The 137,777-nt window shown below is 43.5% G+C and overlaps 2 protein-coding genes and 1 long non-coding RNA gene across 11 annotated transcripts; 1 reads left to right on the top strand and 2 right to left on the bottom strand.

Moving 5' to 3' along the window:
* Window positions 1-18,901: 18,901 nt before the first annotated feature.
* Window positions 18,902-68,124, top strand: FBLN7 (fibulin 7). 3 transcript variants are annotated; one of them, XM_055243343.2, is made up of 8 exons: window positions 18,902-19,322; window positions 39,464-39,623; window positions 44,542-44,712; window positions 55,168-55,293; window positions 61,555-61,692; window positions 62,603-62,740; window positions 65,127-65,265; window positions 67,053-68,124. In XM_055243343.2, exons 1-8 carry the CDS (start codon window positions 19,248-19,250, stop codon window positions 67,423-67,425), a joined length of 1,320 nt encoding a protein of 439 aa, XP_055099318.1. In that variant the 5' UTR covers window positions 18,902-19,247; the 3' UTR covers window positions 67,426-68,124. The 3 variants fall into 3 exon arrangements, with proteins under 3 accessions (XP_055099318.1, XP_055099319.1, XP_055099320.1); XM_055243344.2 differs by lacking the exon at window positions 55,168-55,293 and having other exon boundaries at window positions 18,940-19,322; XM_055243345.2 differs by lacking the exon at window positions 61,555-61,692 and having other exon boundaries at window positions 18,940-19,322.
* Window positions 40,272-62,848, bottom strand: LOC134732352 (uncharacterized). 2 transcript variants are annotated; one of them, XR_010115407.1, is made up of 3 exons: window positions 62,686-62,848; window positions 42,965-48,115; window positions 40,272-41,061 (listed from the first exon to the last, which is right to left on the bottom strand). It is a non-coding gene; the product is annotated as an uncharacterized lncRNA (long non-coding RNA). The 2 variants fall into 2 exon arrangements; XR_010115408.1 differs by lacking the exon at window positions 40,272-41,061 and adding an exon at window positions 42,223-42,235 and having other exon boundaries at window positions 62,686-62,822.
* Window positions 68,125-91,708: 23,584 nt separating the features above from the next.
* ZC3H8 (zinc finger CCCH-type containing 8) lies at window positions 91,709-137,408 on the bottom strand. 6 transcript variants are annotated; one of them, XR_008650982.2, is made up of 10 exons: window positions 137,195-137,408; window positions 132,495-132,576; window positions 121,095-121,317; window positions 119,364-119,497; window positions 116,992-117,108; window positions 116,138-116,249; window positions 114,680-114,789; window positions 113,753-113,800; window positions 96,046-96,284; window positions 91,709-92,935 (listed from the first exon to the last, which is right to left on the bottom strand). XR_008650982.2 is itself a non-coding variant. In XM_055243347.2 (10 exons), the coding sequence occupies exons 1-8, from the start codon at window positions 137,266-137,268 to the stop codon at window positions 113,768-113,770; spliced, it is 885 nt and encodes a 294-aa protein (XP_055099322.1). In that variant the 5' UTR covers window positions 137,269-137,408; the 3' UTR covers window positions 91,709-96,284; window positions 107,325-107,352; window positions 113,753-113,767. The 6 variants fall into 6 exon arrangements, 5 of the variants coding, with proteins under 5 accessions (XP_055099322.1, XP_055099324.2, XP_063472716.1 ...); XM_055243347.2 differs by adding an exon at window positions 107,325-107,352 and having other exon boundaries at window positions 91,709-96,284; XM_055243349.2 differs by lacking the exon at window positions 137,195-137,408 and adding exons at window positions 123,811-123,859; window positions 137,033-137,151 and having other exon boundaries at window positions 91,709-96,284.
* Between the last annotated feature and the right edge of the window lie 369 nt (window positions 137,409-137,777).

Below are 137,777 nucleotides of genomic sequence, written 5' to 3'. Positions count from 1 at the left end.
AACTTAATTATTATTTTGAAATAAAGATAATTAAAAAAAAAAAAAGGCCGGGCGTGGTGGCTCACGCCTGTAATCCCAGCACTTTGGGAGGCCAAGGCGGGTGGAACACGAGGTCAGGAGATCAAGACCATCTTGGCTAACACGGTGAAACCCCGTCTCTACTAAAAAAAAAAAATATACAAAAAATTAGCCGGGCATGGTGGCGGGCGCCTGTAGTCCCAGCTACTCGGGAGGCTGAGGCAGGAGAATGGCTTGAACCCGGGAGGTGGAGCTTGCAGTGAGCTGAGATCAGGCCTCTGCCCTCCAGCCTGGGCAACAGAGCAAGACTCCGTCTCAAAAAAAAAAAAAAAAAAAGAAAAATGGTAGAGAAAGGATTGAGTGGAAAAGCACCGGAGTGGCACACATGGTTAGTGTTGAGGCTCAGCCAGGCTGTGGTCACAACTTGATTTTAACCTTTCAGAAACTTAAGACAAAAAGTTTCTTTCTTGCTCATGTGACAATTCTGCAGTAGGTATAGAGGTGGGAAGGGCCACCCTCCTCCACATGTCCCTCAGACACCCGGGGTTTATTTCCATCTTGTGGACCCACCATACCCTAGGGCCTAATTTTTACCCCTAATTTTCTAAGAAACATATGCAACATAAATATGTAAAAATAATAGTGCCTTGGCCGGGTGCAGTGGCTCACACCTGTAATCCTAGCACTTTGGGAGGCAAAGACGGATGGATCACGAGGTCAGGAGATCGAGACCATTCTGGCTAACACAATGAAACCCCATCTCTACTAAAAATAGAAAAAAATTAGCTGGGTGTGGTGGCGGGCACTTGTAGTCCCAGTTACTCGGGAGGCTAAGGCAGGAGAATGGCGTGAACCTGGGAGGCGGAGCTTGCAGTGAGCCAAGATTGTGCCACTGCACTTCAGCCTGGGTGACAGAGCGAGACTCTGTCTCAATAATAATAATAATAATAGTGCCTTAGACTATGTATCAGAAAATCTAGAAAAGTGTGTTCTTGGTTCACAGCTTAATCTTATTAATTAAAAAAATACATCTTGCTGTAAGTAGATGGGACACGGGGAATTTTCTTCATGGACATTCTCCCAGCTTTGACGTGTGAGGAGTGAGAGTGACAAGATGGATAGTCCCAGAGGGAAAGGAAGGGCTGTTGTCATAAGACTGATGACAATTTTGGGAGACTTGGGAGCACTTGCAGAGTGCCAGGCTTTGGTAACCACTGTATTCTCACAGTAGCCAATGAGGTATTATTTCCCTTGGTTTGTAGATTAGAAAACTGAGAGAGAGGTTAAATAATTTGATAGTTTACCATCCTGGCAGGTGGCAAGGCTGGTATAATACTGGTAGGAATCATCTTGGAAGGGTTGTCCTCGAAGTTCTGAGGAGAGAGGAATTTTGGTTAACAAAGTGCTGTTCGCTTGTTCGAGAAGGTTAAGTAAGATAATGTGTCTAAAGTGCCTGGTGCATAGCCTTCAGGAGGCAGCTAAGGTTAACGTGAAAGGTACAGCAATGATTGAGGCATGACTGAGACTCAACTGAAACAAATGGCATATGAAATTCAAACACATTCCAGGATTGATTCACTTGTGTTAAGATGAAGTTACCCAGAGCAAGTTTTATGCCCCTTAAGTGATAGGGAATATACAGCTACATTAACAGAGGTGACCTGATATTTACATCTGGTCAGAGGCTGACCTGATTTATGTCTGAATTCAGATGTAAATAATCTTGACAGTATTTCCTTAAAATCATTTTGAAAAAATAACAAGAAGCTGCAATGGAAGTTTATGCACAGGAAAAAATGTGAAAGCTATCCAGCAGGTGGTGCCAAAGTAATGTCTCTTGAAGAGTTCTAATCTTTTGTTTTTCTCTGGTTCTTCCCTTTACAATTTTTATAAATTTACTTACCAAATGCCACTAAACCAATTTGGGGATGAAGAAAAAAAAACTTAAAAATAATTCACACAGCACTGCCCTGGAAAAACAGTTATTTTGGTATATTTTAAAACTTTAAAGATGGAAAGAGCCTCTAAGATCATTTTAGAAACGAGAAAATGGAGGACCAGGAAAGCGTCACTGGCTACAGTTCCCTCAGACCAGGGTTGAAGACTGCCTCCTAGTTTGTTTTTCTCACCTCTGGTCCTTATTGTCAGGGGGAAAAGATGCCACAGAAGGGTTGGACTGGACATCAAAACTTGAAATACATTTTATATGCTTTGGTGACCCCTTGCTACGTCATTTCATATGACTTCATTGTCTGTCTTTTCAGCTTCCAAATTCTTGTCTCTACATGGTCATAATTCCAGTTCTCTGTTTCTTCATTTGATAAATGGAGATTTTCTTGGGGTTCAGTGGAGTCTGCTAGAAAGGCTTGTCTTTATTTGACCTGAGTCACAGCTTTCCCAGTGCTAAATGCCTCTTTCCAGGGGATGCTTATTAAAAGTATTCACAGGCATGTTTTTTAATGTCACAGCTGCCTAAAGCAAAAAATAACTTTCAAAGCAAACAACAGACTGACCAAAAACCTTAAAAGGAAAGTCTACAGAATGAGATGACCATAAGGCCATTGAAAAACCTTCAACATACTTATGGGAATCTAAAAGGTCACATGCATGCATAGGGCTCTGCATGCTCAGCAAAGACCACAAACAAGAAGTGAAGGCTAAGGCAGAGTTAGTTGTAAATTGCCTGAATGAGTGCTGAAGGTGTGCCCCACCATACACAAGCACCTCAGCAAAGACTGGGAGATTTACTGGTTCCGAGAGGTTAAGAAAATCTCTGTCCAATAATTGGCTAACCATTACATAACTGAGTAGAGACTTCAGTGACCACATATCACAGAATATACAGACTTTATGGCATTAGTTTAGAGAAGTCACTAAACAACTGCTACAACAAGTAGTAACAACAGCAAACCATTGAAGGGGAAAGAACTGGTTTTCAGAGTTATCACATTATATTACTTAAAATGTCTAGTCTTTACCAAAAAATTATGACATAAGCAAAGAAAAAAAGAGCATCAAAACAAAATGTTCTTGAGAAAGACCAGATGTTTGACTTACTAGACAAAAACTGTAAGCTGTTTTATAAATATTCAATGAGCTAAAAAAGTATAAACAACAGAAGTATGAGAATGATGTTTGACCAAATAATGTCAATAGAGATAGCAATGATAAAAATGAACCAAATGAAAATTCTTATATTGAAAAGTACAATAACTGAGACAAATTTATTAGAGGGTGCTCAAGAGCAGATCTGAGCAGGTAGAAGAAAATCAGTGAATCTGCATATAGGTCAGTTGAGATTATTCAGTGTGAGGAACAAAAAGAAGATAGTATGAAGAAAAATTAACAAAGTCTCAGAGACCTGTGGAACAACCTCAAGCATACAGACACACACATAGTGAGAGTACCAGAAGAAGAGAGAGGAAGAAAAATACTTGAAGAAATAGTGGTTGAAAACTTTTCAAACCTGACAAAAAACAGTCTACCTAAGCAGAAAGATTAGCAAACTCCAAATAAGATAAACTCAAAGAGATCTGTACTGAAACATCATAATCAAATAATGGAAAACCAAAACCAAAGGTGGAATTTTGAAAGCAACAAGAGAGAAGTGACTCATTGCCTAGTAAAAATCCTCTGTAACATTAACAACTAATTTTTTACCCCTCAGAAACTATGGTGGCAAGAAGGCAATGGGATGATATATTTAAAGTACTGAAAGAAAAACCAGCTGTCAGTCAAGAATTCTATATCCAAGCAAACTATCCATTCAACATGAATAAAAATATAGACAGTTGAGATAAAAACTGAATTTGTTGTTAGTAGTTTTGCCATGCAAGAAATACTAAAGTAGGCCAGGTGCGGTGGCTCACGTCTGTAATCCCAGTACTTTGGGAGGCTGAGGCGGGTGGATCACCTGAGGTCAGGAGTTCAAGACCAGCCTGGGCAATATGGTGAAACCCCGTCTCTACTACAAATACAAAAAGTAGCCAGGCGTGGTGGTGGGCACCTGTGATCCCAGCTACTCAGGAGGTTGAGGCAGGAGAATCGCTTGAACTGAGGAGGCAGAAGTTGCAGTGAGCTGGGACAGTGCTATTGCACTCCAGCTAACAACAAGAGCAAAACTCCATCTCAAAAGCAAAACAAAACAAAACAAACAAAAAATAACTAAAGTAAGTACTTTGGGCTGAAATTAAAGAACACTAAACAGTAATTTGAATACATATGAAGAAATAAACAGTACCAGTAAAGATAACTAGCCAGATATAAAAGGCAGTATAAATGTATTTTTGTTTGTAACTCTTTTTTTCTCCTAGTGTATTTAAAAGAAACATGTATTAGTCATAAATCTAAGTTGATGGGCATATAATATGTAAAAATACAACTTGTGACAACAGCAGCGTAAAGGAGAGGAGGAGCGAAGCCATACAGGAGCAAGTGTTTTGCATACTATTAAAATTGGTATTACTCAGTACTAAAATCTTATAAATTAAGGTATTATTGGCCGGGTGTGGTGGCTCACATCTGTAATCTCAGCACTTTGGGAGGCCGAGGCAGGTGGATCACGAGGTCAGGAGTTTGAGGCCAGCCTGACCAACATAGTGAAACCCTGTCTCTACTAAAAATACAAAAATTAGCCGGGTGTGGTGGCACATGCCTGTAACCCCAGCTACTCAGGAGGCTGAGGCAGGAGAGTTGCTTGAATCCAGGAGGCGGAGGTTTCAGTGAGCCGAGACTGTGCCATGGCACTCCAGCCTGGGTGACAGAGTGAGACTCTGTCTCAAAAAAATAAATAAATAAATAAAATAAGGCATTATTGGTAGACCCCAAGGCAACACTAAGAAAATAACTTTTAAAAAATGTACTAAAAGAAATGGGAAAGGAATTAAACTGGTAAACTACTAAATTTTTTGAACAAAACAGGAGACAGCAGTGGAGGAACAAAGACGATAAGACATACAGAAAACAAAGAGCGAAAAAGGAGAGGGAATATGTGAATATAATGAATAACATTTTGTCAGTAAAACAACTTAACGTGAAATGGACAAATTCCTAGGAAGATAAAAACTACCAAAACTGACTCAAGAATAAATAGGCAATCTGAATAGAATCATAATAAGTGATAAGATTCAATTAGTAATTTGTAAAAACTACCTACAAAGAAAATTCCAGGCCCAGATGACTTCACCATTGAACTCTACTAAACATTTAAAGAAGAATTAGCCTGGGTGCAGTGGCTTATGTCTGCAATCCTAGCACTTTGAGAGGCCAAGGCAAGTGCATCACTTGAGATCAGGAGTTCGAGACCAGCCTGGGCAACATGGCGAAATCCCTTCTCTACAAAAAAATTAAAAAATTAGCCAGGCATGGTGGTGTACACCTGTAGTCCCAGCTACTCAGGAGGCTGGGACAGGAAGATCACTTGAGCCCAGGAGGTCAAGGCTGCAGTGAGCCATGATCACACTACTGCACTCCTGCCTGGGCAAGAGAGTGAGACCCTGTCTCAAAAAGAAGAAGGAGAAGGGAGGAGAAGGAGAAGGGAGAAAGAGGGAGAAGAAGAGGAAAAGGAAGAGGAAGAGGAAGGAGGGAGGAGGAGGGAGGGTGGAGGAGGGAGGTGGAAAAGACAGAAGAGGAGGAGGAGAAGGAAGGAAGGAAAGAAAGAAGAAAAATAATAAGAATGATTAGTGCCAATTCTTCATGAATTCTTCCCCAAAATAGAACAAGGCACTTCCTATCTCATTTTATGAGGTCAGAATTACCCTGATGCTCAAACTGGCCAAAGACAACACAAGAAAACTACAGACCAATATCTTTCATGAATATGGAAGCAAATGTTCTCAACAAAATACTAGCAAGCCAAATCCAGCAACATATGAAAGGAAGTATACACCAGGACCAAGCAGGATTTATCCTGGGAATGCAAAGATGGTTTAACACCTGAAAATTAATTAATGTAATACATCATATGAATAGGACAGAAACTCAAAAATGCCATGAGTATCTCAATAGTTGTAGAAAAAGCATTTGCCAAAATGAAATACCCTTTCATAATAAAAAAAAATCAACAAACTAGAGGTAGAGTGAAATCTCAACATGATAAAGGGTACCTACAGAAAAAAAAACCCATAGTTAACATCGTACTAAGTGTCAAAAGACTAGAAGCTTTCCCCCAGTTATGGTCTGAATGTTTGTGTCCCCCTCAAGTTCGTATGTTCAAACCTAATCCCCAGTGGAATAGTATTAAGAGGTGCGACCTACCTATGTAACAAACCTGCACATTCTGCACATGTATCCCAGAACTTAAAAGTATAATTAAAAATAAAAAGAGGTGCGACCTATAGAAAGTGATTATGTCATGATGGCAGCATCCTCATGAATTTGATTACTGCCCTTATCAAAGAGGCCCAAGGGAGCTTGTTTGCCCCTTCCGCCATGTGAGGATTCAACAAGAAGTTGCCATCTATGAGGCACAGACCAAGCTCTTACCAGACATTGAATCTACTGGCACCTTGATCTTGGACTTGCTAGCCCCCAGAACTGTGAGCAATAAATTTGTGTTGTTTATAAGTTACCCAGTCCAAGATATTTTGTTATAACAGGCCGAACAGACTGAGACACCCTGTAAGATCTGGAAAAGACAGGAATGTCCTCTCTCACCACTTCTGTTCAACATTATACTGGAGCTTCTAGCCAGGGAAATCAGAAAAGAAAGAAAGACAGAAAAAGAAATAAAAGTTATTGAAATGCAAAAATAAAAATATCTCTATTTGCAGATATAATGATCTTTTTTTTTTTTTTTTTTTTCTTGAGACGGAGTCTCGCTTTGTCGCCCAGGCTGGAGTGCAGTGGCGCAATCTCGGCTCACTGCAAGCTCCGCCTCCCGGGTTCACGCCATTCTCCTGCCTCAGCCTCTCCGAGTAGCTGGGACTACAGGCGCCCACCACTACGCCCGGCTAATTTTTTATATTTTTAGTAGAGACGGGGTTTCACCATGGTCTCGATCTCCTGACCTCGTGATTCGCCCGCCTCGGCCTCCCAAAGTGCTGGGATTACAAGCGTGAGCCACCGCGCCCGGCCCATAATGATCTTGTATATAAAATTCTCTAAAGAATCCACTAAAAACTATTAAAACAATAATGAGTTCTGTAAGGTTTCAGGATACAAGATTGACATATGAAAATCAATCATATTTCTTAAGCTTGCAATGAATAATCCAAAAACGAAAGTAAGAAACCCATTTACAATAGCATCAAAAAGAGCAAAATACAGTGGCTCATGCCTGTAATCCTAAAACTTTGGGAGGCTGAGGCAGAGGGATCACTTGAGGCCAGGAGTTCAGGATCAGCCTGGACAACATAGGGAGACCCTACAAAAGATTAAAAGATTAAAAGAATTACTCGGCACTTTGGGAAGCAAAGGCGGGCGGATCACTTGAGGTAAGGAGTTTGAGACCAGCCTGGCCAACATGGCGAAAACCTGTCTCTACTAAAAATATAAAAAATAGTTGGGCATGGTGGTGGGCACCTGTAATCCCAGCTTCTCAGGAGGCTGAGGCAGGAGAATCACTTGCATGCTGGAAGCAGAGGTTGCAGTGAGCCAAGATCACGTCACTGCACTCCAGCCTGGGTGACAGAGACTCTGTCTCAAAAAAAAAAAAAAAAAAAGATTAACCAGGCATGATGATGGACATTTGTGGTCCTACCTATTCAGGAGGCTAGGGCAGGAGGACCACTTCAGCCCAGGAGTTGGAGGTTGCAGTGAGCTATGATCACACCAATGCACTCCAGCCTGGGCGACAGAGTGACACCCTATCTCTAAAATACATAAAATAAAATAAAATACTTAGGAACGAAGCTGACAAAGGAAGTGCAAAACTTATACACTAAAAACCATAAAATATTGTTGAAAAAATTAAATAAGCTATAAATGAATTGAACAAATTCCATGTTCACAGAAGACTTAACATTGTTAAGATAGCAGTCTTCCCCAAATTGACCTAGAGTCTGATAATGCAATCCTTACCAGAATCCCTGCCAACTTCTTTGTAGAAATTGAGAAGCTGATTTTAAAATTCATATGCAATTTCAAGGGACCCAGAATAGCCAAAATAATGTTGAATAAGAACTAAGAGGAGGACTCACACATCTCAAAACTTACTTTAAAGCAACTATAATCAAGCCAGTTAAGTAATTGCAAAAGGATATACAGATCAATGGAATAGAATTCAGAGTCTAGAAATAAACCCGTACATCTATGGTCAGATGATTTTCAACAAGAGTGCCAAGACCATTCAATGGAGAAAGAACAGTCTCTTTAACAAATGGTGCTGGGACAACTGCATAGCCACATGCAAAAGAATGAAGTTGGACTCCTACCTGAGAATATGTACAAAAATTAACTCAAAATGGACCAAAGACATAAATGTAAGAGCTAGATCCATAAATCTCTAAGAAGAAAACATACGGGTAAATCTTCATGACCTTAGATTTGATAAACTATTTTTAGAGTTCATGCCAAAAGCATAAGCAACAAGAGAAGGAAACAGATAGATTGGACTTCATCAAAATTAAGAACTTTTGTGCTTCAAAGGACACTATCAAAAAATGAAAATCAACCCACAGAATGGGAGAAACTATTTGCAAGTCATACATCTGATCGGGGACTTGTATCTAGACTGTATAAAGAACTCCTTCAACTCAATAATAAAAGGACAAATAATCCAACCAAAACATGGCAAAGGTTCTGAATACACATTTTAGGAAGATATACGACAGGCCAATACGCACATAAAAAGATGCTCTAATCATTACTAATCAAGAAAATGAAAATCACCACCTTAATAAGATACCACTTTACACCCACTAAGAAAACTGTCATAATAAAAATAACAAAAAAAGGAAAATAACAGTGTTCATAAGAATATGGAGAAACTGGAACTCTTCTAAACTGGTGGGAAGTAAAATGGTACAGCCCCTTTGGAAAACAATCTGGCAGTTAATCAAATGATTAAAGAGTTACCATATGACCCAGCAATACCACTCCTAGGTATATACCGAACAGAAATGAAAACGTGTCTACATAAAAACTTGTACATGAATGCTCATTGTAGGATTCACCATAATAGCCATAAATTGTTAACAAACCAAATATTCGTCAACTGATGAATGAATAACCCAAATATGATATATCCGTACAACTGAATATTATTCAGCCATAAAAGTCAAAGAAGTACTGTTAAATGTGATAACATAGATGATTCTTGAAGCATGTTAAGTGAAAGAAAAGCACTCACAAAAGCCCCATATTTTATTATTCTGTTTTTACAAAATGCCCAGAATAGGCAAATTCATAAAGACAGAAAGTAGATTAGTGGTTTCCTAGTGCCAAAGGAATAAAAGAATGAGGAATGACTGCTAATGGGCATAGGATACCTTGAATGATGAAAATGTTCTTAAATTAGATATTTGTGATGACTGCACAACTTTGTGAATATACTAAAAAGCCACTCTGTCATACCCTATAACGTGGTGCATTTTGTGGTAAATGAATTATACCTCAATTTAAAAAAGTTATATTCAGGGTAACACAACAGAATAAGGAACATCTACAACATATCATTAACAATCCCTGGATACAATCCCAAATAACTAGGCATACTAGTAAACCAGAAAAAGTGACCTATACTCAGAAGACAAGCAATAGCTATTGAGCCTCAGAGCATACCAGATGGTAAATGACCAAAAAAAGGATTTTAAAACTGCAGTTATAACTATGCCCAAAGAGCTAAAGGGGAAGACAAAGTTTATAATAAATAGCCAAATAGAAAATCTCGATAGAAAACAATATTTAAAAAAAACAAAACAATAACAAAAAATGGAATATGAGACCAACTTATATAATAAAAAATTCACTGGATGTGTTTAGTGACAGATTGAGGTGACAGAAGAGTCAGTGAACTTGAAGTTAGACCAATAGAAAATATTCAATCTTAAATACAAGAAGAAAAAGAAAAAAGAGCCGGAGGCGGTGACTCACGCATGTAATCCCAGCACTTTGGGAGGCCGAGACGGGTGGATCACGAGGTCAGGAGATCAAGACCATCCTGGCTAACACGGTGAAACCCCGTCTCTACTAAAAATACAAAAAATTAGCCGGGCGTGGTGGTGGGCGCCTGTAGTCCCAGCCACTCCGAGGCTGAGGCAGGAGAATGGCGTGAGCCCGGGAGGCGGAGCTTGCAGTGAGCCCAGATCGCGGGCCACTGCACTCCAGCCTAGGGGACAGAGCAAGACTTCGTCTCAAAAAAAAAAAAAAAAAAGAAAAAAGTCCACCAGTGCCTTGTGGACTTGTGGGACAATCGTAAGAGTTCTAACGCAAAACTAATCCTAAAGGGACAGGAAGGAGAGAATAAAGGAGAAAAATTACTGGGTTAAATAATGGCCCAAACTCCCTAAATTTGGTGAAAGATACAAATTTATAGATTCAAGAACCTAAGTGAACTCCAACCAGAATATGCAGAAAAGTACACGTAGGCATGCTTCACCTGCAGAAATCCAAAGACACAAATATAATATTGAAACCACAATGAATGGGAAGAAATGGCACACCACATACAGATGAATAATGACAGAAATGAATCTGACCTCTCATCAGAAAGAATGGATGCTAGAGAACAGGTCAGTGACATTGTTAAAGTGCTGAATGTAAAGAAAGTCAACCCAGAATTCTGTATCTACCAAAAATAGTCTTCAAGGACAAAGTCAAAATAAAGACATTTTCAGATAAATCATATTTTTAAAAATTTGTTGCTAGTGACCCTACAATACAAAGTATGCTAATGAATGTTTTTCATGCTGAAGGAAAATAATATCAGAAGGGAACTTGGGTCTTCAAAACAAAATGAAGAGCACCAGAAATTGTAAATATATCTATAAATGTAAGAGTATTCTTGCTAAAAATTTGTTAAAAACACGTATGACTATTTAAAGCAAAAATTATAATATTACACTATGGGGTTTTTAACATATATGGACATAATATGCATATGACCACCATAGCATAAATGACCGGAGGTGGTAGTTGGCCCATTTGATTGCAAGCTTTTTACATTTTATTTAATTTACTTATTTACTTCTTTTTTTTTTTTTTTTTTTGAGACAGGGTCTTGTTCTGTTCTGTTGCCCAGACTGGAGTGTAGTGGCTCTATCACGGCTCACTGCACTCTCAACCATTCAGGTTCAAGTGATCTTCCTGCCTCAGCCTTCCAAGTAGCTGGGACTACAGGCACACACCACCATGCCTGGCTAATGTTTTTCATTTTATTTTTGTAGAGACAGAGTCTCACTATCTTGCCCAGGCTGGTCTAGAACTCCTGGCCTCAAGCGATCCACCTGCCTCGGCCTCTCAAAGTGCTGGGATTACAGACATGAGTCACCACATCTGGCATTCTTGCATTTTATATGCTATATACACTGTTAATGCTAAAAAACACTGTGATAAGTTAAGAATGTATATTGTGATACAGTGGCAGACATTAAACAATTATAACAATGCAGAGGTATACGTTAAAAGTCAATAAAAGAATTGAAATAAAATTTTAAACATTCAATCAGTTAATCTAAAAGAAGGCAGAAAAGGAAAACAGGAATAAAAGACAGAGGGAACTGGCCAAGTGCAGTGGCTCATGCCTGTAATCCCAGCACTTTGGGAGGTCAAGGTGGGCGGATCACCTGAGGTCAGAAGTTTGAGACCAGCCTGGCCAACATGGTGAAACCCTGTCTCTACTAAAGATACAAAAATTAGCCAGGTATGGTGGCAGGCGCCTGAAATCCCAGCTACTCAGGAGGCTGCAGCAGGAGAGTCACTTGAACTTGGGAGGCAGAGGTTGCAGTGAGCCAAGATCGCACCACTGCACTGCAGCCTGGAAGACAGAGCAAGATTCTGTCTCAAATAAATAAATAAACAAACAAACAGAGGAAACAAATAGAAAACATGATAAAATGGTAGGCCTAAATTCAGCCGTATCAATAATTACATTAAATTTAAATAAACCAAACACTCAGATTAAAAGGCAAAGATTTTTCACAGTGGATAAAAAGGTGAGACTCAATTATATGCTATCTAAAAAAGGCACACTCAGTGACAGAGTGAGACTCTGTCTCAAAAAGAAAGAAGAGGGAAGGAAGGAAGGAAGGAAGGAAGGAAGGAAGGAAGGACTGAAAACATACAATGGAGAGAGAAAGAAAGAAAAAAGGAAAGAGAGAGAAAGAAAGACAAAGAAGAAAGAGAAAGAAAGAAAGAAAAAAGAAGAAGAAAGAAAGAAAAAGAAAGAGAAAGAACTGAAAACATACAATGTCTTCTCTGATCACAGTGGAATTAAATTATAAATAAATGAGATATCTGAAAGAAACCAAATATGTGGAAATTAAACCACACAGTTCTAAGTAACCCATGGATCAAAGAAAAAATTATGAGAAAAATTAGAAAGCATTCTGAACTACATGAAAATAAAAACGCCATATATCAAAATTTGCAGTATGCAGCGAAAGTAGTGGTTAGAGGGAATGCTATAAGCACTTATATTAGGAAAGAAGAAAGGTATAAAGTCAATTACCTATATTTCAATTTTGATAATCTAGGAAAAAAAGAGCTGAGTGAGTAAACCCAAAGAAAGAGAAAGCAATAAAATAATAATATAATATAAGCTGTATTTTATTATTTTCTGTATTTTCAATGTTCTTGCATCTGGGGCCTTGCTGACCTGAAAGGAATGCTCCTCTGGAGTTTGCAAATTCCTAAAGATAGTAAATGACTTGCTCTAGAGCATGCATTTTATATGCAAACCAGATAACCCCAAGTCCATATTCCTGCTTGCTTCCTTTTATCTGGTACGATATCCATTTGCCCTAAACACCACAAAGCTGGGTACTGGACAACTAGGTACTACCCCTAGAGCCTACAGCCCATCCAAACTATTCAAACTATCCAATTCTAAATGTGCTTAGCTTGCTTACCTTGTTTCAATTGTTCCTTCTTGCGAAAACCACAACAAAGTCTCTTGTCCACAGTTCCTCTCTCTCTCTCTTTTTTCCTCTCTCTCTGCCTGTTCATCTTACCTTGGCATTTTCCTGTGTGATCCTGCATGATATACCATCCCTCTTGTTCTTAGGAGACTGTGAGTATAATAAAAACTTCTTTCTTCACGGAAATTATTTTCATGTCTATGTATTTTACCACACCTGATTAAAACAAATCCTAGGTACTATTGAAACAAAGAATATGAGCAGAAACCAATGAAATTTTAAACAAACACTTGAGAAAATTAACAAAGAAAAAGTTGGCTCTTTGAGAAGAAAAACAAAATTTATAAATGTTTAGCTATAATAATTAAGAAAAAAGGGAAAGAGCACAAATCATCAATATTAGGAATAAAAGAAGGGCTACCACTACAGATCCTACAGCCATTAAAAAGATAAGTGAATAATACTATTTTATGCCACTAAATTTGACAAATTAGATAAAAATTAAAAAATTCCTTGAAAACAATAATGTATCATAACTGACATAAGGTGAAATAAAATATTAAATCATACACACACATTTATCTATTTAAAGATAATTTTAGACTTAAAAGTTGCAAAATTAGCACTTACACCTTTTATCCAAGTTTTCTTTTTGCTTAGCATTTACTCAATTTCAGTTTGATCTTGGGCAACCTACTGAAGCATTCTAAGCCTCAGTTTCACAATCTGTAAAATGGGATTAATAATGGGACCCATTTCACTGGATTGTCATGTGTGACCGGTTTACAGTAGGTGCTTAAGACATATTTGTTCCCTTCTTATGTTGTCCCTGTATGAAGGACCATCAGTATAAGCAATGTCCCTTTAACTGAGCACTTACTTTATGCTCAGCATTGTGTTAGGCACTTTATTATTTTGAAATCTCATAATCTCTTTGATAAATACTTATATTCTCATATATAAATCAGGAAACTGAGGCCTGTAAAGATTAAGGGAGTTACAAGTTCACACTAGCAGCAAGAAGGGGGTAAAATTTGGCCCAGGCATGTCTGACTTCAAGGGCTGTGTGTGCCTGACTGCATCCACCACTCTGCTGCTTCCAAAGGCATGTGGAATGGCATTTGTGGATGTTCAATGTTTTGCTCCTTTTGGCAGATGTTAGCTGGTGTTTGGTCTTTAATCACAGCACGATGAAATTTGCTTTTCTACAAGCTTTCATCTTGTGAAATTGGAAACTGTTTTCTGGGGGGAACGATTTCTACTAGCAGTCCTGATATCATACATAAGTAGACAGTTTCTTCAACGTTCAACACAGGACTGCACAGTTCTGTTGGCTAAAGCTCTAGATATAATGTGATAATGTAGTGCCTGGCATAGGGCCATGCCCGGAGTTGGCACTTGATAGATATTTTTGTAATGAATGAATTAGATGAAGTCACTGCACTCCTGCTAGACCGTTCTCCCTACACTGTTTCTACCCTATTATCCTGTCAGGCCAACATGCTGGGCTTTGTTCCTGGGACCTCTGTAGGTGCTTCGTGGGGGTTGATGACATTTAGAACCACAGAGAAATGTAGGGTAAAGGATGAAAAGGGAGAGAAGCAGCTGCAAATGAGCTGACAGTAAGACTCAGCCATAGCTGAGTGAATCAGTAAGTCCATGAACCCAAAATGTTATGCAACATGGTATGGGGCACCACTGGGGACCCAGAGGAGCCCCCAGGACAGCTCTGGAAGGATGATTTCAGACTGGATCTTGCTTCTGCTGGCGTCTGTTTATTTATCTAATTTATTTTTGTTCTTCTAGACAGAGTCTCACTCTGTTGCCCAGGCTAGAATGCAGTAGCAATCTCAGCTCACTGCAAGCTCTGCCTCCCAGGTTCATGCCATTCTCCTGCCTCAGCCTCCCGAGTAGCTGGGACTACAGGCGCCCACCACCATGCCTGACTAATTTTTTGTATTTTTAGTAGAGATGGGGTTTCACCATATTAGCCAGGATGGTCTCGATCTCCTGATCTCGTGATCCGCCCACTTCAGCCTCCCAAATGCTGGGATTATAGGTGTGAGCCACCACACCTGGCTTTTTTTTTTTTTTAGACGGAGTCTCACTCTGTTGCCCAGGCCAGAGTACAGTGGCACAATCTTAGCTCATTGCAACCTCCACCTCCCATGTTCAAGTGAGTCTCCTGCCTCAGCCTCCCAGGTAGCTGGGATTACAGTTGCCTGCTACCACACTCGGCTAATTTTTGTACTTTTAGTAGAGACAGGGTTTCATCATCTTGGCCAGGCTGGTCTCGAACTCCTGACCTCAAGTGATCCGCCTGCCTCAGTTCCCAAAGTGCTGGGATTACATGCATGAACCACCGCACCTGGCCTCTGCTGGGGTCTTAAACACAGATTTCTACAACAAATCTTCCCATTTTGTGTTGCATGCCTATGTTTTTTTTTTTGTTTTTTGTTTTTTTTTTTTTTGAGACGGAGTCTCGCTCTGTCGTCCAGGCTGGAGTACAGTGGCGCAATCTCGGATCACTGCAAGCTCCGCCTCCCGGGTTCACGCCATTCTCCTGCCTCAGCCTCTCCGAGTAGCTGGGACTAGAGGCGCCTGCCACCACGCCCGGCTAATTTTTTTGTATTTTTAGTAGAGACGGGGTTTCACCGTGGTCTCGATCTCCTGACCTCGTGATCCACCCGCCTCGGCCTCCCAAAGTGCTGGGATTACAAGCGTGAGCCACCGCGCCCGGCTGCATGCCTATGTTACACAGAGAACATGAATGCATCAGAGCACGAATCCCAGGAGATGGCAACTGATCTTACCAAAAGACTTTTAAAATACTTTCTGTAGACATGTTGACCCCCACCAAACCAATCCCCCAACTGAACTCAAGAATATTCTCTTGAAAACTAAATAGAAGGGAAATAGACGAATAAAATAGCTGATAAGGGCTGGGCATGGTGGCTTATGCCTGTAATCTCAGCACTTTGGGAGGCCGAGGCGGATGGATCACGAGGTCAGGAGTTCAAGACCAGCCTGGCCAAGATGGTGAAACCCCGTCTCTACTAAAAATACAAAAATGAGCTGGGCGTGGTGGCAGGTGCCTGTAATCCCAGCCTCGAGAGGCTGAGGCAGGAGAATAGATTGCCTCTGTGAGGCAGCAGAGGTTACAGTGAGCTGAGATCATGCCACTGCACTCCAGCCTGGGCGATAGAGTGAGACTCTGTCTCAAAAAAAAAAAAAGCTGATAGGCCCATTGTATTAAGTTAAGGGTGAGGGTTGGGGGCTTAAAGGTAGAGCACCCAGCTGATTTTCATGGGCTGTCTGCTTATAGACAGCCTTGGTAGGTTCTGGACTTGATAGGCTCTGCCTTGATTACCGCAGATCCAGGGCAGCTGAGGACAAAGACAGAGAAAGGACAGTGCTGCTGGGGCAGTCAGAAGGTTCATTCAGACAGGATGCCAGAACACTCAGAGGGAAGGCAGCCATAGGGAAAGGGTAACAAATAGAAATAATTACATAGGGAAAAAAAATCCTGTTGAAACTTAGAAATATTTGAAAAGCAAAAACAAAAGCAAAAACCCAAGAAAACAAAAAACAAGAAAAAAAAAAAAAACGGAAAACCCCCCTATTTCTGTAAATAAAATTCCTGAAATGCTGTGATCATATATTTAATATAAGCAACATAGTAGCCCTAAAATGAAAGGTGGGATAAAGTCAAAGGTAGTCTGTCCTAGAAACAGCACTGCTCTGGGAGGGGGATCTTGAGACCAGAGTTTGCATTCCTTGGGCAAGTCAGTCAACCATCCCCGATTCAGCTTCTTCATCTGTGAAATCAAGAATCTCTTCCAGCTTTATGACTCCACAGAAAGGGCAGGAGAAGAGAAAAGAAGGCTTGCTTGCATCTGCCCAATGTCTGGTTCCCAGCGCATAGCCAGAACAAGGCTGAGAGCCAGAACAGCTGGCCTTCCAGAGAAGGTCGCTATGTAGACACAAGGTGGGATAGGACACAAAATATTAATAAATGCAGCCACACTGACCAGGAGGAAACTGCAAGGATAGGGCAGAGGATAGAGAGACAGAGAGGGAGCAGGGCACTGGCTTTTGGTATAGACAGCAAACACACGAGAGATCGAGGCAGAAAACCACAATCTCCACAGGCTGCCCTGGATTGGGCCATGCTGTCCCATCCTCTCCACCCGGATAGGGAGAAGCAGGGGTATGACCATGTCTCTCTTCAGGATGTTCAACCAGGAATGCAAAATAAGATTACATGGATCCCTTGCGGGCTGCAGTGGCTCACACCTATAATCCCAGCACTTTGGGAGGCTGAGGCGGGTGGGTCATTTGAGGTCAGGAGTTCAAGACAAGCCTGGCCAACATGGTGAAAACCTGTCTCTACTAAAAGTACAAAAATTAGCTAGGCGTGGTGGTGCATGCCTGTAGCCCCAGCTACTTGGGAGGCTGAGGCAGGAGAATCACTTGAACCAGGGAGGCAAGGCTGCAGTGAGCTGAGATCAGGCCACTGCACTCCAGCCTGGGCAACAGAGCAAGACTCTGTCTCAAAGAAAAAAAAGTTTACATGGGTCCCATTCCACCTCCTTTGCATGGGAAGGTTGGGGGAGCAGCACTGTAGGATTTCCTGGGCAACCGATGCCCAGGAGGCCAGCCTAAACCATGTCCCCTGCTTTTTGGGGCACTGGCTAGGTTCTGAATGTTGGTGTCTCCCCTAAATTTATATGTTGGAAACCTCATTCCCAAGATGATGGCATTAGGAGGTGGGACCTTTGGGAGGTGACTAGGTCATGAGTGCAGAGCCCTCACAATTGGGATTAGTGCCCTCAGAAAAGAGGCCCCAGAGAGCTGCCTTGCCCCTGTGAGGACATGGGAACCAGAACTCTGGCCCTTGCCAAACACCTAATCTGCTGGCACCTTGATCTTGGACCTCCTAGCCTCCAGAACTGTGAGAAATACGTTCTATTGTTTATAAGCCACTCAGTTTATGGTATTTTGCTATAGCAGTTTGAAAGGACTAAGCCAAGACTCCAACTTTCCTTTCTGGCCTCTGCTGGGAAACACCTCCTGCTCTGCGGTCGCAGTCTTCTGGGCTCTCCATTCCCTGAGCTCTGAGTGTGCTCAACAAAGTGAAATGTGGAAGAGGAAAAAGAGATCTGGGGCTTGACCAGACTTGTGTGTCCCAGGACATCTGCAGTGACTGCCTTCAGAAAACCTTCCAGGAAGAACGTCAGTCATGCCTTCTGGGAGCTCAGGTCTGAGGCATCTGGTTGTACCACAGCCCTGATGGCTGGGGACTTCAGACTGCTCATGCCGGCCTGGCACTTCCTGGCCCGCAAGGCATGCAACTTTAGCAAGGCATGCAATGTTCTAGAACCTGACCTCCGATTTAAACTGAGTTTCTCCTTACCTTGAGCAAGGAGGACGGTGAATCAGAAGGGCTGTAGATCCCCTCACTGTATCACTGTGTATCTACTCACTGTGCTTGCGTGTTCTCACACCCCCATTGCATTATTTAAAGGGACACTAGTTTATTCAGATGGAGAACTCAGTCCACCCCATGTCAAGCTTATGAAGCCCATCTCGTGGTCCCCTTCTAGGAATGTCGGGAGGAGGGTGTCGCGTGGGCTTTGAAGTAGGACAGACCTGGGTTTGGGTTTCTGTTCTGCCACTTGTCCTTAGTGACTGAGCCTCAGTCTACTTGGTTGGGAAATGGGACAGTCAGGAGTGAACCTGCCCAGGGTGGGCTTCCAGTCACCCGCACGTAGGCGGGGCATTGGCCGCCCACCCCTGCCAGGCCCTGAGGATGCCCGCGCTCGCCTCCTAGGAGAGACGCGCGGGTTGGGCGCGCTCCCAGGCGCATTCCTGGCCGGGCAGCCCCTCCTCCTTCGGCCTTAGCCAAGGGGCTGGCGCCTCCCCGCCTCGCCCGGACTGTCTAGTGCGGGCAGCTGCGGACGCTCGTGGCCGCGCTGCTCCAGGGTCCGGTGCACCGCGCACCTGGACCCTAGCAAGGGCCGGGCGGCGCCGATCCCTGCGGTACGCACCGCGCTCGGGGGCCTCCTGCCTCCCTCCCTGCCCCAGCCGCCCCCGGGCCGCGCGGCGCCCCGCACCCTGCAGGGGCGGCTGCCGCATCGCTAGGACAAACTCGGCAGGGGAGGCAAACAAAGTTATTTCCCCCTCCCAAGCAGCAGGATTCCGATTGGCAAGATGGTGCCTAGCTCTCCGCGCGCGCTCTTCCTTCTGCTCCTGATCCTCGCCTGCCCCGAGCAGCGGGCTTCCCAGGTCAGTGTCCCTCCCGCCTCTCTCCCCTGTCCCGCGCGCAGGGGAGGCAGCACCAAGGCTGGGAGACCTGGGCTTGCCACTTTCCACTCGGATGCCTGGGTTGAAAGCTTGGGGCGATGCCTGGGCTGGGGTTCAGTTTTCAGAGAGAGGTGCAGGGTCCCCTATCTGTCATCTCAGATGCATCGCGGGCCGGGCGCCTGGGAGGACCCGGGCTGGGGAGCGAAAGCGTCGGTCCATTGTGGGAGAGGGCTCCGCGTGAGAACCGCCGGTAGGAGGAAGATTTCTCAGGGATTTACGAGACATTGGTCTTTCTTGGGTCTCCATAAGAGCTCCGGGTCACCCAATTAGCTTAGAGAATGTCCCCGCCCTCCAAACTCCGACATTTAAATTTCCAACCGAAATATTAGAACACTCATAGGACTTTCTTAGCAGTTTGTGGCATTTCCAAGGCAGAGGTGGCCCGGGAGGTTTCTGAAGCAGTCCCTTCCTGAGCCGGCGAGGCCCTGGATGTGGGACTACATTTTCTTAAACACATATACAGGCGACTTGCTGTTTAATTTTTCTCTTCTTGCCATTGGCATTTGTTCGAATCTCACCGGATTTATTTGTTTAATACTTGACCAGATTCGCTTTTATATTAACCATTAGCAACTGATTTTTAAAATTAAGGCGAGAACTTGAATTGCCGAGTCCAGAACCCGCATCCAGCAGAGTGGCCCTGGCAAGCCAGGGTGAGGGGCCTGGCCATGGACTGCCGACCCGCTACCCGCACAATACCAACAGCAGTGGGCAGCGGAGAGCCTGCACACGCTTCCGAGTGCCTGGTGCATCTCAAGCTCCCTGCAGGGTATCTTCCAGTCACTTCATTCCCGGAGCAACCCTGTTACCCCCATTTTGCAGATGATGAAACTGAGGCCCAGGGAGGGTGAGATGTATTCAAGGTCACACAACCAGAAATGAGCAGAATAAACCCAGTCTCTCCTGTTGGGCTCCAAGATTTCTTCCTTGCCTGCAGACACTTGTCCATACTCCCTGGCCGGAGACTGACTTCCATGGGCATGCCCATGGCCACCTAGAAGCCCCTGGGGTGCAGGAAGGGATTCCAGGCAGGCAGAATTTGGCTCAGACGAGACGTGGTGATGTTAGTGCAGAAGGTGGTGAGGGGGCACCACAGGGAGATACTCAGTGACCAGGCAGCAGAGGCCCAGTTTGGTCCTAAACATGCTAAACCCACCCAACAGAGCAATAGGGTCTCCTACCAACTTTGCAGGTTACAGAACAAAATAAAACCCCACCTCAGACCTTGAGCCCAATGCCGGAAACATAGGTGGGTACATCCCCAAGCCGGCTCCCCAGCCTAGGCTCCAAGGAGGCAGCGTGGACAGGATGTGTGATGAGACGCTTGAGAACCAGGCCCTGCCATTGTGTGACCTTTGCTGCTCAGGGAATGAGGTAAACACCTGTCTCCCGAGGTTACCTAGAAACCAGGTGAGACCGAAGCACTTGTCACGTGTTTGCAGCTGCTGCAGAGGCAAAGTGAGCTCACTAAGACTCTGTACCTGGAACTTCTGGGTCCAATCCCTGTCCCGCCACATCCAGGCTTTCTCAAGTTTCTTATCCTCTAAACCTTACTGTCTTTAGCTGCAAAACACCTGTCTTGGGTGCTTTGTGAGGGGCAGGGGAACAAAAGAGATTGCCCACAGATGTTCATTTAAAAATTCTAGTGAGACTCTCTTTCACCCACAGTCCTATGTGGCCAGGGGGCTCCCCTTCTCCACCCTCAACCCTGTCTGGGCAAGCTTAAAGGGTGAATTATAAAGGAGGCCCCAGGGCCTGGTGCATGCTGGAACAAGCATTACCTGACTCCTTCCATGTTTTGGGTCTCTGCTCAAATAAGTACTCCTCTGCAGAGGCCTTCCAGACCTCTCCCTACTCTAAACAAATCCTCTCTCTGCCCCTGTATTTTCTGTTTGGGTCCCCTGAAGGGCTCTGGCATAGTACCGATCATCATTTGTAATGATATATTTTGGTAGGTTTCAAGTTTATTGCCTGTATTCCCACTATAGGGTTCCAGGGGCAGGGAACCACCTGGCCTAAAAGTGGTGTGAGCCCCAGGACTCCTGAACCCACCAGTAAGAGTTGTTGGCTGGTGGAGACTCAGCAAGTTTGGAGAATGAACTGTGCCCACAGGATCATATCTTGCCATGGAGGAGATGAGATGGGCCAGGTGGGAGGCACTGAGGACAGGATTCCTTGACCAAGGCCCATTGACATAGCAACTCCAAGGAGCTCTGGATGGAGGCTGCAGTGCTCCTCATGGGGGTGGGCCACAACCCTGTCCGGGGTTCCTGTTTGCTGGCAAATGTGCTTGCTTTGTGTATTAGGAGACAGCTCGAGGGTAATATGATAAGTGTATGTGTGTGTTTGTGTGTGTGTGTCAATAGATGTATGTGTCTCTGTGTGTAGTGGTGTGTACACACCTTTTTGCATTGGTACCTGTGGTTGTGTGTGCATGTGTCTGTGTGAATGAGTGATTGTATGTGTGATGGTAAGTGTATGTGTGTGTGCATTTCTGTGCTGTGTATGTGATTGGGTATGCACATGTCTTTGTGTATTGGTGCCTGTGATTATGTCTCTGTGATTGTGTGTGTGTTACAGGGGAGAGGAGGCTGTGTGCTGCAGGGTCCAGAGCAGTGGTCCTGCGGGGATGGAGTCTCATCTCTCTCCTGCTCTCCTCTGTGGCTATCCACTGTGTCCCTCTGGTCAGCACATCTGTCCCAAGTCACTTTGCAGATTTTTGTCACTGGCTGATGAAGAGCAGGTGGTCTTGGGGAAGGAAGGGAGGCTGAGAAGTATGGGGTGTGCAGAGAGCGGGAGCCCTTTCTGGACACTGTGCCCACCCTGTGGCCTTCCCACTGGAAGAGAAACACCTCGTTGGGGAGACCAGAACAAATATCTAACCATCATCTCGCACTTCACCTTCAGCCCACAATAGCTCTGGGTGGGCAGGGGATGCAGGCTCCCAGCCACCTCCTCGCCTGTGTGGGGAGCTGCTATGGTGTTTAAGCAGGCTTCCCTCCCTGACCCTCTCCCTGTGATCAGATGTCACAGGTCTCCAAATTCCACCATGAGAGGTTCATTGTTTTAGTTTCCTCCTCCCATTTGATACATTGCTTTTTTTTTTTTTTTTTTTTTTTTTGAGACGGAGTCTCGCTCTGTCGCCCAGGCTGGAGTGCAGTGGCGCGATCTCGGCTCACTGCAAGCTCCGCCTCCTGGGTTCACGCCATTCTCCTGCCTCAGCCTCTCCGAGTAGCTGGGACTACAGGCGCCTGCCACCACGCCCGGCTAATTTTTTTTGTATTTTTAGTAGAGACGGGGTTTCACCGTGGTCTCGATCTCCTGACCTCCTGATCCGCCCGCCTCGACCTCCCAAAGTGCTGGGATTACAAGCGTGAGCCACCGCGCCCAGCCTGATACATTGCTTTTTATAATTAAATAAAAATAAATGTTGTTCATGTATAATTTCATGATTTTAACCACGGAACTATATTCTATGTATGGCAACCACCACCACAATCAGGATACAGAACAGTTCCACCGCCCCCAAAACTACATCATGCTGCTCTTTGAAGTCACACCCTCTACCCACCCCAGTCTTGGCAGCCCTTATCTATTCTTCATCGTTACAATTTTGTCTTCTCCATCATGTCATACAATTTTTTATTTTATTTTGTTTTAGAGACAGGGTTTTGCCATGTTGCCTAGGCTGGTCTCGAACTCCTGGGCTCAGGCAATCCTCCCATCTCAGCCTCGTTAAAGTGCTGGGATTATAGGTGTGAGTCACCGCACCCGGCCTCCACAATGTCATATAAATGGAAAAGAGTACATGGCCTTTTGGGTGTAGTTTCTTTCATCTCATTTGCTCTGAGAATGTGTTGGGCAGTGCTTGTGGCTGCAGCATTTACCCCCAGATGACTTTGTCACAAAATATCTCTTTTTTATTATTTTCACATTGCTTAGTATATCAACTTTGGAAACAACAGACATCATTCTATTTATAGCATTCTGTTCTTAGTAGTGGTATTTCCATTTACAAAATATAGTAATTCTTGATCGCTGAAAATGTCAAATCCTAGAAAACATAGCACTCCTACGCGTGATATTAACATCTCTCTGGAACAGTCGTTGGCCGAAGATTCAATTGATGCATCCGATTTTTCCAAAATAGATGATTTTGATGATTCAGACAATTCTGATGTTAGTTCTGCTTAGAAATAACTACAAGAACAGTTTTTATATTTTATTTTCACACTGAAAATCATTCAGATTTGCTTCAGCTTCAAAGAGCATGTTTCTGTAAAATTAAATGAGCACTGGCAGCAAGCTGCACTTTTTTGTTTCTAAATGAGAAAAGGGTTAACTTCGTATAATGCATCTAAGAATCACCCAAGCCACAGGCTCCTTTTTGTTTTTGCTTTTGTTTTCGTTTTCGTTTTCTTTTTTTTCTTTCTTTCTTTTTTTTTTTTTTTTGAGATGGAGTCTTGCTCTGTCACTCAGGCTGGAGTGCAGTGGCGTGATCTTGGCTCACTGCCACCTCCGCCTCCCAGGTTCAAGTGATTTTCCTGCCTTAGCCTCCCAACTAGCTGGGATTACAGGTGCTCGCCACCATGACTGGCTAATTTTTGTATTTTTTACTAGAGATGGGGTTTCACCACGTTGGTGAGGCTGGTCCCAAACTCCTGCCCTCAGGTGATCCACCCACCTCGGCCTCCCAAAGTGCTGGGATTACAGGCATCAGCCACCATGCCCGGCCAGGCTCCTTTTTATTGCTGAGTGGGGCTCCGTGGTGTGGGTGTACTACTGTTTGTTTTTGTTTTGTTTTGTTTTGTTTTTGAGACAGAGTCTTGCTCTGTTGCCAGGCTGGAGTGCAATGGCGCCATCTTGGCTCACTGCAACCTCCGCCTCCCGGGTTCAAGCGATTCTCCTGCCTCAGCCTTCCGAGAGTAGCTGGGATTACAGGCTCCTGCCACCATGCCCAGCTAATTTTTGTATTTTTAGTAGAGACGGGGTTTCGCCGTGTTAGCCAGGATGGTCTCTATCTCTTGACCTTGTGATCCACCCACCTTGGCCTCCCAAAGTGTTGGGATTACAGGCGTGAGCCACCGTGCCTGGCCTCTACTGTTTATTGGTTCACCCACTGAACAACACCCACCTGTGGTGTCATTCCAGTTTTGGGCAATTGTGAATACAGCTGGTATAAGCATTCACATATGCTTTTCATGTGAATGTATTTTCATTTCTTATGGGCAAATACCTGGGAGTGGGATTGCTGGGTCATATGGCAAATGTGTGTTTAACTTTGTAAGAAACTGCCCAACTATATTCTGTATTAGTTTTACCACTTTACATTTATGAAAGACCTCACTACACTGCATCCTTACCAGCACTTAGAGCTCTCAGGTTGATTTGTTTGTCTCCAAGTCATTCTAGTAAGTATGTAGTGGTATCTCATTGTGGTTTTAATTTCCATTTCCCTAATGACTAATGACATTGGGCATCTCTTCATGTGGTTATTTGCCAAATAGTCTATTGGGCAAAACGTCTGTTCAAGCCTTCTGCCCATTTAAAAAATGGATTGTTTGTTTCTTTTTCTTTCTTTTCATTTTTTGAGACGGAGTCTTTCTATGTTGCCCAGGCCAGCCATGGAATCACTGGGCTCAAGCGACCCTCCTGCCTCAGCTTCTGGAGTATTTGGGATTACAGGCAAACCTTGGTTGTTTTTAATAAATTCTGAGCACTCTTTATATATTCTAAATACAAGGCCTTTTTTGGATATGTGAGTTATAAATATTTTCTCTCAGTTTGTAGCTTAACAGTGACTTTTGCAGACCAAAATTTTAAATTTTAATGAAGTTTAGTTTATCAATTTTTTATTTTATGGATTGTGTTTTGGGTGTCAAGTCTAAGCACTCTTGGCCTAACCTCAGGTCATGAAAATTTTCTTCTAAAATTTTTATAGTTTTACATTTTTATTATGATCCATGTTGAGTTACTTTTTAAAAATAAGGCATGAGATTCATGGTGAGGGCCACTTTTTCATATGGATATCCAATTGTTCCAACATCATTTGTTGTTGAAAGACTGCTGATTCGCACATTTGCCGTAGCAACTTTGTCAAAAATCGTTCATCATACATGTATGGAGCAATTTCTGCCAATAACACACTTATCTTGATTACTGTAGCTTTACAGTAAGTCTTAAAATTGAGTGAAGTGAGTCCTCCAAATTTATTATTCCTTTTCAAAATTCCTTTGGCTATTCTAGTTTCTTTGCCTTTCCATTAACATTTCAGAATCAGTTGTCTATGTCTATAAGAAATTCTACTGGGCCGGGCACTGTGGCTCACACCTATAATCCCAGCACTTTGGGAGGGCAAGGTGGGCAGACCACCTGAGGTCAGGAGTCTGAGACCAGCCTGGCAAACATGGTGAAACCCCGTCTCTACTAAAAATACATAATTAACCAGGCGTGATGGCACATGCCTATAATCCCAGCTACTCGGGAGGCTGAGGCAGGAGAATTGCTTGAACCCGGGAGGCAGAGATTGCAGTGAGCCATGAGCTGAGATCGCGCCATGGCACTCTAGCCTGGGCAACAAGAGCAAAACTCTGTCTCAAAAACAACAACAATAAGAAGAAACTACTGGAATTTGTATTGGGATTGCATTAAATCTATAGATCAATTAGAGGAGAATTGGCATCTTAAATGTATTGAGTCTTCCAATCCGTGAACACAAAATGTCTTTCTACTTATTTAGATATTCTTTGATTTCTTTCATCAGTATATATATAGTTTTAGTTTTCAACACAAACATGCTGTGTTAGACTTATATCTAATTATTTCATTTTTGAAGCTATTTTACATAGGTCTTTTAAAAATTCATTTCCAAATGGATATCCCTAGTATGGAGAAATCCAACGGGCTTTTCTGCATTGACCTTGTATCTTGTGACCTTGTGGAACTCAATCATTATTTACAGGGAATTTTAAAAAATACATTTCCTGGGGTTTTTTACATGGACAATCATGTCATCTATGTATTGGAGCAGTTTTATTTCTTCCTTTCTAATGTATGTGTCATTTATTTATGTATTCAGCCTTATTACATGGACTAAAATTTCAAGTACAATTTTTAACAGGAAAGCGAACATTCTTGCCTTGTGCTAGAACTTAGGAAGAAAGGATTCATTTTTTCAACATTAAGTATGGTTCTGGCTGTAGGTTTTTTGTAGGTGTCGTTTGTCTGGCTAAGGTTTCCTTCTTGTCCTAGTTTGATACAATACTTATTATGAATGGATATTGAATTTTTTCACATGCTTTTTTTCTACTTCACTTGATATGGTCCTGTGGTTTTTCTTTAGTCTGTTAATAAGGTGGATTTTCTGTCTTCTGGAAGAGATGGTGCAGAATTGGTGCCAGTTCTTGAAATGTCTGGTAGAATTTACCAGTGAAACCATGTGGGCCTGGAGACTTCTGGAAAGTTTTAACTATGAATTCAATTTCTTAGATACAGAGCTATTTAGGTTAGCAATTTTTCTTCCCTGGGGTGAGTTTTGGTAGTTTGTATCTTTCAAGAAATTGGTCCGTAGCACCTCTCTCTTGAGGCACCTACTTCTAAATACTCTGGGGGCCACTCCGCATTTCTACGCAATTGATCTCCTATAATGACAGATGAGTGCTTTGTTCAATAATCCACTACAGAGCCAAGTAGTCCCCTATGATTAATTTCCTTTCTTGTGTAACTTTTTAATTTTCCTAGAGTTTATTCCCTTTTGCCTCAGTCGGCCGTCTACACAAGCACAATTGTTTCCAGGATCTCCTTCCCAGTCAGTGTTCTGCCAGGGCTGCTTGTCCCTGGAGCCCAGACTCCCCCCGGCCTCTCTGCATTCGGCTCCCGCCTTGCTGCTGCCCTCCCTGGGCTCGTGGCCCTGCGGCTACACAGGGGCTTTGGGAGACAGTCTCTCTGCTGTCCTGAGCTGGAGTCTACATTTTTGAGATCACATGTCTTCCTCTTTCTTTGGCTTACTCCCTTATTTTTTTGAACCCATCCTTAGGAAAATGATTTTTAACTCATTATTGCTGGGCTTGTCAAATCACTTGCCTACAGTAGATATCACACTTTTTCTACACGGAAACTTTTAAGCAGCCAACAGTAGCATCATGATCCCAGGTCGTAGGTGGGGGGTCTGCTGTGGCCAAAAAAAGTGGTGGCTGAATCCTACAGTTGGGAGCAAGGCCAGAGGAGGAAGTGAGAGGAGGAAAGCTGACCCGCGTTCTCTCCGACTCACTGCCCGCCAGCTCTCCTCCCCGCTGACTTCCCAGAGAAAATCAAGACCTCGCGCTGGAGGAGGACTTGAGACTTATTTCTTGGTCTGAGAAAAAAAAAAAAAAATGAGCTGAAGGGTTGAAAAACGAAAACAAAAGCTTGCTCCTTTCTGGCCTAGCGTAGCCTGGGAAGTCAGCCCATCAGTGTCAATTTAGCTGCCGATTCGGATCGATTGCCTGGGACTGCCTAGAGTCCAGGTTGAGATGGCTCCTCAGTCACTCTAGAGCTTGGCATGAAAGGACACCATGATTGACAGGGCTATCTGCCCTCATCCTAGCACCAGGAGTGTTCACTAACCCTGAAGTAGAGATTTTAATACTAATACATGAAGATGAGCTGAAACAGCAGGGGCTGGTGAATCATTCAGATCTATTGATCTGAGATAAATACCGCTATCTAAAATGAGGTATTTGATAAAACAGATATTTGGTGCCTACAATGGCCCAGGCACTGGGAACAAAACAGACAGTGATCTTGCTTTGATTTTAAGAGAGAAGCTCTGGATCTAAAGTTGGCAGGCCAGGGTAGCAATTTGAGCCAAGCTCAGCTGGTCTGCTGTGCTAGTCAGGGCCAGACTCAGCTCATCTGGACTGGCCTTGCTCGTTTGTCTGTAGTCAGCTGCTGAGCTAGCTGGGGCTGGTTGGTCTAGGGCAGCTCATCTGGTGCATGCAGGCTCTGCTCCATGAGGCCTCTCATCCTCCAGGAGGCTAGCTGGGGCTTTTCTCATGGTGGTTGTGGTGGTGGTGATGGTGGTTGTAGAGCACCAAGACTGAGCAGAAGCTCACAGACTTCTTGAGACCCAGCCTTAGAACTGGAGCATGACTTCCACTGCATCCTGTTGGCCAAAGCAAGCCACAAGTCCAGCCCAGATATGAAAGGTGGGAAAACAGACTTCCTTTTTGATGAAAAGAGAGCAGAGTCTCCTTGCATATGATACGGTGTTGGCACAGGGAGGAAGACCTGGGGTGATTTTTGCAAATCCTCCATCATAGTGACCAAGAGACTTACTCCCACAGGCACCTGTGTTTAGACAAATGGGTGGAATCAGGGCAGGGTGGTGATGAGGAGGTCCTCCTGGCATCTTCTGCTTTCTCTAGCAGCCTCCACTTCTCCCTGGCACATTCAAGAATGAGATCTACGTCCTGTCAAGGGCAGCCCCGATTGCAGAGGAGAATGGAAGTCTCCTTGCTCCCTTGTGGTCATTTATGGCCCTGGGGGCATTGGGCAGTGAGTGTAAAGGGTCCGGTCCACACCATGGCCCACTGGGAAAGGAGACATGGCCAGCCAGTTCAGTGGTTTCTTGGGCTAGCCTGGAGTCTTTCAATCAGGAACGGATGTCCTCCCAGGTCTGCTCACCCTGGGGAATCCTATTTGGCACTAGACTTGATTCCAGGCAGATCAAGCCAGATGCCTTTGAAGCTGCTCCCCTTCCCTTTGGGTACCAGCCCTCCCTCCATATGCTAGCTCAGACCTGCCTCTCAGCCAGCTGTGCCAGGATCAGGGTCCATTGTTTGGGCACAGCTGTTGACAAAGGCCTATCTGTGCTGGCCGCTCTCCCCTGAGCCACAGGGGCAAGGGTTTGTGCAGCCCTGGGGCTCCAGGGAAGACTCCCAGGGTGGGTTGAACTTTCTTTTTCCTTTCAAACTCCCTGCCAGGACTTTCCATGCTCTTCAGTAACTGCCTGAAACCTAAAATAAGGACATGACACACATTTTTGTTAAAGAAAAAATAAGCACCCATAGTTTGACTGGACCCAAACCCATCCATTTGCACAAGTCTCAAGTACAATTTGTAACTCAAGTAAGTAAAATGTGTATCTCAAGGAAGTAATCATCTCCTCTCCTGTATATAGGAAAACATGTTCCTCTCTGGGCACCAGAATCTCTCAAAGGAGGCAGCCTCGATGGGAAGTGAGACCCAAGGAACTCAGCGTGGGGCTGGGTGCCTAAGTACTAAGATTGAGACATGACAGTTGTTCATAGCAAAGACCAGAGGCATGGGGGATATTGGTGATGACTGGGAGGGAACTGGAAAGTCCCCGAGCCACGCTTGGCCCCGCTCTTGCCATCTGGTTGGCCACTATCTGAGACATTTCCCCCTCTGCTGGAGATCAGTTCCCTCTGGACCTTAGACGGAAGGGGAGGGGGCTATGAGCTCTGGAGCAGCCCTTCCCCATGCTCACCCCATCTCTGGAGGGGCTAGGGTCAGAGAGCAAGACCAGCAACTGGTTGCATTGTCCAGAAAGCCTCAACTGCCCTTGGGGAGCTGAGAGCATCGGATGAATCCCGGGCTGATTTGAACAAAGACAGAGGACCACTGAGCTCCAAGACAGGGGTCTCTGCAGTACCAGAAGGAAAAAAAAATGCATCCAGAGAAGCATCCGACTGTAGTGTAAAAACACACAAACATCTTAGTATCACCTGAATGGGTCAGTATCACCTCAGTCTTCCTGCAATTTAGGCCTTTTCTCTGATTGCATGACAAAAAGAATCTAACTAGTAAGATAATGTGCTCATCCCACAACTATGTCCTGAGAGGCTAGCACAGGAAAGATGCTGTTCTGGGAGGCAGCAGGGCCTGAGGCAGCATAGCAGGTGGTGAAGACTCCCAGGCCTGGCTTGGTCTTGGCTCGGATCCTTCCTGGTTGACTGATCTGGGGCAAGTTCCTGCCCCTTGTAAATCAATTTCTTCCTCTGAACAGTGGAGATAATAGACATTCCCATCTCATGGGGTCATAGTTGAAGAAAATGAATAATATTCAAAGACCAGGTCCATAACAAATGTTAAATACGTGACAGGAGAGAGAAAGATGCAGCTGACACAGTCCCCACTGCCACTTAGCTCACCATGCAGGAAGAGAAAAACCAGACAAATTAGAAAAGTATCAGAGGGCCAACGATTGCCTAAGCAGGGTGCTGCATTGGAGGGTGGCCACGAGCTACTCCAGGTTAAACAAGCAGGTAGGGAGCTCTCTAAGGAGGGGACTTCTAAGTCGAAGTAGAAAGACAACTCTAGAGGACTCAACTCTAGAGGACCTGGGGGCAGATTCCCTGGGCAGAGGACCCAGCCAGTGCAAAGGCCCCGAGGTGGATATAGCTTGGGGAGGTTCGCGGTGAGAGGGACTGGATTCCGCTGGATTCCGTGGGCAAACGGGAAGGGAAGGATCAAATGATGGTGGTGTGCCTGAGCACATTGTCAGGGTCCTGGGTCTTGGAGTCTTTATTCTTGGAGTAACTAACATGGATGGTGACGATGGCTAAATAAAAAGTGGGGTGTGTTTTCCGATTTTCCTACTCTCTCTAGGGGAAAATCCCAAGTGTTTCTGAGTGGGTCGGCAGTGGTGCAACAGAAATTATCCTCTCCTGTACCACGGCAGTCCTGTCGCATCTTCCCTCCCTGCATCCTCACTTGCTTTCGTAAAATCTGTATTTCCCAAAAACAGAGGTCAGAGGCTGGGCTGCATCACGCCCCTGCCTATACCCCACAACAAGTCTCCTTGCCCCTGAGAATAAAGGGAAACTCCTCACCATGGAGCTGACAGAATATATTAGTTTTTCATTGCTGCCTTCTTTGATTCCTTTTTATCTACTAAACTTTCTCTCCCTTCTATATTCATATTGTGTTAAATCCCAAAAGCAAATAGACAAAATGTGCTGCCATTTTTGCTGGTAGGAGGCTCTCAGGTTGTGAGATGTGAGGAGAAGGCTCACATACCAGGCTTGTGTACCTAGGAGGGGATTGCAGCTGCTGGACGCCATGTGTGTGGACCCCAAGCTCCTCACTTGGCTTGGGCACTGGAGGCCTCAGAGACTTGCTGAAGATAATACCGAGGCTGTGAAAGGCACAACCCAGTCCACAGATGCAAGTGGCATCTGGACAAAGGTTATCTGGGCACAAGCAGGTGAAATGGGGAAAGTGAGTTTGGGTGGTAAGAGGAGCAAGAGATTGTCTTCGGCTCATACTGACACCATTCCTTCACTCCTCATTCACTTGTTCACTCATTTGTTCATTCAAATGAGCATCTAGTGTACACTCAGATCCTATTCTCAGCGTCAAGGATTCCAAGTTGTCTAAAATTTGTTTTCTGTCCTCAAGAATGCCAAGCAGCCAGGGGAGAGGTGGCTGGGAGGGTGACCAAAGGTGGACACCGAGGCTTTCAAGGGGGTGCTCTGAAGTGAGAGGATGAATGAGGCAGGACTCACGAAGGTTCTCTGTGCACCTCTCTCTAAGGTGAGTCCAGCCATCTTGTCACACCAGGGGCTGGAGAAGGCACACTGGGTTTTAAATCCTGGATAGGCCACCGTGGCTCAGAGACTTACGAGGCTTCTGCCCCTGTCAAGTAGGTGTTGTAATGGTGCCATGTCCTGGGTTGTCACAGGTTCCTGTGTGAAGTGTGGCCGCAGTGCTGGCTCTTGGCACCCGCTGTTGTTGTTACTGCTCCTGTGGCTGTTTTAAAAACCAGACTGGAATGGGGCATGCAGTGTAAATGTAGAATTACAGACAGCCAGCAGGGTTCAAACTCAAAGTACCCTGAGCATCCTGGGGTGCAGAGCCCCAAAGGGAGGCTCCAGCTGGAGGGCTGGGGTGGTTAATTTTATGTGTCAATTTAGTTAAGATGTGGCTTCCAGATATTTGCTCAAACACCAGTCCAGATGTTGCTGGGAAGCGATTGTTTAGATACAACTAGCATTTAAATCAGCAGCCTTTGAGAAAAGCAGATTCGCCTCCTAATGTGGGTGGCCCTCATGCAAAAGACTGAGGCCCCCTGAGGAGGGAGTTGGGCCTCCACACTCCCTTCTGCCTTTGACCTTGAGCTGCAGCATCACCTGCAACTGGCCCTGGGTCTCCAGCCTGCTCCTGCCCTGTGGAGGTTGGACTTGCCAGCCCCCAAAACTGCGTGACAGTTCCTTAAAATTCCTTAAAATTGGACTTGCCAGCCCCCACAACTGCGTGACAATCTCTTGAAATCTCTCTTTCTCTCTCCATATATTAATAAGTATGTTATATATTACAATATTACATATGTATATGTATGCATGTGTGTGTGTGTATATATAATATATATCTCTTTCTTATTGCTTCTGTTTCTGTAGAGAGTTCTGACTAATCCAAAGGTCTCGGGCAACTCCCCAAGTGAAATTCTCTCACTTCCCCCAGAAGCGCCCACTTTCTTTCCTCATATATGTGGGTGCTAACCAGAGGTCTCTGGCATGAAGAGTAGTCGAGGATTTATAACCCGCCTCTGGCTCGGTTGAAAAATAAAAATAAGTTCTGGAGAAAGCACATTCACGAATTCGACATGACTCAGACGCTGAAGGCGCCGAGCCTTGGCCAGCAGGCACACATTTGGCAAGTTGCTCGGTCCTTTCAGAGACCTAAGGCATCAAAACATCTGTGTTCCCATTAACAAAATGCTGACATGATGCATAGCTGTGGCTTGGGAGAAACCAGCATGGGAGACGGCCCCTCCAAGTCTAGGGGTCATCCGTGGCCATCGGAGGTCTTGGAGCTCTATTGTCACCAAAGTGGCTCTGAAAAGGTGTCGCTGTACCAAGACTGTCACTCTGAGGAAGACCATCGAGCCAGGTTACAGGAGAACAGAAGCCCCAGGGACCAGTCCCTGTGCTCCTGTACACACCCCTGAAGCTTCTCCGTGCCCTCTGGTGCCTTCAGAGCAGGTTCCGGGTGAGCCCAAACAGCATGGGGGCCTGGATGGGATAGGAGGGGTCAGGCCTGCTGGCAGGGGACCGGGTGAGCCAGGGGACACACACCCATCTTTGGCTGTGTCCACCCTTGGACCAGGAGGGGGGGTCTGGGGGTATGAAATATCTCTGGAGGCCCAGCCATCCTGCAAGTGGTAGTTGGTTCTCAGAGGAAGGGGCCTCGTGATCTCTGAGGACGCTTCCATGGACCCACCAGAGTAAACACTGTGAGAGAAGGTGCTGGAGGGGAGATGGACAAGAATTCCCGGAGAAGGGCAGGGGTGGATGGAGCGTTCCGTGGGCCTTATTGCTTCCAAGAGCCTTAAAACCAGCTCCTCCCCTCGCCTGGCTCTCAGCACTGGTCTGCGTCTTCCAGAACCATCCATGCCGCCTCTACCCCAGGCTGGAAAAACCTGGATGGGGTGACATCTGTTGTTCCTTCTCTAACTGGTTCTCTGCAAACATTGCCATTGGTGTCAAGTTAGATGAAGTACTCACCCCTTTAAAGAGTTTCATAACAGAAACGGTAAACCTTGATATTTTTCTACTCAAAGATGGAAGGTTTCACTGAACGTCTCCTCTTGGTTCCATTTCAAAGAAGTTATTAATTCAAAGAAATGGAAACTATTTGTCATTGTTTATTGTCAATGACATAAGCTGGGCCATGACTGGTTTTGAAGGGATGAAAATGTATACCATTTGAGGGGATCTCTCCAAGAAAAAGATTTAAAACGGGGGCCCCTCAAGAGCCCTGGAAGAGGCCTGGGAAAGTGAGGGCCCAGACATGGCAGCTTCCTCAGCTTGGAGGGGACGACCTCTGGAACACTCTCCGTCCTTCCTGGGGTGCGGGGGCCTCCCCTTGCCGCCCTGTCTGGATCTGACCTTCACCCAATCCCACCTTGGAGAGTGGGAGGTCAGCTCTGGAGGGCTGTGCAGAGCCTGGGGTTGCTTTTCACAGTTAGGACCTGGAACCCTGAGATGGGAAAGCCTCGCCCAAAAGCCAGCCCTTCACTGAACAGCAGGTGGACAGCCCCTGCGGGTCCGGCCGGCTTCCTGTCCGTCCCACAGCCCCTCACAGCGCCCTTGGCTTAACCTCGGCAAGGGCCACGTGTGCATGGAAGGAAATGGTCTGCTTCCATGCATGGCTAAGAGCAGGGGAGGGTGGTGGGTTTGGGAGGGGAATGGCAGACAACTGTGGCTGTGGGCAAGGAGCCCCCTGCCCAGACTGAAAAGAGAGCATTGAGGAATGAGAATTGAGACGCAGAGACAGACGGGTTGCTCTGCTCATTAATGTGAAAATGATGCCACAGCCAGTGTTGAGGGGAAAGAGCTGACATGGAACCTGCATCCTGTGGGGCTGCATGATGACGTCTGTGCAAGGAAGCACCTGTGTCTAACCCAAGACTTGAAACCCAACGAAAAGTTAACAGCGGTTGTCTCTGGTTGTGGGACTTGTTCTTTGTTTGAATGCATTTTTCTGTATTTTGTATTGTTTTGCAGAGATTATGCTTTCTTTTTATGATCAAGCAAAATGATAAAGCTTTCTCAGCTTGGAGAAAGGGGGCACTGGGGTCCCAGGCCCCTCACATGACCTCATTTGTCCCCATAATGTGGGTCTCATGGGTGCTTGTCTTGGTATGCAAGGATTCCAGCTTCATCATCTAGCTTTACAAAGGAGCTCGGTGATGCCTGTGCCTGTGCCAATTCAGGTGACAGATGAGCATGGCATCCAGGACCTGCCCTGTTAGGGGCAGCTGCAGCTCAGACCCTCAAACCTCATGTCAAAGGCACGGATACTTTCTGCTTCTCAGGCTCCCTGGCCCCAACCCCGGCATGCTGGCTTGCCGAGAGCAGCAAGGTGCTTCCTTGTACCACACTCTGTTTCATTAGCCTCACTCCAGAGAGGTTGGAGGCTGGGATGGGCCAGAGCCTCCTCACCTTCCCTCGGCAAGTCAGCCTGCAGCCTTTCTGTCTCCCTCCCCGCCTGGGATGGAGATGCAGCCTTGGTTTGCTTGGTCTTGAAGATGTTTAAGGTTTTTCGGTGGTACTGGCAAGCTGGGCCATCTCACTTTCAATGAGCACCGGAGAGAAAGCAGCTGGCGCCTGTTGCCCATGGAGCAGGAAGTGTCACTAGAAGCAGAAGGCAGTTGTGCCCAGAGCCAGCAGCACTGGGGTTAGAAATGCTTGGCTGCCCAGCGGCCAAGTAGAAAACAAGACCCTGTCCCTGCACACACACTCCCCTGCTTCCTTTACTTCCTGGAGCCCCAGGCCATCACCCCAGGTTCCTGGCAGTATGCTTGCCCTTCCCAGCACAGCCTTTGGCACAGATTTCTCCCGGCTTCAAAACTGAGCCCTCCATGTACCTGGGGCAGCTGCGGCTCCGCGAACCCACTTTCAGCTGTCAGGGCCTGGCCAGCTCGTAGCGCAGGAGGCAGCTGCTTGCCTGGCTAGATGTGGGCAAGGACGTCTCCTCCACCTTCCCTTCACGCTGCCTGCCCCCACTGCCCGGGCACCCAACCTGAACTTTGCACGGGAGTGAGAAATCTACTGTGGGGCATTTGGGCTCAGTCCTATCAATCCCTAGTGCAAATTCATCAATAAGATCATTCACCACACAGAAGCCTGTGAGAACAGAGGAGGCAGTCCATTGGGGTGGCCTGCGGGGCTGGGTGGGAGTCAGAGTTCCCGGCCTGGTTCTACTCCTCCTAAGCCCCATGATTTGGGGCAAGGTGTTTGACTTTCAGCCTCCATATCTTTCTCTATGAAATGGAGACAAGCCCCATTTCTCCACAGGGTTGCTGCCAGCCAGTAGCTGAACTATTCTTTGTTACAGCAAAGAAGCTCTTTGTAGACTGAAGTACACAAATGTAATTGACATATAAGCCATGAAGTCATCTATAAAAGCAGAGCCCCCCCTTTTTAAGGAAGGGGACGTGGGTGTGGGAAATCAGGTTTGGGTGGGAGGGCTGCACGGTGCTGGGCAGGTAGCGGGTTGCAGGAGGTCGCTCCCGAGTGCCCCAGGACCTGCGTGGGAGGGACCACAATGGGGGAGGAGGAAGGAAGACAAACCAAACTTCTCTTCCGAGCAATTGCGTTTGGGGCTGTGCCTCGTCAGGCCCTGGGTATGGTGGAGGCCCAGGAGCCCCCGGGATTAACGAGTTCCAGGGGCAACTGGGGATTCAACTGTGTCAAAAGCATCCATTCAGTCTGGCCAGTGAGTCATCTGTTTGGTGAAATCTCCACGGTGCAGAGGCCTGGCAGCCTCCCTGGGAGAGCGGCAGTGGCTCTGTTCCCACCACGGTGGTGGTGGTGGTTGTGGTTGTGGTGCTTCGCTGGTGAGGCTAGAAGCCACCCTGGCTGTGGGGGCCACACGCCTCCCTGCCACTTTACTGCCCCACTCTCTTTTAGACAGTTTTTTAGAATTATAAAACCAATACTCAGTAGAAAAAAAATTAAGTAGAAAAAATAAAATTAAGGCTGGGTGCGGTGGCTCACACCTGTAATCCCAGAACTTTGGGAGGCCGAGGCAGGCAGATCACCTGAAGTCAGGAGTTCGAGACCAGCCTGGGCAACATGGTGAAGCCCCATCTCTACTAAAAATACAAAAATTAGCGGGGCATGGCAGCGGGCACCGGTAATCCCAGCCACTAGGGAGGCTGAGGCATGAGAATCACTTGAACCCGGGAGGTGGAGGTTGCAGTGAGTTGAGATTGTGGCACTGCACTCCAGCCTGGGTGATAGAGTGAGACTCCATCTCAAAAAAAAAAAAAAAATTAAATTAAAACATAATCCATAAGCCTATCCCTAAAGATAACCATCATCATTGTCTTGATGTGTCTGTCTCCTGTCTCCTGTGCAGGCAGCAGAGTCCAGGCTGTGCTGTTGTAACACACAGCCCCCAGTGAATGTGAATGGCCTTAGTAGAGACCTCCTTGCTCCCCAAGGCTGAGGTCCCATCCCTCCCCACTTGATTCACCCCTCCTTTACTATTTTTCATGTCCTGGCTCTTTTTCTTAATTAGGCAATTAATTTTTTTTTGAGGCAGGGTCTCACTCTGTCACCAAAGCTGAGTACAGTGGTGCAATCATGACTCACTGCAGCCTCAACCTCCCAGGCTCAAGTGATCTTCCCGCCTACAGGCACACACCACCATGCCCAACTAATTTCTTATTTTTTGTAGAGACAGGGTCTCAGTCTGTTGCCCAGGGTGGTCTTGAACTCCTGGATGCAAGTGATCCCAAAGTGCTGGGATTACAGGCATGAGCCACCGCACCCAGCCTGTCCTGGTTCTTAAAGGCAGTTGAGATTGGAAATATTTAGTTTGGTTTTGTTGTTGTTGTTATTGTTGAGATAGGGTTTCAATATTATCCAGGCTGGAGTGCAGTGATGTGACTGCAGCTCACTGCAACCTCCCTCCCAGTCTCAGGCAATCCTCCCACCTCAGCCTTCCAAGTAGCTGGCACTACAGGCATACACCACTGGGCTCGGCTAATTTTTTTGTTTTAATTATTTTATTTTATTTTATTTTATTTTATTTATTATTTTGAGACAGAGTCTTGCTGTGTTGCCCAGGCTGGAGTGCAGTGGTGCAATCTCGGCTCACTGCAACCTCTGCCCCCAGGTTCAAGCGATTCTCCTGCCTCAGCCTCCCGAGTAGCTGGGATTACAGGCACCCGCCACCATGCCCGGCTAATTTTTAACATATTTTTAGTTGAGACTGGGTTTCACCATGTTGGCCAGGCTGGTTTCGAACTTCTGACCTCACATGATCCGCTCAGCTCAGCCTCCCAAAGTGCTAGAATTACAGGCGTGAACCACTGCACCCAGCTGAATTTTTTATTTTTTTTATTTTTATTTTTTTTTTGAGATGGAGTCTTGCTCTGTTGCCCAGGCTGGAGTGCAGTGGCGCCATCTCGACTCACTGCAAGCTCCACCTCCCAGGTTCACGCCATTCTCCTGCCTCAGCCTCTCCGAGTATCTGGACTACAGGCGCCCGCCACCACGCCAGGCTAATTTTTTTGTATTTTTAGTAGAGACGGGGTTTCACCGTGGTCTCGATCTCCTGACCTCGTGATCCGCCTGCCTCAGCCTCCCAAAGTGCTGGGATTATAAGCGTGAGCCACCGCGCCCGGCCTGAATTTTTTATTTTTTTTGTAAAGATGAGGTCTCACTATATTGCACAGGCTGGTCTCGAACTTCTGGCCTCAAGCAATCCATCCACCTTGACCACCCAAAGTGCTGGGATTACAGGCAGGAGTCACCGTACCTGGCCGGGAAACCTTGAGAATTTTAGCATTAAGTAGAATGCTGGCACCTGGGGAGAGTGGCCATCTGCCATCTAGAAGACATCACTGGAAACTAACACTGCCGATGCCTTGATCTTGGACTTCTAGCCCCAGAACTGTGAGGAAATAAGTTTCTGTTCTTTAAACAAGCAAACAAAAAGTATGATGCTGGATGCTGCTTTAAGTTAGGTAGCCTTTATCATAAGCATGATCCTCCATTTTCTGCCTTTCTATGGCTTAAAAAAATTATCAGAACTGAACACTGACTTTTATTGAATGCCTCGTTAACTCTAGTGAGTTTTTTTTTCTTATTTTCCCTGTTCTATGTCTTTAAAGAATAGGAACCATTGGGCATTTCTGTTTTGCCTGTTTTACATGTATTATTGGCCCTTTGCTTTTAAAAATGTCTAAGAGTGACAGAAAGAAAATGCCAAGGCCCAGGGGTTTCAGAGCATTAACTTAGAGTGAAGAATTAGAGAGAGTCTCTCAGAGTGGCAGCATAGTGATTATAAGGCTCTTTGGGTTCAAATAACTGTTCACCCACCCGGTCATTTAGAGTCATCCGTCCTGCCTGCATTTTGTTTTTCTTAAGGAGTGAACTGGGGCTACCATACGAGTGCTGTCCAGCAGCAGGTCACTTTCACCTTGCGTTTAGTGAGCCTCAAACGCAGTTTGGACCCCGTGGCTTCGGTGATTTCGGAAGCTCAGACGAGCATGTGAGGCTGAGTCAGTCTCAATGGGTGGTGGTGGCGATGTCTTCTCTCCGCAGAACTGTCTCAGCAAACAGCAGCTCCTCTCGGCCATCCGCCAGCTGCAGCAGCTGCTGAAGGGCCAGGAGACACGCTTCGCCGAGGGCATCCGCCACATGAAGAGCCGGCTGGCCGCGCTGCAGAATTCTGTGAGCAGGGTGGCCCCAGATGCCCCTCCAGGTGGGTCCCCACGTCGGCACTGCTGGGGTGGCAGTGCAGCACTCAAGCACCTTCCCCCAGACGCTCCCAGCCGGAGGCCCCTTCGTCACCCTTCCATCTTCCCTCTGTGGCCCTTTTTTTTTTTTTTCCTGAGATAGAGTCTCGCTCTGTTGCCCAGGCTGGAGTGCAGTGGCGCGATCTCAGCTCACTGCAAGCTCCGCCTCCCAGGTTCACTCCATTCTCCTGCCTCAGCCTCCCGAGTAACTGGGACCACAGGCGCCCGCCACCACGCCTGACTAATTTTTTGTGTTTTTAGTAGAGACGGGGTTTCACTGTTAACCAGGATGGTCTTGATCTCCTGGCCTCGTGATCCGCCCGCCTCAGCCTCCCAAAGTGCTGGGATTACAGGCGTGAACCACCGCAACTGGCCAATCTGTGGCCCATTTTTAACCCTGGTTGGTGGCAGTGGGGGTGGGGTGAGTACATTAGAAAGGCAGCTGCCCTCTTTCTTCTCCCTCGGCCTGAATGTCACCCCTTTTCTTCTTAAGCCTTTTCATTCTGGCTTTAACAACTATCATGTCTTCGTACTGACCAAACTGTTGCAAGGCACCACTTTTAGATCACGCACTGCTTTTCCCTTCCCCATCCACAAGTTGGATCCAGTTTTGGTTTTGTTTTCATTTTTGATTTTACTTTAATATAATTTTTAGAGCAGTTTTAAGTTCATAGCAGAGTTGAGTGGAAAGCACTGAGTTTCTCCACACCCTCTGTGCGTGCACACACACACACACACACACACATCCCCAGCCCATGCCAGTGCAATACACTGGATCCAGTCCATGAACAAGGTTGGCTCCAGTGCTTCAGGCGTGAAAGTGCACCCTCCAGGGAGTCCCCGTTAGTACCAGGGCAGTTGGGAGGGAAGGGCTGCTGAGGACAAGCTCCACTTGTCTGATGAGGCTACAGCGGGCACCCCAGACTCCCTCCCATGAGGGCAGGACTCTGACAGACACAGGGGCACTTTTTCCTGCTTGCCCTGTAACAGCTTTCACACCGCCAAGGTCCAGAGATGCGTGGCTGGTTTTCCTCCGGTCTCTTAGGGTGCTGGGGGGCAGGGGGCAGTCATCATGCTCATTCAAAGTCAGGAGCCTGTGGCATATCTGACATCATTTACTCACTGCAGACACATTTATCAAGGGTTGTCTTTGTTGAGTGAGTTGAAGTTTCCTGGGGAAGGCGGTGGATTTCCTACCTTCTCGGAGATGATGGTGGCAAATCCAGCTCTCAATGGCACTGAGTCCGTTCCTGTTTTCCTTGGCTCCACAGCTGCAGAAATAACCACCAGCCAAGCCTCACACTTTCCAAGGCACTGTGAGGCCCAAGCCCTCACTGGGGCTCTACACACCCCAACTCCATGGGGCAGGCAGGGTGTCTTTGCTTCCTGCTCCAGATGAGGAAACTGAGGCCAAGACAAGAGAGTTAGCAGTCAGAGGTCCCTGATCTGGTGATTGTTTTTTTTTTTTTTTTTTTTTCCTGCTCAAAGCTTGGCTCCACAAAGCCTTCCTTGTTTTCATGGGGTCAGAGCTGCCTGCGGTCCCTGGGAGTTTCAGTGGAGCCCACAGGGAATGTTATACAATTCCCCTGCCCACTAGACAGATAGAAAGGCAGTTGTTATTACATTATCCATCCTCCTTCCCAAGATTCAGGGGCTTTCATCTCTGAATGTACAACACTTTTTAAAGTGGCAAATTCTCTTTTTAAAAAATTGCCATCATGTATTGTATCTCTAAGTGTGTGGGGGACACTGTGCTAGGTACTTTATGCACGCAGAGGCTGATCCTGTGACAGCCCTGCAGAGGACAGGCAGCTGTCAGGATCCCTTTTCAGGGTGTGGTGGGGGTTGGGCCTGCACCTGGAAGAAAGTCAGACACCTGCCCAGATCAAATGGCACATAGTGGGAAAACTACCTGATTGCTTTTTAAAAGAGAGACAAGGTCTCGCTCTGTCACCCAGGCTGGAGAGCAGTGGAGTGATCCTAGTTCACTGCAGCCTCCCAGGCTCAAGCGATCCTCTCACCTCAGCCTCCTAAGTAGCTAGGATTACAGGTGCACACCACTGCACCTGATTTTGAAAATGTTTGTAAAGATGGGGTCTCACTATGTTGCCCAAGCTGATCTTGAACCCCCAGGCTCAAGCGATCCTCCAGCCTCGGCTTCCCAAAGTGCTGGGATTACAGGCAGATGCTCCTGTGCCAGGCCTCTTTTAAGGGAATTTGCTGGGAGTCAGGAAGAATAATTTCTAGTTCTGGAGAATTCTTGGTCTTCCTTTCTGGCTTCCATATGAAGTATCTCCCTCCTATTTTCCTGGTCTTTCTTTCCTGGGTGCATCATCACAACCCATCAGCTTCAGGGCTCATCCAGAGCAGTCTCAGCGGATTTATGTCCCCATGTTGCTGAGACTGCTTAACTGTGGATCTCACTCCTTACATGCTAACTTCACCTCGGAAGGCGCAGGGAGCTTCACTATGGCTCTGCACACTCAGTAGGATGTGCTCCTCGTGAACAGAATCAACCAAAGGACACGTTCTCCTACTGTCACTAGAGAAGGGCCTTCAGCTCCTGTTTGGGATGTGACTACAAATTGATTTTTAATTAATTTGTATCCATTAATCCACTCCATTCACATTTATTGAGCATCTACTAAGTGCCAGATACTGTTCAATCTACTCAGGTATGGTGTATTTGTGAGTTGTAGGTAGTTTTCCTTTGTTGAGGTTTTTAAAGATTTTTCATCCCCAAAGAGACCCTACTATTTTCCCCCAATGCATTTTAAAACCCTTTAACACAATAAAGTACTAGATTTAAAAAAAAAAAGAACCATAATCTATTTCAGAGGCTGAGGCAGCACCCCGGGAGCAGCTGAGTCCTGGGACGTGAACTCTCACTTGCTTCCTACTCACAAGGTTATTACCACTGGGGGCCAACTTGGAGCTTTACTCAAGGAAGACGATGCAGCAATGGGTAGATATTCCCCAATCACCAAAGGCCACCAAGCATCCTTGGAGGGTCCGGTATCTCCCTCCGCCCCAGCTCAGGCTGCCACGTCTGCTCCTCGAAGAAGCCCAGGTTGTGTCTGGCCCAGGTGGGATTTGGGGCAGAGCTACAGCATCCTGCCAGCTGCACTCCTGGACAGGGAGGCCCATCACGCTCCTTAGCGGCCTCTGGTCCAGGACACCCCTGATCAGTGCATCCTTATGGGGGATGCTCAGTGACTCTGTCACTTGCTTTGACCTGCACAGCTGAAGCAAGTTCTGTTTTTGCCTGTTTAAAATATGAACATGGTAAATGACACTTGGAATTTACCTTGAATGCATTTTAGAAGTGGCTCTGAATTTCCGTCTGAACTGAATCCAAATCCAAGCCATCCTAACTTTGGGCATTGGCTTGTTGCCCATGCATGATGCTCTGTTGCAAAAAGAAGAGGAACAGGCTAGTTTCACCCCGTCTCTCTCCAACCACGTCAGTCCTTCGGGAAATCTTCACAGAGCAGCCAGGATTCGAACCATGTCCCTCATGCTCAGCTACTACCCTGTCCTGAGCTTCCCTCCCCTTCCTCTTGTATGGGCACTTCACAATCAAACCGCAGCAGGAGTGCTGCTGAGAGTCAGGCTGCTTCCTGCCTGAGCTCAAACCTCCAGTGGCCTGGTCTCACACGGAGAACAAGTTGCATGGCCTTTTTGTTTTCTTTCCAATGCCCCGTGTAACTCTGAGCCGTCTTGTTCCTGTTGCCTGACTCATGTCTAACTACTTTCCACCTCGTCCACTCTATTCCAGTCCTGTTGCCTCCTTGACATTCCTCAGACCTGCCAGGCACATCCCCATCTCAGGATGTTTGATCAGCTGTCCCTCTACCCTCCTCAGACATCTGTCTGGCTATGCCTTCACCTTCAACTCATTCTGGTGAGGCCTGCCCTGACCACTGTATTCAAAATGATCCCCTCTCTCCGGCATCTCCAGCACCATTCCCTGCTTTCATTTTCTACATGGCCCCACCCTTCACCACTGCTTATTATCTCCCCTGTTGAAGGTGGGCTTCCTGAGGGTTGGGTTTTGTCTATTTTGTTCATGGATCTAGCCCAAGTGCCTAATATAGTGCCTGGCACATAGTAAAGATGCAATAGATAAGGCTCCATTCATTAATTTGTTCAAGAATGATTTATGATTTATCCAGTATTCACTGTGTGCCAGGCAGTGGGCTGGTCCTGGGGATACACAGGAACATAGGCCAGATGCATTCTGATGGAGAGAACTGACAACACACGTAGAAAGAAGCAAGTCAATAAGAAAATTCGGATGGTTACAAATACTGAGAAGAGAGCAGAGTGAGCGCCTGGGGAAGAGTGTCTGGGGAGGTCTGGGTTAGGCACGGTGGCCAGGGAACATGCGGGGAGGTGGTGGCATATGAGTGGAGACCTGGAGAGTGAGAAGGAGCCAGTTGTGGAAGCTCTGAGGAAAGAACATTCTAGGCAGAGAGAAGGGCAAAATCCCAGGCCTGGAGCTGGGGCTGAGCCTGGCCTGTTCAGGAGACCTAAAGAAACCCAGTGGAGTTGGAGCTCCAGAAAATCAGAGTGAGTAAGTGGCAGTGATGAGGCGGATCCTTGCAGGGTGGGCCTCCCATGCTTCGAGGCCTTGCACACAGCACTTAGTGTCTCTGAGCCCCAGTCTCATCACCTTTTGCTAAGCAGGCATCGTACCACCCATCCCCAACAGAGCTCTGGGGACTTGATGAGACGCAGCATGCAGAATGACCAGCACAGTGCACAGCCTGCAGCAGGCATGCAACAGAGGGCACTTCAAGATGGGAAGTCCTGCAATTCAGTAATGTCTAAGGGCTGTGGTCCAGGATGAGGAGCTCGTAATCCTTCCATCTCTCCTTACAGTTTCCTGCCCGGATCTGAACACCCCCACAGATGGCAGAAAGTTTGGAAGCAAGTACTTAGTGGATCACGAAGTCCATTTTACCTGCAACCCTGGGTTCCAGCTGGTTGGGCCCAGCAGCATCGTGTGTCTTCCCAATGGCACCTGGACAGGGGAGCAGCCCCGCTGTAGAGGTATCGTCTCTCCTTCCCATCCCACTGCGCCGGACCCATGACAGCATAGCAAGGGTTTCTTGCATAGAAAGGGTCATTGCTTGGAACATTTTCTGCTTGGTTCCTTAATCATTCCTCAACCACAGAACAGCAGCCAATGTGCCTGATCACTCACCTCCATGCCGGGTTGGCGCTGGTCTCTATCTGTATGAGCTCACTGTACCTTCACAATAATTTAGTCTTGTTTTGCATATGGGGAAATTGAGGCACACAGAGGTTAAAGAACTTGCCCAAGGTTACACAGCTGGGGGGTGGGGGGCACAGTTAAGATGCTTCACACCTGGACACTCTGACCCCAGAGTCTGCACTCCTTCACACCACTCTGTGCTCTGGACACCAGTGACTTGTTCTTATCAATGTGAGGGCAAGAAGCTGCTCGTGGGTTGGGGAAAGGGACCAGAGGAAGGTACTGCAGGATGATGCTCCTGTGGCTGCTCCGTTCTGGGCCCGCAGTCTGTCTGTGAGGCTGCTGGTATCCTCTGGGGCTGAGGAAACCCCTCAGGTGTCCTTTCTGTCTGCACTGGGACTTGGTATCAACAGGCTCCAGGAGAGTCCACTGTGTGTGGGGGGGCATGAAAAGGCTTCTCTCTGTGCTAGGTTTAAAAACAGCACTTTTTTGATATAGAGGAAAATCAGCCTTGGCACAAAAAATCTGTTGGCTTTTCAAAAACCCATGGTCAAAAAAATCTTGGCTACCAGTCACCAGTCATTTTCAGAGCAAGGTTCGTGGGACATCTGCTGAGGCAGAATGTCCATGATTCTAGCTAAAGAGTTGAAGGAGAAACACGGACATTATATAAACAAGAAGATTGCAAAGAGCAGAGTAGAGAGAGGACTTTGTTTTTGTTTTTGTTTGAGATGGAGTCTCGCTGTGTTGCCCAGGCTGGAGTGCAGTGGCATAATCTCAGCTCACTGCAACCTCCGCCTCCCGGGTTCCAGTGATTCTCCAGCCTCAGCCTCCTGAGTAGCTGGGACTACAGGTGCCCACCACCACGTTCAGCTAACTTTTGTATTTTTAGTAGAAAAGGGATTTCGCCATGTTGGCCAGACTGGTCTCAAACTCCTGGCCTCAAGTTATCTGCCTGCCTTGGCCTCCCAAAATGCTGGGATTACAGGTGTGATCCACCGCACCTGGCCAAGAGAGGATTTTGGATGCTTAAATTACTTGAAAACATAGAGGAACTCCAGAAAGTATGCCATCCCTAAAGATGAGCATGGATTGCCGTGAGAAGCTCAGGGGAACCAGAACCACATTTACAATTTAGGCTTCTCTTTCCTGACCCCTGGAAAGAGTGATGATGGTTCAAAGGTTGATGACCAGCTCTCAGACCCACCTAGGAACCAGCCAGGAAATACAAGTCATGTAACATGCAAACAAAACAGGGGCAATGCCAATATCTGGTATTTACTTACTTGACTCTGAAAGATCTCAAGCCAGGTTAAGCACCTCCTGGGTGATAAGCCATGGCAGGGGAGGTGTGTACACACAGATGTTTCATTTTTATTGCTTTGGGTGTCAGTATTTTCAATTTACAGATTGAGTTACAGACCCTGGTTGGTTTCCTTCTCGGTCTACTCAGCACTTTCAGGACCCATTTGCATTGCCACGTGCAGTCTGCTCCAGTGCCTCTGATAGGTGCCTCGTCCTCTCTGGCATGCACCCCCACATCTGATCTGTCCACCCCCTGCCATGGACACCTGATTGCAGTCAACTCCCAGCCACCACAAACAATGTTGACAAGGCCTTCTTATTGTGTGACTTTGTCTCTGGCCTGTGTATCTGTGGCTGGAGGGGGCCTACTGGCTTCAGGCTCGCTTTGAACTGAGCACTGCCTGCCACTTGGCAGAAAGGCTGCACCTGCCCATGCGCCCCCAAGCGGTGCTGCAAGTGAAAGCACATCTTACTTATGTGTGTGCTGTTTTTTCTTGCTTGCTTAGATATTATCCAAATATTCTGTCCTCAGTGGTGACATACTACAATGCACATCATGTGATTAAGATGAAAAGATGAGTTCATCAGAGAAGATAGCAGAAAGAATGCCTTTTTAGGGAGATAGATATAAAACACTGGAGGCCCGGGAACATAGTCGTGAGAAGTGACTCAAGCAAAGGAACACGTGGTTACTTGACAAAGGTGGAGACCCAAAGCGCTCCCCACAGTCCATCTCCATCCTAGTGGCTGGCCAAGAATGCCTTCCTAGAGGATCCTGGGTGTGTCCACGAGCTTCCTTCTTGACCGTGGGTGCTTTAGTTATGCATTTGCACCTGCCTCGCTGCAGCAGGACCCCCTCAATGGAAAAGAGGGTCCTGCCGCGTCCTAACTTGTGCCGTGATCTCAAACATTCAGGTGCTCCAGAGTCACCCAGGAAGCCCATAAAAGACAGATTCTGAGGTCTCAAAAGACCTATCCAGTCAGGACTTTTATAGATGAGACCCAAAACATCTGCATTTTTAATATGTTCCCTGAGTAATACTGCTGTTAACTAAATTTTGAGAAGCACCACTTGGTTCGTTCTTGCTATTGCCAGAAGCAGAAAATATATTGAAAATTTTGAAGTGCTAATGCATTCTGGGCCCAAACCAGTCAGAATGACTGCCAGCCACAGGCAAAACAGTAGACAGATGTATGTGTGTCATCTCTGTCCAGGGAAGACACCTGTTATGTTATGTTACGTTACGTTACGTTACGTTACGTTCACTGCTACTTGCCCTGATGTTTTGGGAAGGCCAAGCCAACTCTTACAAAGATCAAAGCCCACAGCCCTGCTGGGCAGACTTCCCTTTCTTGAGATGTGGAGGGCGGACTTTGCCTGGAGGACCACGGTGCAGAGCAGACGGTCCCACCTGCCAGGCGTCCAGCAAGCCTACTGACCTTTCCCGTGGTCCAACGTGGTATCCTCCCGAGTCTTGCCCTTGGACGTACCAGCTCATTCCAGATGCACCTTGTGCTCGTCTCTCATCTCCCCATAGCCTCCTGCGTAGCCCTTTTTCCTTCTTCCCTGACTTCCACACCAAAGAGCTGCATGGTGCAGCCCACCTTGGAGATGCCTACTCGGGCAGCATGTGCTATCAAAAACTTGGGAAGGACTAACTCAGGGAACAAGGTGATGGCCAGTCCAGGATGAGATCTTAGATGGAGATTTTTCTTCTCTTGAAGCGTAGATGGGGCCTGGGCATTGACCCCAGGGTGGTGATTGAACAAAAATACTCATGTGTTACAACCAAGCTGCTCCAGCAGCTGCTGGCCATGGCCCCTCCTAAGTGAGTAGACTGTGCCTGCACCGACACTTCTGTTCTCAGCAGGAACTGATGTGATTCATGGATGTTGTCTCCAGCAAGAGCCTCAAAGTGGTGCCAGCCAAACCTGCCAGGAGGGAGAAATAGTGCTCCTGACTGCTGTTTGATGACCAATTGTGACAGTATTAAGGATGTGGATGGGACACAGGCTGGAACTCAACAATCTAGTGACCAAACCTAGAAACTTATCAGCAACCACTGAGCACACCCACTGCATGCTCCAAACCACCAGTCGTGTGGTCGCCATGTGTTATGAACACGGAGGGGGGTGGGGCGTAATCTTCTTAATTACAGATAATTCATTTCAAGGCCCAAAATATCAGTGCCAGTGACAAATTTGTCAGTGCTGTCATAATTGTCCCTCACTCCAACCCTAGTCAGCTGCTTGGAAAGACAGTGATGAACCCAACTTGGCAGGGAAGGAAATTACACACAATTACGCCGTTAAAAAACAGCAGGCAGGCCAGGCGCGGTGGCTCACGCCTATAATCCCAGCACTCTGTGAGGCCAGGGCGGCAGATCACCTGAGTCAGGAGTTCAAGACCAGCCTGGCCAACATGGCGAAACCCCGTCTCTACTAAAAAATACAAAAATTAGCTAGGCATGGTGGTGGGCACCTGTAATCCCAGCTACTCAGGAGGCTGAGGCAGGGAGGATTGCTTGAACCTGGGAGGCAGAAGTTGCAGTGAGCCGAAATCACACCACTGCACTACAGCCTGAGTGACACAGCAAGACTCCGTCTCGAGAGAAAAACAAACAAAAACAAACAAAACAAAACGAAACAAAACAAAAAAACAGCAGGCATAGGTGGACTCCAGAACTCCAGAGTGGAAAGCAGCCACTTGGCTTTCTCCATTTCTCCTTTATTTTCCTTTTTTCCTCCTCCTTTCTCTGAAGGCCATGTTGTTAAGATGTAAAGCTTTCTGAATTGGGAACCATAGCTGAAGATCTTGTGCCTTTGACAACATGGGTAACCAAAGAAACGAATTTAAGAGATATAAATACTGTTGTCACTTATCATCATGCTGGTGAAAAGGAATCTTTGTCAGTCGTCCCCACCCTTTATTTTTAACCTTCATTCTTTTATTCAGCCAATTTTTACTGAGCATCAGCCATGCACAAAGCAGTGTGCCAGATGCTAGGGACTCAATACCAAATCCCACAGACACGACCCTGGCCTCTGGGGTGCACAGGCTAAGAGGGCAGGCAAGGCAAAGCAGGCAGCCACACACCAAGGGAAGCGAGCTGATGTTTGTGGTGAGGGCCACATATGACCTAACAAGGGACAGAGTAAACAGCATGGGGCAAGGAGCAGTTGAGGGCCTCTGAGCAGGGGACAATGACACTGAGATGAAAGGAGGAACGGGATCTAGCCAGGCAAAGAGCAGGTAATTGGGCAGCACAGGGCAGACACTGTTTAAAGAAAAGGAAGGAGGGGCCAGGCGCGGTGGTTCATGCCTGTAATCCCAGCACTTTGGGAGGCCGAGGTGGGCGGATCACTTGAGGTCAGGAGTTCGAGACCAGCCTGGCCAACATGGTGAAACCCCGTCTCTACTAAAAATGCAAAAAGTTAGCTGGGCGTGCAGGCACCTGTAATCTCAGCTACTTGGGAGGCTGAAGCAGGAGAATCGCTTGAACCCGGGAGGCGGAGATTGCGGTGAGCTGAGATCACACCATTGCACTCCAGCCTGGGTGACAAGAGCAAAACTCCGTCTCAAAAAAAACGAAAACAAACAAAACAAAATAAAACAAAAAAAAAACAGAAAAGAAAAAGAAAAGGTGAGTGGATCACTTGAGGTCAGGAGTTCGAGACCAGCCTGGCCAACTTGGCAAAACCTCCTCTGTACTAAAAATACAAAAATTAGCCAGGCGTGGTGGCATGCGCCTGTAATCCCAGCTACTCTGGAGGCTGAGCTGGGAGAATCACTTGAACCCGGGAGGCAGAGATTGCAATGAGTCGAGATCATGCTACTGCACTCCAGCCTGGGTGAGAGAGTGAGACCCTGTCTCGAAAGTGAAAAAAAAAAAAAAAAAAGAAAAGAAAAGAAAAGGAAGGAGAATGAGCAAAGACCCCTAGGGAAGGGAAGAATTTGGTACATTTGAGGAAATGAAAAACGAAATTATAGAACCTTGTTGGTGGAGATTATATGAGCTGAGAGTGAGCCAGGCGAGGTGGAGAGACACGCAGGCTAGCACTGTAGTCATGGGCCATGCAGGTGGTGGGATTTTAGTTCTAAGTGCAATAAACAGGGTTAAGACAAGTGTCGCTGCTGCATAGAGAATGCATTGGAGATGACAAGAATGGAAGCTGGGAAAACACATAGGTGGCTATTGCAGAAGTCCAGGGGAGAGATTGTGGTAGTGGAGAATCTAGGTATTTTTCGAGACAGAACTGATGGAATTTGCTGCCATCCCATGTGGGCTGTGAGCCAGGAGGAGAAATCAAGGCTCCCAGGCTCAGGCTTGGTTGATGGTGTGGAGGGCGTCATTTACAGAGATAATGAAGACTGAGTGATGGATGTGGTTTGTTTTTAAGCAGCTCGTGTGTGGGTCATTGATCAGAATTCCATTTTGGACATATTAAGTTAAAATGGCTGTGCGACAGACACCCTAGTGGAGATCCATTCATTTCACCCTAGATGGGTAGACATCGTCTGGAGCTCAAGGCAGCAGCAGGGTTGGAGATACCCAGTTGGGAGTTATTAGCATAAGATAGTACTGAAATTCATGGGCAGTGGTAGGAGGACCTGCAAGGAGAGGGTGGAGACAGAAACGTGACTCAGGCAGAGACCTGCAGGGCATTGAGGAGTCAAATGGAGAAGGGGGAGGGCGAAAGGAGACAGGAAGGGCCGGGAGAGGCAGACTTCGGGGAGGCTGTGGAAAGCAGGGCCAGTGCTGCTGGATGGAGTTTTGGAAAGGCATTTTGCAGTGAGAAGGGAGCAGAGCTTCAGTCCATCTCACTTTCTGTATCATGAGGCCTTTCCCCCGAGACCTTTAAAAAAAGAATTTGAGTAGAAAGAGCTGCCTTCTAAATATATAGTAGTCACTCAATAAATAGGTACTGAGTAACTGACTGGCTGGCTGATTTACCAAATGATTAAATTAATGAAAAAAAGATGAATTTCCTTCTAGTCTTTTATCTAAGCACATACAAATACATCCAAGTCGCACATATTCAGTATCATCTGTGTATAGATATTAACATGAGCAATTTTTCATTACTTCTTCTTTCTAAATGTAACTCTTTATGATTAGGAAGCACTTCCTCGTAAGGGCTATTTTAGGCTTTATTAAATGGCATGATCTTGGCTCACTGCAAGCTCCACCTCCCGGGTTCACGCCATTCTCCTGCCTCAGCCTCCGGAGTAGCTGGGACTACAGGCGCCTGCCACCACGCCCAGCTAAATTTTTTGTATTTTTATTAAAGACGGCATTTCACCATGTTAGCCAGGATGGTCTCGATCTCCTGACCTCATGATCCGCCCGCCTTGGCATCCCAAAGTGCTAGGATTACAGGCGCAAGCCATCACACCCGGCCATTAAGCATCTTAAAAGATTTTTTCACTATGGAAAGGTTCAAACACACCAAACTACAGAGAATAGTAGAATGAACTTATATACCTAAAATCCAGTGATTAACACAGCAAATTCCTTAATATCATCAATATCTAATTAGAGTAAAAATTCCCCCAATTGTCTCACACTTTTTTAACACTTTGTTTGAATCAGGGTCCAAATCAGTTTTATAACTTAGAATTGGTTGATAACGTCTCTTCTGCCTCAGCGAGTGTCACTGCCATCCTCATTCTGATGTCTGTCTAGTTAGAGCAATTTCCTGAGTTTTCCCACTTTCAAAAAGTGTGCAGCTTTTTTACTGGTTATTAGTTTCATTGGATATAAAACACCTATCTCACATTTTTCTTGAGTATCTTAAATATGTCACTCTGTGTCTTCTGTTTTAAACTGATGCTGTTGTGCTATTATATTGGTCTTTTTGCCTGAATGCCCCCAAAGTATATTTTTTTCTTTAAAATTCAGTCATTTGATTAGGATCTGTCTCAGTGCCAGCCTTTTTTGGTCAGTTTTCTCAGGTATGGAATTCACCTTTTCTTTTTTCTCTTTTTTTTTTTTTGAAATGGAGTCTCACTCTGTCGCCCAGGCTGGAGAGCAGTGGCTTGATCTCGGCTCATGCAACCTCTGCCTCCCAGGTTCAAGCAATTCTCCTGCCTCAGCCTTCCAAGCAGCTGGGACTACAGGTGCCCACCACCACGCCCGGCTAATTTTTTGTATTTTTAGTAAAGACGAGGTTTCGCCATTTTGGCCAGGCTGGTCTTGAACTCCTGACCTCAAGTGATCCACGCACCTCAACCTCCCAAAGTGCTGGGATTACAGGTGTGAGCCACCACACCCGGCTTTAAGTTCATCTTTTCAACAGGAAGTTTCAGTTGCTGGAACAGCCTGCCCCATAGGAACCTCCAAAATTTTCCAGGGCAAAGTCTTAATATTAAGGAGACTTTAAGAGGAGGAGAGTCCAAACTATGCACAACAAGGAAAATAGGTGGAAATGAAAGAGATGGTCATCCAGACAAAAGTGCAAAGGAGGCAGAGCTGAGAAAGTGTGAGGGCCTGTGTTTGCTCACGTTGGAAAAACAACAGAAGTGAAGTGAGAATTTCAGAGTCATGAAGTTAGCAAAGCTATATGGGGAAATATTTCACTTAATTATGAGTAATGAAAAGGATTCTTGACAAATTCCTTAGAGGATATTATAAAAAAAGAGTAAAATTTCTATAGACAATAAAGAAATGCCGGAAAGACATGCCCATAAAACAGATAAAAACTATAACCTAGAGAATCACAAGCTGAAAGAAATGTTTAAAAGATAAAAGCAAGGAAAGAACAGTTTAGATAAAAATGAGAAAACCCTCAAAAATGAGGTGATTGGAAAAATGAAAAACAGGAAATGAGTTGATAGAACCCAGGAAGGAATTAGAAATAAAAGAAAAAACGAAGGAATTACAAATAAAACAAAAAAGTTCGGTCATGCATATAAAATCCTTAGCTGGGCTTCATGAAAACAGTAAGTGCTCACGAAACAGCAGATGAAAGCAGAATTATCATCTGGGCTTTGGCTTGCCAGCCCCTGCCATGCACTTGACTGAATGCCACAGCATGGGACACTCGTGGGTGTGATGACAACTGTCCTTCAATCAGGACAGAGCGGGTGACGGGCTGGACATCAGGCCATTGGGTGCCTCCGACTGCATATCAAGATAAGAGATAAAGAGAGTCTCAATGCAGCCTGTCTAGAAATGAATATGCTGGGTGGATCCAGAGAAGGAGACAGGGTGTACGGTCTCTGGACACCTGTGCATTTCTGTGCTGCACCGATGATCCCCAACCCCCATCCACACGGTTCAGGTACAGATCAGGCTCAATGCCTTCTTTTGGTGGGCAGCAAAGGAGAGAACACAGCACTGGCCCTACTGGGGCCAAGCTACAAGATACTGGTGTTCACATTTTCTGGCTCTCTGCCCACAACTTCATGGCCTAGTGATCTGCCCACTTCCAGACTATGCTGGTGGGCAGTGATGGAGCTGGACAATGGATAGAAACAGCAACCCCAAGCTCTAAGCAACCCCAAGCATTTGTGTACAGTCATTTCAGACGCATTCCTAGAAACCGGTCATCTGCAAACAGAATGTATGAGGGACAGTGCAACCAGGCTGAGGTTACTGAGAAACTGAAATGGCTCCTTCTCTAGGGATGAGCAGCATTCGGGCAGTCTGTCTTTTGGCAACAAATAGAAACTGTGTAGGGGTCTAATGACATCCCAATCTCCAGGAGGCTTAAGGGAAGCCTAAGTCCCTCCCATTCCACCCAAAACAAGTCTGTCTTTCTCATTAGGAACAAAGAACCTGTTTCTTCCTCTTGATAGACACCCAGGAAAGGCTGCTTTTATGCCAACAAGGTGTTTTCAGTTTTCTTTCTGAAGATAATGTGGTCAAGTCAGTGAACTGACAAGCCACTTTCTGATGGAAATGGCCTATTTCTGTGCACTAAAACTGAGCTTAGGGAATTCATAACAAGCACATGTGGCCTATGGGGTTTTTTTGTTTGTTTGGTTTGTTTTTTGTTTTTGAGATGGACTCTCATTCTGTCACCCAGGCTGGAGTGCAGTGGCGCCATCCCGGCGCACTGCAACCTCCGCCTCCCGGGTTCAAGCGATTCTCCTGCCTCAGCCTCCCAAGTAGCTGGGATTATAGGCACCCACCACCATGCCCAGCTAACATGTGGCCTCTAGATTTTAAAAGAATCATTTTTTTTTCTAATTAAAAAATGTACACATGATTATTATGGGGAAAGGGAAGAATACAAAAAATTATAAGCAAAGAAAAATCGCGTATAAGCCTACCACCCAGAAAAAAAAAGTCTATTGAGTTTTTAAAATAACATTCTCTCTCTACAAAGACCTTTTCCACAGAAATGTTGTGTAGATGAGCAAGGAACATCTCCCTTTACCAACAATAAGGAAATATCAAAAAACTCTTACCTGGTCTAGCACAGTAGGACTTCTGGGTGGGAATTCGGAGAATTTGTCTTCCCCAACCCTGGACATTCCAGTGGGCCATCCCTCCCCTTTATAACTGCACTGAATTTTGTTCCTGTTTAAAAGTGTTTCTCCCAGGTGCTGGCTGATGGAGGAGAGGGTTTGTGGGTTGCAGGGCATGACTCAAAGGCAACGTGGGCAGATGCCCACAGGTAGCCACCTCTGTCTGGCTACAGCTGTCTACACTGCACCTTTGCAAATTAGAAAATGGTGCCTGTGGGCAGAGTATGGCCAGGTCATAGGCCAGCTCCTGCATGCAGAGCCCCAGGTGGGCAGTGTGTGCCTGGGTGCAGGGCCTGCTGAATGGAGATGCAATAGGGCTGCATATAAGCACCATTGGCCCCCTGGCAGCTCTTGCAGGTGGAGAGGGTGGAAACAGTGGGTGGGGTCAGGTAGAAAGTGGGAGTTATCCCACAATGTAAAGGAAGTTAACCCTTCATCGGTTTAAAATTGTATTTGTTTTAGACCTAGAACTCGCATCCTTATATTTGAAAATTATTTATCTTCCTAGATATCAGTGAATGCTCCAGCCAGCCTTGTCAAAATGGTGGTACGTGTGTAGAAGGAGTCAACCAGTACAGATGCATTTGTCCTCCAGGAAGGACTGGGAACCGCTGTCAGCATCAGGCCCAGACTGGTACGTAGCCACCGTGGGGTTAGGTGAGGACATCCTGCTGTGGGGAGAGGAGGACCCTAGGCATAGGTCACCAAATGCAGACATGTAGGGAGCTCAGTCCCCCTCTCAAAGATGTAGCTTTTCCTCTCTGTTTCACATCCATCGATCCCTCTGGTTTTTAATGTGGTTGTAAAGTGGTCGCTTGACAGAGCTTAACTCTTTGATGCAACCAGAGTTTTGATCCTTCTTATAGTAGAAAACACAAGTGCAAGAACTGACTCCCAACCTAAAAATCCCCTAGATTGGGAATGTGGCCCGAGAAGTTTCACTGTTGCCACCTTTGCTTGGTCAGCATTTCTTCCGCCAGCAGAACCACCTTTTCTTTCCAGTGTTCCCATCACATCCTGCAAAATTAGCAGCTATTGATGCAGGCCCAAGTATTTTGAGAGCTGGATAACTATACATTTGACTGGTTTTGAGATTATTATTCACATCTTGAGTCTCAACATATCTCGACCCAGAGGGTCTAAGAAGTCACGTGGTGCCTGGTTTTGCATATGGCAAGAAAATCCAATGATAAGGAATCTGTGGAGGATGGACAGGGGTTCCCGCAGCATGCTGCAACCAAGATTTCATTCAGCCCCAAAGATGTCCTATTCCTTCGCCAGAAAAGTCTGGTGTGTTATGCCTGTTTGTCTTTATTTCTGTATGAAATATCTGTGGGGGAAAGGGACATTGGGGCTAGTGCAGTGTCCAGTGGATAAGAGCTTTATCAATACTTATGATCCTGGCATTGGACCCAGCCCAAGGTCGGGTTTAAATAGTGCCCCAAGAGATTTGCTGCTTAATATGCCTTGATTCAGTTCAGCTGAGTCAGCTGGCTGGGCTCTTTCTCAGAATGAGGCTGTCCTCCCGAGCTCAGAGGCCCCTTACAGCTCCTGTCCCTGGGACTACTTTCTATGGAAACTGAGGCCAGAGACAGGGCTTTCTTGGATACCTCACTGCCTCTCCCCTTGTTTACAAATAAGAGAGAAAAAGAAATGCGTTCCCTTCTGCCCTAAATATGCCAGTCCTGGTCACTGAATGTTCTAAACCCCACTCTTTAGGGTTTCCTCCCACTGTGGGATTTTTTTTTTTTTTTTTTTTTTTTTTTTTTTTTTTTTTTTTTTTGAGATGGAGTCTCACTCTGTTGCCCAGGCTGGTGTGCAGTAGCACCATCTCAGCTCACTGCAACCTCCGCCTCCTGAGTTCAGGTGATTCTCCTGCCTCAGCCTCCTGAGTAGCTGGGATTACAGGTGTCTGCCACCACTCCTGCCTAATATTTGTATTTTTAGTAGAGACGGGGTTTCACCATGTTGGCCAGGCTGGTCTCCAACTCCTGACCTCAAGTGATCTGCCTGCCTTGCCCTCCGAAAGTGCTGGGATTACAGGTGCGAGCCACCATGCCCGCCCAAGGATCCTTAGACAATTGTTGCTCAGGTCCGGGGGGCCTGTTATAAAGTGTCCCCATGACCAGAATCTTCCCCAGGAATGGGAAGGAGGGGAAGCAAGCAGGCACATCCGAAGCCAGCCCCTATCCTCATAGTCTCCATGAACAGCCATCACACATCTGTGCTCTTGCTCACCTTGTCCCTCAGCCTGACACCTTCCTTCCCATCAGCTGGTCCACACCATTCCAGTTCCCTGGAGGGCATCCCTCCAATTCCTTTTTTAAAAATCCATTCACCCTATTTTTTATGATGATAAAATACATATAAAATTTACCAGTTTAATCTTTTTAAACTGTGCAGCTCAGTGGCATTAATCACATTCACATTGTTGTGCGACCATCACCACCATCCAGCTCCAGAATTCTTTTTGTCTTGCAAAACTGAGCTTCTGTACCCATAACAGGACAACTCCCCATTGCCCTCCCCACAGCCCCTGGTAATCACCATTCATTCTTCTTTCTGTCTCTGTGAGTCTGACTGCTCTAGGGACCTCATCTAAGTAGAATCATGCAGGATTTGTCCACTTGTGTTTGATTCCCATCAATCCTTGAAAAACTTTCAGAAAAATAACATTTTTCCCTGATTAGAAATATAATTTGGCCAAGCATGATGACTCATGCCTGTAATCCCAGCACTTTGGGAGGCTGAGGTGGGTGGATCATTTGAGGTTAGGAGTTTGAGACCAGCCTGGCCAACATGGTAAAACCCTGTCTCTACCAACAATACAAAAAAAAATAGCAGGGTGTGGTGACGTGCACCTGTAATTCCAGCTGCTCAGAGGCTGAGGCAGGAGAATCGTTTGAATGCGGGAGATAGAGGTTGCAGTGAACTGAGATCATGCCACTGCATTCCAGCCTGGGTGACACAGCGAGACTCTGTCAAGAAAGAAGAAAGAAAGAGAAAGAAGGAAAGAAGGAAAGAAGGAAGGAAGGAAGGAAGGAAGGAAGGAAGGAAGGAAGGAAGGAAGGAAGGAAAGAAAGAGAAAGAAAGAGAAAGAAAGAAAGAGAAAGAAAGAGAGAGAGAGAAAGAAAGAAAGAGAAAGAAAGAAAGGAAAGAAAGAAAGAAAGGAAAGAAAGGAGACTCTGGAAAAAAAGAAAGAAACAAAGAGGGAAAGAAAGAAAGGAAAGAAAGGAGACTCTGGAAAGAAAGAAAGAAAGAAAGAAAGAAAGAAAGAAAGAAAGAAAGAAAGAAAAGGAAAGAAAGAAAGGAAAGAAAGAAAGACGGAAAAGAAAGAAAGAAAGAGAGAGAGAAAGAGAAATTTATGTTCTTGGTAAAAACCAAAAATGTGAACACTTTAGAAGAGTACAAGAAATACCAAAAAAAAAAAAAAAAGAAAAAAAAGAAAACAAACAAACAAAAAAACCAGGAACAAAAAACAGTGGCCCATGAACAGACCAATAATGAGCTCTGAAATTGAATTGGTCATAAATAGCCTACCAACCAAAAAAGCCCAGGACCTGATGGATTCACAGCCAAATTCTACCAGATGTACAAAGAAGAGCTGGTACCATTCCTACAGAAACTATTCCAAAAAACTGAGGAGGAGGGACCTCTCCCCAACTGATTCTATGAGGCCAGAGTCATCTTGATACCAAAACCTGGCAGAGACACAACAAAAAAAGAAAACGTCAGGCCAATATCCTTGATGAACATTGATACAAAAATCCTCAACAAAATACTTGCAAACCAAATCCAGCAGCACATCAAAAAGCTAATCCACCATGATCAAGTAGGCTTCCTCCCCGGGATACAAGGTTGATTCAACATATAAAAATCAATAAATGTGATTCATCACATAAACAGAACTAAAAGCAAAACCACATGATTATCCCAATAGATGCAAAAAGGCTTTTGATGAAATTCAATATCTCTTCATGTTAAAAACTCTCAACAAACTAGGTATTGAAGGAACAGACCTCAAAATAATAAGAGCCATCTATGACAAACTCACAGCCAACATTGTACTGAATGGGCAAAAGCTGAAAGCATTCTCCTTGAAAATTGGCACAAGACAGGGATGCCCTCTCTCACCACTTCTATTCAACATAGTATTGGAAGAGTATTGGAAGTCCTGGCCGGAGCAATCAGGCAAGAGAAAGAAATAAAGGGCATCCAAACAGGAAAAGAGGAAATCAAACTATCTCTGTTTGCAGACGACATGATTCTATATCTAGAAAATCCCAAAGTCTTGGCCCAAAAGTTCCTTCAGCTGATAAACAACTTCAGCAAAGTTGCAGGATACAAAATCAATGTAGAAAAATCACTAGCATTCCTATATACCACCAACAACCACACTGAGAGCCAAATCAGAAAGACAATCCTATTCACAATTGCCATACACACACAAATAAACTACCTAGGAATACAGCTAACCAGGGAGGTGAAAGATCTCTATAATGAGAATTACAAAACATGGCTCAAAAAAACAGAGAAGACACAGACAAATGAAAAAACATTCCATGCTTATGGATACAAAGAATCAATATCATTAAAATGGCTACACTGCCCAAAACAACTTATAGATTCAATGCTATTCCTATCAAACTACCAAAGACATTCTTCACAGAACTAGAAAAATTATTTTAACATGCATATGGAACCCAAAAAGATCCCGAATACCCAAGGCAATCCTAAGCAAAAAGAACAAAGCTAAAGGAACCACATTACCCAACTTCAAACTATACCACAAGGCTACAGTGACCAAAACAGCATGGTACTGGTACAAAAACAGGCACATAGACCAATGAAATGGAATAGAGAGCACAGAAATAAGGCCACACATCTATGACCATCTGATCTTTGACAAAGCTGACAGAAACAAGAATGGGGAAAAGACTCCTATTCAATAAATGGTGCTGGGATATCTGGCTAGCCATATGCAGAAGACTGAAACTGAACCACTTCTTACACCATAGACAAAAATCAACTCAAGATGGATTAAAGAGTTAGATGTAAAACCCAAAACTACAAAAACCCTGGAAGACAACATAGGCAATACCATCCTGACAGAGGAATGGGCAAAGATTTCATGACAAAGATACCAAAAGCAATTACAACAAAAGCAAAAATTGACAAATGGATTCTAATTAAACTTAAGAGCTTCTGCATAGCAAAAGAAAATATCAAAGGAGTAAACAGGCAACCTACAGAATGGGAGAAAATATTTGCAAACTATGCATCTGACAAAGGTCTAATATCCAGTGTCTATAAGGAACTTAAATTTACAAGAGAAAAACAAACAACCCCATTAAAAAGTGGGCAACATACATGAACAGACACTTCTCAAAAGAAAACCTACATCCGGCCAACAAGCATATGAAAAAAAAGCTCCATATCGCTGATGATTAAAGAAATGCAAATCAAAACTATCTGGTGTGAGATACTATCTCACACCCCTCAGAATGGCCATTATTAAAAAGCCAAAAAGTAACAGATCCTGGAGAGGTTGTGGAGAAAAGGAAACCCTTAAACACTGTTGGTGGGAGTGTAAATTAGTTCAACCATTGTGGAAAGCAGTATGGTGATTCCTCAAAGAGCTAAAAGCAGAACTACCACTTGACCCAGCGATCCTATTACTGGGTATATACCCAGAGCAACACAAAACATTCTACCATAAAGACACATGCACTCGAATATTCGTTGCAATAGCAAAGACATGGAACCAACCTAAATGCTCATCAATAACAGACTGGATAAAGAAAACGCGGTACATGGGGCTGGGCGAGGTGGCTCATGCCTGTAATTCCAGCACTTTGGGAGGCCTAGGCGGGCAGATCACGAGGTCAGGAGATCAAGACCATGCTGGCTAACATGGTGAAACCCCATCTCTACTAAAAAAATACAAAAAAATTAGCCCGGCGTGGTGGCGGGCACCTGTAGTCCCAGCTACTTGGGAGGCTGAGGCAGGAGAATGGCATGAACCCGGGAGGCAGAGCTTGCAGTGAGCGGAGATCGTGCCACTGCACTCCAGCCTGGGCAACAGAGTGAGACTCTGTCTCAAAAAAAAAGAAAAGAAAAGAAAAGAAAATGTGGTACATATACATCATGGAATATTATGCAGCCACAAAAAAGAATGAGATCATGTCTTTTGTGGAAACATGGATGGAGCTGGAGGCTACCATCCTTAGCAAACTAACATAGGAACAGAAAACCAAATACTGCATGTTCTCACTTATAACTGGGAGCTAATTGATAACAACTTATGAACACAAAGAAGGAAACAACAGACACTGGGGTCTACTTGAGGGGTTGGGGAGGAGGGAGAGGAGTAGAAAAGGTAACTATTGGGTACTGGGCTTAATACCTGGGTAATGTGTACAACAATCCCCTGTGACACGTGTTTATCTATGTAACAAACCTTCACATTTTGAAGGTCTTCAAACCTAAAATTAAAAATAATAAAATAAAAAATACACACACACACAAAGAAACAAAAAATAGTGGCCCATGGTTTTAAACTCTAGTGATCACTATTAGAATTTTGGGGTGTTCAAGTTTTTTTAAGTGAAAACGTGGATTTGCCCTAGCTGTCCTCGGGGTGCAGCTTGGTGGCCTGCATTTTCATGCACCATTCTATTCGAGTGCACTTCCTGTCCTGCGCCCCCTTTGGGTGGGCCCTGGACGGGTAGTCTGGGTTTGTGGTTAATTACTTGTCTTTCCTTTCCCTACTCCAGAGTAAGCTCTTTGAGAAGGGGCCGTGCCTCCGTCTTGGTTCTGCTCCCGGCCCCTACCCAAGGCTGGGCCCACGGCAGGTGCGCCACGGCCCAGCACTGAGCGTGTCTTCTCCCCGCAGCCGCCCCCGAGGGCAGCGTGGCCGGCGACTCTGCCTTCAGCCGCGCGCCGCGCTGTGCGCAGGTGGAGCGGGCTCAGCACTGCAGCTGCGAGGCCGGATTCCACCTGAGCGGCGCCGCCGGCGACAGCGTCTGCCAGGGTAGGCGCGGGCTCCGCCAGGACACTGGGGACAGCACGGGGAGGACATGGGGCGGGGAAGGGGCTCTCACCCACCGCCCTCCTGCCGGCACGGGTGGCTTCCTGCGCGCGGCCTCAGAAGGCCTGGCCACTTTGCATTATAGGTAAGTGTTGACCTAATGATTGCTAGAAGGCAGCTAATTCATAGAAATCAGAGCTCGCCCCACCTCAGAACCTGGTCCAGCCTATGCCCAAGCCACACGCGCTTGGTTCAGGAGAGCCTTGAGACCCTCCATCACCTCCGTCCTGGCTGGAATCACATCTACGGGTGGCAAGGAGGAGCTTAAATCGCTGTGTTGGTAGAGAGGGCCCGGAGCTGGGTAGGGGTGTGGGACTCATTCCTTGGTCCCCTCTGGGCTTAGCTTTCCTGACGGCTCAGTTTTGCTGTGCTCTCCTGATTACCAGAGTTCTCTCCCCAAACAATGCAAAGCAGGAGTTCAAATCTGAGATCTGGTCAGTTGGTGCTAATAGCCTCATTTTACAGCACAGAAAGGAGGCCCTCTTATTCCATTCTCAAAGATAAAGAGAGTTAACATGGGGCTGTTAACCCATCCCTACTTTCTGGGAATAGGCTTGATTTGCCAGCCTCTGCAGGGTCTCCCCAGGTGTCTTCAGCCTGCTTCTAGGGCCTAGGACGTCAGCTCCCTCTGACTCCTCCTTTTAGCCCTCTGGGCCCTCGGCTTAGGAGAAAGGGAAGCACACCTGCTCCTCTTGTGCGTGCTCTGCTGGGGGTAGGGCATGGCTGCCCGAGGCCCAGCCACTTAACTGCAGCTGCCATTGCCTCCAGGAATTGAGGCAAGACTGTTCTGAGTCACAGCTAGCAACACCTGCTGCACGGCTCCTGGAGTCACAGTGAGCACTTCTGTCTGCAGATGTGAACGAGTGTGAGCTCTACGGGCAGGAGGGGCGCCCCCGGCTCTGCATGCATGCCTGTGTGAACACCCCGGGCTCTTACCGTTGCACCTGCCCCAGCGGATACCGAACTCTGGCCGACGGGAAGAGCTGTGAAGGTGAGTGAGGCTAGAGAGTGCCGTCTGCACCAGCCGCCTGCTGCTGTGGTGAACCCCTAGGACCTCACAATCAGGAGTGAGGTGGTTAGGAGAGTCAAAGTTTCAGATACATTCGATTTTTAAAAAGCCACCAACCAAAGGGCTTCTCAAAGGTCAGGCCACATCATCATCTACATAAATAGGAAAATGAGTTCCTTAACCATCTTGGCAACTAGTCTTTTCTGACTTTATTTGAGTAACTGGGTTTTGTGTTTTTTTTCAAGGTCTGGTCAATTCTATCCACTCAACAATTCCTTCAGCTAGGGCTGGATCTAAAGGCAGAGTGGCTAGGTGGTCACCCATGTTATGTAATCTGGAGGAACCCATGAGACTCCATGACCCTGTGTGGCCACCTGTAAGTCCACCTCTGAAAGGGGTAGCACCTTACAGGCACTTACGTCTTAGTGAGGTCGGGCTCTACAGCACCAGCCTTGTTTGATGGTAGCTGAGGACAACAAGGAGGGGAGCACCCAGGGAGGGACAAGAGTCGGGGGCATCACTACCCCTGGCTTGAGGGGTACAGGAAGTGAGGGGGCTCATCAGAGCCTGATAGATTGTGGCTCTGATCAAGGACACAGCCACCAACAGAACCATATCCAGGCAGGTCAGGACTCCTCAGGCTGGGTCACTGTCATTTGCCAACCCCAGCTGAAAACCAGTCAGCCTCTCAGGTGCAGAGAGTGGGTTGGGGGGCAGGGGCGCAGATGGAAAATAACTGGCTCAGGTTTCACCCCAGTGTTGAATCCTGTCCATCAGCAGTGGCTTCCTGGAGGACTGGGTTGAGGTTTCTGAGGCTGATTCCTGGCAGAGTGGGAAAGAACGTCTTAAGTTGACAAGGAATGTCTGCAGCAGGAGTGGGAGGCACTTGAGAGATCAGGAAGGATGTGTGCAGAGTGGGTTGGTTGTAGAACAGAGAGGCTGAGAACCCTCGCAAAAGTCACCATCATCACTACAGGACAAGTCCCAGGGACACTGGGTGCCTAACAGGAAGCCTCCTGTGTTTCCCCACCTCCACTTAGGGAAAATACAGATGTCAATTGATGTAGACATGCTGAATCTCCACATGAGCTGAGTCAGAGCACACATCTCAGGCCTGAAGCCCAAGCGGGATCATCCTGACCCTTGGCCCTTAAACCACCGTGCTGCAGTGGGCCTTTGCAGGGGACTGGTTCTGCTCCTGCAGGCATACCTCACACTGGGAGGGTGGACAGGCCTACCTCCCCAGCTGGACTCCCCCCCATGGAAACAGGACACAGAGGGGAGCCCCGTTGGCTCCAGGCAACAGCTCTGACTCACCAAGGGAGAACGGGAGAAGAGAAGGCAGAGGGCTCCTCCATGGGCTGACGTGCGAATGTGAGCGGAGAGGTGGCTCCCCGGTGACATCCCATTGGGGCCCTGCTGCAGGGCTCTGAGGAGTGGGTGACCTGGGGCTGGAGCAGGAGAAGGCATCCAGATAGCCACCCACACTCCCTCCCTCCAACAGTGCTCACAAAGGCCCACCTGGGGTTGCTCGGAGTTGGGAAGGATGGCCTCCAGCTGGGGAGACTCTCTGGATGTCTGCAAAGGGAGCAGAGAACTCATACAAATCATGATATTGAGGTGTCTGCACTCGCATGGGGTGAGGCTGGTGAGGAAGACTTTCTGGAAGATTCTAATTTAAAAAAATATGTGTGTGTATATATATATAGTATATATATGTATATGGTATATATATGCTGTATATGGTATATATATGTTATGTTATATATTACCATATACGTTATATATATACCATATATATACCATATATGTGTATATATGTGTATATATATACCATATATATATGGTATATATATAATGTATATGGTAATATATAACATAACATATATATACCATATACAGCATATATATACCATATACATATATATACTATATATATACACACACATATTTTTTTAAATTATATATGTATACCTATATACATATATATACACAAACACATATATATATATATATATATATATATGAAAAACAACAGCCATGGAGGGTAATGGGGCACTTGGGCTGAGAAGCAGGCAGGCCTGAGAGAAGTATTGTGACCAGCAACACTCACCTGGTGCTTTCCACCATCCCTGCCACCTGTCATACCCCAGGGAAAGAGGACAGGATCCCAGGGAGGGGCGCTCCCTGGCATTTCCTCAGGGCCCTGATTCCACACAGTTAAGGAAGGCAGGCTTTCTGCTTTAAGAATAAGTGCCAGGAGCAGGGAGCACCACGTTACAGGGCCTGCAGGGCCTCTCATGTGGTTCTGTCTGCAATGGAGGGAAGGTCAGGGCGATTCTCACCCATTGTATGTCCCGTATCTCAGATGTGGATGAATGTGTGGGCCTGCAGCCGGTGTGCCCCCAGGGGACCACGTGCATCAACACCGGTGGAAGCTTCCAGTGTGTCAGCCCTGAGTGCCCCGAGGGCAGCGGCAATGTGAGCTACGTGAAGACGTCTCCATTGTGAGTATCTCCAGGGCATGCACACCCTCACCCAGGCCTCCAAGTGTGGCTGGGCTGGATGCTTCCTAGAGGTTCTTGGGAGAAGGTACAGTTATACCATAGAAAGATGAGAGGCAGGAGGCTGGGAGGCTGGTGTCTCTGAATTTCCACTTCCCCTTAGTGGTTGCATTTAATGCGTTGCTGCTCTGGAGAGATAAGAACCCCATTCCCCATGGGAGTAATGTACTAAGTGCTCCCCCACTACATAGAGGTTGGTGGGGTTGCTGCCACCCCAGGATGGCAAAGCCAGGGCAGGCACTGAAGGGAAGAAGCTGTTGGTGACATTACCCTGATAAACCCATAGCAGCCCAGGAGACAGGTAGAGATCACATGTATTTGGGAGGTGACAGCATTCACATAGCCAGGAACTATAGACTCCTTTGAGTTACACTGCATATCCCGTGCACCCTGCATTATATCTCTCTGCTTTTCCAATAGTACTAGAAAGTTCTACATCTAGTAACTGCAACTCTTAAACAGCAAGTAGAGCTTTTTTTTTTTTAAGTTGGGAGATGGGCCTTTAAGGGGAATAACTACAACTATCACAAAGCACATACATTTTCCTCTCAAAAAGAGATCACAAGAGCCCTAGCATTGTCTTTAAAATGAAGTAACAGCCATGGAGGGTAACTTAATTATTTGAATTGCTGTTGAGTTAAAGCAGATTAGAAGCAGCAAGAAAGTTAGTGGCATTGAAACATGGCAGTTTTTAGAGAGAGTGAAGACATCAGAACCTTCCTCATGGAGTCACTCGGTGAAGGGATGGGGAACCTGTCTATTATGGCCACTGGGGCATTCGACCAACAGCTGGATGTGACAGTTGACTGCATAATCATGATGCTACAGAATCACCAAATATACTAGATTGCATTTGTCTTTTAACAAGATAGAGAAATATCAAAAGCATTTCCACAAGACCCTCTTTCCAAATGATTGAGGAAAACAGGGCTTCTTGCTTTAAGAATGATGGCCTTGCACAGTGGCTTATGCCTATAATTCGAGCACTTTGGGAGACCGAGGAGGGCGGATCACTTGAGATCAGGAGTTCGAGACCAGCCTGGCCAGCATGGTGAAACCCCGTCTCTACTAAAAATACAAAAATTAGCTGGGCGTGGTGGTGGGCACCTGTAATCCCAGCTACTTGGGAGGCTGAGGCAGGAGAATCACTTGAGCCTGGGAGGCAGAGGTTGAAGAGAGCCGAGATCATGCCACTGCACTCCAGTCTGGGCGACAGAGTGAGACTCTGTCTAAAAATAAATAAATAAATAAAATACATGCTGCTGTGTTTAGGAAGTTCACCGTGCACCGTGTGGGAAGCACTGCATTACAGGATGTTGCTGGCTAACTGCTGAGGTCCTACCATTACTGAGCGAGGTTGCAGCACATGGAGAAAGGGCACCTGGTTGGAATATCAGCATTGCCATCGTTATTTAATATTCCCAGGCTTTATTTTTCTGTAAAAATGATAGTAATAGCATAAATAAATATATGTGCACACATATACACACGTACACAGGTGGGCAGGGAGCACCCTTGAGCAGGAACAGAAGCAGCAGCCCTTCCTTTGCCATGCCTGACACCAGCTACATTCACTCGTCTGCAGCTCCATAGCTCCTGGGTGAAGGACCCGTGGCTGGGAAAGGTCATCTAGGTGGCCTCTGCAAGAGGGCAGGAGGGCAGCCGGGTCAGAGCAGCCCTTCATGAGACTCCCCAAGGCTGACTGCCTCCATTTTGCCTCTCCGCTCCAGCCAGTGTGAGCGGAACCCCTGCCCCATGGACAGCAGGCCCTGCCGCCATCTGCCCAAGACCATCTCCTTCCATTACCTCTCTCTGCCTTCCAACCTGAAGACGCCCATCACGCTCTTCCGCATGGCCACAGCCTCTGCCCCCGGCCGAGCTGGGCCCAACAGCCTGCGGTTTGGGATCGTGGGTGGGAACAGCCGCGGCCACTTTGTGATGCAGCGTTCAGACCGGCAGACTGGGGAGCTGATCCTTGTGCAGACCCTGGAGGGGCCTCAGACGCTGGAGGTGGACGTCGACATGTCGGAATACCTGGACCGCTCCTTCCAGGCCAACCATGTGTCCAAAGTCACCATCTTTGTATCCCCCTATGACTTCTAAGGGTACACAGGGGCACTGGGGTGTGGAGATCTGACCTCATTTCTCTTCCCCGAAGGCTCAGCTTCGGGCACTGACTGCGTGGACCCTCCCGCCTGTTCCCGCCTTCTCACCAGTGCGCCCAGGCTTCTAGGGCAGCGTTGCACGGTGTCCCATGGAATAGCACAGAAGGGCAGCCACAAAACTCAAACTGCTGCCATCACTTTTTTTTTTTTCTGCTTTGAGGCCCTTCCCTTAGATTATGCACTAACTTTCTTAAACCTTTTTCATTCAGGGGATGGGTGGCCTTCCAAAATGCTGTGCAAATGGCCTTGTGAGTTTGAACTAGCTGGGGAGAGAAAAGCTGGCAATGTGTGTCAGATGACTATTAGCCCTTCTGCATTTTTTAGCCAGGCTTGCTGTGAATGAAGCGGTTCTAGTCGTGTGGGGGCCTAGTCATGCCTCTGTGCATGTGGCATAGGAAGTGGAGTCTCTTCCCATGACCCAGCACTTTGTTCTTATCTGCCTTTTCCTCTGTGACATGCCTGCCTGCCTTCTCATCAGAGAGCCACGGGAGGGCCTTAAACCCCACGCAGATCCTTCTAGACCAAGGACCCATTGTTAAAAGCATGGATTCTGCCTGAGTTACTTCCCTTTTGAGAAATCATATCTCAAATACATAACCTGGTAATATAACTGAAAAAATAAAAGTGATTGCTCCTTCCTGCCCGCCTGACTTCTACCTGAGCATGAGACAGCCCACTTCCTTCTAGGAGGGGATGGCTGGCTCTCTTCTTGTCTGGGTTGGATACACTGGAATAAATGAGTCAGAGAACACAGAGGTGATGTTTGGGACTGTTCCACGGTGTAAATTTGTTTTGACCACATGGGAGATTGGTAAGGACAATACCTGGCAGTGGAGAGTTTAGGAAAATGCTTGAGTTGTCATAGATTCCATGGCCTTTTGTTTCTGATGAATTCACTACAGGGTGACACCCTCCAGGTGACCAAAGAGAGAAAACACTGGCCAGAGCTGAGTGGGGTGTGGTAGGATGGGGTGTGGGGTAGGGTGGGGAAGATCATTCAAGCTAAAACTTAAGAGGTAGCGAAGCTGTAAGAAAGTTTCATTATCTAATTACATGTTAAGCTGCTGGTGAGATTTCGTCACACATATTTTATTTAAATCTTTGTATTTGCCCTGGTATGAGATGGAGCCAGAAGTGTGTCACTAGTTCAGTGATCAAGCCCTACATCAAGATGGTTTCTAAGATGGTTTATTCTTGTACTGTTTGTTGGGCAACGGTTGAGACACAGTCAAGAGTTGCTTTTGAAATTTTTCCTCTCCCATGGGCTCAGCTGCGATCTGTCTAACAACAGAAAAAGGACCTGCAAACTAAAGTTACAAGACTTCATTAAAACATTATCCACAGCCTTATGTTTCTAAATGTAGCTATGCTGGGCCAGAAGCCTGCACACCACCCAGTCCCATGTGCACAACACCAGGCGGAAGAGTCTAAGGGCTTGGTCAGGTTCCTGAATGGGAGATGTCACAGCTGTGGGCTAGGGACAGCCCACACATCACACACATCATATGTGAGATATGATGAGATGTGATGTGGGATATATGTGGGATATATTGAGATATGATATGTTCAGGGGGACAAGCCTCTCACATCCCAGAAGGTGGGGAGTGTTTGGGGAGTCACCAGAGCAGGTGCCCTCTAAACTGGTATATGATAGGACTTTGATGCCAAACAGCCCAGTTTAAAGCAACAATTTCCATCACCAAGATCTGCCATCATCAAATCTGCTTCCCACTGATGAAATCACGCACCCAGCCCCGGTCCCCACAGCACCAAAGTATAAATGGCTGACTGCTTAGGATATGGATGATGGCTGTGGACGATGATGGCTGGGCACTTCTTGTGGATGATGTGGATGATGGGTCTTTCGTGGATGATGGCTGGGCACTTCTCCCTGTGGAGTGTCTTGTTCTCTATATGCTCTCTCCTCACTCTCCTCTATGGAATCAACTTTTCTTTTGTCCTTTCAGAGCTCCACTCTGTACTAAGAGTAACTAGTGGTTAACCAGTATTCATTTGCACACCTTTCCGGGTAATATAGTTTCATATTATTTGAGGGAGGGGCTTTAAGACTTTTTATCGTGCAAAGTTGCAAACATATGCAAAAGTAGAGAGAAGAATATAGTGAACCCCATGTCTGAATCAGTAGCCTCAACAATGAACACATGGCCAACTTTTTTCATCTGCTATCACCCCACCTCATGATGATTTTGAAGTAGATCCAATCCTATCATTTCATCTGTAAATATTTTAGAATGTATCTCTAAAAGACAACTTTTAAAAAAAGGATAACCAAAATACCATTCACATCTAAAACATTAATTCCTTAATACCTTTAAATATTCAGCCATTGTTGACATTTCTCTGAGTGGCTTATTTTTTTTGTTTACTTGCAGTAGGTCTATGCACTGTAATTTATTGATATGCCTTTTAAGTCTTTTAAATCTGTAGCAGTGGGTCTCACACTTCAGCATATATTGGAATAATCTGAAGGTTTGTTGGAAGACAAAACATAGGGTCATTTATATTGTAGAATGTTTCACAGTATGAGTTTCTGAGTGCATCTCTGTCTTCTCTATTTCTTATAAATCTAGAGAGTTAGTCAGATTCAAGTTAGATTTATTAGGCAAGACTACTTTATTGGTGATGACAGATCCTTCCAGTAGGAGGAGCAAAATATCTGGTTGCCTCTCTTTTCTGATGTTAGCACCGCGGATTGCACAGATCCATTACTTCTGTAGGGGTTGCAATTAATATTCTAGTGCTATTGATTTTTTCTTTGTTTATTAGCTGACATACTTTATAAAGAGAAACATACTCTCATCAGTTATTTGGTTACCCTGAGATTTGGTTTGTATGAGAAAAGTAGGATTGATTATTGGCTTTCCTCCCTTTATTTCTCAGTTTTCAAAATGAGGTGGTTCACAGGCATCTTTCCAATATGCCCTGTGAGAGTTGTTTTCTTCTTTGAGTACATTATGAACTCATGGTTGAAACATACCTGATATTATCATGTGTGTTATCATCTGTATTAATAGTAATTACAGTTACTGTCTTTGTTTTTGCTCAAATTGTTCTATCTTTGGTTCTTGGGAGCTGCTTTGAGGTGGCTGATTCCTTTTGACATGACCCTAGTAGTCTTTTTCATCTTGTATATTTTCTGCGCCTGCCCTGAAATCAGCTGTTTTCCCCCAATAATGCCTGGTTCCTTCTAGTGGGGAATGGTAATTAGACATCAAGGTCTGGGTGCTCAGAGTGCTCATTGGTAGTGTTTACATCACAGTTTCTTGGCTTTAGTGGCTAGAGCTAGGAAATATGTATTATTAATATTTTTTAAGATAAAACACTACATGAGTTCATGCTGATACTTTCAATTTAATTCAGGACTACTGTGGGTTTTTTGTTGTTTAGAGGGGAGAACTGGCATAGGGACAGGATCTCTCTGTGTCACTCAGAGTGGACTGCAATGGTACAACCATAGCTCACTGCAACCTCAAATTCCTGGGCTCAAGTGATCCTTCCACCTCAGCCTCTGAGTAGCTGGGACTACAGGTCCATGTCATTATGCCCAGCAAATTTTTATTTTTTGTAGTGTTTTCGTTTTATTTTATTTTATTTTTGAGACAGAGTCCAGCTCTGTTGCCCAGGCTGGAGTGCGGTGGTGCAATCTTGGCTCACTGCAACCTCCACCTCCTGGGTTCAAGTGATTCTCATGCCTCAGCCTCCTGAGTAGCTAGGATTACAGGCATGCACCACCACACCCAGCTAATTTTCGTATTTTCAGTAGAGCCAGGGTTTTGCCATGTTGGCCAAGCTGGTCTCAAACTCCTGTCCTCAAGTGGTCTGCCCGCCTCAGCCTCCCAAAGTGCTGGGATTACAAGCGTAGCCACCGCGCCTGGCCTTGTTTTCATTTTTAACATAACTTCATTGATCCTCTATCTGCTCTCCTTCTCTCATTCTGAAAACCTCCTTCTAAACATCACCAAAATAACTACACATTTAAAAAAATTCTTATAAGAACAATGCCAGCCTTAACACACAAATGTGATAACTACAAATAGTTAAAATCATTTTTTTTCTTCAATTCTTTGTGTCCTCAGCATTTATGCAATTAGGGACAGACAGTCAACTTGCTGTTGTAAAGTTACTTGGAATGGTTCCCCTCCCTGTGGCATGCTCCAAACTAGAATCAGGATTTACTGATTATACCTCCTTCATTTTCCTGAAATTTTTAGAGACTGCTTTTTAATTTTAACTTTGTTTTATAATTATGTAAACTATTTACATGATTCCAAAGTCAAATCTACAAAACAAAATGTATTCAGAGTTTATCTTCTGACCGGTTCCCTCCACCCTATTTCCTCCTTCTCTTCTGCTGTAATCAAATTTCCCCTTTTATCCTTCCATTTAAGCAATATAAACAAATGATAAATGATAGCATGCTATTTCACGCTTTCCTGGACCCTTCTATTTTGCTTAAAATATTGGCTATCACTCCATAGAACCATATAGTATGTTTTCCATTGTAAAATGCTCCATTATGACAACATACCATTATTTATTCAAGCAGTCATTCCTGATTGACATTTGGGTTGTTTCTAGCCCTTTGCTATTAAAAATATTGCAGCAATATGCATATGTCTTTTTGTATTTTTGCCTTTGTATCTTTAGGGCCAATTTTTCCTCTGTAAGAATTATGTTATTTTCCACCCCCAACAACAATGTATGAGCATTCTTGTTCCTGAATCAAAGAAGGCCCCAGTGACGCCTCCAGTTCTCACATCTGCCCCACCCACCAAACCCTCCTTTGGAAGGACAGAGAGGCCTGAGTGGAGGGGTATTCTACAGCCAGCCCACCTGCCTGACTTGGGTATCTGGGTATCAGTCAGCTGCCACCAGGAAGAGACAAGAGGCAAGCCAAATAGATCATGGGCACTTGAGCAGTAGAAAGTTAGCTAGGATTCTGGATGGGTTTTAAAAATCACTTTTTAAGAATCATTATACCTACAACACTAGCAAACGAAAAGAAAAATAAGCCAACAATGAAATACCACTGCAGAGTCACAGTCAACTTGATGGGTTTGTTGGGAGTCTGAACATGTGCGCAAGGAGAGAGGAAGTCAGACTCGAATGGGTTGCTCACTTTCCACCAACCACTGCCTCAGCTTTAGCAAGCTCTCACTGCAGGGATGGAAAGATAAACTTTTATGACTCTTAGCTTGTACATATGAAAATCTCTAAGTGTTTATGAGCTGCATGAATATTCCTGAGTGTCTACTGCGTTCCAGGCACTGTTCTACTTGCTGAAGTTACAATGGATAAGATTGCTGAAGACACTGACTTCATGGAGCTTACATTTTGGCAAGGGGACAGACAATAGATGTGTAAAATGAAAAAATGTGTAATGACAAAGAGGGATGAGAGCTACAAAAACAAAAGCAGTGAAAGGGGTTTGTCAGTATACAGTAAATGTATGTGTAATATATGTAATTACAGTCATCCCTTAGTATCTGCAGAGGATGGGCTCCAGGGCCCCCCATGGATACCAAAATCCATGGATGCTCAAGTCCCTGATAGAAAAATGGCATAGGGCTCAGTGCGGTGGGTCACACCTGTAATCCCAGCTCTTTGGGAGGCCAAGGTGAGTGGATCACCTGAGGTCAGGAGTTTGAGACCAGCCTGGCCAACATGGTGAAACTCCATCTCTACTAAAAATATAAAAATTAGCTAGGTGTGGTGGCATACGCCTATAATCCCAGCTACTTGGAGGCTGAGGCAGGAGAATCACTTGAACTCAGAAGGTGGAGGTTGCAGTGAGCCAAGATAGCGCTGCTGCACTCCAGCCTAGGTGACAGAGCGAGACTCTGTCTCAAAAAAAAAAAAAAAAAAAGGTCAAAAAAAAAAAAAACAAAAAAAACCCAGAAATGGCATAGTATTTGAAGAGAGCCTATGCATATTCTCTTGCATAATTTATCTGTAGATTACTTATAATATCTGATAAAATATAAATGCTGTGTAAATAGTTGCTATACATTTTAAAATGTATGTTATTTTTATTCCTTTTTTCTGAATATTTTTGATATGCAGTTGGTTGATTGTGCAGAATCTGCGGGTATGGAGGGCCAAATGTATATCATCCATGTCACTTGGGTGTTGCAAACACTGTAATCATCTGCAGTGACAGTTGGGTCCCATATCCTAGGAGTTTGGCCTTAGGACTCAGAATCTCTCCTGAGTGTTTGAATGAGGTAGTGGTGTAAAGCCTTGGATGGACATATTGGGCTCATGTGCACAAGGGAAAGACAACTTGTCTACAAACGGAACAATGATGCTGATGTGGGAAGAAAGGAAACAATAGACCACGGGGCTTGGAAGGATACAATTTAATTTTGTGTTCTGCTTATTATTGCTGCATAAAATATCTCAACACTTAGTGGCTTAAAACAATTATTTTATTATGAATTACCATGGATTTGGTGGGCCAGTAGTTCAGAGAGAGCACAGGGGAATAGTTTCTATTTGCTCCAGAATGTCTTTGCTTCCCTCAGCTGGGAAGACTCCATGCCTGGGGGCTGGGGTTACCTAAGGGTCACTCACATGTCTGCCTGGGCTGGGATGACCTAAAGACTAGGACTGATAACTGGAACATCTACCCTTGGGCTCTCCATTGGCTTAGCACCTAGAACAGTGTATGTAGGGCACAGCAGACATTCAGGAATATTTATGCAGCTCGTAAACGCTTAGAGATTTTCATATGTACAAGCTAAGAGTCACAAAAATTCCTCTTTCCTTCCCTGCAGGGAGAGCTTGGTAAAGCTGAGGCTGTGGTTGGTGGAAAGTGACCCATTTGAGTCTGACTTCCTCATATCTCTCCTTGGGCACATGTTCAGACTCCCAATAAACCCACCTCTGAGCCAGGTGGCCTCAGAGTAGTTGGGCTTCTAACACAGTGGCTCGTGTTACTAGCATGAGTGTTCCAGGGAACAATGTGGAAGCTACGAGGCCTTTTAGGACCCAATCACATATTGTTACCTACACCATAATCTGTTGGTCAAAGTAGTCACAAGAAGCCACTAAGTCCTGGGAGGTGGACATAGGCCGATGAGTACTTACTAAATTGAATTGGGCTGAGAGGTTTCAAAGGATTTTAGGGCCAATTTTCAAAACGCCACTCCTGGTTTCCTGTTTGGGTTTCCAGTGCCTCATGCAACCTGGCTTCCAGTCAGTGGGTTTTATCAGATAGCCCTGTGTCCTTTCAGTCTTCCTTTGCATGCATTCTTTTGGGTGTTCTTTTCAAACAAATGATTTCTGCCTAAAATAAAACTTACCCTCTAGTTCAGAAGTAACATCTCCACGTCTGTCACAAGGGGATACTTTGAACAATGGTAGAAACAGAGTGAAAAATCCAGTGTGCATGGTGCTGCAGATTCACCAAGGTCAGAAGTTGGGGTAAAGGGATCACTGGAAGAGTCAAGACCAATTCGTGGAGAAGTTGGCACTTGATTTATGGAGAGGTTGGTTCTTATTAGAGGAAGTCTAATGAGAAACTTAGGCCACCCTATGTCACAAAGAGGATTTCCAACAAAACACAGCATTGGCCAGACCACAGAAATATTAGCTGACTTGCAAACAAGAGACTATGATGATGAAAATTAGATTTGAGCTGATGGGATTTTCTGAATCTGACCACGTTTAATGAAAAATTAGATCTTAGCAATCTAGTTTCTTAGCTCAGGGAGCTCTTTAGATGCATTCTTTAGGGGGAAAGTGTGCTCTGCCATATACCTTGCTTACTTATGCCAGGATTCACCTCAGCCATGTGGTGGCACTTACGCAATAGCTTGCGTTCCTTTCTTGTGGTTGGCTGAGTGGCCAGACGTGTTTCTGCAAATAACGATCTCTGCCTTTTTGACTTGTTTGTCCACCTGACCCAGGCAAACCTCCATCATAGGAAGAGTTCACTCCTCGCCCCTTGCTGGGGCCCTGAGTGGCAAGGTAATTTACTGCTCCCATTCCTTCATTCCTGTCCAGCTCCCAGGGAGTGCCAGACCTGGGCTTGAAAGCTGTAGGACGCAAGAACGTTGCCCTCTAAGGAGTCTTTCTCATGCTAATGCTGGACTTCCTGTTATGTGAGATAATGTGGTTATGATTTAAGTAGATTTCAGATGGAGTTCTTGTTTGCAGCCAAAAGCATCCCTACAGACCTGACCTGCTGGGATCCCAGCTCCACTAGAGCAGGCATCTTGTCTGCATGCTCACTGAGGCAGCTCCAGTGCCAGCCTGTCCTGTGAGCAAGGTGATGGACAAGGCACAAAACAGTTGGCATTTGTGGTAGACATTAGCAAATTTGGCCTAATACTTCCTCCTCTCCCACCTCTGGGCCCATGATAGGCTGGTACTCTGTGCCCTTGTGGGAGGGCATGGCACTGGGACCAGTGCTGGCTCAGAAATGGTGCCAATCTCTTCCAGGCCAAGGAACTCACAGACGCTGGGACTCCCAGAGTTCTCTCTCCTCTCATGTGGCCAATGGCCCCACACAATGTGGAGGTTGCCCTGTCAGCTCAGGTGTCTCAGTGATCACAGTGAACTGCTGACCTATGAGGCACAAAAGCATGAGCAAAAAATGGTCCTTTGTTGTTTTAAGCCACAACGATTTTAAGGTTGTCTGTTGCTCCAGCATAACTATCCTGATTGACTCAGGGCAGAAAGGGAGAAAATAAAATGACAAGATCCCTCTATCATTGATGGGGAGATTATGCTGTGGACTGAGGAATAGAACACATTTGACTCCGTGCACCTGCCTTACCCTTCCCCCAAAATTAATTTCTTCCTCTCCTCCTCCTCCTCCTCCTCCTCCTCCTCCTTCTTCTTCTTCTTCTTCTTTTTTTTTTGTTTTTTTTTTCGAGACAGGGTTTTGCTCTGTCACCCAGGCTGGAGTGCAGTGGCATATTCTCATGCCACTTCAGTCTCCACCTCTCAGGCTCACGCGATCCTCCCACCTCAGCCTCCCAAAGTGCTGGGATTACAGGCGTGAGCCACAGTGTCCAGCCGGATTACTTAAATTGCAAAACTCAGGCTAGAATGGCCTGTATCAAAGGTTAGAATATCCTTCCCAGCATCATGGAAGAGTCTGATCAGGGCCAGCCTTAGCTCTGTCCCAGCCTCTTGCCTGAGGAGCATAATAGGCTTTGTGTTGTAGGCTGAACTGTGTCTCTCAAAAAGATATGTTTATGTCTGTATTAGTCTGTTTTCATGCTGCTGATAAAGACATACCCAAGATTGGGTAATTTATAAAGAAAAAGAGGTCTAATAGACTCACAGCTCTGCATGGCTGGGGAGGCCTCACAATCATAGCGGAAGGCAAAGGTGAAGCAAAGGCAAGTCTTACATGGCAGCAGACAAGAGGGAACTTGTGCAGGGGAACTCCTCTTTATAAAACCATCGGATCTCATAAGACTTATTCACTATCACAGGAACAGCATGGGGATGACCTGCCCCCATGATTCAATTATCTCCCACCAGGTCCCTCCCATGACACGTGGGAATTGTGGGAGCTACAATTCAAGATGAGATTTGGATGGGGACACAGCCAAACCAAGTCAATGTCCTAACACCTGGTACCTATGAATGTAATGTTATTTAGAAATAATGTCTTTGCAGATGTCATTAGTTAAGATGGAGTCATCATACAGTGACTGGCCTCCATAAGAGAAAACACACACACACACACACACACAGAGAGAGAGAGAGAGACAGAGAGAGAAACATGCAGAGAGAGAGAGAAAAGACAGAAGCAGAGATTGGTGTCATGCTTTCACAGCAAAGGGATGCTGAGATTGCTGGCAATCACTAAAAGCTAGGAAAAGATAAGGATGGATCATTCCCTGCAGCCTTCAGAGGAAGTGTGGCCCTGTATATACCTTTATTTCAGACTTGTAGCCTCCAGAACTGTGAGAGAATGCCACCTGGTTTGTGGTATTTTGTTCCGGCAGCCCTAGGAAATGAACACACCTAGTATCCCAACCTCCCCTCCAAACACCAGCTGAGGGTAAATCACCTATTGCTGAAAGGGGTCATCCCCATCCTAGGGAACATAGACAGCCACCAACTGCCAACCAATCACTTCACTTCAAGTCCACATCCCGGCTCAGCCATCCTTTTCCTTGCTAATAATCTTGGAGCAAGATGATGACATTATTAGTGTAATTGCAGCTAAATTTAGAGCCAGAGAGGAAAGCCATTTTGCATTGAGGGCAGAGTCATATTGGGACATTCAGGGAGCTGATTTTCAAACATTGTGGACTTTTTTCTTTTTCTATTTCTGAAAAAGACATGGACTAATTTTATAACTAGTAATGACATGATTCTACTCACTTCAGCAGTAAAAAGATGAAACAAGGGGCTCAATCAGCATATTTCATAAAGAGATTCATTGACTCCAGGAATAGGAAGGGCTATGGACTCTTAATCCCCACCCTGGATTTGCCTGGAGAACTGCAAACAAAATCAAAGCCTTCTCTCCTCAGAATCTGCAGGATCAGAAACACTCCCTCCCCCAAACCTCCTCTTCCAGGCCTGCTGTCTCCCTCCTCTCTAACAATATTCCTGCAGCAGCTGATTCGGCTCTTACCCCTTTCTGTGGTCTGGATGTTTATGTCTCCCCCAACCACCCAAATTCCTATGTTGAAACCTCATCTCCGAGGTGATGGTGTTACGAAGTAGGGCTTTTGGGAGGTGATTAGTTTATAAAGGTGGAGCTCTCATAAATGGGATTAGTGCCCTTATAAAAGAAACCCAGAGGCTGAGTGCGGTGGCTCATGCCTATAATCCTAGCACTTTGGGAGGCCAAGGTGGGCAGATCACTTGAGGTCAGGAGTTCAAGACCAGCCTGGCCAACATGGTGAAACCCCCGTCTCTACTAAAAATACAAAAATTAGCCAGGTGTGTTGGTAGACACCTGTAATCCCAGCTACTTGGGAGGCTGAGGCAGGAGAATTGCTTGAACCCGGGAGGCAGAGGTTGCAGTGAGCCGAGACCGCAGCACTGAACTCCAGTCTGGGTGACAGAGTGAGACTGTCTCAAAAAAAAAAAAAAAAGAAAAAAAAAGAAACCCAGAGAGTGTGTCTGCTACCTTTCATCATGTGAGGACACAGCAAAAAGGCACCATTTATGGGTCATGAAACAGGTCCTCACCAGACACCAAACCTGCTGGAACTTTGATCCTGGACTTTCCAACCTCCAGAACTGTAAGAAATAAATTTTTGTTGTTTATTAGTCACCCAGCATAAGGTAGTTTATTATAGCAACCTGCATGCACTAAGATACACCCTCAGTAAAGCCAGGGAAGCCTCCCTCCATTATAGTCTACCAGTGAGTCAGGCTAAGTAATTGGAATCTCTGCTTTTATTAACTTCAGGTGACATTACAGAGCACGTGAAGGACTATGTGGGTTCCATCTGCATGCTGATTAAAGCCAGGCTCTGCCCTAAGAACCAGGATGCATGACCCACATTTCCTTTTCCTCTTAGACAAACAGAAGGGAAAAAATTATAATCCAGATCAAAAGTGAGTCAAAAGACAAATGGACAGGAATTCCACAGAAATGCCTCCCAGGTCAAGGCAGTCCCCCTACCTGAGAAATTGCCCAGGGTGTCTTTTCTCTTTTAGCATCCCTGCATGCAACTCTCCCTCTTTGCATGGTGAGAGACAGTTGTAGGGTGGGCGGAATCATTTCCTGGTGTCCATTTCTCTCATTTGCTACACTTTTCCAGTGACAGAGTGAAAAATTGCTCTATTGGCAGCAAGGCTGTCAGGGAGAACTGAGAATTGAAACAGAAGCCACAACTTTTCAACATTGCTGCTCTAGAACTAACCCATAAATGGCACCCATTCAGAACATGAATGTCACAAATCATCTAAGCATAAACTCTCCTAACACCCACTCACTTACACAGCCAGACAAGAGTACTGACTCTTCCAGCAACTCTCTAGTTTAGAAAATCTGACCCATCCCTTCCAGGATCATCCTATGACTTTCTCTGGTCTCAAATGCCCTGTCTGTCTCTAATTCCCTCCTATTAAGATGTTCCTCAGTTCCTCTCTGCTATGGTTTGAATGTGCCCCCAAATGTTCATGTGTTGTAAAATTAATCCCTCTGCCCTCATGAATGAATTAATGTTAGCTCTGCCCTCATGAATGGATTAATGGGTTAATGAGGCCTCTGTGGTCATAAATGGATTAATGTCACTATCATAGGAGTGGGTTCATTATTGAGGGAAGGGCTTTATTATAGAAGCGAGCTCTCTCTGGCTCTCCTGCTGTTGCCCTCTCACCATGTAATGCCCTTCACCATGGTATGATGCAGCAAGAAGGCCTCACAAGATACCAGTTCCATGCTCTTGAACTTCCCAGCCTCCAGAACCATGAGCTAAACATTTTCTTTATAAATTACCCAGTCTGTGGTATTCTGTTATAGCAACAGAAAACAGACAAAGACACCCCCCATATGCAATCTCTTTTGCTGCAGCAAATAGTAAACCTGACTTTGTTGACTATATGTGGGTTCCTGGTGGTCTTTGACTGAGAGACATCAACTCCCAACTCAAGCAACCAGTGCTCTCAACTGCAATCCCTGATCCACTGGAGTGTGGTGATCAGCTGTGAAATGTGTATTAGGTAATTGGTGGCTAGTACTAATTAAGATTCTCAAGTTTGGAAATAACAAAGGAGTATGGCTTGCTCAGGAGGAACTGTGCAGAGCCATGGAGGACACCTCAGATGTTCGTGGGAATGTCACATAAGGGGTGGCATGTATGCAGCTGGCTTATGCATAGGGAACCGCTAGCTACATACTTGGCCATTCTCATTCATTTCCGCCTTTGGGGAATTCTTGAATTACCTGAGCAGAAGGACACATCACCTCCATCTATGTTGTTTCATGGATAAGGCGTAAATGGTTTTTTTTGTTTGTTTTTTGTTTTTAGACATAGTCTCGATCTGTCCCCCAGTCTGGAGTGCAGTCGTACAATCTCGGCTTACTGCCACCTCTGCCTCCCAGATTCAAGCTATTCTCCTGCCTCAGCCTCACAAGTGGCTGGGATTACAGGTGCACTACCACCCGGCTAATTTTTGCATTTTTAGTAGAGGTGGGGTTTTGTCATGTTGGCCAGGCTGGTCTCGAACTCCTGAGCTCAGGTGATCCACCTGCTTTGGCCTCCCAAAGTACTGGGATTACAGGCGTTACAGGTGTGAGCCACCACACCCAGCCTAAATGTTTTTTAAAATCCTATTTATTCTCTTTCACTTAAAGGTCACCATTTTTCATATTGTTGGATGGAAAAAGCAGCACCCATTTAAATGTTTTAAATGTTAATGATGAATATTGAACAAGTGCCTTTTATGTGCTTGATCTTTGCAGAGAATACAGCTTTGGACGGGGCAGGTATACTAAATGCCCTTCCACGGCTTCCAGAATGTCAGGGAGGACAATTTGAGACAAGGAGTGTGAAGGTTGCTGAGATCAAATGAGGGTGGAAGGCGAGATGTACCCTTGCCTGATTGACTAAGGCTGCCTCTGACAACAGAGGAAATGTGAGTGAGGCCTCTGAGGCAGGAGGCAGGGCCCAGTGACTGCTGTCCTGAATCTCTTTACAAATCCTGTGATTTGACCTGGAGAGTTCTGAACAACAGACCCTTGCTCATTCGTGGGTGGGCCCAGAAGGCCTGTTTCATGGACCATCATGCAGCTCCCACACCACAGCCTTGTCACAGGTCCTTGCCAAGATTTAACAGAACAAAGGCCGTGGGCCCCAGCAGTGTCTTCCCAGTTGAAGACCTCCCAGGTCTCTCATTTGTCCCAGGGTACCTTGTTCCCTGCCTCGCTGTTTCAGCTTCTTGGCAGAAGGCCTGCACATCCTATTTTAAAAGTCAAGGGCATTTTTTCCCTTCTTTTTTCTCTCCCCTGGTTCAGATGTGTAGGACACATCCCAAAGAACACAGCCCTCCAGAACTCCAGGCAGTCCAGAGTGGCAGGAGCCAGGGGAGGCTGGGCAGGTTTCTGTTTCCTGAGGGGCCACTCACATCATCTCCCCAACTTAGGGAGAACATAGAATCCTTCACAGTTACACAAGGACAGGCATTCACTCTCTGAGATAATAAGGAATTCACAGCAACCAGGCTTTCCTCCTTCATGGACTGAAATGACTGTTTTATGTGCATTTGGCTGAAATAAGGAGCATTTCTGTTGATTCCAGGTTTACCTAACTGAGTTCAGCTACATGAGGAAGTTTAAATTGGCTTACAGTCTGTGGGCATATGGAAGGCTGAAAAGAGCTGGTGTGTCAGCAGATATGGGGCTGAATCACAAATTCATTCAGGAAGTCCAAGATTAAAGTCTAGTTTATATTATTATGTAACAAATATACCTGCCAAGCAACACATCCCAGGCAAATAAATTTGAAGTATTTTTATGTAGGATACAGCTGGGATACAAAGCTTGTATTTATTTAAGACTTATGGGAATGGTAAATAAGACCACTTCTGTGGAATCTCTTAAAAAGGTAGTTTAAAAATTTGGAGCATGGAGTAAAGGTCCCAAATTCTTATGAACGAGGAGCTTCCTGCTAACAGTCATGTGCACTTTATCTGTTAATTGTTTACTGTCTCATTCCTCTGAGTACAATTGTGTTCCCCAGGAAGATGAGTCCCTGGACATGCCAGGCAAGGAAAGGTGATTTTGAAATAAAAGTACTAGAAGATGACATGTTCAATTTTCATACCAGTCATAAATACATATATAGTTCAATTTATATATATACTTCTATTTATATATACATACATAGATATGAAATATATTTAGAAATATATATATTTTAAAGTGCAGGGTTTTTTTTTTTTTAAAAGGTATTGTGATGTCAAACCACACTTAAAAATGAGTTAAGGTTTCTGCCTCTGCAACAGCAGAGTAAAAATCTTCAAAAATCCACTCCTCTATGAAAGACATAAAAATACTGCCAAAACAGTCAAAAATCAACTTTTTCAGAATCTGGAAATTAACTGAAGGCTAGCAACAATTTGAAGATAATTTATTCAAGCAAAACAGCTGAATCTTGGTGAAATGCCTGTGGCATTTTAACTTCTCTGTTGTCATTCTCCTCTCCCCAGCTCCACAGTATGAGCCTTGAAGACTGAAAGCCCTGCAACCTTAACAGCTATGAAAACTAGTACCTACTAGTCACTGGAGTGAGTAGAACAAGTTGGGAGCTCCTCAAAAACTCCACCCCCCACTAAAACTCACTATTTGATCTCACAGCTTACTGAAAAGCTACCTTCTCAGGGCTTAGACTCAAGAGCTCACTCTGTGTGAACAGCCTTACCATTTGTCAAAAACAATCAGTAGCAATTGTTTAATATTGCAACTGGAGGTGTTGTTACCTCCAGAGCCAACAAGAGGCTGACCAAAAAACAAAAACAAACAAAAAAAAACAAAAAAAAACTGGGAAATGAAATATCTATAGGAGGCTTTGAAAAGCTCTGACACATCCCTGGGAATCTAGAAGACCATGCATGTGCAGGGATGAGAACATGCCCAAGAAAGACCTGAAAGGGTCCTAAGTTCTCATCTCAGGCCAGCCTGAGGTACTTCTCATGCAGGAAGTAAAGCCTAAGGCAGAGTTGTAAATTCTCAGCCAGAATATTTTTTTTTTTTTTTTTTTTTTGAGACAGCGTCTCGCTCTGTTGCCCAGGCTGGAGTGCAGTGGCGCAATCTCGGCTCACTGCAAGCTCCGCCTCCCGGGTTCGTGCTATTCTCCTGCCTCAGCCTCTCCGAGTAGCTGGGACTACAGGCACCCGCCAGCACGCCCGGCTAATTTTTTTGTATTTTTAGTAGAGACGGGGTTTCACTGTGGTCTCGATCTCCTGACCTCGTGATCCGCCCGCCTCGGCCTCCCAAAGTGCTGGGATTACAAGCGTGAGCCACTGCGCCCGGCCTCTCAGCCAGAATATTGAAGGTATGTTCCAACTCACACACAGAGTTCCTCTATGAAGACTGGAAGACTCATATGTTCAAGGCATTTGAGAAAATCTCTGCCCAATCATGGGCTGTCTATTAAGCTAACTAAGCGCTGATTCAATAGTCATACAGAAGAAAAAAATACAGACTTTACACAATTAGTCCAGGAAAAACACTAAACTAACAGCAATGACAAGCAGAAACAAGCAAACCCTGGATGGAGTAGTATGATTTACAAAGTTGACAAGTTATATTGTTTAAAATGTCCAATTTTCAATAAAATATTATGAACTTACCAAAATAAGGGGGCCCAAAGAAGTATGCTCCCATGCATAAACAGCCAATACACACTATCCCTAAGGAAGCTCAGAGCTTATGTATTAGTCCGTTTTCATGCTGCTGATAAAGACATACCTGAGTCTGGGAAGAAAAAGATGTTTAATTGGACTTACAGTTCTACATGGCTGGGGAGGCCTCAGAATCATGGCAGGAGGCAAAAGGCACTTCTTACATGGCAGTGGCAAGAGAAAATGAGGATGATGCAAAAGCGAAAACACCTAATAAAAGCATCTGATCTCATGAGACTTATTCACTACCATGAGAACAGTATGTGGGAAACTGCCCCCATGATTCAAATTATCTCCCACCAGGTCCCTCGCACAACACGTAGGCATTATGGGAGTACAATTTAAGATAAGATTTGGGTGAGGACACAGCCAAACCATATCAGCTTACTAGAGAAAGACTTTAAATCAGCTATTATAAATATTTTCAAAAAAAAAACTAAAGAAAACCATGTCTAAAGGAAAGTATGAGGTTGTCTCATCAAATAGAGAATATCGATAAAGAGATAGAAACTATTTTAAAGGAACCAAATAGAAAAGTTAAAAGTATAACTGAAATAACAAATTCACAAGAAGGCTCAAGAGACAATTTGAGCAGGCAGAAGAAAGAATCAGTGCATTTAAACATAGGTCATTGATATTATCCAGCTTGAGGAACAAAAAATAAAAAATAAATGAAAACAATCTGAGCCTTAGATATTTGTGAGGTCACCATTAAGCATATCAATATATGTATAATGAGCATCTCAGAGGGAGAAAAGAGTAAGAAAAGACAGAAAGGGTATTCAAATAAATAAGGCAGGAAACTCCCCAAATCTGATGAAAAACACTAATATGCACATCCAAGAAGCTAAAAGAATTCCAAACAGGATAAAGACAAAAAGATCCACACTTAGACCCATCGCGGTCAAACTGTTGAAAGTCAAAAAGAATTTTTAAACCAGTAAGAGAAAAGCCTTCAAGTATAAGGGAGCATCAATAAGAGTAACAGGTCACTTCTCATCAGAAACTATGGAAGCCAGAAGACAGTGGGAGGACATATTCAAAGAGATCAAAGAAAAAAAGCTGTTGACCAAGAATTCGATATCAGCCAAACTCTTCTTCAAGAAAAGAGAAACTTAGGCATTCTCAAATACAGAAAAAATGAGAAAATTTATTGTTAGCACACATACCACATAAGAAATATTAAAGGGAGTCCTTTAGGCTGATACAAAAGGACATTAGAGAGTAACTTGAATTCACACAAAGAAATAAAGAACACCAGTAAAGGAAATTTTGTAAGTAAATATAAAAGACAATATAAATATATTTTTTGTTTATAACACTGTTAAATTTTACCTGATTTAAATGATAGCTGCATAAAGCAATAATTATACAACTGTGTTGATGAGTTTATAATGTATACAAATTAAATTCGTATAAATAAAATAGTACAAAAGAGGGAAAAGGGAAAAAAGCCATATTGGAACAGGTTTTCATTGTCTACTATAGAAATTAACTTGGTGTCAATCTGAACTAGATTGTTTTACATTGTTAATTATAATCTGTGGGGCAATCATTAACAAAATAACTCAAATGGCTATAGTAAAAGAAATATCAAAGGAATTAAAATAATAGACTGGAAAATATGTATTTAACACAAAAGAAGCCATTCATAGAGGAATAGAGAAACAAAAAGGACATGACACTCAGAAAACCAATAACAAAATGTCAGACATAAAATTCTAGCTTACCAGCAATTATATTAAGCGTATTTGGACTGTTACATATGCATAAATTTTATATATGTATGGAGTAACTACTAAAAAAACTATACAGAGAGATACACTCCAAAATACTATAGAGAAATAAAAATGGAATTCTAAAAAATGTTAAAGTAACCCACAGGAAAGCAGGAAAAGAAAAAAAGAACAAAAAACAAAGATAAAACAAATAATAAAATGGCAAATTTAAGTCTTGACATATCAATAATTACATTAAATGTAAAAAAATAGTCTAAATACACCAATTAAATCAGTTGCTTATATTTGTGTGGACCTAGTTCTGGAATCTCTAATCCATTAAGTTGATATGTTTGTCTATCACTTCACCAGTATCACACTATCTTCATTACTGTAGCTTATAGCAATTTTTAAAATCAGCTAGCATGAGTCTTCAAATTTTATTCTTTTAAAAAAAATGTTTGGACTATTCTAGTTCCTTTGCCTTTCCATATAAATTTTAGAATGAGCTTGTCTATATGTACAAAAAAATTGTTTGGGGATTTTTATGGAAGTTGTGTTAAATCTAAATTAATTTGGAGAGAATTGACATCTTCCTAATGTTGAGACAGTGTAGAATTGGTGGTGTTTCTTTTATAGATTTTGGTAGGATTTGCCAGTGAAAATATCTGAACCTGGACATTTCTTATGTATAAGATTTAAACTATGACTTCAATGTCTTCAATAGTTACAAGGACTAATTCAGGTTATCTACTTCCTCTTATATGGGTTTAGTCATTTGTGATTTTAGAGGAGTTGGCGTATTTCATCTATAATCTCAATTTGTGTGCATATAGCTGTTTGTAGTATTCTCTTATCCCTTTCATTTCTTGCAGGATTTCTGGTATTATTCCCATTTTCATTCCTAACACTGGTATTTTTTGTCATCTCTCTTTTGCTCCTTATCAGTTTGCCTAAAAGTTTATCAACTTTACGACCTTTACAAAGAACTTGGTTTAACTGATTTTTTTTCATTGATTTTGACTTACAAAGCTTTTGGTTTCGTTGATGTTCTCTATTATTTTTCTGTTTACAGTTTCATTGATCTCTATAGTTGTCTTCATTTCCTTCATTCATTTTGCTTTGGATTTATTTTGCTATACTTTTTCTAGCTCTAATCCATTTTAGATTATTGACTTGAGATTCCTGGGTTCAAGCAGCTCTTGTGCCTCAGCCTCCCAAGTAGCTGGAACTACAGATGTACACCACCACAGCTAATTTTTATAGAGACGGGTTTTGCCATGTTGGCCAGGCTGGTCTCAAACTCCTGGGCTCAAGCTATCCACCTGCCCTTGGCTTCCCAAAGTGCTGAAATTACAGGTGTGAGCCACTGTGCCTGGGCTTCTATTATCTTTCTTCTTGACTGATTTTTTCTTTTTTTTTGAGACAAGATCTCACCCTGTTTCCTAGGCTGGAGTGCAGTGGCACCTTCATGACTCACTTCAGCCTCAACCTCTCAGGCTCAAGTGATCCTCCCACCCCAGCCTCCCAAGTAGCTGGAACCACAGGTGCACACAACCATGCCTGGTGGAGTAAAAAAAAATGTAAAGATGGGGTCTCACTCTGTTTCCCAGGCTGGTCTCAAACTCCTGGGCTTAAGTGATCCTTTTGCCTTGGCCTCCCAAGGTCCTGGGATTACAGGTGTGAGCCACCGTGTTCAGCCTTCTTACTGATTTTTAATCTAATTCCATTATGTGCAGAGAATATACTTTGAATTATTTCAATACTTTTAAATTTGTTAAGTTTTATTTTATGACCCAAGATACGGTTTATCTTAGTCAATGCTCCATGAGCACTTGAAAAGAACGTGTATTTGGCCAGGCAAGGTGGCAAATGCCTGTAATCCCAGTACTTTGGGAGGCAGAGGCAGGCGGATCACCTGAGGTCAGGAGTTCGAGACCAGCCTGGCCAACATGGCAAAACCCTGTCTCTACTAAAAGTACAAAAAATAGCCAGGTGTGGTGGCAGGCACCTGTAATGCCAGCTACTCGGGAGGCTGAAGTGGGAGAATTGCTTGAACCCAGGAGGCAGAGGTTGTATTGAGCAGAGATTGCACCACTGTACTCCAGCCGGAGTGACAGAGACTCCATCTCAAAAAAAAAAAAAAAAAAGAATGTGTATTCTACTCCTGTTTGAGGAATATTCAATAAATGTCAATTAGACCAAGTTAACTGATAGTGTTGCTCAGTTCTTCTATATATTTGTTCCGTCTATTAGTTGTATGGATTACTAAGAAAGGAGTGTTGAAGTTACCAAATATAATTGTAAATTTGTCTATTTCTTATCTCAGTTCTGCCAGTTTTTGCTTCATATTCTGATTCAGTTTTTAGAATGTGTACACATTTTGGATTGTAATGTCATAACAAGTCACCCCTTTTGTTATTATGCAGTGACTCTACCTTTTGCAATTATCTTTGCTCTGAAGTCTATTTTATTATTAATATAGCCTCTCCATCTTTCTTTTGTTTAATATTTGCATGTTGTATTTTTTCCCATCCTTTTACTTTTCACCAAAGTGACTTTATTGTAGACAGCATATAGTTGGGTCATTTTTAAAAAATCTGTTCTGACAATCTTTTTCTGTAGAGGCAGGAAGTAAATATTTTGGGCTTTGCAAGCCATACATCCTGTGTAGCAATTACTAACGTCTGTTGTATTGAGAAAGTGGCCATAGACAACATGTAAACAAATGGGCATAGTTGTGTTCCAATAAAACTTTATTTACAAAAACACATAGTGGACTGGGCTGGAAGCGGTGGCTCACGCCAGTAATCCCAGCACTTTAGGAGGCTGAGGTAGGAGGATCCCCTGAGGTCAGAGTTCAAGACCAGCCTGGTCAACATGGTGAAAACCTCCCTATCTACTAAAAATACAAAAATTAGCTGGGCATGGTGGCAGGCACCTGTAATCCAGCTACTCGGGAGGCAAAGGCAGGAGAATTGCTTGAATCCTGGAGGTGGAGGTTGCAGTGTGTCGAGATCATGCCATTGTACTCCAGCCTGGGTGACAAGAGTGAGACTCCATCTCAAAAAAAAAAACCACGCATAGTGGACTGGGGACTGGATTTGGCTTTTGAAGTTTAGACCATTTACATGTAATTGAGTTATTATGTCTGGATTTAGGTCTATGTTTTATTGTTGGTATTCTGTTTGATCCATCCACTTCTTCCTTCTTGTTTTACTGGCCATTTCTGTTTGGTGTTCTTTGCTGAGTCCTCCTTATTTCCTCAGACTCTTAATTATGGAGTACCCTATGGTTCAGTACTGGATTACTACTCTCTTTTTATCTCCACTAACTTTCCAGATAATCTTATACAGTCTGATAGTTTTTAATATTATCTACATGCTGATAACTCCAAAATTTATATTTCCAGGCAAAACTTCTTGAAACAAATCATATCTTAAAAGTGACAACTTCAAATTCCTCTGACATTTGGGGATCATTTCATTTGTAATAACATAAATATATTTCTAGTCCAAACGACCCAAATTAACCCTCTGGACCTATCTTGAATGAATGGCTGATTTCAGAAAAAGGTGATGATGATGTGGCATTTGATTTGAACAATCCACCCCCTCCCCAAGATCCCTTTTGGTTCCCTTAAAGATGCATTAGACAACTTTCATTGTATTGTCCCTTAAATTTTTCAGTGTATTTACATCCATTACCTCAAAATCATAATGTAGGCATGACATATTTTATTTTTACCTCCATTTTCCGGATGAACAAACTAAGTTTCAGGAATATTAACTGCCAAATGTCACACAGCTTAAAAATGAAGAAAATGGGATTCAAACACAAGACAATAATGAAAACATGGTGCTTTTTCTGCTGAAACAGGCTACCTTCCTCCCTTTATCTGCACCTCCGGCTGCTTCTCTGGAGATGTTTTAGTATGAAGAGAGCTTCAGAACTCTGAGTTTGACAGACTTGGGTTCAAATCCCAGCTCAATCATTTGCTGAATTACCCTGGGAAAAACTCAACCATTTTAGCTTTCTGGTGTGAAACAGCAATGACATCATCTACCTCATAGGCTTACTTTGACAATTAGAAGTAATAAAGAAATATACCATAAACTTAGGGAATGAAGAAATAATTTAATGGGCCCACAGAGCATGGCATCTCCAGAGTGAGAAAGGGGAGACAGAGACACAGTGTGTCAGAGCATGACTACATCAAGAATGTCAACATGAGAGGGTAATCAAGCATGGGCTATCACCAGAGCCTGAGCAGGGTGAGGATAATGGAGTCAGACAAAAATTGAAGTCACAAAAGGAAGATGGCAATCTGACCCAGGATGCAGGAACCTCACATAGCGAAGATGCATGTCTTCAGAGGATGGCCACCTGACATAGTGTGAGAGCCCAAGCAGAGCGAGGAGGCCATCTGCTTAGAAGAGTGGCCCAAAAAAGGGTGTCAGAGCCAAAAGAGGGTGAAGAGGACATCTGCACAGGTCAGCCTGGCCTGGTGTGTTGGAGGATTAGGGTGAAGTAGGATTAAAGGTGGAATCTATACCAAGTGGAGCCGGAGCACCAAGTAGAATGAGAGATGTTTGTGTGGGGAGTGGTGATGCTGGCAGCCCAGCACAGGGTGTCTGAGCCTGGGGAGGACACAGGGTGTCTGAGCCTGGGGAGGGTGAGAAGGGAATTTCTGCAAGATATAGGGCACTGAATTCTGAAAGGGAGGGGGAGGAATCCAGATTGGTGATGGCAATCTGACATGAGGTGTTGGAGCCCAAGCAGAGTGAGGGCAGTGTCTTTACGTGAGGTGGAGAATGTGGTGGCAGGGGCATGGCTCGGTATGCCTGAAGCCCAGAAGGGTATCAGAGTCTGATCCTTCACTCAGAGATGGGGTAGCAGTGGGTAGCTGCAGTGGCGATGGAGAGCGTAATCAATTAAATTAATATATATATTAAAGATATTGGGATCCAGAATTCTTGCTGTTGAAGAAGATTGTTAAAAATAAGGAAAGGTAATAGGCCGGGCACGGTGCCTCACGCCTGTAACCCCAGCACTTTGGGAGGCCAAGACAGATGGATCACCTGAGCTCAGGAGTTGGAGACCAGCTTAGCCAAGATGGCGAAACCCCATCTCTACTAAAAATACAAAAATTAGCCGGGCACGGTGGCACGTGCCTGTAATCCCAGCTACTCAGGAGACTGAGGCAGGAGAATTGCTTGAACCCAGGAGGAAGAGGTTGCAGTGAGCTGAGATCACGCCACTGCACTCCAGCCTGCGTGACAGAGTGAGACTCTGTCTCAAAAAAAAGGAAAGGTAGAAAATTGGACTGGAATTTGAGATGCTGGTGTGAAATCATGGTTTCCAATATACGTTGAAATATAGATGTAAATGTATGTACATTTATACACACATATACATATTCCCTAGTTGTGTCTTAAGAAGGCACTAGATGCAGCGACATTCAGTAGTAATGAGCACATCTAGTGACCAGATATTGGTTTGTAAATGCTATTCTCAACTAAAAGGAATCTGGGCTGCTTGGAGAAATGGCTGATCTGAGGGCTACGGTAGGAAGACACAAAATAAGCCTGGAGCACCTCTTCCAAACTCATTCAGGTTGCTGGTAGATTAAGTGGCTGTGGTTATAAGACTGAAATCTCCACTTCTTGTCATCTGGGGGTTGCTCTCAGCTACTAGCGGCTGTCCACAATTCCTAGATACATGGCAGTTTACTTCTTCAAGGCTAATAGCAGAATCTCTCTGATGCTTCCTATCTTTGACTTCAGAAAGGGCCCAGTCTCTTTAAAGGGCTCACCTGATTCATTGAAGTCTACCCATGATAATCTCCCCCACTTTTTTTTAGACTAAAAATCAACTTATTTGAGACCTTAATTGCATCAAATGTCAAATCTTCATATTTGCCATATAATAAAAATCATGGGAGTGAAATCCATCATATTCATAATAATGCCCACATTCAAGAGGAGGGATTATGTAGGTCATATACACCAGGGAAGAGGAGTCTTGGGAGCCATCTTAGAACTCTGCCTACAGAAAGGAGGAGGGGGCAGAGAACCACTCTTTTTCATTGAAAAAAATCTTCATTATGCTTTTATAATTCATTAATCCATAATAAACTCCATAACAAACTTTATTTCACAGTAAACTTTTATTTAACTATGTACAACTTCAGTTAAAAATTGTATTTAATAGAACCTAAATGCCACTGAATAAGATTCACCATTTCTTATGTACCACTAAGAAAACAATAACCTGCTAATTAAAATGTGAGTCTATCAATTGTAAAATATATTCCAGTTTCAGAGATGTTAAATAATGTGTAGCTCAGAATAACATACAGTAACTAAAAACATGTCTTTTTTGTTTTTTTCATGCCTCCAAGACAAGTTTGAATTTCTTAGTTTATTTTTAAATAATGGAAATGAGTGTTACAAATTTCACAGGAATCAACAGCACTTTTAAGATGACTTGGGCATCTTGTCCCTTCCTATCCAAACATATACATTCTCCCCTTTCTTTTTAACCCTTCTAAATATATCTATTCTTCCTAGTTTTCTGCTCCTTGCTATGAAAATAGCCCTCCCCATCTTAATTCTCTTCATTTCTTAGTCCATTTGGGCTATTATAACAAAAATACCATAGACTAGGTGGCTTAAACAACACTTATTCTTCACAGTTCTGGAGACTGGGGGAGGTCAAGGTCAAGGTGCTGGTAGATTCAGTGTCCGGTGAGGGCCTGCATCCTGCTTTGTAGACAGCCATTTTCTCGCTGTGTCCTCACATGGTGGAAAAGGGAGTCAGCTTCCCAGGGCCTCTTTTATAAGGGCACTAATCCCATTCATGAGGGGCTCCACCCTCAAAACCCAATCACCTCCCAAAGGCCCTACCTCCTAATAGTAAGTCCTAGGAGTTAGGATTTCAACACATGAATTTTGGGGGATGCATACATTCAGTGTATAACACTTCCCTAAACCTGTTTCTTAATGTGAGCTTTTTGCAGGAGCAGAATACAATGAACGTAGTTTTTGATGAAGAGGTTGGTGAGGGGGAGAAACACGGACTTTGGGAAGAAGAATGTAGGTTTGCTTCTTGGTTCACATTTATTAGTTTCCCTTTGGCTGCAGGTAGCATAGTAGACAACCCAAATCAAAATGGCTTCAGCAATAATGAAAAGATATCATTTCAGGTGGTATGACATGAAATCTGAAGGTGGGGTATCTCTCCTCTAAGACTGGTTAAGTCCATGGCTCAGCTGTTATCAAGGATCCAGCCTCTTCCCAACTTTCCTCTCTGTTATCTTCAGCTAGCACCCCTTGAAATCTTAAGGCAGCTGCCTCCATTCTGGTGTCATAATCCCTATTATAAGATTGTGATAGAGATTAAAAATAGATTTAAAATGCATAGACACAATCCTAGCGTTCTGCTCAACCTAAGATATTCTGATCTCGCCAAACTCCAAATGTGATGTCTGTGCTTCTAATTGGCAGGAGGAGCCCCATGCTCATTAGGTACATCACCAAATCACCTAGTATTTTGGCTTCAGCAAGCACAACTCAGAAGAAATTCCTTTTTTGTTTTAAAGAGACAAGGCTCTGTCGCCCAGGCTGGAGTGCAGTGGCACAAACAGAACTCACTGCAACCTTGAATTCATGGGCTCAAGTGATCCTCCTGCCTCAGACTCCTAAGTAGCTGAGACTCAAGGTGTGCACCTCCATGCCTGGCTAATTTTAAAACTTTTTGTAAAGATGAGATCTTGCTATGTTGCCAAGGCTGGTCTGAAACTCCTGGACTCAAGTGATCCTCCTGACTTGGCCTCCCAAAGTGCCGAGATTAAAGGTGTGAGCCACTGCACCCGGCCTGAAGAAATCCTTGCATGTGACCCCCCAGTGGTTATGCTTATAAGAAACTAGTCAGTGAACTGAGACAATTACGCTGACAGTCAGGAAACCTATTAAAACAGGGGACAGTCATTTAACATCTCTAGGTCTGAATTCCTAAAGTTCTACAATTGGATCAAGTCAAAACAGCAAAAGGCTACATACTTGACCTACATTATCTCACCAACAGATAAAAATTGAGTTCTGCCTGGGCGCAGTGGCTCATGCCTGTAATCCCAGCACTTTGGGAGGCCGAGGTGGGCAGATCACGAGGTCAGGAGATCAAGACCATCCTGGCTAACATGGTGAAACCCTGTCTCTACTAAAAATACAAAAAATTAGCCGGGCGTGGTGGCATGTGCCTGTAGTCCCAGCTACTTGGGAGGCTGAGGCAGGAGAATCGCTTGAACCCGGGAGGCGGAGGTTGCAGTGAGCCAAGATCGCACCGCTGCACTCCAGCCTGGGCGACAAAGCAAGACTGTCAAAAAAAAAAAAAAAAATTGAGTTCTACTATTATGTGGCTTTTAGTAACTGACCATGAAAAGACCCATATGCAACCTGTCACACAGAATTTTAGAAATCAGAATTCTGTCCATTCTATTCTGTGATTTCCATAATGAACACCCATATAAGAATTGTTTTTATGAAATCATTGAGAGGTTTTTGCCTCCTGCCTCCTTTCTGATATTGAGAGGTAAGTAGTTGATCACTTTATCCTGTGTGCTTTGGCTTTAAAGATGGTCAGGGATAAATTTAATAGAGCCATGAAAACCATGATGGCCAAGTAAATCTGTGCAGATTTTTCTCATACAACTTTCTTGCTTTATTTCTCCTGGTTTGAATTTTTTAGACCATGGTTTTATTATATATATATCTTATATATGCTTGGAGCTGCATCAAGGGTCAGTGAGATTTACTTCACAGAGGGAAACCAAGGAGAGCAGAGGGAAGTAGGAAGCCTGGCTTGGTAGGGCTACAATGGCTAGGTGATAGAGAACTTTGGACGAATGGCTCTTGAGACGAATGGCTCTTGGTTCAGGGAACGGCACAGTGGGGGCATGGCTGAAGCAGTATACTCGGAAATCTGCTCCGAGGAACCAGAGCAAACTGTACAGAGGAAAGGGGAGCATGGAGGCCAGCGATTGGCTGTGAGGTGCTGCCATAACACAGGTAGGAGAGACCCCCAGGCTAGCAGCTGCTTTAACAACACAGGACACATTCATGAGAATCTCTCTCTCCTAACTTGATTTAACACGTTATTTCACTGACACAGGTACGCTTGTTTCTTAAAACAATTATTTGAAAAATAAGAGGTTTTTAACCTACTCTATTTGACTTCTGAGTCCCTCAAATCTCTGCTGTGTCTTTTAAGTTTACAAGTGAGATGGGTACTGCCTCAGGAATATAAGAATTGGTTTTTTTTCCGTATATATAAACTTTATATATAAAATCTATACTTCATAAGTATCAAACTATACATGAGGTAATATTAGGAAATAAACTGCTAGACTGTAGTATAAGATTAATTACAAGTATTGACAAGGCTCATGAAAATTAAAAAATTAAGTATTCCTATTTATTCCCTTTCTATGCAATGAATTGCATTATCCACCTTATAAGGTTATTATGAGACTTAAATAAGAAGTGCCTTGCCCTCCTCCTGAGCCACAGCTGGGAAGTGAACCAATCAACCTGGGCAGACAGCAAAAGGGCATTGAGAGATGACTTGCTCTCCATTCCTCAGTTTCCTGCTTCTGAGGGCCTAGGATTTACCCTTGTTTCCTGCTTTCTTTGGTCTTGTCTGATAAACCTTTGCTTGGAGTATATGCAATTCCCTTTCTTGCTTTAGCAGGATTAGATAACAATGAAAATAACTTTGATTCCTATTTTCAAATAGGACTTTGCTAAGAAATATCACTAGCTTTGGTGTACTCTGTATGTCCAGCAAGTTGGTAATACTTTTCCCAGCAATAAAACAATATAATGACAAGTTTCCATTTCATGGTATTTGTCTAATAATAATGAATATTACTATATACAACTGCATATTTAGAATCTCATTATTATTATTTGTACTTGGAACATCTGTATTTGAATCTTGTGTTAATGATCCATCACAATCCTAAAGTTTCTAATTCACACAAGTGTATAATCTGACTACAGTTTATAAACCAATGAGAAAGATAAATATTCTTATATTTTAACAACAGAAAAGTTAGGAACTCTAAATTTAGAAATGGTATAGTAAGAGATATTGTTTCACTTTATTTATAATAGTAAGAAACTTGAAACAAATGTCTAACAATAGGAAACTGGTTTAAAAAAATCATAGAACCATAATTTATTTTAAGCCCTAAAATGAAATTGTGAACAACCGTTAAAAATATGTTGTGAAACTATTTAATGTCATAAAGAGAACTAACTCTGTTTTTATGGTCCATCTACCAATGTCTTCTGAGCAGTTCTCTCTCCTCAAACTTCCTCTACCTCTTCACCCACCCTCACTCAGCCTAACCTTGCTTCCTATTTTATTAAGGAAATCCAATCAATCAGAAGAGGTTTCTACAATTTACTATCACATTTACCCACCAGCCATCATCTCTGCCATATATGCTCCTCTCCTATTCCAATGGCTGGAATGTCTCAGTGAAGACCAAGCCCTTCACTTGTACATTAGATCCCAGCTCTCTGTCCCATCCATTATGGAAGCTGCACATCACCCCAGTCACACAAGAGGGCACTCTGAATGAGGAATCTTGTAAACTACTCCAAATCACCAGTCTTGAACAGGCATGGGCGTTAAGTACTCTTTATCTGTACATTGCTACCTACAGAAGAAAACAGAGAACAAAAACACATCAGCTCATGAAAATTACCAGCTTAGCCACCCTTACTCCCAGCTCTCATCTCCCAAAACAACAACAACAAAAAACATAGCTGAAGAAAACAAGCAAAAATCCAAACTGAATTAAAAACCCCTCTTTGGGAAAATTAAAGAACATTCTGAATTGAAATTCAAAAACTAAGATTAGAACTGAAGCAAAAAAAAAAATACAAATAATGACACAAGAGTTGACTAACCTCAGAAATGGCAAACGAAAAAAAATCATATTACCCTGCCTTCCTGCCTGCCTTTCTTTCTTTCCTTTCTTTCCTTTCTTCCTTTCTTCCTTCCTTCCTTTTTCTTTCTCTTTCTTTTTTTCTTTCTTTCTTCTTTCTTTCCTTTCTTTCTTTCTTTCGTCTTTCTTTCTCTCTCTCTCTTTCTCTTTCTTTCTTTTCTTCTTTCCTCTGTGACCCAGGCTGGAGTGAACTCAGCTCGCTGTGGACTCCCTGCGTCCGGCTCCCGGGATTCTCCTGCCCTGACCTGCGCGGGCTGCCTGGGATTGCTGCCGCGCGCCACCACCCCTCCCTGGTTTTTTCTCCTTTGGCTGGAGGCGCGGTTTCGCCATGTCGGCCAGGCTGGTCTCCAGCTCCTGACCTCCAGTGCTCTGCCCGCCTCTGCCTCCCGAGGTGCTGGGACTGCAGACGGAGGCTCACTCATTCGGTGCTCGGTGTTGCCCGGGCTGCAGTGCGGTGGCGTCGTCTTGGCTCGCTGCAGCCTCCGCCTCCCAGCCGCCTGCCTTGGCCTCCCAGGGTGCTGGGATTGCAGCCTCTGCCCGGCCGCCGCCCCGTCTGGGAGGTCTGGAGCGTCTCTGTCTGGCCGCCCATTGTCTGGGTTATGAGGAGCTCCTCTGCCCGGCCGCCCCGTCTGGGAGGTGAGGAGCGCCTCTGCCCGGCCACCACCCCGTCTAGGAAGTGAGGAACGTCTCTGCCTGGCCGCCCATCGTCTGGGATGTGAGGAGCGCCTCTGCCTGGCCGCCCATCGTCTGGGATGTGAGGAGCGCCTCTGCCCGGCCGCCCCGTCTGGGAAGTGAGGAGCCCCTCTGCGCAGCCGCCCCGTCTGGGAAGTGAGGAGGGCCTCTGTCCGGCCGCCCCTTCTGGGATGTGAGGAGCGCCCCTGCGCGGCCGCCCCGTCTGGGAAGTGAGAAGCGCCCCTGCCCGGCCGCCCCGTCTGGGAAGTGAGAAGCGCCCCTGCCCGGCCGCCCCGTCTGGGAAGTGAGGAGCGCCCCTGCCCGGCCGCCCCGTCTGGGAAGTGAGGAGCGCCCCTGCCCGGCCGCCCCGTCTGGGATGTGAGGAGCGCCCCTGCCCGGCCGCCCCGTCTGGGATGTGAGGAGCGCCCCTGCCCGGCCGCCCCGTCTGGGATGTGAGGAGCGCCCCTGCCCGGCCGCCCCGTCTGGGATGTGAGGAGCGCCCCTGCCCGGCCGCCCCGTCTGGGATGTGAGGAGCGCCCCTGCCCGGCCGCCCCGTCTGGGAAGTGAGGAGCGCCCCTGCCCGGCCGCCCCGTCTGGGAAGTGAGGAGCGCCCCTGCCCGGCCGCCCCGTCTGGGAAGTGAGGAGCGCCCCTGCCCGGCCGCCCCTTCTGGGAAGTGAGGAGCGCCCCTGCCCGGCCGCCCCTTCTGGGATGTGAGGAGCGCCCCTGCACGGCCGCCCCGTCTGGGATGTGAGGAGCGCCCCTGCACGGCCGCCCCGTCTGGGAAGTGAGGAGCGCCCCTGCCCGGCCGCCCCGTCTGGGAAGTGAGGAGCGCCTCTGCGTGGCCGCCCCGTCTGGGAAGTGAGGAGCGCCTCTGCCCGGCCGCCCCGTCTGGGAAGTGAGGAGCGCCTCTGCCCGGCCACCCCTTCTGGGATGTGAGGAGCGCCCCTACGCAGCCGCCCTGTCTGGGAAGTGAGGAGCGCCTCTGCCCGGCCGCCCCGTCTGGGAAGTGAGGAGGGCCTCTGCCCGGCCGCCCCTTCTGGGATGTGAGGAGCGCCCCTACGCGGCCGCCCCGTCTGGGAAGTGAGGAGCGCCCCTGCGTGGCCACCCCGTCTGGGAAGTGAGGAGCGCCCCTGCCCGGCCACCCCTTCTGGGATGTGAGGAGCGCCCCTGGGCGGCTGCCCCGTCTGGGAAGTGAGCACCCCTGCCCGGCTGCCCCGTCTGGGAAGTGAGGAGCACCCCTGCCCGGCCGCCCCGTCTGGGAAGTGAGGAGCGCCCCTGCCCAGCCGCCCCGTCTGGGATGTGAGGGGCGCCTCTGCCCGTCCGGGAAGTGAGGGGCCCCTCTGCCCGTCCGGGAAGTGAGGGGCCCCTCTGCCCGGCCGCCCCGTCCGGGAAGTGAGGGGCCCCTCTGCCCGGCCGCCCCGTCCGGGAAGTGAGGGGCCCCTCTGCCCGGCCGCCCCGTCCGGGAAGTGAGGGGCCCCTCTGCCCGGCCGCCCCGTCCGGGAAGTGAGGAGCACCTCTGCCTGGCCGCCCCGTCTGGGATGTGGGGAGTGCCTCTGCCCGGCTGCCCCGTCTGGGAGGTCTACCACAAGGCCAGAAGCAATGTGGGGGCTGGATGTGGTGGCTCACGCCTGTAGTCCCAGTACTCTGGGAGGCTGGGGCGGGTTGATCACTTGAGGCTAGGAGCTCGAGACCAGCCTGGCCAATATAGCTAAACATATGAAAAATACAACTGTCAAACCAACCAACGAACCAAGCGACAACAAAACAGGTCTACCCTGGAGTCATACTCTATTTTTTTCTATTTATTTTCCTGCCTTTCTGATCCTTTATCCCACTTTCTTTTTCTTCCTCTTCCTTCTCCTTCTTGTCTTGTCAAATAGAGGATTGAGTTATTATCATTGATCCATACAAAGTCCCTCTCATTTTAATTCCCACCCCCCATTTCTATTCGCCGTCTTCCCATGTGCAACCTTCCTAATATGTTTGATATGCATCTTTTTTGTTCGTATGTACTTTTAGAAAATGTTTATTGTTTTGTGTGCAAAAAAAAATAGAAAAAATCATATTACAAATGAAGACTATATTACAAGAAAGAATAAATTTGAATGGAAACATGATAAACATTATCAGACAAAAGCAGAAAGAGAACAAAAAATGAGATGAAAAAAGAAAAATTTAATAGAAAACAAAACACATTATAGAGAAAGAAACACAGTAACCATAAAATGACAGAAACTAAACCAAACATTTGGTCATTTCAATAAATGTGAACGGTCTTAATCCACTTATCAAAAGAAAAAGATTTTTGGTTCAGCCTGCAGAGCAAAACCCAACTACATATGTTGCATACAAGAAACAAACCTAAAAATTATTCAGAAAAGCTAAAAATAGACCGGGTATGGTGGCTCACACCTGTAATCCCAGCACTTCTTTTGGGAGACCAACGCGGGTGGACCACTTGAGGTCAGGAGTTCAAGACCAGCCTGGCCAACATGGTGAAACCCCGTCTCTACTAAAAATACAAAAAAATTAGCCAGACATGGTGGCACATGCCTGTAATCCCAGCTATTCAGGAGGCTGAGACATGAGAATCGCTTGAACCCAGGAGGCAGAGGTTGCAGTGAGCGAAGATCTTGCCACTTCACTCAAGCCTGGGTGACTCCATCTCAAAAAAAAAAAAAAAAAAAAGAAAAGCTAAAAATAAAGTGACGGGCAAATGAATATTAAAAGCAAATGGAAACATTTTCAAGTTGCAGTATAACATCTGAAACCACATCAATGAACTTTTTATACTGTTACATTAAAATCCATGGGTCTTTGTAGGTTGTATGGGTGCTTTATGCATGTGTAAGTTTGTCATATTGTGCACTGTTTATTTGGAAAATATCAGTTTACTAATCTATGCAGATCTTCCACGTTTCATTATATAGTACAGTGTTTTTAAAAAGTCACATTCTTTAATATCACCAATTAATCTTGCCAAAACAGTCTTTAGGTACAGGAAAGCTTTCAAGCTCACAGGGACAGATCAAATGTTCTAAAATTGTAATTTTTGCTTAAAAGCTTGAATTTTATCATTGACGACAAATATTTTCAGTTGTCCTCCTCAAAGGGACAGGGTCACTCTGTTCATTTCTGAAAAAGTTCCTGTCAAACATCTATATCTGAAAAAAAATTTTGCCCCTTGGTTTTGTTTGTTTGTGTTTGTATGTGTGTCTGGTTTCTTGTGTTGTTTTTGTTTTTGTTTTTGTAGAGATAGGGTCTTATTGTGTTACCCAGGCTGGACCTGAATTCAAACTCCTGCCTCCACCTCCACAGCAGCTGGCATTACAGGCTCATACCAGCACACCCAGCTCTCAGTTGTTCTTTCAAGTAAAAATAGCAGTCATGAAAAACAACTCATTCAGCTTGCAACTCAGATAAACAGCACATGTACTTTTCTTAGGAATACAGTTGCAGAAGTACTGTATATATCTTCCCATTCTGCTAGGCATAATATTGAAAAGATGGTATGTGAGGTTTAATAACATTAATAATTGTTATTGCTTCATCAAGGACATTCTTAAATGAACCTCACCCCAAAGGCAGATGTTTTCAGAAGGGAACTCTACTCAAGGTTTAGAAACCAGGCAGTCTCAATGGAACATAGACTCCTCTAGTGGAAATGCCTCTACTGTTTGCCCTATTGAGTATGATGCATTCCTATTAAGGCATAGCATATTTTATCATGTTAAAAAAGTATCCCCCCAATGATCTTCTATGTAGAAAACCTCAACACACAATAATCAGGTGTATTTCTACACCCTAACAATGAACAGTCTAAAAAGGAAATTAAAACAATTCCATTTACAGTACCCAAAAACAATAGAATACAGTTGACTCTTGAACAACACAAGTTTGAACTGTATAAATCCACTTATATATAGATTTCAATAAATACATTGGAAAATTTTTTGGGGATTCACTACAATTTGGAAATATATATATATATATATATATATATAGAGAGAGAGAGAGAGAGAGAGAGAGAGTTATGTGTTAATCGACTGTTTATGTTCTTGGTAAGGCTTCCCGTCAACAGTAGGCTATTATTAGTTATGATTTTGAGGAGTGAAAAGTTATATGCAGATTTTTGACTGCATCTATATATGCAGATTTTACTGCAGGGGTCAGTAATCCTAACTCCTCTGTTGTTCAAGGGCCAAATGTACTTAGGAATTAGTTTAATCAAGGAGGTGAGACTTGTGTAATAGAAACTATAAAACACTGCTGAAAGAAATCAAGGCCACATAAATAAATGGAAAGACATCCCATGTTAATGGACTGGAAGACAATATTGTTAAGATGTTATTACTGTCCAAAGCAATCTATGTATTCAATGCAATCTCTATCAAATTCAAATTGATGTTTTTTTCCAGAAATAGAAAAATCCACCTTAAAATTCATATGGGATCTGAAGGAACAAATAGCCAAAAAAAAAATCTTGAAAAAGAACAAATTTGGGGGACTCACACTTCCTGAGTTCAATACAAAGTGACAGTAATCAAAACAGTGTGCTAACAGCATAAAAGATAGACATATAGAGCAATGGAACACAGTGGAGAGGGTAGAAATAAACCCTCACATCTGTGGTAAATAATTGTTGACAAAAGTACCAAGACCATTCAATGAAGGAAGGACAGTCTTTCAACAAATGGTGCTAGGAAAACTGGATCTCCTCATGCAAAACAATGAAGTTGGACCATTGTCTTAGACAATATACACAAATTAACACAAAACGGATCAAAGACATAAATGTAAATGCTAAATCTATAAAGCTCATAGAGGAAAAGATACGGGAAAGTCTTCACAACATTATTTACAACATTATTTACCCAGAAGTCATTCAGGACCAGGTTAACTTCCATGTAATTGTATAGTTTTGAGTGATTTTCTTAGCATTGATTTCTACTTTTCTTGCACAGTGGTCTGAGAGTGTGAGTCGGGTGACTTTTTTTTTTAATTTGCTGAGGATTATTTTATGCCTGGTTGTATCGTCAGTTTTAGAGTATGTGTCACGTGCAGATAAGCAGAATGTACATTCTGATGTTTTTGGGTGGAGAGTTCTGTAGATGTCTACTAGGTCCATTTGGTCAAGTATAGAGTTCAGGTCCCAAACATCTTTGTTACTTTTCTACCTCAATGATCTAATACTGTGAGTGAAGTGTTTAATGTCTCCCACTATTATTGTGTGGTTATTTAAGTCACTTCATAGGTCTTTAAAAATCTTTGTTGGTTTAAAGTCTGTTTTGCCTGAAATTAGAATAGCCAACTCCTGTCTTTTTATGCTTTCCATTTGCTTAGTAGATTTTTCTCCATTCCTTTACTTTGAGCCTAAGGGTGTCACTGCATGTGAGATGGTCCTCCTGAAGACAGCATACCATTGGGGTTTCTCTATCAACTTTCCAGTCTGTGCCTTTTAACTGGAGTGTGTAGCCTATTTACATTCAAGGTTAGTATTGATACATGCAGATTTGATCCTGTCATAACATTGTTAGCTGGTTATTATGCAGACATGTTTGTGTGGCTGCATTATAGTGTCACTGGCCTATGTACTTTTAAGTGTGTTTTTGCAGTGGCCAGCAATGGTCTTTACTTCCCATATTTAGCACTCCCTTCAGGACCTCTTGTAAGGCAGGTCTAGCGGTAACAAATTCCCCTAGCCTTTGCTTGTCTGAAAAGGATTTAATTTTCCTTTGCTTATGAAACTTAGTTTGGCTGGATATAAAATTCTTGGTTGAAAATTAAGACTGCTGAATATAGGCCTCTAATATCTTCTGGCTTGTAGGGTTGCTGCTGATAGGTCTGCTGTTAGCCTAAAGACCCCTTTGTAGGGCCGGGCGCGGTGGCTCACACCTGTGATCCCAGCACTTCGGGAGGCCAAGGCAGGTGGATCACCTGAGCTCCGGAGATCGAGACCAGCCTCACCAACATGGAGAAACCCCATCTCCATTAAAAATAGAAAGTGAGCCAGGCATGGTGGTGCATGCCTGTAATCCCAGCTACTCAGAATGCTGAGGCAAAAGAATCACTTGAACCTGGGAGGCAGAGGTTGTGGTGAGCTGAGACTGTGCCATTGCACTTCAGCCTGAGCAAAAAGAGTGAAACTCCATCTCAAAAACCAACAAAAAAGATCCCTTTGTAGGTGATCTGCCCCTTCTCTCCAGCTGCCCTTAACCGTTTTTTCTTTCATTTTGACCCTGGAGAATCTGATGACTATGTGTCATGAGGATGATCTTCTTGTGTAGAATTTTGCAGAGGTTCTCTGTATTTCCTGAACTTGAATGTTGGCCTCTCTAGCAAGGTTGGGGAAATTTTCATGGACGATATCCTGAAATATGTTTTCCAAGTTGCTCGGTTTCTCTTCCTCTCTTTCAGGGATGGAAATGAGTCATAGATTTGGTTTCTTTACATAATTTCATATTTCTCAGAGGTTTTGTTCAGTCTTTGATATGGTTTGAATCTGTGTCCCTGCTCTTACATGTTGAATTGTAATCCCCAATGTTGAAGGTGGGGAGGTGACTGCATCATGGGGGCAGATTTCTCATGAATGGTTTAGCACCATCCCCCTTGGTACTGTCCTAGCGATAGTGAGTGAGTGCTCACAAGATATGGTTGTTTAAAAGTGTGTAGCTCCTCCCCACTCTCTCTTGCTGGCCATGCGACATGCTGGCTCCTCATTCACCTTCTGCCATGTCTGTAAGTTTCCTGAGGCCTCCTCAGAAGCAGATGCCTCCATGCTTCCTGTACAGCCTGTGGAACCATGAGCTAATTAAACCCCTTTTCTTTATAAATTACCCAGTCTAAGGTATTTCTTTATAGCAATGCATGAACGAATACAGTCTTCTTTATTGTTTTTACTTTATTTTTGTCTGACTGAGGTATTTTGCAAAGCCAGTCTTCCAGCTCTGAGATTCCTTCTTCAGCTTGGTTGATTCTGCTGATAACTTGAGATTGCACTGTGAAATTCTTCTAGTGTGTTTTTCAGCTCTATCAGGTCAGTTTGGTTCTTTCTTATGATGGTCATTTGGTCTATCACCTCCTGTATTGTTTTATTGTAATCCTTAGATTTCTTGGATTGGGTTGACTATCTCCTGTATGTCATTGATCTTTGTTCCTATCCATATTCTGAATTCTATTTGTGACATTTCAGAAATTTCAACCTGGTTAATAACCATTCCTGGTTATTAACTGGTACAGTCATTTGGAGGTAAGAAGGCACTCTGGCTTTTTGAGTTGCCAGAGTTCTTATGCTGGTTCTTTCTCATTTATATTGGCTGATGTTCTTCAGTCTTTGAAGTTGCTGTCCTTTGGGTGGATTTTTTGCTTTTTTTCTTCTTGATAACCTTGGGGGTTTGATTACAGTATAAGGTGGGTTCAGTTGACTGGCTTAGATTCTAGCCTGCTCCTGGGTCTTGGAGGAGCCCTCTCTGATTACTGTCTCTGTGCCCGTGTTTCTTTTGTTGAGTGTTCTTGTCCATGGGGCTGTCCCTCACACAGGAACCTCAGTTGACAGATAGGTTGTATCCTTGCTAGGTCAGCCCTAATCTGTTGTCTGTGTACTTCTTGGGTAAACATGGAGTTGCACCTGCCTGCAGAGTTCAGGTAGAAGTGGGACCACTGGGTTGGAAGCTCTAGCAGGTGTGGCCTGGCCTGTCTGGCTACAAGAGGTGGGGGGTGGGTGGAGCTGCCTGCCCTGCTGTCTGGGTGTTTCCAGGGCAAAAGGAGGCTGTGCCCTAAAAAAAAGAAGAAATTCTGACATGCTACAATATGGATGAATCTTGACAACATTATGCTAAATGAAATAAGTCTGTCAAGAAGGACAGATAATATACGATTTCACTTATATGAGATACCTAAATTCGTCAAAATCACAAGGGACAGAAAATAGGATGGTGGTGACAGAAATGTCTGTCAAAAAGGACAAACTGTATGATTTCATTTATATGAGATAAAAAAAGGACATACTGTATGATTTCACTTATATGAGATGTCTAAAGTAGTCAAAATCACAAGAGACAGAAAACAAGATGGTAGTTGTCAAGGCCTAGAAGACGAGGAAATGGGGAGTTTTTGTTTAATGGATACAGGGTTTTAGTTTTGAGATTAAAAACATGAGCTCTGGTGATATATGTGGTGGTATTGGTTTCAAAACTATATGAATGAACTTAACATTACTTAACTGTACATTTACAAATGGTTAAGATGGTAAATATTATGTGTATTTTGTCACAATAAAATCTTTTAAAGTATCCATCTATTCCTATTTTCTTTAGTTTTTTTTTTAAATAAGAAATAAGTGTTGACTGCATGTTCTCACTCATAGGTGGGAATTGAACAATGAGAACACTTGGACACAGGGTAGGGAACATCACACACTGGGGCCTGTCGTAGGGTAGGGGAAGTGGGGAGGGATACCATTAGGAGATATACCTAATGTAAATGACGAGTTAACAGGTGCAGCACACCAACATGGCACATGTATACAATGTAACAAACCTGCACGTTGTGCACATGTACCCTAAAACTTAAAGTACAATTTAAAAAAAGAAAAAAAAAGTAAAGAATATTTAAAGAAGGAATAATATGAACAATCGCATGTCAATATATTAATTTAGATGTAATGGACAAATTCCTAGAAACACACAAACAATCCTCAAGAATAGAATAAAATAAATAAAGCCATAAAAAACAAAAGAAATGAGTGTTGAATTTAGCAGAAAGCTTTTTTAGCATCTACAAAAATAATCATGATATGAAGGACTGCTGTTTTTCCATGATAATTCTTGTATAACCTCTTGACTTTTTAAACTATCTGCATATATTACTTTTATAAGAATATTTAATTTAAAAAACTTTGGGGATATAAGTAAAGTACTACATTAAGAGAAATGTATAGGTTTAGATGTGCTAAGAAAGAAGAAATGCTAACAATCAATCTTTGGGCAAAATAAGCCCAAACAATGTAAAAGGACTGATATAATCTAGAAGATAAATTGATGAAATAGAAAATTAGTATAAAATAGAATTAAAGAAAGCAAAGTTGGTTCTTTCTAGAGAATAATGTAACTACAAAACTGCAGATTAATTGATGAAGAAAAACAGAAGGCACAAATAATCAATATAAGGAATAAAGGCCAGGCACGGCGGCTCACGCCCTGTAATCCCAGCACTTTGGGAGGCCAAGGCAGGTGGATCATTTGAGGTCAGGAGTTTGAGACCAGGCTAGCCAAAATGGTGAAACCCCGTCTCTACTAAAAATACAAAAATTAGCCAGGGTGGTAGGTGCCTGTAATCCCAGCTACCCAGGAGGCTGAGGCAGGAGAATTGCTTGAGCCTGGGAGGCAGAGGTTGTGGTGAGCTGAGATAACGCCACTGCACTCCAGCTTAGGTGACAGAGTGAGACCGTGTCTCAAAAGGCATTAATATTTTGGCATAATATTAATGATATTTGGAAACTTCACATTTATAATCAGGAATGTAAGGGTGGCTTAGTATTTTTAAATGCATAGATATAATCTGTTCCTTTGGCAGAATAAAAAGAAAAACTCTGGTCATGTCAAAAAGAATTCCAAAAAAGTCAACATAATCTTCATGATTAGAAAACAAAGAAACGAAAAGTCCAACAACTCTACCAAGCTACAATTTGAAGAGAATTTCATTAACTTGACAGAGTTTCTACCAGAAAATTGCAGGACACATTGTATTCAGTGGGGAAAATATTAATAGCAGTCTCTCTAAAACCCAGGACAAAAATACACTATCATTGCTTTTATTTCAAATTACATTGCCTCAGAGACTTGAACATAAATGTTCACTGAAGCTTTATTTATAATATTCAAATGTCCATCAACAGATAAATAAACAAGTATATCCATACAAAAGAATACAATTCAGCAATAAAGAGAAGTGTGCTGCTAATATACATAAAAACAGGAAGCTTGAAAACACCATACTGAGCAAAAGACACAAGAGTGGAGACTATATAATTCTGCTTATATGAAATTCTAGAACAGGCGAAACTAATCGATACTTACTGAACGAATACCAGTGGATGCCTGAGGTCTGAGAAAAGGAGAAGAATGAATTGTAGTAAAGTGTCACAGGGAACATTCTGGGGTGACGGAATGTCCTATTTATTGCTTGTGGTGGTAGCCACATGGTTATACATGTGTCAAAACTCATTGAATTGTATACTCTCCATTTATTTAGATCTTCAGTTTCTCTCAGTTTTGTAATTTTCAGTGTACAAGTGTACACCTTTTTAATTTATTCCTATTTTATTCTGTTTGAGGCTACTGTATGAAATTGTTGTTTAAACTTCATTTTGAGATTGTTCACTGGTAGTATGTAGAAACAGAATTTATTTTTGTGTATTGATCTTGTTTCCCAAGACTGCTGAATTTGTTTATTAACTCTAGTAGGTTTTATTTTGTATGTGTGCATTTAAAATGGGTGCAATTTATTGACTCTTCTGTATACCTCAAAATAGTTAATTGTTAACAAAAAAACTAACAAAAATATGCAACCCACTGGGGAAAATAATAAAATGTTATCAAAAGACATTTTGAAAGACTATAGACAACAATTAGCCAGGTGTGGTAGCACACACCTGCAGTCCCAGCTACTTGGGAGGCTTAGGTAGAAGGATTGCTTGAGCCCAGGAGTTCGAGGCTAAAGTGAGCTATGACTGTGCCACTGCACTCCAGCCTAGGCAACAGAGCAAGACCCTACGTCTAAAAAAAGACTACAGTGAACATATTCATAGATTAAAAGCCTCAATGTCACAAAGCTGGCCAGGCACATTGCCTCATGCCTGTAATCCCAACACTATGGGAGGCTGAGCCGGGCAGATTACTTGAGGTCAGGAGTTCGAGACCAGCCTGGCCAACATGGTGAAACTCAGTCTCTACTAAAAATACAAAAATTAGCTGGGCATGATGGTAAGTGCTTGTAGTCCCAGCTACTCAGGAGGCTGAGGCAGGAGAATCACTTGAACCTAGGAGATGGAAGTTGTAGTGAGCCAAGATCATGCCACTGCACTCCAGCCTGGACAACTGAGTGAGCGTGGTGGCTCACGCCTGTAATCCCAGCACTTCGGGAGGCCAAGGCAAGTGGATCACCTGAGGTCAGGAGCCTCGAGACCAGCCTGGCCAACACGGTGAAACCCCATCTCTACTAAAAATACAAAAATTAGCCAGGTGTGGTGGCGCACACCTGTAATCCCAGCTACTTGGGAAGCTGAGGCAGGAGAATCGCTTGAACCCAAGAGGTAGAGGTTGCAGTGAGTTGAGATTGTGCCACTGCACCCCAGCCTAGGCAACACAGCAAGACTTCATCTCAAAAAAAAGGAAAATCTCTTTATGATACAGAATTCAAAAGGATTATAAGACAATACTATAAATAAATTTACGCCAACAAAGTAGACAACTTAGATGAAACAGCAAGATTAATGGAAAGATACAAATTACCAAAGCTGATGTTTTTTAAAAAAGAAAAACCTGAATAAACTTATAACAAGGACAGAAATTGAATCTGTTATGTAAAATCTTCTAATTAAAAAAAAAAAAGCGGCTGGGCACGGTAGCTCACGCCTGTAATCCCAGCACTTTGGGAGGCCGAGGCAGGTAGATCACAAGGTCAGGATATCGAGACCATCCTGGCTAACACGGTGAAATCCCGTCTCTACTAAAAATACAAAAAAATTAGCCGGGCATGGTGGCGGGTGCCTGTAGTCCCAGCTACTCAGGAGGCTGAGGCAGGAGAATGGCGTGAACCCAGGAGGCAGAGTTTGCAGTGAGCCAAGATTGTGCCACTGCACTCCAGCCTGGGCAACACAGCGAGACTCTGTCTCAAAAAAAAAAAAAAAAAAAAGCTTAGGCCCAGTTGTCTTACTGGTGAATTAAAGGAGAAATAATAACAAATTTTCATGAATTCTTCCAGAAAATAGAGGAAGCTGGAACACCTTTCAACTCATTCTAGGAGGCCAGTATTACTGATACAAAAGCCAGAAAAAGCCATCACAAGAAAAGAAAGCTACACATGAATATCCCTCATAAACATGAAAAAGATGTAAAAATCCTTAATAAAATATTAGCAAATGAAATCCAATAATAAATTATATACAACATGACCAAGTGGGGTTTATCTCAAGAATGCAAGATTTGTTTTACAACTAATATATCATGTGAATAAAATAAGAGGAAAAATTATATGGTCATCTCAACAGATGCACAGAAATCATTTGATAAAACCCAAGATTCATCCATGATAAAAGTACTCAAAAAACTAGAAATAGGAGAGAACTTCCTTGAACTAGTGTATCTATAAAAACCTACAGCTAAAATCCTATGTATTGGTGAAAGACTGAATGCTTCTGCCAAATATCAGGACAAAGACAACATTATCTGCTCTCACTTCTATTTAACCTCGTATAGAAGGTTTCAGCCAGTGAAATCAGGCACAAAAGAAATAAAAAGCATTAGAAAGGTTAGAAAGGAAGAGGTAGCCAGGCGCGGTGGCTCACGCCTGTAATCCCGGCACTTTGGGAGGCCAAGGTGGGTGGATCGCCTGAGGTCAGGAGTTCGAGACCAGCCTGGCCAACATGGTGAAACCCCGTCTCTACTAAAAATACAAAAATTAGCTGGGCATGGTGGCAGATGCCTGTAATCCCAGCTACTCGGGAGGCTGAGGCAGGAGAATCACTTGAACCCGGGAGGCCGAGGTTGCAGTGAACCGAGATCACACCATTTGCACTCCAGCCTGGGGGAGAAGAGTGAGACTTTGTCTCAAAGAAAAAGGAAGAGATAACATAATCCTATATATACAAATTCCTAAGGAATACATGCACACACAAAATAAAACCTACTAGAGCTAATAAATGAATTCAAAGTCTTGGGAAACAAGATCAATAACAAAAATAAATTCTATTTCTACATACTACCAATGAACAATCTAAAAATAAAGTTTAAATGACAATTCCATTCAATAGCATCAAACAGAATATGTAGGAATAAATTAACAAAAAAGTGTACACCGTACACTTGTACAATGAAAATTACAAAACTGAGAGAAACTGAAGATCTAAATAAATGGAGAGACATTCTACGCTCATAGATCAGAATTCTATGTGCAATTTTCCACAGATGCAATGCAATGCCTATCAAAATCTTAGCATGGGTTTTTTGCAGAAACTTACAAGCTGATCTTAAAACTTATATGGAAAAGCAAAAGATCCAGAGTAGCCAAAACAATCTTTGAAAAGTAGAACAAAGCTAGACAGCTTACACTTCCTTATTTCAAAACTTAGTACAAAGCTGTAGTAATCAAGACACTGTGATAGTGTATAAGGACACACACATATAGAGGTCAATGGAACACAACTGAGTACAGAAATAAATCCATACATTTATAGTCGGTTGATTTTTGACAAAGGCGTGAAGACAAGTCAGGGGGAAGGGGCAGTCTTTTTTTTAAAATGGTGCTGGTGGCCAGGCACAGTGGCTCGCCTTTGTAATCCCAGAATTTGGGAGGCCAAGGTGGGCAGATCACCTGAGGTCAGGAGTTCAAGACCAACCTGGCCAACGTGGTGAAAGCCTGTCTCTACTAAAAATACAAAAATTAGAGGCATGGTGGTACTCGCCTATAGTTCCAGCTACGCGGGATGCTGAGGCATGAGAATCACTTGAACCTGGGAGGCAGAGGTTGCAGTGAGCCGAGACTGCGCCACTGCACTCCATTCTGGCAACAGAGTGAGACTCTGTCTCAAAAAAAAAAAAAAAAAAAAAAAAAAAAAGTGCTGGGACAATTGGATATCTACATATAAAAAAAGTTTTGCCCTTAACTCATACAATTCCTAAAAATTAACTCAAAATGAATCATAAACACAAGAGCTAAAACTAGAAAATTTTTAGAAGAAAACATAAGAGCAAATCTTGTGACTTTGTTAGGCAATACATTCTTAGCTACAACACGGAAAGCATGATCCATAGAAGAAAAAACTGATAAACTGTATGACATCAAAATGAAAACTTTGATGCTTCAAAAGATATCATTAATAAAATAAGACAAGCCACAGATTGGGATATTTGCAAATCATATATCTAATAAAGGATCTGTATCCAACATATGTAAAGAACTCCTAAAACTCAATAAGAAAACAATCTAATTTTATTTTTTATTTTTTTTTGAGACAGAGTCTCGCTCTGTCGCCCAGGCTGGAGTGCAGTGGCACAATCTCGGCTCACTGCAAGCTCCGCCTCCCGGGTTCATGCCATTCTCCTGCCTCAGCCTCTCCGAGTAGCTGGGACTATAGGCGCCCACCACCACACCCGGCTAATTTTTTTTGTATTTTTAGTAGAGACGGGGTTTCACCGTGGTCTCGATCTTCTGACCTGGTGATCCGCCCGCCTCGGCCTCCCAAAGTGCTGGGATTACAAGAGTGAGCCACGGAGCCCGGTCGAAAACAATCTAATTTTAAAATGGGCAGAGATCTAAACTGACTAATGGCCAATAAGCACATGAAAAGATGTTCACAGTCATTTGAGAAATGAAAATTACAACTACAGTGAGATACAGCGTCACTCCTACTGGAAAAGCTATAATCAAAATGACTGATAGTAACAAGTGTTGCTACAGTAATTAAGATAATATATACTGGAGAAAAAGACAAATGGAGAAGAACTGACATCCCAGAAACAGACCTTCAGATCTTCACTTGATGGAAACTTGACATATACCAAAAGGGGTATTACAGGTTAGTGGGGGAAAGAGCAGTCTATTAAATTAAATAATGCTTGGGAGATTGGTTTCCCATATGGGAAAAAGGGAACAACAACAACAAAAAAAGAATGGTATGAGGCCTCTATCTGATACCATTTAAAAAAAGTCAATTAGTATTATTTTTTCTTTTCTCCCTAGAGTTACAGTTATACTCTTTTTTCATTTATTCTAGCAGTTCCTCTCACATGTAAAGTACAAAAGGTGGAGTACAGTTTCCTTCTCCTTGACTTTGGGCTTGGCCGTATGACTTACTTTAGCCAATGGGTTATAAGTAAACGTGCTGTAAACAGGGCTTTGCCCTCTTGAGTTTCTGCCAACACCGTGAGAAGAACATGCCCTACCTAGCCCACTGGTTCCAGGAGAGTTAGATAAGTATGGGCAGAACTGTCCCAGAAGATCTGCCATATGAAACAGAGCCAACCCAACCAAGGCCAGATGAGATCAGCCAACTCCCAGCCAATCTATATATGCATAAAAAATAAGCACTTTGTGTTATTCACTACTGAGAACCTTGTAGTTGTTTTTGCTAAGCACCATTACTGTACCAACTGTTAATACAATTCCCAATGGATTAATATATAAATGTAAAAAGCAAAGCTCCAAAACTTAAAAAAAAAGTTAAATTACTTTACAGCCTCATGATAGGAAATAATTTCTTAAATGAGACACAAAACTAGCCATAAACAAAAAGATTCCCAAAATAAGTAATTCTACTCACTGAGATGCCTCAAAAAAAAAAAAAAAAAATGAAAAGACCGTCCACAAAATGGGAGAAGGCCTGCCACGCATAACTCACAAAGAATTATATAAGGAATATATAAAAATCAATGTATAAAGGACAATCAGACCAATAAAAACATGGGCAAAAGACATTAACAGGCATTTCATCAAAGATGAAACTCAAAAGCCAGTAAGCATAAGAAAAGATGCTGTACTTCATGCAAATTAAGTTACAAGATCCTATTTTTACATTCACTAAATCGGTTAAAATTAAAGTACTGACAATATAAAGTACTGGCAAGTGTAGAGTGACAGGAGTTCTTCTACACAGTTTGTAGGAGTATAAACTGGTATGACTACTTGAGAAAAAACTGATATTATATTAAATTTTATGATGATATGATTCTACTCCTTGGCACAAACTGTGGATAACTTGTGCACATTCATACCAAGAGGTATGTATATGGATATTTACAACAGTTTGTATTTTTAAAAATTGAAAAGAACCTAAATATTCATTAATAGAATGACTAAATAACTAATATAAACATAGAATGAAATGTTATATAGGAGTAAAAATGAATGACAGCTGCATGCATCTACATGAATGAATAATGTTGAGTGAAAATAGCCACGTCATCAATTAATACAGAGAGTATGACACAGTCTGATAAAATCCAAATATAAGCAAAACTAAATATATTGTTTTGTGAATTATATGTATTTGGTAAATCTACAAAGAAACACAAGAGGAGAATAAAAATATACCTGACAAGACCACACAAGGAAGCAGGCTGATGTAGATCCATATAGGTATGTAAATATATCAAATATTTTATAATTCTTTTTTAGTGGGGGAGGAAGAAGAAAAATACTTCTATTTGAGAACCCTATTGAGGTTGCATGCCAACTTCTGGAGATGTTCAGACAAGAAAAAAAGAAATGTGGTAAATTCTAATTTTACCTTTTTATGTCTGTTTTATTTACATGACTTCTTTTCAGTATCCAAAACCTAATATGAAAAAAAAATCACGTAATCATTTTTATGCATTCATGTCTAATTCAGGTACACTGTCACACTCATAACTTTCAAATGATTCCAATCAAATTCATCCTAATAATCATCTGATATTATTTACTACTACTACAGGAACTGAAAAACTTATTTTATATATATCACTTTTCCGTATCTATTTCATACAAATAAACAACTAAATATTTGGTACAACTTCTAATTCCACATTAACCATTCATATTTTACAACCTAAAAATATCTATAAACAAGTACCTTTGACTTTGTAATATTTGCATATGCTTAAGGGAACATTTTGCCACAAGATCGTATGGTTGACTTCAAAAGAATCTTTTAAATGTTCATGTATACTTTTGAATTTTTAAGAGACTAGCTACAACTAACATGAGAAATGAAAGAATACAAATGACTGTAATTTTTCAATAACCTTTTCTCACAGACTGAAAGAATATCTGAAGAAAACATTTTGAAATTACTACTTAACTATTATCTGATGTAATTCTAAAATGTTTATAAACCCGTAACTCGTAACTTTCCTTCCAAGAGTCTCTATAACAGGAATACTATTTTTCTTATTTGATTTGCTTTGTTTAGCTTAGTTTAGCTATTAAAATGGCTAATTACACTGAAGATTTTACATCATTCCAACTTAAATCAGCAGTGAATATACGTCTTCCTTTCAGCTACAAGAAAACATATACAAATGAAAAATATTTAAACTGAATTCTTATCAGTCCTAATATAGCCCATATGCTAACCTAAGAGGCACTCTCCTTAATTATCTTCAAATTCTCATCCTTAGTTCAAACATATTCCTTAAAAAAGAAAAAACAAAAGATTATTAAAAATTATACTTACTTTAGCCAACAATTCTTGTGTTTCAGGAGTCAGCGGAGCATGAGAAAACTTGCAATATTCTCCCTGATAACATTTTGTTCCTGTATGGTAAAACTTACAAGGATATTCATGTAACCCAAGTGTTAAGGAAGACAACAGTTTTAATCCAATTGAAATAATGTTATTAACTTAATGACTTTATTTTTCCTAAATAAAGACCTTTGTGGCCAGGCGCAGTGGCTCATGCCTGTAATCCCAGCACTTTAGGAGGCTGAGGTGGGCAGATCACTTGAGGCCAGGAGTTCAAGACCAACCTAGCCAACATGGCAAAACCTTGCCTCTACTAAAAATACAAAAAAATTAGCTGGGCATGGTGGTGCAGGCATGCCTGTAATCCCAGCTACTCAGGAGGCTGAGGCACCAGAATCATTTGAACCTGGGAGGCGGAGGTTGCAGTGAACCAAGATTGTGCCACTGCACTCCAGCCTGGGCAACAGAGCAAGATAATGTCTCAAAAAAAAAAAAAGAAAGAAAGAAAGAAAAAGACCTTTCCTACTAGTAGAAACTGGATTTCTCTATTTAAAGTATGAGATAATAAATTAACTGGAATACATTTAAAAATCTGATTTTAGAAAGACTACGTACATAAATCAAGTTTATTGGCTATCACAGGACATTTTTTTCCTTCACATCCATTCTTATAATAGAGTACAGGCATGTTTCATATATGAAAGGGGTATATATTTTAAATACCTTGATAAATGTGATCATTTTTAAAGCATTCCTTTGGGGGTGGAGGAATCAAAGTCAACAACAACATATCTTACAAATCTGGATCCTTTGTACATTAGACTTGTTTACAACAGAATAAATTTATATAACTTCAATATTGTTTTCTAGGAAAACAATCCTCAAATTACAATTTGATACTCCTTATATTGAATGCCTGAAGAAAAAAAATTTTTTGTGATGACTAAAGGTGCTATTAACCTAAAATGTTTATGTTTCATGTTTTTACAACTTGTCTGTGCCATTTGCACTGAAGAGCTAAGGCTATTCTGCAAATTAAGGGATGATTAATTTCTACATAGTACAGAATACACGGAAAACAGGTACTCCCAAATTATGTAATCCCTGCCTTTTTATGAAGTAGCCTATTTGAATATAGATTCAATTAGTCAGTGTCACAGTAGAAATTGTGATAAGTCTTTCTGGGATTTGAAGAGGTCTCATGGACCCTCTATACCACCCAGGTTGAGCAGAAAGAATCATCATTTGAGAGATTTTCTAAAGAATTCCTCTTTTCTTGCTTATGAAAAAATCCATGTACAATTTAATCACTTTGATACTAAGTTGGGCTTGGATAATATCATTTTGGTATAGCTAAAACACTGGTTTCATTAAAAATGTTGCACATGTAAAATGTTCATGTAAATATTTATAAATAATAAAGTCACCATAGCTTCTGATAAAGGATATTATGCAAATACAGACAGTTTTCACCTCTGGTACAATATCCTTGTACATAAAACTTACACATTTCCTTTTTCTTCTCTATCTCTGCATCATGATCAAATTTACACTGGTCTCCCTAGGCCAAAAGAAGGAGCAAGGAAAAGCCATTATTTCTCATAGTCAAGTCATTATAATTCCTACTAAACTTTAAATAAGCAAATGATTCCAGAAAGAACCAAAGTCTTAGAGGTAGCAAATTCTAATTGTTAATAAATTATAACCACATCACATATATCTGCTTAAAATCTACTTAAGTCCCAAACATTTTTAAAAATAAAGCATTTTTTAAAATTATCAGTGGCTCACGCCTGTAATCCCAGCACTTTGGGAGGCCGAGGCAGGTGGATCATGAGGTCAGAAGATCAAGACCATCCTGGCTAACATGGTGAAACCCCGTCCCTACTAACAATACAAAAAAATTAGCCGGGTGTGGTGGCTAGCGTCTGTAGTCCCAGCTACTTGGGAGGCTGAGGCAGGAGAATGGCGTGAACCCGGGAGGTGGAGCTTGTAGTGAGCCGAGATTGCGCCACTGCACTCCAGCCCAGGCGACAGAGTGAGACTCCATCTCAAAAAAATAAATAAATAAATAAATAAAAATTATCTGACTCAGGTGATCCACCTGCGTCGGCCTCCCAAACCGCTGGGATTACAGGCCTGTCTACTTTTTTAAACATAAAAGCATACTTCACTAAAATTTTCTAACTGAATTTTTTCCAGAATGAAACAGCTTTAAAAACCTAAAGGTATGAATTAAAAGAGTATCAAACAGAAAGAGCAGTTTTACATTTTAGTAGATTTTTGCTTACACATTTTTATACCTTAATACATTTCCTTTCAAGAAAATATTTACAAATTTGTTTTCCCTTGCGTTCCACTGTATGTTGGTTGATGAATGCCTGACTCAAATGCTGCTGCTTCTCTTTAGGTTTACCATCCTTTAAAAACAAAAACAAAAAAACTAAATGTAAGAAACAGAAAACTAAATATTTTATTATGTTGCACAAAATTATTTAAACCAACTTCAAAGCCTTAAAGGTGACTCTTCTAAATTGGCCTTCATATGTAAAACTTGGATTTCTGTACACCAGGTTAAAAATGAATGTTTTGTCAGTTTCAACAGCATTCCATCATTGAATATTAGTGTTTGTATTGATTTGAATATTATACATTGCCTTTATTTTGTAAAAATGAATGAAAAAAATTTTTTAAATGGGCCAGACACAGTGGCTCATGCCTGTAATCCCAGCACTTTGGGAGGCTGAGGCGGGTGGACCACTTGAGGTCAGGAGTTCGAGACCAGCCTGGCCAACATAGTGAAACCTCATCTCTACTAAAATATAAAAATTAGCTGGGAGTGGTGGTGTGCGCCTGTAATCCCAGCTACTCTGGAGGCTGAGGCAGGAGAATCGCTTGAACCCAGGAGGCAGAGGTTGCAGTGAGCCAAGATTGCACCACTGCACTCCAGCCTGGACAACAGAACGAGACTCCATCTCAGGGAGGAAAAAAAAAAATTTAAATGAAAGTGATAGTATTTATGATTAAAAAATGAAGTCTAAGAACAAAGTTGGAAATCAGAGTGAACCAAAAGCAGTGGAATCTATATAATTTCAATGAGATGCTCACTGGGTGTGAGTTGATCAAAGATGGTGATAAAGGTATAAAAGGAGATTTTTATATTAAAAAAAGGAAGAAAATCTTATAATACATTTAAGCTCTTCAGAAACATAAGGTACTTTTTACATGTTAACTTATGCTACAGCTTACAGCTTCTGTATACCAAATTTTTGAATACAGTTTTAGGAATACAGTATGTACAAACAAGGGAGCTGAGTGTACAGTCATTTATAATATGTCAAATTTCCACTTGGCACCATCAAATTTATGTCTTATAAATATCTGCCAGTTTAAATCTTTTGTTTTATTTGGTAACATTATTAAATTCTACTATGTATGTTTACAATTTCTTCCTTGTGTAGAAGGGCTGTCAGCTTTGGCTGAATAATCATTTGAGCCATGTAAATCACATCAAAGAGAATATTGACAGGGGGTTGAGAAACAAAATCCTAGTCCTGGCTTGGCCCTGTGTGACTATGGGTAGTTATTTGAACCATAGGGCTTCAGATTCCTCCTTCATAAAATATGGAGGCAGGGGATAGACTGTATATAAATGTTTTTCAATCTAGAATATTTGGCATTTCTAATATTTTACCACCCCTTACCCTTGTCCCCATGACCAAGCCTAATAAAAAAAGTTGCCATCCAGTTAAAAGCCCTCAGAAAAGTGGAATCCAGAAGAGGTACTTATTATTCTACCCTGCTTACATCTACAGACCAAGGAAAAGGAACTTCTGAAAACCAAAATCAAAATACAGGAAGGTGGGGAGTGGGGAGATTTGGTAAGGCCGATGCTCAGAAATACTGATTTTTAATTTCCAGAGGGAGCCAGGATGAGGGACTTTAGTAGTAAAAAATTTGTAAGACTCAGTGGCCTCTGAAATGCCTCATGACTATTTGATCTTCTCTGGGCTTCCCATTTTTCCAGAGTCACTGATAGTATAACACTAAAAAAAAAAAAAAAAAAAAATCAAGGAGCGGCCTGGCACAGTGGCTCATGCCTGTAATCCCAGCACTTAGGGAGGTGGTGGGTGGTGGGAGCCGAGGCAGGTGGATCACCTGAGGTCAGAAGTTCAAGACCAGCCTGGCCAACATGGCGAAACCCTGTCTCTACTAAAAATACAAAAATTAGCCGGGTGTGGTGGCACACACCTGTAGTCCCAGCTACTCAGGAGGCTGAGGCAGAAGAATCGCTTGAACCCGGGAGGCAGAGGTTGCAGTGAGCCGAGATCGCACCAGCCTGGGTTACAAGGTGAGACTCCGTCTCAAAAAAAAAAAATAATAAATAAAAATAATAATAATAAAAATCAAGGAGCTTGTATGCATATATTCAGGAACAACAGTGAGAAGACTAAGGCTTAAAAGTGGTGCTGGCAGCTAATTAGTGAGAAAAAGAAAGCTGCAATAAGAAACACGGAGAACCCAGTGATAGTAAAAGGACATCTTCATCCGAAAACCGATTCTGTGGGATGCTTCCACCTCTCCATATCACATAGCACTTCTTGTCACTGAAGTATAAGATCAAGTCCAAAAGCATGCAGGGGTCAGGTATTCCTAGAAGCATATGTTCTTATACCTCTTCCTGTGAGCCACTGTTCCTCAGCAAAGCATTTGATCCTTTGTTTCCAGTGCCAGGCCATTTTCGCTTCATTTTCTTCTGTTTGCCATTCTTGTGACCAGCTTTAAGATTTTTATTTTTTTGTTTAGCAGCTAAAAACAAAAAATTAATTTAAAAAATGACATAAAGTTACAATAGCAGTTTACTTTTAAGAAGTACGGGGCTGGGTGCAGTGGCTCATGTCTGCAATCACAGCTCTTTGGGAGGCTGAGGCAGGAGGACTGCTCAAGGCTAGGAGTTCAAGGCCAGTCTAAGCATTCAAGGCCAGCCTAGACAGCCTAGAGATCTTGTCTCTACAAAAACGTAGCCGGGTATGGTGGTGCACGCCTGTAGTCCAGCTACTCTGGGACTATAGGCTAAGGCAGGAGGATTGCCTGAGCCAAGGAGTTCAAGGTTACAGTGAGCTATGACTGCACCACTGCAATCCAGCCTGGGCAACAGAGTGAGAACCTGTCTCAAAACAAACGGAAAAATAAAGTATGATTTACAATAATTGAGGAAAGTTCTCTAAGGCTCGATAAGTGAAAACTGGCATGATATTGATCAGTTTTTCTAGAAGCTCTGGGACTACAGGACCAAAAAGAGAATTATGATAATACATCCTGGATTCTCCATTCATTGTTTTTAAAAATATATAAGGCATTGTCAAGAAAAAAGCAAAATAATAAAATCAGTCTTACAAGCTCTAAGGCAGATCCTTTTGAAGCGTTCAGAGTATGATGGATCTAATTAGGAACTGTAACAGTAAAAGCTTTAAGTGTTTAAAATGACCTCATATATTACTGTCAGATTTTTCACTGAAAACATTTTAAATAGATCAAGTTTTTATTTATTTATCTATCCTCCATCCTGCAATGGCATAATCATAGTTTACTGGAGCCTCGAACTCCTGGGCTCAAGCAATACAGATCCATTTTAAGAAAAGAAAACAACAAAAAAATGACAGCATTAAAATTTTAATTTTTTTTTTTGAGACAGAGTCTTGCTCTGTTGTCCAGGTTGGAGTGCACTGTGCAATCTTGGCTCACTGCAACCTCTGCCTCCTAGGCTCAAGTGATTCTTGTGCCTCAGCCTCCAGGGTAGCTGGGATTACAGGCGTGTGCCACCATACTGATACTTTTTTTATTTTTAGGTTTCATCAAGTTGGCCAGGCTGGTCTCGAACTCCTGACCTCAAGTGATCCACCGGCCTTGGCCTTCCAAAGTGCTGGGATTACAGGCGTGAGCCACCGTGCCTGGCCAAAAATTTCATTTATAATTGCCATCTGCCCTCATATTTATGGCTAAATCTCATTTTAGTAATCTAGAAGAATATATTTCTGAGTTACAGTCTGACATACAACCATTCCAGTCAATTCCTCTTTAAATGACAGCAATACAAACAGGCACATCCTATCCTTCATACATGCAGAGGCCAGGGCTTTAGCATTCTCCCTTTAGAAATAGTCATGGCCTTCGATAACCCATCTCCATCCTCCAGCTCCCCCTACAAACTGAGCATTTAATGCACCAAGTGGCCAGGTCTCAGATGGGGTCTCTGGCCATGCAAGCTCATGTCTGGTATAAATATCCATGAAAACCATAGTCTTACCATGAGATAAAGTACAAGGAAAAATCCTCTGTCCATATACGGACAACTGTGACTGCTTCTCTACATAAACTTTAAATGATAAAATAGTTTGACTCTTACCCTGTGGGGTATCTTTTACTCGTTCTTTCTTTGTAGATTCTTCAGGTTGAGCAGCATTTGCCATTTCTCTGGCTTGTATGTACTGTTGAAGCTCTTTGGCAAAATTATCTTCTGATTCCTGACTGCAGATATCATTATCACTATATACATCATAGTCCTTACTTCTTGATTTTCTACGCAGCGAACTTTTTGGTGATATTGCAGAGTTTCCAAAGTGTCTAAACTAAGTAAAAATTAAAACTTCAATTTTAAAAACCTAGCATGATTCAAAACAACCTGGCGATACAGAAGAAACAAGATTGGCTATAAACTGGTCATTGCTGAAGTTGGCTAACAGGTACATGGGGTTCATATACTATTCTCTCCACTCATATATTTGAAAATTTCCAGAATTAAACTAACAAACCACTATGACTTATCTATCCTTAAAGATGATTTGAGGGAAGATTCTAAATTTGTACATTGTATGCCTTTGACTGAATTAAAAGTCTAAACCCCTAAATCTTAATTATTTGATATGAGAGGATTACAGTATTACAGTTCACACATTACATTTCTGCCTTTGCATTGACAGTACTTTTAAATGTCTTCAATAATTTACAAAATGATAAATTATTGAAGACATTTAAAAACACCAAGTAAACTGTAATAGTCCATATGAAAACCCACTTACACTTAAGATACATCTAAGCTACCAAAGCCTAGTCTTTCTCCTGTAACTCGCAGGAGTGGTAGCAGCAATGATGACAAGGAATAAAGAACTACCCTATTCTCTGTAATCGAGTTAACTTTACTTTCAGAAAGAGTTTCCTAACTCTGTTGTTGCAAGTGCCCAAGGCAAGGGTGAAGAACTCAGGTATGGGAGCTAATCCTAGAGGGGCCCAAGCTGATCACAGCAGATGACTTAAAGCAATTTCTGCATAAAAATTTTCAGGTATTGGTTACACGTGTGTCTACAGTTGGGGACACAGGTATGTTAAATGGTATAATTATAATTAGTATGTATGACACATTTTAATCAGAAAGTTTATTTTTAAAAAATGATCAAGTATCAAAGGGCTCCTATTCTGATGTCAGGAAGAAATGGCATCCTATCATTTTTGGTATTTTTGGTATAGACGGGGTTTCACCATATTGGCCAGGCTGGTCTCGAACTGCTGACCTCAAGTGATCCACCTGCCTCGGCCTCCCAAAGTGCTGGGATTATAGCCATGAGCCACCATGCCCGCCAACAGTTTATTTCCGATGGTTAACTTCAAAGTTAGGAGTTGTTCCACCAGAGGATTGATTATAAGCCTAGAAAATGAACTTGCTCTCTGCTTAAAGAATCCAAACAAGCTGAGGAAGTTTCTTGATCTGACAATGGCCTCAATTATACCTTATCTTCACTACACCAGACAAGACTACCAACCAATCTAATATCTTCAGGCCACCAAACTTCTTGTCTCTAGGTCTTCAAGAAAGAATGCCTTTTTCCCACTAACACCATAGAATAAACTTGTAAATATAACTTCTGGACCGATAGATCAGGGGTTGGCAAACTTTCAGCTTCACCACCTGTTTCTGAAATACAGTTTTACTGTAACACCAATTACATCCGTTCATTTACATTTTGTCTTACTTGTGACAGAGACAACATGGCCTACAAAGGTGAAAAGATTCATTAACTGATCCTTTATGAAAAGGTTGGCCGACTCCTGTGATAGATTATGTTTACCTTGGTTTTGGCCTTTAATTTTATTTAGTAGACATGGGGGAACCAAAAAGATTATTTGGTATGCAGCAGCTCCTAGGAAGTTTAGCTTAATCAAATACATAGAGGTGATATTTTCTTCAGTGCATCTGAATCAAAATATTAAAATGATCCAAATGAGTGATTAAGTTCCCTCTGCCTGCACAAAACACATGGGCCTACAGTATTGAAGCAGACTCCTTTTACGACAAGTAATAATACGTCGGACTTATATTAAATGAAGACATGAAACAATCTGGCAACATTAATAAAGCCAGGACAATCATCAATTGTGCTGTTTTATTAATACAGTAGGGATGAATATTACTAATGATTCTTTTCAGAGGGCATTGAAACATATAAAATACAAATAATTGAGTACTTTTCTTCACTTAGCTAGCTATAAACTCATTGCTTCAGTTTGTTGTTTTTTGTATAATTTAAAAAGTATACGAACATGATTACAACCCCTTTCTCCGTTGTAATAGAGTCTAAATAACTTTTTTTTTTTCAAGATGGTTTACTGAACTAGTATGGCCTCCAGAAACCTCCAAAATTAAAGTACAGGTAACAGTGTCTGTGTGTGTGTGTGTGTTGTGTTGTGTGTGTGTATAGAAGGCATGAAGTGTATTCATCAGGAATTAAGAGTCAAATTTCTGATAGACAAAAAGGAAGTTATGCTCTAAAGGGTGGGCTTAGGTACAGTGTGAGAATGGGGCTATAAATGAGAATGAATTAAAATTCTACATAAAACAGACAAAGCTGTTACAACAAATTCTCTCTGCCCTCTCCCTCTCCAGAACACAATCACCCAGGTACTTTCCCTAGGAAAAAAAGAGAAGGCTGTTATCCAAAGAAATAGAATAGAATGTCTGGTAAAAGCTAAGATGTGGGTACTACGACCACCCACATGGAGGTACTAACTCTTCCACGGGCTGGCATTTGGGAGCAACCCCTACTAGAAAAATACTCCATCCTACTCACCATAAAGCAGGGGTTCTCACCCTGCTGTCCAGAGACCCCCCTCAAGGGCCTATAGATTGAATTCAGAAAAGTCAGTGAACTTGAATGAGAAGAAAACCACATATTATTTTCATCAACCTCCAAATTGACATTTGGTATTTGAACAAAGGAAGTATGTTCAAATATGTTATTCTGTTTTGAACATAGGAAACAAAATATAGCAGTATCAGCAGTGCCTGTGACTGTCACTAATACAAATCACAGATATTTTCATGTATCACATTATAGTTGCTGCAGATCTCAAAATATCTTTTATGTTCATGACCACTGCAAAATTAGAATCAGACTAACTGCTCTGCTAGGTCTTAATATTCAGTGATAAAGTAATAAAGAACATATTACTCTATAGCATTTGTTTTTTAATATTTTGATAAACTGTATTTCAATCAAATCAATTTCCTTTGTAATCAGACATTTTATTTTATACACTTAAAAAACTTGAAAAGGGGTCCATAGGCTTCACCAGACTGCTAAAGGGGGTGCATGGCACAAAGTGGGCTGAGAACTCTTACACTGCTGGGAAACCTCCTATCCACACAGCCTACTCACTCACCACCCCGTCAGGCTTCCTATTTAGAGAAAAGGCCTTTAGAGACACAGACTTACCAACACATCAGCAGAGGACATCTATTAACTCTCTGGGCTTTTCTTAAATGAATGGACAACAAAGGAATACAAAAGCATGTGACAAAAATCTGAGCTGGAATCAGTGAACTACAACCCAAGGGCAAAATCCGCTCTGCCACCTGTGTTTGTAAGCACCCACAAGCTAAGAATGAACTTTACATATTTTTTCATGGTTGAAACAAAAGAAATCAAAAGAATATTTCATGACACTTGAAAACTATATAAAATTCAAATTTCAGAGTCCATAAATACAATTTTATTGGAATATAGGCACACTCATTCATTTATATATTATATGGCCTGCTTCTTTGCTACAACAGCAGAGCTGAGTAGCTGCAAGAGACCTTCATGGCATTCTCATCACTTTGCAGAGATGCTCAGTTATAAATTGACAACATTTTGAGTGCTTCATTGAGTACCTCACGCCATTTAATTTTTTTTATTTCCAGAGCATACTTACCACATCAAAACACAAAAAGCAGACTTCAAATGTCAAGTATTTAAAGGCACAGTGAATTGTGGATTATTATACTGTCAAGTCAGACGGCAAATCACTGTGGTTATTATGTAACAATACTACAGTAGTGCTAAAAGAAAACAATGTATGTTGACATTACAGTATTAAGCATTCATCACAATATTCCCAACTCATGAGAGTAACAGAAAAATTAGAAAATTTTACTCCAGCTCTCTTCTGATTAAAATTAAGTTTTAAAAAAAATTAGACAATTTAAAATAAATGATCACATCCACAGATTTCTTTCTTTCCAAAAATAAAACAAAAACAAAGCTATAATCAAAGTAAGTTTCATTTGTAGCCAAAGAAAGCTTATAGTGAGTTAATTAAATCATGATTGATTACAGCAGTTAAAGAAATCTGTCCAGAGAAAATAAAGTTCTTAAGACAAGTGGCCTTTTGGCAAGAACAGCTGCTCAAAGATATGAGGAAACTGGAGCTTCATCAGACAATTTAAAACCAGGTAAATACTTTCCAGTGGTTTTCCTTGGCTTTTAATGAGTTCACAGGTGTTACTGACACTGCTCGGTATCACTGTGCTGTTCAAAGTTAAAATAGGAACAAGATCTCCATACCTACATTAATTTGCAGCAGATATATTTTGCATACTCAAACAGTTCCAGAGTGTTTTTTCAGACTTTAAAGTAAGTGCTTCAAAATCCATTTAACTATGCAACTGAGGAGCTTCCGCCTAACCTTTGATTGGCAGTGATTCATCTGCAATGCAGTAACGTGCTAAAAGACAAATCTAAGAGAAGAATCGAATAAAGTTCCATAAATGTCTTCCAGGCAATGAATATGCTCAATTAAAATAATATTCTGGTGAACTGATATCAGTATTTGGCAATATCCATCTATAGTGAAAAGACATTTTCAGAGATGAAATAGTCTTATTATATATCAGCTTAACAGATGAATCTTTGCAATCAATTTTGATAAGGAACAGTAACTTTGAACCCCAATTAAGCAAATAACTACCTCACAAAGAAGAATCCCATTCTTCTCATTAGAATTGTATTAAAAAACAATTATTATTATGTACTGAAGTCTATCAGTCAAAGGCTGTGTTGTGGAAACTTGTTTTCTCTCCTTCATTATAAGTACCTAAATAACATCCTCGATTTTGCTTCTTGCCTTAAAAACCTAAAATATTTATTGTCTTGTCCTTTATAGAAAATGCTTACTGATTCCTGATCTACAGAACATAACAAAAAAGCAAGAAAATAACTGAAAAACAGATCGAGAAGAAGCAACTATCATTTGAGAAAAAGAACTTGAAAATTAAAAAATACACAAATATTAAAAATATATTCAAAAACAATGTTAGAAAGTTATCAAAACAAGAATAAGATCTTCAATTGTAATTTATGAAATAACGATAAATAGAAACAGAGGAAGTATCTTGGGATATAAAGAAAAAAGATAAAAAATAAGAGATATGTCTCATATAAAAGGATATGAGTAAATAATCTCACCACAATAGCACCAAGCAGAATGAATGAAAAAAGATTCACAATCTCATAGTTAAGAATGCCAAGAACGAAGAGAAGAGCCTTAAAGCTTCCAGACAAAACAGGATACTTACAAAGATACTAGAATGAAATTGGTAAATTTCACCTTTGTAACACTGGATAGTAGAAGACAATGTAGCAGTAACCTCAAACTTAATTCTATTTCAGCCAAACTATCAACAATGAGGATAAATTCAAGATATTTTCAGAAATGTTAACAAGAACTCAAAAATCTGTCTTCCATGCATCCCTACAGATGGGTGTATGCCAACCAATGAGAAACCAACAGCTAGAAAATGATACTTAAAAAAATATTATTCACAATAGTTTCATTAAACACTTAGCAATAAATATAACAAAAGGTATATAAGATGTGAGATATCTACAAAGAAAGTTATAGGCCTACCTTATTTAATGTCCTTCATTTTACTGTGTGTCACAAATAATGCATTTCTTTTACAAATTGAAGGTCTGTGGCAACCCTGCATCAAACAAGTCTATTGGCACCATTTTTTGAAAAGCACGTGTTCACTCTGTGTCTCTGTGTCACATTTTGGTAATTCTCGCAATGTATCTGTTATAGCGATCTGTGATCAGTGGTCTTTGATGTTACTATTGTAATTTTTGAGGGGGTGCCATGAACCAAGCCCACATAAGATGGCGAACTTAATCGATAAATGTTGCATGTGTTCTGACGGCTCCACCAACCAGCCATTCTCCTGTCTCTCTCCCTCCCTCTCCCCTCAGGCTTCCCTATTCCCTGAGACACTAAGATACTGAAATTAGACTAATTAATAACCCTACAATGGCTTCTAAGTGTTCAAGGGAAAGGAAGAATCATATGTCTCTATTGAAATCAAAAGCTAGAAATGATTTAAGCTTAGGAAGGCATGTCAAAAGCCAAGACAAGCTGAAAGCTAGGCCTCGTAAGCCAAATAGCCAACTTGTGAATGCAAAGGGAAGGTTCCTGAAGGAAATTAAAAGTGCTACTCCAGTGAACACACTAATGATATGAACACAAAACAGCCTTATTGCTGATACAGAGGAAGTTGTATTGGTCTGGATAGAAGATCAAACCAGTCACAACATTCCCTTAAGCCAAAGCCTAATCCAGGGCAAGGCCCTAACTCTCTTCAATTCTATGAAGGTGGAAAAAGGTGAGGAAGCTGCAGAAGAAAAGCCTGAAGTTAGCAGAGGTTGGTTCTTGAGGTTTATGGATAGACGATGTCTCCATCACATAAAAGTGCATGACAGGCCAGGCGCAGTGGCTCATGCTTATAATCCCAGCACTTTAGGAGGCCGAGGCGGGCAGATCACTTGAGGCCAGGGGTTCAAGACCAGCCTAGCCAACATGGTGAAACCCTGTCTCTATTAAAAATACAAAAATTAGCTGGGTGTTATGGGGCACACCTGTAGTCCCAGCTACTCAGGAGGCTGAGGCAGGAGAATCGCTTGAACCCAGGAGGCAGAGGATGCAGTGAGCCACGGTAATGCCAATGCACTCCAGCCTGGGTGACAGAGCAAGACTCCATCTCAAAAAGCAATGTGCATGATGAAGCAACAAGTGCTGATGTAAAAGCTGCAAATTATCCAGAAGATCTAGCTAAGATCATTGATAAAGGTGGCCACACTAAACAACAGATTTTCAATGTAAATGAAACAGCCTTTTGTTGGAAGAAGATGCCACTTAGGACTTTCATAACTCGAGAGAAGTCAATACCTCAATTCAAAGAATACCCTGACTTCACCACTACAATCTATGCATGTAACAAAACTGCACTTGCACCCCGTAAATTTATACAAATAAAATACTTTAAAAGGTTTCAAAAAGATAGGCTAACTCTTGTTAGGAGCTAATGCAGCTGGTGACTTTAAGTTGAAACCAATGCTCATTTACCAATTTGAAAGTTCTAGGGCGCTTAAGAATTATGCTAAATATACTCTGCCTGTGCTCTATATATGGAGCAACAGAGCCTAGATGGCAGTATATCTGTTTACAGCATGGTTTACTGAATATTTTAAGCCCACTGTTGAGACCTAGTGCTCAGAAAAAATATCCTTTTCAAAATACTCCTGCTCATTGACAATGCACCCAGTCACCCAAGAGCTCTGATGGAGATGAATATTTTCATGTCCACAAACACAACAACCATTCTGCAGCTTATGGATCAAGGAATAATTGACTTTCAAGTCTTATTTAAGAAATAAATACACTTTTTTAAGGTTATAGTTGCCATAGAAAGTGATTTCTCTGATGGATCTGGGCAGAGTAAATTGAAAACCTAGAAAGGATTCACAATTTTAGCTGCCATTAAGAACATTCGTGATTCATGGCAGAAGGTCAAATATCAACATTAACAGGAGTTTGAAAGAAGGTGATTGCAACCCTCAGGGATGACTTTGAGGAGTTCAAGACTTCAGTAGAGGAAGTAATTGCAGGTGTGGTGGAAAAGCAAGAGAACTAGAACTAGAAGTGGAGAATGAAGACGTGACTGAATTCCTGCAACTTCATGATCAAACTTGAACAGATGAGGAGCTGCTTCTTACGAGTGAACAAAGTGGTTTCTTGAGATGCAATCTATTTCTGGTGAAGATGCTATGAACATTGTTGAAATGACAACAGATTTAGAATATTATATAAACCTAGTTGATAAAGGAGTGGCAGGGGTTGAGACGATTGACTCCAATTTTGAAATTTTTACTGTGGGTAAAATGGTATCAAACAGCATCACATACTACAGAGAAATCTTTTGTAAAAGGAGAAGTCAATTGAGGTGACAAACTTTACTGCTGTCCTATTTTAAGAAATTGCCAGAGCCACCTCAATGTTTAGCAATCACCACTCTCAGCAGCTATCAACAGTGAGGCAAGACCCTCTGTCATCAAAAAGATGACTCTCTGACTGTTAACATTTTTTAGCTACAAAGAATTTTTAATTAAGATATATACTGTTTTCTAAAATATAATGGTATTGGACACCTAACAGACTACCATATAGTATAAATGTAACTTTTATATGCACTGGGAAACCAAAACATTCTTGTGCCTAGCTTTACTGCAATATTTGTTTTATTGTGGTGGTATGAAATCAAACCCTTATGCTCTTTCTTAACTTGCAAAGTGTTTACCTGGGTATTCTCTTTTAAATAAGCTATGGCCAGGCATGGTGGCTCACACCTGTAATCCCAGCAGTTTGGGAGGCCGAGGCGGGCCAATCACTTGAGCTCAGGAGTTCGAGACCAGCCTGGCCAAGATGGCAAAAATCCATCTCTACTAAAAATACAAAAATTAGCCAGGCAAGGTGGGTGGCAGGCACCTGTAATCCCAGCTACTTAGGAGGCTGAGGCAGGAGAATTGCTTGAACCTGGGAGGTGGAAGTTGCAGTGAGCCAAGATTTTGCTACTTTACTGCAGACTGTGCAACAGAGTGAGACTCTGTCTCAAAAATAAATAAGTTAATTAATTAATTAGCTGTGATATTTATTTGATAATGTATTCACCTTTTACATACTTGTGAGTGAAGAGCCTGCACTGAAGCAAGCCTGGTTGAGAATAACCTAGGAGTCCATCTTCTCACAGTACTGTTTTGTGGAAACTACATAAGACAATTGTAGAATGTTGTTTCTGCCTGTCTGCTGTGGAAGGTTATAATATATAATACAAAGTCTGGAGGGGCTAAAAGTGGGCAAAAAGACTGAGGCCTATGTGACTCAAGCAGTATAAAAAACTTATGGGAAGCTGAAGTTGCAATTTCTTGTCGTCAACCTTGGCTCTTATCTTTGGAAGCCGCATAGGCCCCAAAGGGGAAAAGGAGTTGCTTACTTGGGTAGCTGAGAGGCTTCCAAGAAGATGAAGATACTGTACCTGCTTTATCATCTGTCCTGTATTCTTTTATAAAGCTAAGGAGGCTGGGCATGGTGGCTCACACCTATAATCCCAGCACTTCAGGAGGCTGAGGCTGGCAGATCACTTGAGCTCTGGAGTTTGAGATCAGCCTGGGCAACATGGTGAAACCCTGTCTCTGCTAAAAGTACAACAATTAGCCAGGTGTGGTGGCGTCTGCCTGTAGTCCCAGCTACTTGGGAGGCTGAGGTGGGAAAATTGCTTGAACCTGGGAGAAGGAGGTTGCAGTGAGCCAAGATCATGCTACCACACTCCAGCCTGGGTGACAGAGACAGAAAGAAAAGAAAGAAAAAGAAAAAGCAAGCAAGCAAGCAAGCTAAGTAAAAGATATACTATTAAAGTCTATTTCTGTCTTATAAGTCTCAGTGACAATTTAACCCATTCTTCTATAGTGTGTTAAAATTCAATTTTTTTTTTTTTGAGACGGAATTTTGCTCTTGTTGCCCAGGCTGGAGTGCAATGGCATGATATCGGCTCACCGCAACCTGTCTCCCAGGTTTAAGCGATTCTCCTGCCTCAGCCTCCCGAGTAGCTGGGATTACAGGTGCCTGCCACCATGCCCGGCTAATTTTGTATTTTTAGTAGAGATGGGGTTTCTCCATGTTCAAAAACAGAAAAGAAGGGCAAGACAGGAATAGACATTACGTTTGTTATGGGTTGAACTGCACCCTCCCAAAATTCTTATAATGAACTTCTAACCCCTAATACCTCAGAATGTGACCTTTTTTGGAAATAGGGCCATTGCAAGTGTAATTAATTAAGATTAGGTCATTAGGGTGGGCCCTAGTCCAGTGACTGATTTCCTTATAAAAAAGGAAAATTCAGCTGGGCACAGTGGCTCAGGCCTGTAATCCCAGCACTTTGGGAGGCCGAGGCGGTCAGATTGCTTGACCCCAGGAGTTCGAGACCAGCCTGGGCAACATGGCCAAACTCCATGTATGTTTTGTCTCTACAAAAAACATAAAAATTAGCTGGGCATGGTGGTGCACACTTGTAATCCCAGCTACTTGGGAAGCTGAGAATTGCTTGAGTCCAGAAGGAGGTTGCAGTGAGCAGAGATTGTGCCACTGCACTCCAACCTGGGTGACAGAGAAAGACTCTGTCTCAAAAAAAGGAAATTCAGACAATTCAGACACAGGCATACAGGGAGAACACCATGTGAATATGAAGGCAGAAATCAGGATGATACTTTTGCAAGCCATCACAAAAGACTGCCAGCACTCCATCAGGAGCTAGGGGAGACGAATGAATAGATTCTTCCCCACAGCCCTCAGAAGGAACCAACCCTGCCAACACCTTGTGCTGGGACCTCCAGCCTCCAGAACCTTGAGACAACAAAGTTCTGGGTTTTTTGTTTTTAGATGGAGTCTCGCTTTGTTGCCCAGGCTGGAGTGCAGTGGCGGGATTTTGGCTTACTGCAACCTCTGCCTCCTGAGTTCAAGTGATTCTTCTGCCTCAGCCTCCCTAGTAGCTAGGACTACAGGTGCGTGCCACCATGCCTGGCTAAATTTTTTTGTATTTTTAGTAGAGATGGGTTTCACCATATTGGCCAGGCTGGTCTCAAACTCCTGACCTCATGATCCATCCGCCTTGGCCTCCCAAAGTGCTGGGACTACAGGCATGAGCCACTGCGCCTGGCCAAGTTCTGTTGTTTAAGCCACCCAGTCTGTGGTACCTTGTTATGGCAGCCCTAATGAACTAATATGGGCTTTAAGCTATAAATCACTAAGGTTGGTTAAGTTAACAAATCATAACCCTCAAAAATGTTAACCCAACTTGAAAGAAGCTTTTGAAACTGTTTACAGTCCATTTCAGAAATAACAAAAATTGAAATAAATGCAATTATTAAAAATATATCATGTTAAATGACAATAAAGTTATTAAATAATAATTTATTTAGAAAGTATAACCAGTTTTCTTTGATATAAGTAACTGGGTCCCAAATGCTGGTAAAATGAGACAAGTAGGATCCTTCATTAATTTCTCATATCCATTTCTATCTGTTTTTTCTTTTTTTGTTGTTCCATGTGAAACTGAGAAAAAAAAAATCTGCGTTTCCAACTTAAACAGTTGTCAACTTAATCTTACTTTTTTGGGAATTTGCTCGCATTCCAGTTTAATTTTCTCTTCTTGTGTTTCTTCAACTTCTGTATCTATTTCATCATCGATTCTGTAGCAAAAATATCAAATAATACAAAAGAGTTTTTTCAACCTGAAGTGTTCATACCACAGCGTTATAATTCACTGCTTTGGCTTGTCTTCAACTTACCCTCAAAGAAATTACAAATTCAAATTCTACACCAAATACTCCAGAAAATGTACAAAATTATCATGACCACTAAATGTCAATATATATTTATGAATAGCCTGTAAAATTTTAGATTATACAACCTTAATGTTCAAGTATTAGCAGCTACATAAATCATTCATTCATCCATCATTCCATTAATTCAACAACTACTAAGTACCCACCATGTACGAGGCTCCAGGCCTTAGGCCCTGGACTACAACAATGAAAAATACAGACCCTGTCACTGTCTTCTGAGAGCTTTCTATCTCCTTGGGAGAAAAAAATAAAGCTATTTCAATATGGTATGGTAAGTATAGGGGCATATACGTGGAACACAACCCAGACTTGGGGATCAGAGGCATTCAGAGCCTAAATGATACTTATGAGTTAGCCAAAAAAGAGGAAAGAGGAATGTGAGAGAGAAGGGTATTTTAGGCAGAATGCAGAGTGCCTTTTGAGATTAGGAGCGAGACAAACACATTTAAGTGTAAAGATGAAAAAGAAAAACTGTTTTCAGACTTACAGGACTGAGAAGTTGACCATGCATATATATAATAGTCTGAGACAATTACTTGAGGATATTCCAGCAAAACTAAATATGAACCCAAGAGGGATGGGAAATATAAGAAACTGGTGAACAAAGAAGCCAATAAAATGTATAGATGTATCTGAATAATGGTTGATACTAGAAATATAGGGAGCTGAAGAAAATAGTGTCTTAGTAAGTGGTGACTACTGAACACAAGATTGGGAAAAGCTGTGAATTAAAATATGAGTTACACACCAGATAAAGGCAAGGAATTGGGGAATGTGTCCTGTCTCAAGAGAACATGTTACAAAGGGAGAGCACTGACAGCACAAGGAGAATGTGAACAGTGGCTCTGTGGCTGTTCTTTCAAAGTTACAGGAGCTCAGGCTTTACAGCTTTGTCCAGTTCAACAGTTTACACTGACTCAGAGCTCCAGAGTTACATCCATCAGATGAGGTACTAAGTTGTGAGCCTGCTACAGAAGCCACCATTACAAGAACCAAAAACCCCAATACTTGTGAACCTTTATAGCTATAGTTTCCAGTAATGAATCATCTCATGGAGTAGGAGGCAACCTCTCCTTAGGCAGAGGAATAATGACAATAATGACCTCAATAGCAGTAACAGCATCAGCCAACACTTGAATGATGCTTACTGTGTGCCAGATGCTGCTCCATACATGTAACACTTATCACAAACAACAGTGTGATGACATACATACTAAAAGCCCACTTTACGGATGAGAAAACAGTCACAGAAAGGATATGTAACTTGTCACAGAGCTAATACATGGAGCTGAGATCTGAGCCCCAGCAGGCAGGCAAAGCTCCCAAGTATGTGCCCTACAATCACACTGTTATTCAACACTGCCCATTCTAAATAGATGTCTGCTTTCACTGTTAAGGTCTGCAATACTCAGCACCCATATTAGACCTATGAGCAGGATAGGACAGAGTTGACCACCTCTTCTCTGTAAAAGATGTTCTTTACTTAGCTTCAGAGATAGTGGACTCTTCTAGTTTCTTCTTTCCACAGCTACTACTTCTCAGTGTCCTTTGTTGGTTCCTCATCTTCACAGCTTTCAAAGTTAGTTCTCACCTCTTCTCTTCTTTGTCTATATTCTCATCTATATTCTCATTCCAGGCTATCCCTTTCTATATCATCACTATGAATATCATCTGTACGTAGTTGATTTCAATATCCAAGTCTCCAACCCAAACCCCTCTTCTTAAAACCAAACAGAGCTAACTTCCTAGTCAACATAACCACCTGAACATCTACTAGACATATGTAATCTTAAAACATCCAACACTGAACTCTTGCTCTTCTCTCTGAAGCCTAATCCTTCTTGCTATCTAAAACGGCAATGCCATCCCTCTCAAGATCCCTACCAAAACCTTAAAGTCAATCTTGATTCCTCTCTCACATCCCCATCCAATCTCTGAGGAAATCCACTTTATTCTATCTTCAACGTACCCACGTTTGACCACTTCTTGCCACTAATACAACAATCCAAGCTGCTCTGGCACCCTTACATTCTACTCGCAACACAACTAGAATGACCCTGCTAAAATATTTCAAATGTCACTCTGCTGAAAAACCCTCCAATGGTCTCGTCTCAAAGTAAAAGCCAAAGTCCTTATTTTGGCACCCACCAGTTCCTCCATGATTGGGCTCCCCTAACCCTACCCCAATACCTCGCAGACTTCCAAGTCCCTCTTACTCCACCCCAGCTGTCCTTCTGGCAACTTTGCTCCCCTAACCCAATCACACAAAGCTCAATCCCCCTGAGCACCTTTACAGACTCCTCTCCACCCCTCTAGACTATGAAACCCCCTCACCTCCTTCAGGTCCCTACACAGATTTTTAAAACTTACCAATGTTATCAGTGAGGCTTTCTTTATCTACCTTCTTAAAATATCTACACCCTCCTGGCCGGGCGCGGTGGCTCATGCCTGTAATCCCAGAACTTTGGGAGGCTGAGGCAGGCAGGTCACAAGGTCAGAAGATCGAGACCATCCTGGCTAACACGGTGAAACCCCGTCTCTACTAAAAATACAAAAAAATTAGTCGGGCGTGGTGGCGGGCGCCTGTAGTCCCAGCTACTCGGGAGGCTGAGGCAGGAGAATGGTGTGAACCTGGGAGGCAGAGCTTGCAGTGAGCCGAGATCGTGCCACTGTACCCCAGCCTGGGGGACAGAGCCAGACTCTGCTCAAAAAAAAACAAAAACAAAAAAACTACCCCTCCCTGCCATCCCACCAGTACTTATTTTCCCCTTACCCTTCATTCATTTTCTCAGGGCATTTAGTACCACCTAAAATATGATATATTTATGTATGTCTCCCCCTTCCCCTAATAATGTAAATTCATTACTACAGAAATTTTCATCTCTTCTTCATTTACTACTATATCCCCAAGGCCGTAGCAGGTGCTCAATACGATTTTTTGAATGAATGAGAAGTATTCCCATCACAAATTACCCGGAAAAAAAAACAGAAACCATATGAGAAAAGACTGATTCATTTGACTGCATAAAACAAAACCATAACATCCCCATTCCTTTTTACACTGAAAAATAATGCCATAGGCAAAGACAAATGACAATTGGGAGTAAAGTATTCGCAGATAAGAGATCCTAGAATTTGAAAAAGACCAAAAAGGAGAAAAATGGGCAAATAATATGGACAGCTCACCATACTTCCATACCATCCTTCACCCATCATTTTGGCAAAATTCCAAGTGTCTTTTATGTATTGCAGTCAAGTTTTTGGGAATGGAGCTTTTGTCCAATACACTTTGAAACTGATAGCTGCTGTTGGGATTTTTACATGTTGCTATTATCTTTTTTTGTGATGAATTCTTACGTATTTTTTAATGTATCAATTAGTACCAGTTATTTTTCTTAGTAAATTATATCATCTGCAAGTAATTAGTGTCTTTGTCTCTTTCCAATTATAGGCCTTTATTTTAGTCATTTTGCATGAGAAGCTTGGTGGTAAAATCATGGATCCTGGACATAGCTCTTCCACTTACACTGTGCAATCTCGGCAGGTTATTTAGCCTCTCCGTGCCTCAGTTTTCCCATCTGTAAAACGAGGAGAGCATCATCTTCTCTTTAAGTTTGTTTTGAGGATTAAATGATTTATTTCATGTAAAGCACAAGGTAAAGCTCTGGATGATCAGTTAAGGTAAAATTTGAGATAGTGAACAGCTGAGCAATATTGAGAGGTAAAATCAATCACAATTGGAAACATATCTCAGTTGAGGGAAATAAAAGACGTAGGTTTAAGAACAAAGATGGTGGTTTTTAGCATTTCAAATCACTATACACTGCTCCAAAAATATAATCTACAAATTAGGGTCATTTGACCAAGAGTCTCACTTGCTTTTCCAATCTAATGGAAATATTAAGTCCAAATGATGTCTGTTGCTTTCTTGTGGTCTTTAGGGTCTTTCCATGCAAATCAGTGGACTAATGGCAGAGTATTCCCTATTCTTTACCTTTTAATAAACTTGTGGTTTCATCCTTTCTACAGAAAACAGCCTAGCATGTGCCAGTGAAAAAGGTCAAATCAGTGTCCTTTGGGAATTTACGTTCTGGTGGAAACAGGCAACGATGGTAAAGACAGACGCTACGGGGCCACAGAGGCGGGCTCCTAACCCGCTGCTGTGCAGAGAAAGGGACGCATCCCGGAGCCTTCTCGCCTCCACCCCGCTCCCCCGCCCAGGCTCTCGACAGCCCCGGCCGTGGCGGCCTACGCCTGAGCCCCGTGTTCAGCTTCTGCTCCCACCCGGACCCCGCACGACCTCTATAGGTCAGACGGTGGCGCCCGGCGGGCCCACGTGCTCCCCACGGGCCCTCGCGACGCGGCCCGGACGTGGCCCCTGACTGCCTCCAATCCAGAAGAAACTAAGAGGCGGAGTCCCGCTGAGCCCCTGCATTCAAAGGATGAAAAGATGTGAGATCACCTTTCGTCAGAGTCCGTGGCCGTTTTGCCGAGGGCCGGGTTGGGGGGTTTTGAGAAAAGATTCTCAAAATCCATGACGCAGACAGGTCCTCCCTTTCGCGAGCCGGGAAGCTACAGAGTAACAACCCGAGAGAGTGACAACCCGAGAGAGTAACAACCCGGACGCGACTAGACGGACTCAGAGCCCGGCCAGGGCCACAGGCTCCGCCCCGCGCAGCCCCATCCGCCCCGCACATGCGCTGCGCCGCCTTCCGCGACTCTGGGCAAGCCCGCTCTCTCCCTGCCTCCTTCGCCTCGGCTCTGCGCAGGCGCCGCGGTGGTTGCCCTTCCGTAAGCTTTTTTGTCCATCACCTCAGATAGTAGAATTTTGTTTATTTATTTAATTTAATTAATTAATTTATTTATTTAAAGACAGAGTCTAGCTCTGTCGTCCAGGCTGGAGTGCAGTGGCGTGATCTTGGTTCACTGCAACCTCCGCCTCCCGGGTTCAAGCAAGTCTCCTGCTTCAGCCTCCTGAGTAGCTAGGATTACAGGTGTCCGCCACCACGCCCAGCTAATTTTTGTATTTTTAGTAGAGAAGGGAT

The sequence above is a fragment of the Symphalangus syndactylus genome, chromosome 14 (genome assembly GCF_028878055.3).
Source record: "Symphalangus syndactylus isolate Jambi chromosome 14, NHGRI_mSymSyn1-v2.1_pri, whole genome shotgun sequence".
NCBI lineage: Eukaryota > Metazoa > Chordata > Mammalia > Primates > Hylobatidae > Symphalangus > Symphalangus syndactylus.
The sequence above is the reverse complement of the archived record's forward strand: the minus strand, read 5'-3'. Positions and strand labels throughout refer to the sequence as shown.

What these genes read in the sequence shown, in the direction of transcription:
- ZC3H8 (XM_055243347.2), bottom strand. Translation starts at nt 137,268, where the DNA reads ATGGATTTTGAGAATCTTTTCTCAAAACCCCCCAACCCGGCCCTCGGC. An exon ending in GCGAGCAAATTCCCAAAAAA is followed by an intron (nt 121,318 to 132,494) that starts GTAAGATTAAGT and finishes ATTTTTACTTAG; the next exon opens with TTTAGACACTTTGGAAACTC. An exon ending in AAACTGTCTGTATTTGCATA is followed by an intron (nt 114,790 to 116,137) that starts ATATCCTTTATC and finishes CACTTGGGTTAC; the next exon opens with ATGAATATCCTTGTAAGTTT.
- FBLN7 (XM_055243343.2), top strand. Translation starts at nt 19,248, where the DNA reads ATGGTGCCTAGCTCTCCGCGCGCGCTCTTCCTTCTGCTCCTGATCCTC. An exon ending in TCAGCATCAGGCCCAGACTG is followed by an intron (nt 55,294 to 61,554) that starts GTACGTAGCCAC and finishes TTCTCCCCGCAG; the next exon opens with CCGCCCCCGAGGGCAGCGTG. An exon ending in CGGCGACAGCGTCTGCCAGG is followed by an intron (nt 61,693 to 62,602) that starts GTAGGCGCGGGC and finishes TTCTGTCTGCAG; the next exon opens with ATGTGAACGAGTGTGAGCTC.